The sequence below is a fragment of the Diabrotica virgifera genome, chromosome 7, assembly GCF_917563875.1.
Source record: "Diabrotica virgifera virgifera chromosome 7, PGI_DIABVI_V3a".
NCBI classification, from domain to species: Eukaryota; Metazoa; Arthropoda; class Insecta; order Coleoptera; family Chrysomelidae; genus Diabrotica; species Diabrotica virgifera.
Window position 1 is genome coordinate 102,793,376 of NC_065449.1, and position 144,179 is coordinate 102,937,554.

Below are 144,179 nucleotides of genomic sequence, written 5' to 3' on the forward strand. Positions count from 1 at the left end.
GGTAAAATGAACTTAATTCCAAATTTTCAAAAAGATCGATGAAGGTTCTTAGAATTGCGAGGTTTGGATCCATTTTAAGCTTGAATGATTGTACTTAGAAATAAAAGTGTAAAAGTACTGCTTAACAACCCAAAAATAGCTCAGAAATGAAGAATATTAAAAAAAATTATGATTTTATTGTTATAAATAATATTGTTTTCACCCAATTTTGAAAAAATGTGAAAGCTTTGAATTATCCACGTTCGTCTGCCCGTCTGTCTGTCTGTCTGTCTGTCTGTCTGTCTGTCTGTCTGTCTGTGAACACAGCTCCTCCGTCAAATTACAGGTAGAATGACAAATGAGGTGTCAAATGAAAACTTATAATTCAAGGATGGTACTAAAGGTGATAAATTTGACCTAGGCTGCCTGTCCGTCTGTCCGTCTGTCCGTCCGGCCGCGAAATTGTATTAAATGGTATTATGTAAATGTGAGGAATTTGACCTAAGACTTCCGGTTTTAGAAATGCGACCAAAAGTACTGTTTTAAAGTCACCGGAATAGTACAAGTGATATATTATTCTACGCGCCTTCGCAAGACGAGAACAAATAATATATACTTCCGGTTTCATGACTGTCTGTCCGTCTCTGTCCGTTCGCGAATACAACTTCTCCGTTAATAATAAATATAGAATGACAAATGAAGTGTCGAATGAAAGCTTATAACCCAAGGATGATAAAGATGAGAAATTTGACATCGGTTTTAGAGTTGCAATCCTAAGTACTGTTTTAAAGTCACCGAAATAGTATAAGCGATAAATCATTCGACGTGTCTTAGCAAGATGAGAACAAATGTAAAATTTTGGTTGTTATATTATTTCAGGTTAAAAATTTCTAACCACAGGTGCCATTATATGGTAATGATGACCCAAAGTTTAGTAAAAAATGACTCAAAATTAGTAAAATCGTATATCGATCGACGCAAAGTTACACGAAGCGTTCAAATATCGACTTCCAGTTCTACTTACGATTACTTTGGGTGAAAACCTAGGACTTACGAAGTCCAATTACTTGTTAATAATGACTACAGTTACTAAGCTAGAGAAAAAAACTAGCATTCAAAAATCATGGCAATTACAGTGAAGGCGTACGTTTAAACGGCGTTTACATTAGTTTACATCGTTGCTTTTTGCCACTTATTCTTCTATACTTCTAGGATTAACAGTTATTGTCGTCTTTTTTAATTCTACAGTTGAAAGGGAACTAATATTTTTTAATAACCAAAATCATTTCAAAATATTACCCAAAATATAGATAACACTGAACAATAAACGAAAACTAAAACTTACCAATGTTAAAGCACAACTTGTTTTTCATTGAAGTTAATATTTATTATGATTTCTAATATTTTTCATCACTATAAAGACGGAAAAAAATAAAGAATATTTTAATATATTATCTGTCAAAGACAGTATAGAAAATAAAATATCGATAAAAATGTTAATTTAGTAATTGAATAATTGTTCAAAATTGTTTTGTAAGCTGTATTTAACACCTGATATAATTAAGAGTTAATGGTTTTTTCCAGATTTATTTTCTCGTTCTATATTACATTCTATTATAGACGTGGGTGTAATTCATGCAATTTATTCGGTTTATTATCTTATAAAAGGCCACTTCATATTTTCCTAGTGAACATGTCTTTTTAGGGGTAAGATGCAAACATTTTTCGTCAACTAGACAGACAATCTATTTTTGTTAATCGTTCAGATCCATCGTTAATGTTGGACTCTTTTCTTCGTACTGCTATTACAACTATTACTAATTATTAGAGTCCGGATTTCTAAGCATAATGCTTATGGTAAATAATAGAAGCAGGACTATTTTCTTTTTAAATATGAACGAAATATGCAAAAATAAGTCATTTTGACACCACTTTTTATGCCGTTTTGGCTTTTTTTAAATTATTATGCCTTTTTAAATTTTTGTGCTTATTTGGTGCTTTTTTTATATACTATTATCATTTTTGGCATTTGCGAACAGCAGAAATAGAATTTTGATCTATGTAGTGCAATTGTGGACTCTGATCTCCCATTAAATAAATTGCAAAATGAAAGTTTTAAATCATTTTTGGAAAAGTACCTACTATCGAAGACATGTGCCGGATGAAAGTACTCTGCGAAAAAATATGTTAATTGCAAACCAGAAAAAAAGTAAAAACACTAGTGGGAAACAATTACATCTAGTTTGCTGTGGACGAGACTACGTATATTTGTGAAAGATCCGTCGCTAATTTAATTATAATAAAATATACGAAGAAATCTTGAGGTAGGATTATTTTAGTGTGCTCAAAAGAACTAGAAGCAACAAATAACAACACAGTTCCAAGATTTGTAAATTACGCTTTAACAAATTTTTATCTTCCCGTCCCGAGGCTGCCTGTGCCCACCAACAAAATAGTATTAATGCTTTACGACGCTGCACCATATATGATCAAAACAGCATCAAATCTTACAGTGTTTTATCCAAATCTAATTCACTGTACCTGTCTAACACACGGCCTGAATCGCGTTGCTTAGACTATACGGCTGCAATTTCCACTTGTTAATGAGTTGATAAAAAATTGAAAAAAAAATCATTAAAGCTCCTTTAAGGCTGCAACTTTTTATAGACAGATTCCCTAACACTCCCTTACCACCGGAAACAGTGTTAACTCGGTGGGTAGATGGTTAGATGCAGCTTTATACTACGCCGAATATTTCGAAAATTTTAAAAGCTTCGTATTGGAACTTAAAGAGGCTGCTAGCAAATCGATAAAATATTGTCAGGATGTTTTAGGTGAAACAGAATTACAAAACAGTCTTGCTTTTATCAAAAGCAACTTTTGTTCTGTGAGCGAAACAATAAAATATTTGGAGAAACAGCAAATGTCATTAGTTGAGTCGATCTAAAAATAAATAGTTTTGAAAAAAGATGGAAGGTATCCCTGGAAAAACTGGTCAGATAGTATTAACAAAATTCAAAGATGTATTAACAAAAAACGAAGGATTTCAAAAGATGAAAAAAATATTTTCAGTTTTAAATAGAGAACACGTTGAAGATATAAATATTGATCCGGCAGTAGTGGCAAAGTATAAGTACGCACCGATAACCAGTGTGGACTAGAAAGAAGCTTTTAGATATACAAAAATGTTTTGAGTGACAGGCGCCGAAACTTTACTATGGAACATTTAAATGAGTAATTAGTTATTTCATGCTTTAAACAAAAATGACATATTTTCCTTCATCCAAATCGTATCGATAAAAATTAGGTTAAAGCATTTTTATTTCAGTTATCTATTTTTTTTATTCTATCTTGTTATTAAATTTATAAAGGGTCTTTACTAGTTCTTAAGCTAATCCTAGAGATAATTATATATATTTTCTTAAAAAAAAATAGTTTGTCAAAATTTATATGCTTATTTTCATGCTTTTTTTTTGTATAATAAAATGCTTTTTTTCGTAAAATTGTTATGCTTTTTAACCCGCCACCTGCCACGTGGCTTTGCAAGGCGCCAACTGCCACGTGGGATGCTCACAGCACCCCTTAAAAATTTTCTGTGATCTACTTGTTTAAAAAACAAAATAATGCGTTGAGTAATACAAGAATATAAAAAAACATATTTTATTAACTTATTAGCCACTTATATGTTATAAAAAATAAAAAATAAAATGAAAAAGATGTTATCAAATTAGCAAGTACCCAGCCATAATAAATGAAGTCAAGTAAAATATCTAAAAAAATTAAGATTTAGTGAGTATAGAGTCTATATTATTAATTTAAATCAGTTATTTTAATAAAAAATGTAAATTTGACTTGTTTATCAAAAATAAAAAAAAATAAAACTCAAAGTGCCAGATTATGACACCCCAATTCGACTTTAGAGCTATAAGTTCAGAATGACACTAAATAACCACTTCAAACACTAACACATCTATGCTATATAATATTATAGAAAGCTACTATGACGCACAGCTCGGTTACCAAACTTGAAATACCAACTATTTGATAAAAATGTGTTATGGAGTGCTGGTAGCACCCCACGTGGCAGGTGCCGGGTTAAACGCTTTTTTGCCTTTCTTTATGCTTTTAAACCCGAACTCTACTGATTATACAATTGAACGGAAATTTTACAACAATCAATAAAACCTTGGATTAACATCTTAGCTAAATGCTTAATTCGACATAAGAGAAAGCTTTGGAGAATATAAATATAAACCCACTGGTTCCCTTGATAAGTTTCCTACTCCCCATATTTTTTCAACTGAATCAAACAATCCTTGCTAAAACTAAGAATAGAATTTGAAAAATCTCTCATTGCAAGTGCTAATGGTTCTAAATGGTTCATTCTCACATTTTAACAGTGGCGTGTGGTGACTTTTTCTAAAGGGGAAGCGATTCAATAAGGATATAAAAATATTTTCTTAAGGGTCGAGGGTCGAGCCACTTCCCACCTGATAACACTCTGATGCGCTATAGGGGCTCTCTATCAGCAAAGTGCTTATGTGAGACGTCCTGGGTACAAGGAGTCACACACTAAATCCTACCCCGATCAATGCGTGAGGCACTCTATTGCCGCTATTTCTAGTGACTATAGTGACCTATCATTGATCTGTATTGCTTGCTCGGGCCTTAAGTCCTCGCTCCGGGCTTCGTTTCCTAAAGAAGAGATCTATTTAAATGTTTTTTTTTAATTCCGAGGCATTTTCCACAACACACAACTTTCAACAATATGACACTTACAGTAGAACGTCAATAATCCGGATTAATTGGGACCGGACCCCATCCGGATTATCAAATTATCCGGATTATCGAAATTACCTCAAAAAAAGGCCAGTATACACATTAAATTACAACAAACGTTTTTAAATTTTATGTTTTCTCTTGTACAGTAAAGTGTCTAGAGGTGAAATTAATCAAAACATTTTTTTATGTTTAAACACTGTATTGTAATTAATTTATAATAGCACCATGTGTACAGTAAAAACATCAGACACTATTTGGGCTTTTAAAAAAATGTGTAAAATATTTTTTAACTGCGGTAGAGGTTCGTTTTTCGCAACGAAGTTCTTAATATAATTTATTTTAAATGAATCAGATATTTTTGCTGGATACAAATCCGGATTATTGACGGTCCGGATTTTTGACGTCCGGATTATCGACGCTCTACTGTATTTATACTTGAACTCTATTCTCCTATCAACTTCTGATAATTGTTGAATTCGGTCTTTTTCAATGGACTTGTAAAGTCTGTCTTCGCTTGTTGAATTTCTTGTAAAACTTTTAATGCATTTTAATACTGAAAAACTTTCAACTGATGCACTTGTGACTGGGATAGTTTGTAGTAATTCACACAACTTGGACACTTCACACAGGGGCTTAAACCAGTAGTTATAAGAAATACCACGATTTCTGGGTATATCTTTATCACTAATGTGAGTTGTTTCATAAACAACTCTTAACTTATAATGCAAAGCTGGCATATCAAAATATTTTCATTATTTAATCGTAGTGAAATAAATTCCTCTGTGGGAAATTTTGATGAATTATAATAAGAAATATTAGGTAAGAATATATTATATAATTCTACAAATTTTAATTCGTTAAAATTTTGAAAGCGAAAATTCATTTTTTGTAGAATGTTATCAAAAGGTCTCTCTGTTGTCGACATTATCAATCTTCATTCTTTTTCTTTCATGTTCAAACCCCATATTTTCAGTTTTATCCCAAATATTTTTAAACTGCTCTCGTTTTTTAATTATCGTATTAATAAAGTCATCAATTTGTCTTATACAAAATGCAATGTCAATTGACTTCATCTGTAAAATGTCAAATAAAAGATCAGTAAAAGGAAAAATCTCTGCAAAAAAATTAAATCGAAATATTCTTTAAGCGAATGTATGTACCTAAGCAGACTAAGCACCCCTTAGAAGCAGTAACAGTCAGAGCATCCCACTCTTTGAAGGCGATCGAACGATCGCTTCTGCAGGGTACCAAAATTCGCGCGACTAGTGGGTGCGGTCATTGAACCCTGACCAATTTTTATACGGGACAACTGCATGACAAGCGGCGATTTTGAGATGCGCTTCTGTCAGGGGTGGACCGAATATGTAGTTGAATTGTGTGCATAGTGCATATGCCTATTGCCTAAGTAATAATATGTAGATTACTGGGATTGGGGAAAATTTTTGATAATTAAATATTAGTTAATAATATATTTTGTTATATCGAAGTATATAATAGGGAAGCGGTGCTTCCCCCTCCATGAACCGCACGCCTCTGCATTTTAATCTTCCAAAGCAGGAGTGCTTAGACTTATACTGTCAACGATTTACCATAAAATATTTAGAAGACCAGCGATCAACTACCAACTACTACAACTAGGCTTGGAGTTTTTCAATGAATAGAAAAGACAAGATATTATGAGAGAAGAGACTTAGAGTTTACTATAGCCGAGAGAAAATATGAAAGGGAAAGGTCAATTGTAACATGGCAAGAAGAATGGAACAACACGAAGGATGTGGCACAGTGAACAAAGATCATCATCATCATCAACAGCTATTCCATCCATCGTCGGATGTAAGACTCCCTTAGGTGTGTCCATTCATATCTGTTTGCTGTTTTTTGCATCTATTCGTGGCCAGCCATTCGCTTGATGTCATCAGTCCATCTTGTTTGAGGTCTGCCTCTACTTCTTTTGCTTGCTCTTGGTCGCTACTCGAGAATTCGCTTTGTCCAGCGGTTGTCTTCCATTCTTCCTATGTGTTCTGCCCAGTTCCATTTTAACATGGCAACCTTCTGGATCACATCTGTTACTTTTGATCGCCTTCTTATCTCTTCATTGGACTTGCGATCACTGAGCTTAATGTTGAGCATTCTCCGTTCCATAGCTCGCTGAGTCACTTGAAGTTTGTGGACTATACTCTTGTTAAAAGCCCAAGTTTCGGTTCCGTATGTCAGAACTGGCAACACGTACTGATCGAACGTTTTTGCCTTTAAAGTGTTTGGTAAGTTTAATTTAAGTACTGTTTGTAATCGACCAAATGCTGTCCATGCTAAGGAACGTCTTATATTTAAATCAGCCTTTAGGTTAAGTTTTGACAGTTCTATTTTTTGTCCCAAGTATATATACAACACAACTTTTTCTATATTATTGTTGTCCAGAGTTATATTTCCATTTATATCTAGAGATTCGTTGGTTAGATATTTAGTTTTTGCTTGATTTATTTTTAATCATATTTTTTTTGATTTGGTATTTAGGTCCAATAGCATTTCCTGCAATTCTTCTCTGTCTTTTGCTATTAGCGTAACATCATCGGCAAATCTCAGATGGTTTATTTGCCCGGATGGTTATCCGTCTTTATTTGGCCATTCTAAAGTTCGAAACATATCTTCTAGAGCTAAGGTAAATAGTTTGGGCGAGATAGAATCTCCTTGTCTAGCCCCTCTTTGCAGTTTTATCTTTTCTGTTTTTCCTTCTATTTTTATTTGCGATGTTGCATTGTCATATTATGTATACTTAATGATTTTTGATGATTCCGAATGATTCCGTGATGCGGAACGAAGAAAAATATCGAGTTCTTCAACTCGTCATGCAGGGCAAAGTATTTGGCAGGAGAGGACCGGGAGGCCGTCGTATCTCGTGGTTGAAAAACCTCCGACAATGGTTTGGGATAACCTCCGCGGAGCTGTTTCGCACAGCAGTCAACAAAACAATGATAGCCTTGATGATCGCCAACATCCGGACCGGATAAGGCACTGAAGAAGAAGAATGATTTTTGAATATCGGTCATCAACTCTATTGTTGCTTAAGGCATTAAGGATTTAGTCCATGTGGTGAGACCGCTCCCGTCTGGAAAAATTTCTGATTCGGTTTCTTTGTGGATTCCTATTCAAAAATGTCCCCTTTAAACAAATCTGAAGAGTGCCGGGCGTAATTTTTGGGCAGAAATTATTTATACAACTTTTTTAAACAAATACAAAAGATCACGTTTTTTTGCTCCGGAACATAATATATTTTTGAGTTTTGTCGGTGATTCTGAACAAGAAAGGTATCTTGTAAATTTTCTCAAAAATTGACAGTTTTCGAGTTATAGGCGATTTAAAATCTGAAAAATGCGAAAATACGCATTTTCGAGACTTAAAAACTCATATTCAAATTAGTATTTTTGAGGTTGTGAGATACTTAAATTGAAGACTAAATATTCAGCTTCCAGATTCTGAAGAGTGGTCGCGTCTAACTTTAATATATACCGTTGTTTTTAATTGTTAAATATGCGTGTTTATCCAACTTTTTTGCTGGCGCGGCGCGCTCCGTTTTAAAAATCTCCTATTTTCCTCCGAAAAATATTTTTTCTACATTATTTGGGACATTCTAAATAAAATAAGTTTCTTGATATTTTTCTCAAAACTTAAATACTTTTAAAGTTATAAGCGATTTAAAATCCGAAAATGCGTTTTTTGTCATTTTTCGGATTTTCAATCGCTTATAACTTAAAAACTATTAACTTTTGAGAAAAATGTCAAGAAACTTATTTTATTTAGAATGTCCCAAAGAATCTAGAAAAAATATTTTTCGGATGACAGTAGAAGATTTTTGAAATGGAGCGCGCCGCACCGGCAAAAAAATCGGATAAACACGCATATTTAACAATTAAAAAACAACGGTACAAATTAAAGTTAGACGAGATCACTCTTCAGAATATTAAGGTGAATGTACATTCTTCAATCTAAGTATCTGGCAACCTCAAAAATACTAATTTAAATATGAGTTTTTAAGTCTTGAAAATGCGTATTTTCGCATTTTTCAGATTTTAAATCGCCTATAACTCCAAAACTATCAATTTCTGAGAAAAATTACAAGATACCTTTCTTGTTTAGATTGACCCAAAAAATCTAAAAATATATGTTCCAGAGCAAAAAAATATGATGTTTTGTATTTGTTAAAAAAAATTGTTTAAACAATTTCTGCCCAAAAATTCCGCGCGGCACCCTTCAGATTTGTTTAAAGGGGACATTTTTGAATAGGAATCCACAAAGAAACCGAATCAGAAATTTTTTTCAGACGGGAGCTGTCTCACCACATGGATTAATGGCGGAATTTATATTGAGTCAAATGCCTTCTCGTAATCTACCATAGCTATCCAGAGTGTTATGTTGTATTCGTTTGATTTTTCGATTAAGGCGCGTTTTCAAGGGTCGATCTGGGTTGAACGATTTGGATCGTTCGACCGTAATTCGATCTGTGCCGAAAGCAAAAAGGTTTACACGACAGTCGATGAATGTTGAATTAATTGTAGTACAAAATGGCGTCATGTGAAATTCTTAATGTAGGTGTGCAATTAATTTGTTATGCAATTCGAGAACAAATCGCCAAATGTTGTAGAATTGCTTGCAAAGCTGCTCGCCTCGCTTGTAGATTGCGATAAAGCTCGGTTTGTGGATACCATAATACATCATAGTTTTGATAAGCATCCAAAAATCTTGCCATGTCTGCATCTAACCATTTTTCAGTAATTTTTTCCCAAAATTACAGCTTGTCGCACTTAAAGGCGCGTTTCACGGGTCGATCTGGATTGAACGATTTAGATCGATTATTAAATCGAAAGCAAATTGAATATGTAAACCATAAATCGACTTGGCCGTTCGGCGGAGTGAGTCGATTCGACGGAAGTACATAGAAAGACTGTCTACTTTTGATAGGCGATTGTCGCCGAATCGATGTCGAACGACTGGAATCGAATGTGTAACACCTCGTCGAACAGAAACACAACATATTTTTATCGTTTTTTTGAATTGTCCCAACAGTTTTTTCTAAAAGTTCTTTAAAATGTGCATTATCCATTCTTAGATGATTTCTATAAGCCTCTGGATCTTCCACAACCATTTCTTGGAGCAGGCTTTGTGATGTACCATGGGTATTTCGTCTTAAAATCCACGGTCGGGTCCACCACCTTCGTTTATTTTTTTTTTTTGTTTGATTTGGCGATTTCTTCTCGAATTGCATAACAAATTAATTTCACACCTACATTAAGAATTTCACGTGACGCCATTTTGTACTACAATTAATTCAACATTCATCGACTGTCGTGTAAACCTTTTTGCTTTCGGCACAGATCGAATTACAGTCGAATGATCCAAATCGTTCAACCCAGATCGACCCGTCAAAACGCGCCTTAATTTACACGACAGTCGATGAATGTTGAATTAATTGTAGTACAAAATGGCAAAATTGGTGTGCATTTAATTTGTTATTCAATTCGAGAAGAAATCGCCAAATCAAACAAAAAGAAAAATAAACGAAGGTGGTGGACCCGACCGTGGATTTTAAGACGAAATACTCATGGTGCATCACAAAGCCTGCTCCAAGAAATGGTTGTGGAAGATCCAGAGGCTTATAGAAATCATCTAAGAATGAATAATGCACATTTTAAAGAACTTTTAGAAAAAACTGCTGGGTAAATTCAAAAAAACGTTACAAATATGCGTGAAGCATTACCGGCAAGGCTGAAATTGCAAATAGCTCTTCGAATTCTAGCCACTGGAGACAGCTATGCGTCACTCGAAGCCTTGTATAGGGTACCGAAATGTTCAATATCGCAATATGAATATTTTATGTTCAATATTTTATTTTTCAAGTCATTTTCAGATATTTTGGGTTTATTCATGTTGTAGAATTGCTTGCAATGCTGCTCGCCTCGCTTGTAGATTGCGATAAAGCTCGGTTTGTGGATTCCATAATACATCATAGTTTTGATAAGCATCCAAAAATCTTGTCATGTCTGCATCTGACCATTTTTCAGTCATTTTTTTTCCCAAAATTACAGCTTGTCGCACTAAAAACAACTTCATACACGCTAGAAGTACTTTACTCAGCTTTCGACACGTTGTGTTTCTGTTCGACGAGGTGTTTACACATTCGATTCCAGTCGTTCGACATCGATTCGGCGACAATCGCCTAGCAAAAGTAGACAGTCTTTCGTCTTTCTACTTCCGTCGAATCGACTCACTCCTCACTTCGCCGAACCGCCAAGTCGATTTATGGTTTACATATTCAATTTGCTTTCGATTTAATAATCGATCTAAATCGTTCCATCCAGATCTACCCCTAGAAAATGCGCCTTATAAGTGTTCTTATTACTTGTAAATGGTCTATGGCGCCATAACCTTTTCTGACTCCTGCCTGTTTCCGAGGCTGATAACTATCCAGTTTAATTGTTAGACGCGATGTAATTATCTTCACAAACAGCTTATACAAGATTGATAAGAGGCTAACGGGTCTATAGTTTTCTAATTTATATGTATTTCTCTTTTTAAATATGAGTATTAAAAGAGCGTTTAACCAAACTGTGGGTACTTCACATATTTCTTCAAATTTGTTAAATATGTTTTAGCATTTTTACGATGTGTTGTCCTCCATACTTTATCATCTCCAATACTATTCCGTCTTTACCTGGAGCTCTTTTATTCTGCATTGCACTCATTGCGTTTCTTATTTCGTCCTCTGTTATATCTGGTATATCTTCAGATCTGACATTTCTTACTATTTTTCGGTATTATTCGCTTTTACCTGGTGGTGGTTCTGCTTTTGACTCATAATATTATAGTGTTTGGTAGTAGTTTTCTGTCATAATGTTATTTTTTGAATTTCTGTAATTTCCTCGTTTTCGTCAATAATTAGTTTTGTAATTATATTTCTACCTTCGCCTGCTTTCTTCTTCTAGTTTCGTATGCCTTTCTTATCTTGTAGTGTTTCGTTCAGTTGTGTTATTTTGTACTTCCTTATATCTTCCCTGGTCTTTTTCTTAATTATTTTATTGATTTCTTTTATTTCTATTTTATTAAGTGTTCGGTCTTGCATAAGTTGCTGTCTCCTTTTTATTAAATCTTGTGTTTCCTTGCTTAGTTTTTACACTTTATCGGCTTTATTATGGATTGATTCTTTTGCTACTGATATTATAGTCTCAATCAATCAATTTTCTCGACCTTACTATTACCAGATTAAATGACCACTTCGAATTCAGTATCTACAGGAAACCAACACAGACCGACCATGTTATCCCAGCATCTTCCAACCACCCAATGTCACACAAACTTGCTGCTTTTCACAGTTACATACACCGTCTTGAAACCATCCCCTTATCACAATCGCGATTCACATATCATAAGCAAGCTGCAAGCTCATACATAAAAGACAGCTCAAGGTCTTACGACATGCCGCGTTCCCTAGGGATTTGACAACCAAACCTACTTATGCTTCCATACCTTTTCACGAAGATAGACTGTCTGGGGATATTTCAAATATTATAAAAAGATCAGTAGATAACGTTCAAATTTCTTTTAAGGTATCCAACAACATAGGACAGTCTCTATCTAACACAAAGATATTATCAATTATATGAATCGTAGTGGTGTTTACAAACTACAATGTTCTGACTGTGATGCCACCTACATAGGAAGAACTTGTAGATCACTTGCTTCTCGCTCTCTTGAACACATCAGAAGAGAGAATACCTCTACCTTCTCACAACATCTCAAAGAGAAAAATCATACTCTGAACATCCCAGATGATGTTTCTCTTCTACACAATATCCCACAAAGAGACTTCCTGAAGTTGGACTTGTACGAGGACCTAGAAATAGTCAAAGAAAAACAAAAAAGCCCAAATTGTGTCAACCGCCATGTTTCGTTCAACCGGGACTTCCATCCACATCATCGACAACTTTTTTCTTAACTTCTTATTTAATTACAATAGTACTTTTCACCTCTTTATTACTTCCATCGCTTTCATACAGTCACATTTACAGTTGATTTGACATAATTCATAATGATTTTCTTTCCTTGTTTATCTCTATCCATCAACCATTAACATCTATCCAATTATACACACACAAACCAACATCTGTTATCATCACCCACATACATACTTTTCATCTCTAAATTTTCATCAATAATTTTTCTATGACTATCTCCACCCCATATAATCATACTGTAACTAAATTTAATAGTCTCACTACTATTTTTGGGACCCGTTCATGGTACATTTTAATTATAATCTCATAAATTTATAACACCAACCCTCTCCCCTATGTTTAACTATATCATATACTGGTCTGTTTTGTCGAACCCTTAGAGTTCCAGGCGGTATGCAGGAATTTTGAGAAATGGTCGCATGTATCTTAGCTTGTATTATATATCCCTCCCAGATCAGAAAACAGTTCTACACCTCTGTCACCCACATAGTGATTTTTTATGGTACTTCCACATACTATAACAACTTCCAATTATTCTAATATAACTGATAACTTTAAATAAACATACAACTGATTTTCTAAGCCCTAGATATCACATATAAAGGGTTTGATAACGTTTATTAAGTTTTCCGTATTATGTGTAATGTGGTTTGCCTACTTCTTTCATTACAATATTTTAACGTTTACATCAAGTCTACTTCCATTTTAATAGACTATTTACCACAGTGGGAACGACTGTTTTTATTGTTATTAATTTAACAAATTTTACAATAAATACCACAAAACAACAGGGAAATTATAACTTCCTGTGGAAACGTCATTCCTGTCATGTCACCATTCAGAACTTCCGTTATCAAAATCACTTGCTTCCATAGGGCTTTTCATCGACTGTCATTTGTTTCGAGCTTCTGTCATGTGTCACATAATATTGATATATCTACGCCATACGTCTTTGGTTTGTATTGTTTGTATACCAATAACGTATGACGTAGATAAATTAATATTATGTGACACATGACAGAAGCTCGAAACAAATGACTGTGAATGAAAAGCCCTATACAGCCATGATGTGAACTTGTCAGATTGGTACCTCGGGCGTAAAACATTGGATATTTTATGCATCCATGTTATAAATCACATCTTCTTCATATGTTCCTATGACGGATCAATTGTAAAGGGTTTTTACCCAAATATTTTTACTTTGGCGGTTAGCATGTAGATTCCAAGTGAGTATAACCTATAACTTTTTATAACCTTAGTCAACATTTTAAATACTTTGCATCATTTTATCTGGTTGTACACATTTTAGGATTGCACTGATGATGATCGGTCAACCGATCGAAAACTAGTTATGTCTTTGATGTAGCCCTGTATAGGGATTTTAACAAATATACCTTTTATAAAGGATTTTATGTTTTTGTAATGGTATACAGCCAACTACAGGAAATTTTTCCTCGTGGATTTGATATTATAGTATTCGTTAAATTGTGATTTAAGATTTCAAGGTTTGAATCTATGTCTATTAGTTCAGTACGTTCTGTCAGTTTTTGTTCGTATTTGTGTTTAAGTTCGTCTATATTTATTGCTTTTTGCCTGGCGTTTATAAGTTTTCTTTTTTCTGTCTTAGTGTTAATTCTTATTCGTGTTCTTAGCATTCTATCATCGCTACCTGTGTTTATCGTGTTTAACACTACTGTATCTAATATGACGTTTCTATCGTTGCATAATATATTATAGTCTATTTCATTCGTTGTTGTCCCATTCGAACTTTGCCAGGTCCATCTCCTCTTTTCTGGTTTTTTAAAGAACGTATTGGTTATGTATAGGTTGTTTTCTTTTGCATAATTTCTCCTAGTCCATAGAGTCCTATTAAAATGTCATTTTTGTTTTCCTCTTTCCCTATTTTTAGACTACATACCTTGCTTTGTTTGTCCTTATTGCTTCATTAATTTCTTCGTAAAATTGCTCCATTTCCTCATCTTCGTGATTTGATGTCGGGACATATGTAGGTCTGAATAATTTTACATGTATAACGTTGATGACCCCAGTAACTATAGAGGGATAAATTTACTGAGCACTATACTGAAACTCCCAACAAAAATACTTATGTAGAAAATAATGGCGTGCATAAATATATCGGATGAACAACAAGGATTTAGAAGTGGACGATGAAGTTTTTGTGATAAGGCAAATAGGGGAGAAATCATTAGAATATAACAAACCAGCCTTTTTCTGTTTCATAAACCTAGAGAAAGCGTTTGATAGAATCCAATTAAAAGATGTGATACACCTACTATATGAGAAAAATTTACCACTGGATATCATAAAACTGATAGAAAACCTATATGTAAGAAATAAAATAGAAATGAAAGTCAATGGAATAATATCAGAACCCATAGAAACAAACACAGGAATCAGGCAAGGAGATTCACTAAGCCCTCTACTGTTTAACATAATATTGGATGCAATAATAAAACAAGTGATGAAAAAAAGAGGGTACAAAATGGGCAATAGAGAGATAAAAATACTCTGTTACGCTGATGACACCGTGTTAGTAGCAGAGTCCGAAGACGACCTACAAATATTATTGCACGAGTTCAACTTTACGCAAAAGAAATGAATATGAAAATATCAGCCCAAAAAACAAAAAGCTTAGTATTTGCCAAAGAACCAATAAGATGCAAATTGGAGTTAGACAATCAAATTATACAACAAGAAATGACTTTCAAATATCTGGGAATTAATCTATCAGCCGACAACAATATCGAAGAAGAGGTAAAAAACCAAATAAAAGCCAGTAGAACGGCCGGATGCCTAAACGACACAATTTGAGAAAACAAACACCTAAGATTGGAAACAAAGACCCGAATATATAAGTCAGTTATTAGGCCAGTTATGACTTACACAGCCGAAACAAGACCAGATACAAGCAAAACACGAAGACATCTGGAAACCAACGAAATGAAGATCTTAAGAAGGATTGCTGGAAAAGGACTACAGGATAGGGTAAGAAGTGAGGAAATCAGACGCATATGTGGGGTAGACAATATAAATACCTGGGTAAAGAACAGAAAAGAAGAGTGGAACGAGCACATAAGCAGGATGTCTGAATCAAGGATAGTAAGAATAGCCAGGCACAAGTCACCGTTAGGCAGGAGAAGTATAGGACGCCCAAGGAAAAGATGGAATGACAACTTAGGGGCGAATGAAAGACACCGTTGAAGAAAAACAGGCAGTACTGCCTATATAAAAGAAGAAGAAGAAGATAAAGTTGATTAATTTGGATGTCTATTGATATGACTCTGTCTGATATAGTCTTATACTGTGTTATCTTAGATGTCACTTTTTTGTTAATAAGTAAGTCTACGCCGCCTACTGCTTGGTTTTCATCGCCTTTGTAGAATAGTTGGTAGCCGCTTTTTAGTTCGATACATTGTTCTCCTTTTCGTCGTACTTCTGCCAGTCCTATCACTTTATTCTTTTAATTTCTTCTTCTAATTCTAGCAGCTTCTCTTCCGAACTTAGTGTGCGTATGTTGAATGCAGCTATGTACCCTCAGTTGTGTGACGTTTTTGTGGATGTTTTATATTGTGTCTGTTTCTGTTGTTTTTTATCGAATTTCAGTCCCCCCCCCCCCCCCACGAATTTGAGGTACAGACTGAAATTTTAGTGCGAGACTCTGAGACACTATCTCTACTCGCCTGGGGTAATTCTTTTCGAATATTCGATATTTCATAAGCATAAGGGATGTTTTAGCCTTAACTTGTCACGCTGGCCAGGCGGGTTGACAAGTAGGAACAAGGTGATTATTTATATTTTGTTCAATTTACATAAATTTCTTTTTAAGTATTAATTTCAAATAGTCGTAACTTGCCCAGATAATACATATACAGGGTAATAAAGCGAGCTATGTGTATACATTTATTTTGTCAATCTGAAATATAATTTGAAAATGTGTAATGGGAAATGGAAGGTCTATCCCGAATTTATTATTTATGATTTTAAAGACACAACTACTTACTCGTGTGTCCAGGTCTATTTGATTGATTTTTTTAATTATTCATTTACTGTTTATTTGATTTAACTGATGGTGTTATATAATTTCTTGCATAGATAAAAGCAGCATAACAGAGTCAACCATATATTTTCTTAGTCAATCAACTATTTTTTTTGTTTTCTTTAGGTAATAATATATTTAATTATTGTGGTATATTGTTGTTTTTTTATTTTGATGTATTTGTGTTTAATAGCGTAGCATTTATAGCATTCGATCATTTAGGTATATTCTTCTTCTTGTCGGTTCAGAAGTAAGATCATTGTTGCCTAGGGGTTGTACCGTCGAGGATCCGACTGGTGCCCGTACTTTATGGTTTTCATTTGGTTGTCTTAAGGTCCACGACCCATCCCGCTGCCTGACAAGGTAATAGCTGGCCGGTCACACCCAATGTTACCCCTTCTTGTACGTTAGCTGAGGAGTGGGGGTAGCAAAACCAAAAAACTAAATTTGAGTTAATAAATATATTATATTTAACAATATAATTCAAGCCCTTTCTCTTATCACATTAATGCAAATTCACGCCAATGACGTTGGTTCCAATGTAATACGTTTAACATTTCTTCAAATGTATCCATTGATCAAAGGCGTCTCCGTTCCAAAGGCTACGTTGATCCGTTGGCATTTTCATAGACCAGTGGAATTAACTTCAGTTGTTTCTACTGCTACATAATCTGAAACTATATTACAGTTAAAATAATATGCATATATATCACAAAAAACAATAAAATAACCAAATCGAAATGATTTATGTGTGAAAATCTAATTTGTTTATACCAAATTAGTAAACGAAAAAAAAAAATCCAAACCCAGAAGTTTTAGATCTTAGTGTCAGCACTTTGTTATTATTAACCCCAATTACAATTACAATAATTATAATTGACTAAATGCATCGTTATAACAGCAGATCTAATAAGGTGTATATTAGAGCTGGAGGGTCTGATAATATTGTCCTTTTCATTAGCATTTTTCAGTGCGTAACAAATGATAGGAAAAAGGGTAAGTCCGTGATAATACACATTTATGATATTTAGGGCCGGTTGTTCGAACGCTAATCAACAATGATCACTATCAAATATTTAATTACTGTCACCAAAACTGTCAATGTCAACTTTTATTGGGTTGCTGAAAACATAATTGATTAAAATTATGAGATTAGTTAATCAATTAACATAACAATTATTAACATAATTGATTAAATAATTTCATATTATGTTTTCAGCAACCCAAACAAAGTTGACATTGACAGTTGGTGACAGTAATTAAATGTTTGATAATGATCATTGTTGATTAGCTTTCGAACAACCGGCCCTTATTCTAACATGACATTTTAGTTAAATCTGACAGTTGTCACATTTTATTTTCAATTTGGAATAAAAACAAATCAAATGTGTTTCTTGCATTTATAAAATGGTATTTTCTTTGATTTGTATAGTCTTATAAATTAATTGTAATATTATTATCTAATTAAAAAAAATATTTTTTTTATTATGGCGCCATCTATCGACAACTAGAATAACTAGAATAAATGTTGTAAATGTCTGTAATCACGGACGTGCCTTTTTTTCTGTCACATACAATTTAATGCGTTTTAAAGAAATCGAAAAACTGTGACGCACTGAAAGATGATCATGAGAAAAAGAATAGAACAACTGATGGAGTTTACATATCTAGTCATTACACTATCTAGCTATGGAAAGCTCGAAACAGAAGTGGAAGATCAGGTGAATAAAGCAAACAGAGCCGCAGGTTGCCTGAATGAAACAATTTGAAGAAATAAAAACATCGGAAAAGAAGTGAAAGGCAGAATTTACAAAACTGTCATCAGACCAATAATCACATACTCGGCAGAAACACGACCCGATACAGAGAGAACAAAAAGGTTGCTCGAAACAGCAGAGATGAAAAAACTGCGAAAAATTGATGGTAAGACACTCTGGGATAGAGCTAGAAGTACAGATATACGACGAAGATGCAAGGTGGACACCATTAATAACTGGGTGAAAAACACAATAGTGGAATGGAACGACCACATAAGCCGAATGACAACAAACAGAGTAGTAAGGATGGCGAGAGACGGTTCCCCAATAGGAAGACGATCAGTAGCGAGATCACGAAAAAGATAGAATGACAACTTACTGGAGGCACATTGAAAAGCACATTACAATTTGTCCAAAAATAAAGAATAATAATTGTTTGCTACATGCGCGTAGTTCGTGTAACGATTTTTAACGTGTATGATAATAATTTTATGGCAGAGGGTAGGTACTCATCCATAATCCCAATGGAGAATATACTTACTTCAGGGATGCGACCCTGCAATACGCAAGCTTTGATTCTCTTTCAACTCTTTTACTGGAGAGAAATCATGTTCTAACCCCATTTCTACCCAATACCTACCACATCTCACCAAGTTTCCAAACCAACCCGTCTGAAAAACGTGGTGTTGAAATGCCAAAATCTCTAGAGACATTCAAGAAAAGGGTTTTCAGTCCCCGGCAGCTCGATTGCTTCCATCCAATGCACCGGCAGGATTCAAAGACAGCGGCAGTGGTCGCGACAACGACAAACTGGATATCCAACAGACTCAAACAATGTGTGGATGTACATGGATGTAGATCGTACGTTTGCTTGCTAATTTGCGATTGCAATTGTGTATGCTAATTTTAATTTTACAAAAAAAAATAGTACTAAGAAACAGTTTACCTTTGGCAGGTTTGGCAGATTTAGTGCTAATGTCGATCTCATAATTCCAAGGCTGTATTTCCGCTGAACCAAATAGTACAAATACAGTACCCGTACAAAATTTCACTGCAGTAGTTATGAAAAAAAGCGTCTTCCATTGATTGAGGTTAACCTGAAATAAAAAAAAAATATTATGAAAATAAACGGTTTCGTTTTGAGCTCAGCAATATGGCTCAGCCAGCATTCGCGAAATCAACAAACCTATACTGCAACTACTTCACAAAATAGGTACTTTGAGCATTATATAAATTCTTGCCGTTGAACGTTATGAAGTTGCTAAAAGGGTGGATGGTGTATTAATTGCTTACGCAAAAATCATCGCGTCTTGCAATGCACCGCTTCCAATTGTCGCACTTGTCATCAAAAACACAACAGTTTGTTGCATTTAGATAAACCAAAAAGAGCTTCAAATAGCAATCAAAATACAAACACGGATACACCTAAAGCTAGCGTAAATTTGCACGCTCATGTAGCCACGGAAGTACTATTAGCTGCCGCAGGAGTAGATATCGTAAACGGTCGCGGAAAAGCCAAAACTTATCGAGTGTTTTTGGACGCTGGTTCTCAAGCACATTTTATTACCGAAGCCTTGGCTCAATTGTTTAATTTAGATTAAAACCCATTAATATCACAGTTTCCGGGGTTGATGATTTATCGACTAAAATAAAAAATTCTGCGCATGCTACAATCAAATCGCGTTTTAGCAAATTTCAAAAAACTCTTGAATTTTTGATTTTGCCACAAATCAGCAAAACGATGCTGTCGATTCAAATAAATCCTACTCAACTCGAAGTACCAAAAAATATCGTGTTAGCTGATCCTCAATTTTGCAAACCCGGAGAAGTAGATGCTCTTTTGGGAGTAAAATTGTTTTACAAACTTCTCAGTGTAGGTCAGATTTCGTTGAAAAATCAGCCTAATGCTGTTCTCCAAAAAACTCAACTGGGTTAGATTGTTGCAGGTGAAATAAATCATTCATCTGGATTGCAAAATATTTCGTGTCATCTTTCATTAAATAGTCCAATGTCGGACCTTAATTTAAATCGCTTCTGGGAAATGGAAGAAATTCCAAGCATCAAAATTTTGTCGCCGGAAGAAAAAGCATGTGAAGAGCATTTCGAGTGTCACACTACTCGGGATGTTACTGGTAGATACATTGTAAGGTTGTCATTTAATCACAAGAAATCGAAATTAGGTGATTCATACAATAGCAACGTTTTTATTCGCTAGAAAATCGTTTTCGTAAAGATCCTGTTCTGCAGCTGGACTATTCTGCTTTTTTGACTGAATATGAGAAATTAACTCACATGTCGTATAAAAATGTTGAAAATGGCCAACAAATTGGATTTTATCTCCCTCATCACGCAGTATTAAAACAAGATAGTCTCACCACTAAAACTCGCGTAGTTTTTGACGGGTCTGCAAAAACGTCAACGGGAATATCACTCCTCAGGAATGATACCTTAATGGTCGGTGCCAAGCTGCAGGATGACTTATTTGTCATTCTTCTTGGTTATCGTCAACATATATTCGTATTGACAGCCGACGCAGAGAAAATGTATCGCCAAATTCTCGTACACCCGATGACGCTGTTTATCAAAAAATTTTGTTTCGTAAAAATCCACAAGAGCCAATAAAAACGTACATTCTTAATACCGTTACGTACGGTACTGCGCCGGCATCATATTTATCAACTCGAACTTTTAAGCAATTAGCTCAATATGAAGGTTCTGCTCATCCTCTCGCAGCTATCGCATTAAACAGAGACTTTTACGTCGATGATCTTCTCACTGGTGCAAAGAGTGGCGCAGAAGCGTCCGCTCTTAGAGAAGATCTTATCTCATTGTTAAAAAAAGGTGGTTTTCTTCTTCGAAAAGGGGCATCAAATGTTGATGCACCTCTTTAATAGTTGATCAAAATAAACTTGCTGAGAGTACTCACATGTTTCTAGATCCTGATGCCACCATCAAGGCATTAGTAATTCAAATGAAATTCTCGCGAACACATTCTATTTTATAGCTCGGGCATTTCAAGTATCGAAACTGTAACGAAACGCTGTATTTTGTCGCAAATCGTAAAACTGTTTGATCCGCTGGGATTGTTGGGCCCAATTATCATATACGCAAAGATAATTATGCAAATGTGCTGGAAATCGGGAGTAACCTGGGAAGAGTCACTTCCGCTCGAAATTCACAATTTATGGTTGTCATTTTAAGCTCAATTAAAACTGATCGAAAATTTATATTTTTCTCGTTATAACAATACCATATCCCGTCGATATCCAAATTCATGGATTTTGCGATGCTAGAGAAAAGGCTTACGGCGAATGTCTTTATTGTCGTTCTGTTGATGCTGAGGGAAATATTTTTGTGCGATTAATTTGTGCAAAATCTCGTGTCGCGTAGCACCGCTCAGCTCAATATCGTTACCGCGATTGGAGTTATGCGGCGGTTTACTTTTAGCTCGCCTCTATGCGACGCTTCAGCATTCTCTTTTTTACTGGAGGTCAGCGGTACTTATATTTAGTTGGACACGACAATCACTCTTCACTGGATAAATACCCAGCCGTATCTTCTTCAAACACTTGTCGCCAACCGGGTTGCGGAAATACAAAGATTGACTAGTCGGTGTCATTGGCAGCACGTTTCCTCGTTGGACAACCCGGCAGATTTTTTATCGCGCGGTTTGCTTCCCTCCGAATTTTTAGAAAATAATGTCTTGGTTATCGCGAACCCAGTCTTCATGGCCGAAAGGAATTTTGGATTCTATCGAAATTCCGGAATTAAAATTGGTAAGGTCTAAATCAATAAATTTTATGCAAGTTTTGTTGAATAATAATAATGTACAACTTAATGTATAAATTAATTCGCGTGATTGCCTATGTTCGTCGATTTATTTTTAACGCAAAGTTGAAGGGAAAGGATAAGCGCAATTTAAGCGAGCTCAATGCCCAAGAGTTGGTTTAATAATTATTAATATGACGCAATTCGCGGAATTTTCAAAAGAAATTAATTCATTAAAAAACAAGGATTTCCTTATTGGTAACGGTAAATTGGTGCCTTTGAATCCATTCCTAGATAATAACGGAATCTTAAGAGTTGGTGGTAGGCTTGATCGATCCTCGTTATCTGAGCCTCAAAAAGATCCAATTTTGCTGCCAGCTTATCACTACATTACTCGATTAATTATACGTGAAGAGTACGTAAAATTAAAACATGCTGGTCTCCAAGCCACCTTGTACTCCGTGCGCCAAATTTATTGGCCGTTAGACGGACGTAATGTAACTCGAAAAATTTTACATCGATGCAACCCTTGTTTTCGCGTAAAACCTCGTCCGGCTAATCATAAAATGGATATCCTTCCCGACCTTTTTTTTTAATTGGAGTTGACTATTGCGGTCCTTTGTTTATCAAGGAGAAAAGGTTCTGCAATCGTAGACGATTAAAGGTATACGTCGCCGTGTATGTATGCATGTCTACACTGGTCGTTCATTTAGAACTAGTAAGCGACTTGACTACCGAAGCCTTTTTAGCCAGCTTCCGCCGTTTTTGTTCTAGATGCGGAAAATGTGCAGAAGTATATTCCGATAACGCTACTATTATAATTTCGTGGGGGCAAGTCGCGAGCTCCACGAATTATTTAACTCGTCAGATTATCAAAATACCATTAAAAGATATTCGGATGTTGAAAGGTTCGCTTGACATTTTATACCGCCCAAATCTCCCCACTTTGGAGGAATTTGGGAAGCCGCAGTTAAGTCCTTTAAGAGTAATTTAATTCGCACTTTAGGGGATACTTTGTTAACATACGAACAATTAGAAACTTATCTTATTGAAATAGAGGCGATACTAAATTCTCGTCCTATTTCTCCTATGTGGTCTAACCCAAATGACCTTATTCCCCTTACCCCTGAACATTTTTAATTGGTGGTCCGATGACAAGCTATCCTGAGACTGACTTTTTGCATATGTCATCCAATAAATTATCAGTGTGGCAGCATGCCCAGCAATTAAAGCAGCACTTCTGGAAACGCATCACGTCGGTGCACCCTGGAGAGGACGGCATTGTCAGAGTGGTAACTCTGAAAACCAAATCTGGTGAGTACAAACGCTGCGTGAAGAAGTTGTGTCCATTTCTGATCAGCTAGATTATCGACGTCAAACGACAACCTCATTTGAACTGCAGTAGTTCAAGGCGACCGGCATGTTCCGTCTGCTTATATGTAGTTTAGTTAATTTTGATTTTCGATTTTATTTTACGATGTAAATTCATATCAATAATTCTTAAAGTTTGGGTAAATTAGTTTCCAGAAATCTCTTAAAAGATTAAAATACATTCATTTTCACCCATATTTCTAGGGAACATTTGTCATTTGTATCATAATTCTTCTCTTTAGAAAGTAGGTATTTGAAAATTAACAGTTATCAGGCGACTCAAGCGGTTATTGTCAGCTTCTGAGGAGGACAGTGATAACGATTTTGTAATTACGTTTTCCCCAAGGTGAAATTGCGTAGGACAGATATAGACATTTTTGTGTTCCCCTCCATCAGGGATTTCTGGTCGTTTTGTATTTCTAGTAGTATTCAGTAGGCAGCGAAAATTAGATCTGTAAACACGTATAGTAATCAATAAAGAGTTCTATCGAAAAGTGTCGTGGTATATTATTTTAATTTGATTTTAGATTTTTTTAGATTTTCAGATCTAAGACTTCTCATTATTTTAAATAAGAACTTATTGCTCTGAGAAAATAGTATTAAAAGTGGAGTCATTTGCGTGTCACCTAGATGTAATGGCATACTTACGTCACTAGTTAGAACAAAGTGAACGACTACCGGTCCTAGCGCAGAACACAGCTTTGAAAATTGGTTGCATATACCTCCAAGAATTCCTGCATGGTTAGGAGACAGATCTACGCTGTTCACATATATGCCAGAGTAAGCAACTGCAGTTTCAACACTTAATCCAACAACTAGAAAGATGATTGCTTTTATGTTGTCTTCTGGACCGCAAAATGCTAGTGCTGTCAACGAAATCGCCGGGACGATTATTCCTAAAAATAAAAATATATTTTTACTTTTAATATTTGAGGCCATTATTTGTAAAACTGGCTATTTGCTTTAGGGAAATTTTTTGCGAGATCTAAAAAAATCGATTAACGGCCGAGTAGTGTTTAGCTAACAACGTAAAGGATTTATTAATGTTGCTTAGAGTTTCCTAAGTAAAATAATTTAAAAAAAAAAACTAAGTTTTCAATCTAATAGCACATAAAACAACACCCAAAAATGGTATTCTACATCCTACCAGACTGAAAACAATGGGAACCTTCTCTGGTAACACCTCCGAGGCTTCTACAATTTGCAAGCCATAACGGATGCTGAGACTAAAGAAGATGGGGGAATTTTACAATTTATAATTCACGTACCATTTGCTCAGCGCGGTAAAGTTCCAACGAGAATGGTTTCCTTCGTACTCCAATCGGAGTAAACATGTAAATAAAAAAATTGGAAATGGTTATTCATTTTTAAAATAATTTTACTTTAAAAAGCTTCTAAACATTCTAAGCTTAAAAAACACTTAGAAAATTGTAATACAGTGATGAGCGCGCTAATAACCGGCAAAATAAAGCAAAAAATGGAAAACACATTAAGCTGTGAGATAAAAAGAAATGAAACTAGTGCAGATAGGAGATTTAAAGATAAAAAGGTATAAATTTATTCTACTTATTGTTTGACACCTTTAGACGTATCAGACGAGTTTGGGAACTGCCAATGCGACAGTGACAGTTTTAGTAGTTGACATACTCCTCTGATACATCTAGTTCTCAATCTCCCACCTCCACTAGTTTCATTTCTTTTTATCTCACAACTTAATACGTTTTCCATCTTTGGCGTTATTTTGCTCGTTATTACCGCGCTTATCACTGTATATCCGTTTAAAGTTGACTAATATCTTCTTTAAGTCGTACCTAGTGAATCTGTAAAACTACGAAGTTTTCAAAAATTACATTTTTTGAGACGTCCGTCGGTGGTATCATTTGAATTAAATTTTTGAGATTTTTTGAATGAAACATAGTTGAGTAGGATGTTTGAAAAGCAAGTTGTGCAAATTTTAAAGTTTTATAGTTAAAATTGTATTAGTTACACATTTTTAAATAATTTTGAAACAAAATTCATGTAAGTCTTACTTTCCGCCCACACCGTACTGACGCCCATAACTTTTTTTCTTTTAATTAAAACTATAAGATACCTGTAATGATCTTCTTTCATGTCCTATTTGTAAAATTTAATATGATCAATTAGTTAAAAAATTATATTAAATTAACTCAAACCTGCGCCACGCCGAACGCTGCTATACAGTGCGCCAATGTTTGGAAGAGGGGTACCATGAGCTTTATAAATAAAAAATTATAGAAACTGTAGATTTTATTTTAGAAAAATCTTTATATAGATAAGATTTTTTGTGTATGCTTGTCTTTATTTTTCAATGGTCAAGTTAGTTTTATTCTAAATATTTTCGTAGGTATTTAAAAAACAACTAATTTCGCAGTTCATTTGTTTAATAAAAAGTTAAGCACCCAGTTTTGGAGTATGCTTTTTGATATGTTGTTTATTAAACATTCTTAAGGTACTAGTACACTTTAGAAGACCAAAAATAATAATTTTTTTCAAGATTTTTTTTCTCAGAACCTTTATTACAAATGAACGTAAAGCTTTTTACATATTAATATCTAACTCTCAGAGAGTACAAAAAATATATCTTTTTTCATTTATGCGCGTTCACTAATATTGTACTGCATTTGAAAAAGGAAGGTTTCTTACGTGACAATTTACCACAATTTGACCAAAAACTAAAAAATAGAACAAAAATGAATAACCATTTTCAATGTCGTTGCAACACGAAACTACAGCCGCGCGATATTCTAGTCCAATCAGAGAGTGCCGCAAGCACCTCTACCGGTTTCGAAACTTATTAATCTCTAATCAGGAGGCACATATGGTGCTCTCCCCGATCCAACCAAAACAAACCCCGGCGTGCAGTCACGGATCGCAACGAACGAAATGGCATATATGCCCTAGCGGCAACTGCTATCAAAAGTCTAAGTTTTCACTCTAATGGCATATAAAGCAACATAAAGCTACTCTACATCCCACCAGAATGAAAACACTGGGAACCTTCTCTGGTTACACCTCCGAGGTTTCTACAATTTGCAAGCCATACGGATGCCGAGACTAAGGAAGATGAGGGAATTTTACAATATAATTCACGTCCCATCTGCTCAGCGCGGTAAAGTTCCAACGAGAATAGTTCCCTTTGTACTCCAAACAGAGTAAAGTAAATCAAAAATAAATAACCATTTTCAATGTCGTTGCAACACGAAACTACAGCCGCGCGATATTTTAGTCCAATCAGAGAGTGCCGCAAGCACCTCTACCGGTTTTGAAACTTATTAGTCTCTCATCAGGAGGCACATATGCTGCTCTCCCCGATCCAACCAAAACAAACCCCGGCGTGCAGTCACGGATCGCAACGAACGAAATGGCATAGATGCCCTAGCGGCAACTACTATCAAAAGTCTAAGTTTTCACTCTAATGGCATATAAAGCAAAATAAAGCTACTCTACATCCCACCAGAATGAAAACAATGGGAACCTTCTCTAGTTACACCTCCGAGGCTTCTACAATTTGCAAGCCATACGGATGCCGAGACTAAGGAAGATGAGGGAATTTTACAATATATAATTCACGTCCCATCTCTCTCGTTGGAACTTTACCGCGCTGAGCAGATGGGACGTGAATTATATATTGTAAAATTCCCTCATCTTCCTTAGTCTCGGCATCCGTATGGCTTGCAAATTGTAGAAGCCTCGGAGGTGTAACCAGAGAAGGTTCCCATTGTTTTCATTCTGATGGGATGTAGAGTAGCTTTATGTTGCTTTATATGCCATTAGAGTGAAAACTTAGACTTTTGATAGCAGTTGCCGCTAGGGCATCTATGCCATTTCGTTCGTTGCGATCCGTGACTGCACGCCGGGGTTTGTTTTGGTTGGATCGGGGAGAGCAGCATATGTGCCTCCTGATGAGAGACTAATAAGTTTCGAAACCGGTAGAGGTGCTTGCGGCACTCTCTGATTGGACTAGAATATCGCGCGGCTGTAGTTTCGTGTTGCAACGACATTGAAAATGGTTATTCATTTTTGATTTACTTTACTCTGTTTGGAGTACAAAGGGAACTATTCTCGTTGGAACTTTACCGCGCTGAGCAGATGGGACGTGAATTATATATTGTAAAATTCCCTCATCTTCCTTAGTCTCGGCATCCGTATGGCTTGCAAATTGTAGAAGCCTCGGAGGTGTAACCAGAGAAGGTTCCCATTGTTTTTATTCTGGTGGGATGTAGAGTAGCTTTATGTTGCTTTATATGCCATTAGAGTGAAAACTTAGACTTTTAAAAAATAGATATTTTTTAACCATGAAAAACTGAAGAAAATCGGGCGATTTTTTCACAAATTTTTTTCAAATTTCCGTAAAATCTTTTTTTTTTCGGAATTTTTCACTAACGGTGGTAAATTGTCACGTAAGGAACCTTTCTTTTTCAAATGCTGTACGATTTTTTTGTTTCAGAAATCCCAATCCTGAGATTAACTGTCCGCCATCGGAACTATTTTTGTTCGAGGGCTCGACTTTGGCGCCCTGTACAATATTAGTGTACGTACATAAATGAAAAATGATATATTTTTTGTTTTCTCTGAGAGTTAGATATTAATATGTAAAAAATATTATGTTCATTTTTAATAAAAGTTCTGAAAAAAAAATCTTGAAAAAATGCTTATTATTGGTCTTCTAAAGTGTACTAGTACCTTAATGGAATTACAAAAAGTTCTATCTTGTTTGATATTTTTCGTAAGCAAAAACTCCATTGACTCCCCTACCTATATAATAAAAAAATGCTTACCTACAGCAGCGACAGATTTTCTGGTAGCGGTAATACTTAAAGTTTGGGATGATATTAGTTTGTCAGAAATATACGAAAGAATGTATATAAGTATCCAACTTACTATGTGAGGCAATGAACTTATCAAGCCATTCTAAAAATGAATATATTTAAACAATGAAAAAAGAATGTATACTTAAGTAGGTAGGCGCAAAATCTTGGTCCAATGCTATTTAAATGCATTCATTTTTTTCGAATCTTGAGAAAACTAATAAATATTTTTGAAAAATTTAAACGCATAATGAAAGATTACATTATTAACGAGAGCCAAAAGTCCCTTAGAATAAATAAAAAGTTTCTTTTAAATCAAATATTTGAAATTAAAAATCACACTTAATTTTTGTCTTTTTTTTTTCACCCCTGTAACTTATTAAAATAAACATTATAGGAGCTTTCAGGGACTTTCTGCCCTCAGTCGAAATATTTCATTCTGCGTTTAAATTTTTCAAAAATACTTATTAGTTTTCTCAGGGTTCAAAAAAAAATGAATGCATTTAAATAACATTGGACCAAGATTTTGCGCCTACCCCTTATTATAAAAATAATATTATACTAATATAAAACATTCCAATGTGCTAATACTTATGTAATTTTATTCCTTTAATCAGATCATATTTACATATGAAACACATTTTTACTGATTTGTATATTTCTAATCCTGTAAATATCATGAATTCAAAGAGTCAAACTTGAAAATAAATATGTAGAAAAATAGGAATGAAGCGAAAATAAAATTAACTATCAAAAAACGAAAACTTAAGTACTCATGAAATGAGAGGAAGGACAAAAATCGTTTTTATTAAAACTTATGCAAGGCAAAATATGAAAGTGAAAATTCGAGGAAAGTGAAATGGAAAGCGAGGAAAGAAGTATAAGCTCTGCAAAATTTGTTTAGTTTATGTTTGATCTGAATTATTTTTTGTCATACGACTGACTTGATTGACGATGCAAATAATGTTTTCTCTCTCCCTTTTAAAAATACAATATTCAACTGATTGCTAAATCATAGAATATTATGTCACATAATGTGTTATGTGAACATATTATGTTTAGTTTTTTTAATTCTGATGCTGTATATTGCATTAATGATACATGGTCTATTTACTCCTTTCATACCTATACTTTTGCAACTTACACTGTCTCCAAATTACCGTCAGTAAAATGACGTTTGTCATTCTGTGTTTTCTTTTTCATATCTAATGTTATAAAAACCTAATAGGGATTTTCATCGACTCTAATTTGTTTCGAGCTTCTGTCATACGTTGTTTAATCTGCATAATATATGAATATTATACACAGAGTATACAACATATGACAGAAGCTCGAAACAAACGAGAGTCGATTAAAAGCCCTATGCGACAAGTCGCGCAGTGTGTCCGGTACGGTTTCGTTATGTAAACAGTGAATGACGTTTAATAAACGTGATTTAATGTTGTTATATCTTTTTTATAACTGGATGACTGGAACCGAATTAGCTAATTTCGATTTTAAAACATTTGTCGAAGTCCAGAAAGGTTTAAAAAGTGAGAAAATGTGATGAAATTTTAATGAAATTACTAAAAACAACAATGTTATTTTCATAAACACACAGTTATATCATTCCTTTAGATATACGTCACTAAAACTGCGGCTAACTTCGCGTCTATTTACTTTTTTACGTTTCTCATGAAATCCATGCTTTTGGTACTTTGTTTGATCTAAATATGGTATTTAAAATTGTTTCATTTAATATATAATTATTAAAATGTATTGCGTTAATGCACAAACTTGAATATTAAACTTTATCGCAAAGAAAATGTTGAAAAATAGTTTTTATTATTGTGAGTAAATAATGCTTTAAAATTATTTTTAATTATAAACATATTTTCTGAATATTAATTTTCGATATTGTCAAAAAAAAAGATAGTCTTCAGCAAGGAGCACATTTTTTACACACTTATAGAACTAATAAAATTTTATACCTGATGGGATATTGTAAAGATCTTCTTCCTTAAGCCGGCCATTCACGGTACTGCGGTGTCGTTCGACAAAATCGTCTATGATATCAATTATTGTGCAGTACTGCAGCAGACAGGCCAGTCTCTCTGTGGTAAAATTGTAACGATTTTGTTGAATGCACACACGCGACCAAAATCTTTGTCAATCAGTCGAATTCGACAAAATTGAACGACGCACAGTGTTCAAAATTTAAGGAAACGTGATCGTAAGTACAAAAAAAATAAATCTGAGAATGCCGAAATTAAGGGGTTTGTTTGTACTACTCATGATGCAACTTCTCAGCAAAAATTGATTTTTTATGTTTGTTAGGGCCAGATGTATTAATGATCAAAAGTACAAAATTCAATATAATTTTATACATCAAATTTAAATCCTCAGAGGCTGCCTTTTACTTTGATTATTACTTCATTTATGTGTATAGCTAATATAAAAGTAATTATTTGAGATAAAAGTACATACTTGAAAGATTAAAATAGCATAGTTAGCTTCACGGAAAGGTGATTTTGATTTTGATATAATCGACTGTCTAAAAACCTATACAATTTTTGATAAAATTAATGTTTGACAGCGTATTACGTTTATTGTGCCATCTTGTGCCACATTAAATCCTTCACTAAATGAAAGACTACAATGTAAGGAATAAAAAATATATAAGACAAACTGCGCAAATGTGCGCAACTGAGTACATTGCGCATAAGTTTGCATCGAGCGCCGCGCGCATTTGGTCTGAACTAATAATTGCACTTGTACGGTGGTATTGTTTACATGTATGTCAAACACATGTTATTTGTTAGGGTTACGAAAAGAGATTTTAGTTTTGATGAAGTAGTGCTATTCCTCAGTAGAGAATATACTCTCTATGTAAATAACATACTCCTCACTCCTAACGATAAAATCATTAGTTTTCGAGATATTTGAACTTAAACAAGTAGGTAACGACACAGATATTTTGATTAATGTATTGTGCTGCTGAATTTTTAATTTCAAATATTTCGAAAACTTCTGATTTTATTATTATGAATGAATAACATACTCATCAGTCTTAACGATAAAATCATTGATTTTAGAGATATTTGAAGTTTAAAATTAAGCGGCACAATATATTAATCAAAAATCTGTGCCGTTACATGTTTAACTTCAAATATCTCGAAAACTAATGACTTTATCGTTGCGAATGAAGTACATGTTATTTACATAGAGAGTATTGGAGAATCTAAAAATTGCGCTAAAATGGCATTTCCGCCAGTGGCGTAGAATTTGGGAAGGGTCAACCATTCACTGTCCCCTGTCGTACGCCTCTGGTAATAGCCAGAAAAGTTTGTTTAACATAATTTTATACGGTGTACAGTACCTACACTTTGTGCGAAGTATGAAAAGGATACGTCGAAAAGTTATAAACCACTGAGCAAAAATAGTTTTTAAATAAAACACCCTGTAACTCTGTAAGGAGCCACATTTTATTTAAGTGATTTGGGTTAAATCCTAATATTTTAAGGTCTAGAATCTACAACTCAAAGATTGGATATTCTTAATGAAACAACCTGTATAACGATATTTTTTAAGTAATTCACCCCCTAATGAAGGGATGAAAACTAAAAAAACGGCCCCTATTATATATATACTCGTTATACGAATTAATAAAAAAAATAAAAATGGCGTCAAAAAAGTAACAGAAAATATAACAAAAGACGGCGACAGTATAACGGAGTTGGCAACGAATACGGACATGAAAATATTTTGTAAGAAAATACGCAAAAACAAAAAAAAAACAAAATAAAAAACAAAAACAGAAAAATAAGAATAGTAACGTGGAATATCAAAACACTTCTAAGACCAGGCAAAACGGAAGAGTTGGCAAAAGAAATGACAAAATATAAGATGGGAATACTAGCGCTACAAGAAATAAGGTGGGCAGGAGAAGGGATGATCGCTAGAAGAAACTACACAATGTACTACGCAGGAGAAAGCAAACAGGGTCGCAATGGAACCGCCTTTCTAGTTAGTAATAGCGTAAGAGACAAGATTATTAACTTTAAAGCGGTTGATGGAACAATGTCATATATAAGAATGGAAAATAAACAAGCAAATTTAACATTTGTTAATATATATGCCCCTACAGAGAATGCTCCCGAAGAAGAAAAGAATGAATTCTATGAGAAACTTGAAGAATTGTACGAAGAAATACCAAAGAACGATATACTAATCCTGTTAGGAGACTTCAACGCAAAGATAGGGAAAGAAGACACGAACAGAGAAATCGCAGGAAAAGAAACGATCCATCAAAATACAAATAACAATGGCAGGAGAGTATGTAATCTCGCAGCATCAACCAATACTTTTATTACTAGCACCCAATTCAAGCACAAAAAAGAGCACAAAGTAACGTGGCTAATACCTGGAACAACAGACGGAAACCAAATAGACCACATCCTAATCTCAAAAAAATTGAGAACAATTGTACAGAATGTGAGGTCCTACAGGGGAGGCAATGCTGATTCGGATCACATTTTGGTGATAGGTGACATGAAATTGAAGATTCTTAAAGACAAGAACGACAGAAAGAAAAGAAAGAGGTGGAATCAGTCAAAACTAAATACAGATAATGCAAACAGAAAATTCTGCTCTAAGTTGGAAGAAAAACTACTAGTCCTAAAACCACCGGACATAAATGAAACATGGGAAGACATAAAAGATAGTATTTTAACAACAGCAGAGGAGACGATAGGACTAATGGAAGACAATAAAAGAAAATATTGGTACGATGAAGAATGCGAGCAAGCTAGTAAAGACAAGGACAAAGCAAGACACAGGTGGTTGGCCACAGGGAAACAAGAAGAGCTCCTACACTATAAAGAGAAGAAGAAAGAATCAGACAAATGTTGCAGAACTAAAAAGAAGAAATGGATTGAAGACTTACTGCTGGAACTCGAAGCTAATAGTAACGATAATGCAAGACTATATAAACACATAAAAGCACAGAATAAGAAACAGATACCGGCAAATATTGGAAAAAAGGAATGGGAAACACACTATAGAGAATTGTTCAAAAAGAAAGACGATGCTGGAAATGCAGAAAATGAAGAACAAACAGAAAATAGGAATGAAGAACAATCAGAGCCTCCCTCATACAACGAAGTATTGGCGACCATAAACAGATTAAAGACAAGGAAAGCAGCAGGACCAGATGACATTATAAATGAGTTCTTCAAGAAAGGGGGAAAGGAACTAGCCCACAGAATCCACAAGCTGATAGAACGAATATGGGAAGAAGAACGCATGCCGAACGACTGGAATTGCGGTCTGATAACACAAATCCCTAAAAAAGGCGACAAGACGAAATGCACTAACTACAGGGGAATCACGCTATTAAATACTATGTACAAAATATTAACTAATTTGATCAGACAAAGAATAGAAAAAGAAACGAGAACAAAAATAGGTGAATACCAACATGGATTCAGAGAAGGTAAGTCAACAATAGACGCAATACACATTGTAACGCAAATCGTCGAAAACAGTTACGAGCACGGAATAGATCTCCATATACTGTTTATTGATTACAAGCAAGCCTTTGACAGTGTAATAAGGGAGGAACTAATTAATGATATGAACCAACTAGGCATTCAAGGAAAACTAATAAGTCTCACGAAAATGACGATGAAGGAATCCAAGGCACGAATCTTAACAAGGGAAGGCCCGTCAAATGAAGTATAAATGGAGGTAGGTGTCAGACAAGGAGACTCCCTGTCAACAACATTATTTAACATTGCCATAGAGGGTGCAGTAAGAGCAGCCAAAATTAAGGGAACTATTATCGAATCTTCAGTCCAACTGGTAGCGTATGCAGACGATATTGCACTGGTTACTAGAGATTTAAAAACCATGCAAAATATAATGTTAATACTAGATAAAGAAGCAAAGAAGAGAGGGCAAGTAATAAACCAAAGCAAAACGAAATACCTCAAGTGCTCAAGAGAGAATACGAACATCGAGAAAGAAATTAAGCTTGGTGCATATACATTTGAAAGAGTACACCATTTCAAATACTTGGGAGTGTTGGTGAATGGCAGAAATGATAGAGCGGATGAAATAAATTAACGCATCCTACTGGGTAACAAAACCTACTGGAACTACCAAAAATTCTTGAAAGAAAAACACATTAGTAAGAAAACCAAATTAAAAATTTACAAGACTGCAATCAGGCCAGTGATCACCTATGGTGCAGAGACGATGTGCCTAACACAAAAAGATGAAATGAGGTTAGAAATCTTAGAGAGAAAGATAATTCGACGAATAATGGGACCGGTGAGGATAAGTGTAGGCGAATTTAGAAGATTAACAAATGAAGAAATTAAAGAAGTCATCTAGGGTGAAGACATAATCAAGTTCGTGAAGGCGCAAAGGCTCGGGTGGCTGGGACAAATACAAAGAGCTAACCCAGACTCTACGCTAAAGCGAATAACTAGCTGGAGACCAACAACAGGGAGACCAATGGGAAGACCCAAAACAAGATGGAGAGATCAAGCCCTAGGAGATATAAAGAAGCTGAGAATCTACAATTGGAAGGAGCGTTGTAAGGACCGGAAAGAATGGAGGAAAATTGTAGACAGGGCCAAGTCACACAAGCTGCTATAATAATAAAAGACAACAGCGGACTGATTCTTCGCAAGAAATGAATCAGAGAGCCCAAAAGGGCGGCGAACACTCCGCCAGAAGTGAATAAGCCATGATGATGATGATATGAATACCTCAAATATTCCAAGTTTTCAGCGAGATAACTTTTACAGTTTAAACAAATTTAGTTTCGATCACGTTTTGACCAATTTTGAACAATGTGCGACGCCGCAATACCGTAAGTGGCCGGTTTAATCAAAAGTAGCCAAATTAATCCAGTCCTTCTCGAGTTATAAAATAAAAATAAGGGTCAGAAAAAAATGAAGCGTATCAGATCAAATTGGAGGGTGCCAGAAAGAAATGAGGGAATCAGAAAAAAATGGAAGGTGTCAGAAAAAATTGGAAGGAGATACGATAAAATAGGAGGATGTCAGAAAAAGTTGAGTGCAGTGACTGTAGAGGGAAATTAATTGTACAGTGGAACCTCGATAAGTCGGCCCCCGATAACCTGGAAGTCCGGCTAACCCGGTCCGATTTTTATCAGACAAACATTTCAACAATAAAAATGTATGTATTATGTTAAAACATTTTATCTGTAGCCGCTTCTGGAATGTCTTAAAAATATCGAGTTTCATCGATAAAACTTCGCTTCGACCATAATATAATATTTGAGAGATAATGAGTATTTGTGTAATTTGAGCTATACGATAGTAAAAATGACTCATGGCACACGGCGGCGGCGGCAGAGCGATGTTCATTATCTCGGGCTATCGCAAACAACAGGCACCTGTTATACCTTTATTTATTTCCAACTGTCTTTTAAAAAATTATTTTTTAAACAATGGTCTTTTAAACAATGAAAGAGCCACTGTTCTAAAATAACATAACATTGTTCCGATGGCAGACGAAATTGACACAACCGAAACTGACTGAATTTTTTTACCTAGAAATGAACAATACTCTATACTGTCTATCTATACTATACTCTATACAACTATAGGTAAGTTAGATGTGTACTGTGCATATATATTTCATTTTAATTATAACGGACTTTATCTATAAGTATACCGTATTTTATTAATTTTTACGATGCTCTTCGGCTAACCCGGATTTTCGATAACCCGGATCGGCCGCGGTCCCGACTAATCCGAGTTATCGAGGTTCCACTGTATTCCTCGCCGCATGGCGAACAGTTCAAATCACTAATATAATATAATAGTTATATAATAGTTAAATAAAAATTCATACTTACATTGGATATTCCTAACTTTACAATATGTTTTAAATAATTTGGAATTTGTGAAACTAGTAAATAGTATGCAAAATGGTCTCCACATTCAGCAATTATTAAAGACAAAAAGCATGTAGACGTGAATATCTTCTTCCATGGTGTAGCCAGTTTCTAAAATGAAAATAAATCGTTTTTAATAACTAAATTAATAAAATAATAATAATTTTTGCTAGATTTTAAAATACTATATAATAGGGTAGAGTGGGCCACAATGAGACATGGGCCACTATGAGACAGGTAAAGTATTTAAATATAGCGGGGCTTGACAAGTGCTGCACTTTATGAGCAGTTCTATGAATTTCATCTTTATCCATAACCCTACATTATCAGTGGCTGCTATCACTCTATTACAGATTGTTTGACTTTCGTACTTTTTCGATACAAGAAGTTTTTTCTTCACTCTATTTCATCACAAAATATTATCCAGTTAAGCAGATATTCTGTTACTTTTTATAACTAACGTATAACACATGTTTATAAAGTTGAATTTTATGATATTTACATTTTGAGTTTCTATGTTTAAATCGGTTATAATAACAAAAGAGTAAAACATGTGCATTGGGCCACAATGAGACAGATACAATGGGCCAATTTGTAGGCAATGAGACAAAGAACTCTACGTTTGAAGTGAGAGCAGCGAGGAATTTGAAATTAGCTCTAGTAACAGTGAAGAGAAGTTTTCAGACACTGATAATGACCAGCAATAAAGAGTTGATCCTTCAAAATTTAAGCCCCTTGATGAAGACCCAAATGTTTAAGATTTTGTCCTTGTTAAGTTTGATTTTAAAGACATGAGAGATGTTTATTACATAGGTAAAATAATCTCAACAAAGAACATAAATGGTGATGTAGAAGTAAGTTTTTTTAAGGAAAAGTTGAAAAAATCCAGGTATCTCATTGTGGCCCATGCTTGGGCCACAATGAGACACTTGTAATGATTTTTTAAAAACTTTATGAAGCTGATTGAAATCAATCACAGATCATCAATTTCAATGTAAAACGTAGAGAAAACGTCAACGTTTCTAGAATACTAAATTTGAAAATAATCTAGTCACTGAAAAAAAAAATAAAAAAAATAATAAAGTGAATTTTGTCTCATTGTGGCCCACCCTCCCCTTTAATGATCGGTAACTAATATTTATTAAACCATACAGAAGAACTATGGTATACAGCCAGCTACGGGGACTTTCCCATTGATTTTTTTTTTTTAATATTTATTAAATTTTGGTTTGCATCAAGGCTCTTCACTGAGTTCTTACCTGTTTATTCTTGTTGTGGATGTACTAATAGAGAAGGTACGGTAGCGGACTCCTTGGTCAATGCTCTTTTCTGAGGAGGACATGTTAGTAGAGGACAGCAAAGAAATGTTGAAGGAGAAGTTCCGCAGGTCGAAAACGGAATATATGTTATTGAGAGGAACAGGAATAATTAGGAACATAGAACTGCTTGAAAAAAACTTAGGACGAGTAGGAGAATTTAAATAACTTAGCTCCCACATAACGGAAAATATTACATTAAATCGAGAAATTGACCAAAACATACAGGCTGGCTGGTTTAACGGGAAGCGGATGAGAGGGTTACTCCAGTGATTCTCAACCTGTGGGGCGCACCCCTCTAGGGGGGCGCGCTTTTAGTAATGAGGGGCGTGAGTATATAAAAAAAACACCAACATTGACTAATTTACTAAAAACAAAGCAAAACAAAATTCTGACAAAATAAAATACCCAGGAACTCTGACAAGGAGCTATAATTAAAGAGCATTGAATACTAAATTGATACTAATTAATACTATATTAATACTTAATAGTAATTATCAACAAATTAAATGTTAATTAGTGACTTCCTTGGGCTTGTTTTGCAGAGAAAAGTTGACCGAAACAGGGTGTAACTGGAACATAATATGTACACATCCACAATAAATTTAACAGTTACAGGACTGACTGAACTGACTCGACTAAGACAAAGACTGGTTGGTCAGAGTCAGAATTGAAAAGATGCAGATGCAGGCAGACGATCGAGAATCTTCAAAATAACTCAGAACTTCCCGAGAAAAGAGACGATCTGTTCCGAATCGGTGTTGAATTTTTTGTCAAAATGCTGCTTAAACACATTGTTATTGGATATGATAATATCATATGCAATAACAATGTACCTTAAGCATGTATTGTTATTATTATACCTCGTACATATATATTGTTATTGTACGAGGGGGGGCGTGGTGAAAATAATTATGGAAAATTGGGTCGCAAATGGTAAAAGGATGAGAAACGCTGGGTTACTCTGTGATAAAATAATCAGACAAGGGCTGAAAGGAAAGATATACAAGAGTGTGGTGAGGTCTGCATTGGGGTACTGCAGTGAAGTATGGTCTGTAATGCTGGGGCCACAGTAATGTCTAATGCCGTTAATTAACACATTATTTGCTATCTCTGTAATACATATAATGCGTTAATTAACGGCATTAGACGTAACTGAGGCCCCAGCATAAAGAAGATTCAGGAAAAGAAGATGGAGGTAGCAGAAATGAAAATGTTACGGTGTATGTTGGGTAAGTCTAGAAGAGACAGACAGGATCAAGAACTACTTTATTAGAGAAAAAGCCGGGGTGGCTGATCTCAAAAAAGATTCAAGAACAAAGAATGGTTTGGTCACGTTAGACGTAGAAATGAAAACTATGTGGGCGAAGGATATGGCTGTTAGAAGTTGATGCTAGGACAGGAGGAAAACCGAGGAGAAGAGTGTGTGTGGAGAGTGTGTGGCAGAGGACTTAAGAGAGAAAAGATTAGGAGAAGACGATACGAATGAGTGGCGGAGAAGAGAGAGCGACTCCTGAAAAGGGAAAAACTGAGGAAGATGAAGACTAAATTTATTAAATTAATATATGGTTAAATGTGAGGTTTATATCAGAGTTAATTACAATAACGAACCGTTCCGTAATAGGCAGTATGCTTCTTTTACTGCAGTAGTTCAGCTAAATTTCTTAGTAATTGGGAGAGAGAAGTACTACATTATAATTTGTAAAAATTCTTCAATACAAGTAGCTCTACTTCTCACAAAAAAAAATATACGATACTGGAAGGCTAAGAATAACTCGAATGGTCATCATCATTTCCTGAAATTTAGTGTCTACAATTTGGAAACTGTACTGTACTTCCTTAGTAAGACTACATAGCATTCGATCAACATTGCTAGAAAAACACATACCAGGGCCTAGATATTAGGACCAAAAACACCCCTTGAAGAGGTAGAAGAGGGATGCCGGAACGGGAGATCCTTAAATCAAAACACACAGTCCAAAAAGTACACCGCAGAAAAACCGGACAATCCAAGAAAATATAAGCAGCAGTATTGTAGAGCATTTATTATAGCGTAGTACGCCAGTCAATAAAAGCAAGAATAGGATATTACCTACGAATTCTATCCTACTGCATGGATTTTAATGAAATTTTGGGAATAACCTCTACTTACCTCCTAATTCAAAGTCTACCCTATATACGCTTATTATTTTTTAGGGGTGAAAACTACCCCTTATTGCAAAATTGAATTGAATTGAATAAAACTAGTTGTAACGTACATCAAAGTACTTTTTAGGCTTTAATACCATTTGATGATGAAGTTAATTAAAGGTCTTTTTATATGTTAAGACATTGTTGTTGGTTGCCTAAATAATTTAAGCCTTATAAACTACTCCACCACCACCAAAATTGATAATAAAATGTGTAAAATGTGATTTATTAATATTTTTAATTCATTTAATGTTCGACTGGTATATTATTTGACAAATAATGACATGATTTCGAAGTCAGTTAAATATGATATAATGCCCTATTATTTTAAAAAATAACGCCCTTGGGCGTTAAATTTAAATAATTTGTTAAATACTGTCAAGTTGACAAATGAAAACCTAAGTAAAACTATGGTTACCACAATTACGTTACGACTATTGCTGCTAAATGTACTTATTTGAAAACTAATTCATTCAAAATTAATTCAAATTTTTTGCATATAAAGAAGAATTTAGTATGACATCAAAACGTTGAAGGCACCACGGGTATTTTAGATAATAACGCTTTCGGTCAACGTATTTACATCGGGCCATAGGCCCTCGGTATATACGCCATTGACCTCAAGCGTTATTATCCTTATAATACCCTTGGTACCTTAATAACAATACCATACGAGTATGTATAATTTAAAACAATTTCATATATCCCTTAAAACTTCTCCGCGAAATGAAAAATATATAAGTAGAGAAAAAATTATCTTTGCAGCAAAAATATAGGTACATTCAATGTCAAATCACTCAGGCAAAAACTTTTAGATCTCCGATTTTTCTGAAACTTTGTGTATAACTTCTGCGGGACTTAAAAATAAGATATTTAGGGTCAAAAATTCATCTCCGTTTTTTCTCTCGAAATGTTAATTTATGGGATTTTACAGTGACTTGGTGTTTATATAAACAAATTTGCATTTTCTGTCGTAAAGTATCAATGTAATAAATAATATTTTGATAGAGGGGACTCAAATATGTCATTATATGGCATTAAAACAAGTTATTGTGATTCAAAACAAGTTTTTGATCAAATTTTATAGTGTAGAACACGTTAAAATACCGTTTTTTACATTTTCCTTCATTTCCCAAAATACATTATAATCGATTTGGCTGAAAATTTGCCCACAGATAGCCAAAATATAGGACTTAAGTGGTTAGAAGGGTTTGAATTATATTACAATTCAAAAATGTTACATGCAATAATATCGGACTCAAAAGTATATTAGTCCAGTCGGGATAGCATTTGACATTGCATGCCGAGCTGCCCAAAATTTTATTTTTCTAATCTTTAGGGGGTCAATCTTGATTTTAAACGAGAACCGCTTTTGCTCAATATCTCCGCCATTTTTAACTTTTGGACAAAAATGGTAAAAATTAAAAATGTTCCAAATAAATCGTATTTACAATTATTACAATTTCTTTTTAACAATTTTTGTCGTGAGGTCGATATTTTCCGAGTTAATTGTACTTGCAGTAGACATCTATATTTTTTACTATGTAATTGCATGTAACTTTTTTAGTATTGTAATCAAATCCTTCTAACCACTAAAAGTCCTATGTTTTGGCTATCTGTGGGCAAATTTTCAGCCAAATCGATTATGACGTATTTTGAGAATGGGGGAAAATTAAAAAACGGTATTTTAACGTTTTCTACACTATAAAACTTGTTATAATGCCAAATAATGACATTTTTGAGTCTCTTCTATTAAAATATTTTATTTTCCATTGATACTTTACGATAGAAAATGCAAATTTGTTTAAATAAAAACCAAATCACCGTAAAACCACTTAAAATAACATTTTGAGAAAAATAGGAAGAAGAAGAAGAAAAATACAATTCGACCTTAAATATTTTATTTGTACATCCCGCAGATGCTATGTACCAATTTTCAGACAAATAGGAGATCCAAAAGTTTTTTTGATCCAAAATTGAGTGATTTGAAATGGAATCACCCATAATAAAATTTATATAAAATATTTACCTATAGAAAAATATGTAAAAAAATTATAGATTTAAAGAAAAACAGTCATCTTACTAACGTATTCTAATCTACATGATTGTCGTGACTGTCATTCGTTCCATCCTCATCTTTGTCATAGATAGGAGCACTGTTTTGGCAGTTAACTCGTGCACATCCTCCACATATAGTGTTAGAAAATAGTCCGATCTTTCTGCAGGTTCACGACGCCCTGTATTGTTTTTTGCAATTACAAAAAATTATTTCTAGTAATTCCTGTGGCGCAGGTGATGTATACATTTTTTAGGGTTGCAAATATCCATTAGCATTATCCCACGGATTGAGAGCTTTATCGACTAGCCACATTTGAATTTGTTAATAAACTCTTTTAATGTGCTTGTCGAAAGCATCTAATGTAGGTACGAGCATGCCAATTTTACAGCAGTGCTTTTCAATAACAGCTATGGAAAGTGAGTAGTCGGTATACCGAAACCCATTCTCAACTGCTTCAAAATTAGTATATACTCCAAAATTGAAAAAAAAAATTGTTTGGTTTTTTGACATAAACTCCGTTCATTTTAAAGAAACCGTATCCATTCAAAAACCATTTTACAGAACATTTCAAGGACTATAAAATCACATTGATCACATCTATTCAAAATCTTTAATTTCTACAAGGTAAAGGATAAAGTGCGCAATAAAGGTGATACTCGGACTACGAATCTAACTTAATGTTGTGATATCAATTTTTATCGCCAACCGTCACTAAAGTCTCTCATTATTGTACTCATTTGCCCTCATTTGCGGCAGTAAAGTAACACTTTATTGTACTGAAAGAAGAATTTTACTTTACCTGCCGCGATTAATCAAATTAACCGAGATTGAATGTAAGTGGTCGATGTCAGTAATCGAATGGCGAGTATTTGAGTGAACTTAAAAGTTATTTATTTTAATTATTAAAAATATTGTACACAATTTGCGATATTATCAGTAGTAATTGCACAAGAGCTCTGAAATTATTGAATTTTTCCCGAGTGACACTTTGACAGTTTTAATTTCACGAGCCGAAGACGAGTGAAATTATGTCAAAGTGTCACGAGAGCAAAAATTCTATATTAATTTCAGAGGTCGAGTGCAATTTGTTGCGATTATTTCATGAATAAAACTGTTCAAAACCAAAATTTTATTGTAATTTATTTATGTAAGTACCATTAAACACACAGTTTTTATAAATATTTGACGATTGAAAGTCATCACTTTTATAATTTTTAAAACATTAATTGTCATTAATGTCACTGAATGTATTTTTTCGTAGCAACGAAGGGCATCTGACGTAATATACTTAACGACGGGAGATTATCAAAAATTATCGATTTAATTCAGATTTCTGTAGCTTTCTATTGGTCAGAATCTCCTATGAATGAAATAATCAATTAAATTTATGTCAAAAAGTAAAATTCTGTAGTATTTTGTAATTATATTCATATAAAATAAATTAAAACGTTACCGATTTAGTAATTATTTAATATTAATAACTATCGATTAAAAATCGAAAGCGGCCATCTTGGAAAAATTATCTGTCATCACTGTTATAAAATTATTATTACGTCTGAAATTTAAAAAGTTTTTAAATTGTAAATTGTAAGTAAGTGTTAAAACCAATATCAAATTATGTTGGCGATAAAATTTTGTATGCACCACGTCAGTAAATATTTTTTATCGAACTCGTCTGTTCTTCGCCTCACTCGCTACACTCACTCTGCTCATAATATCCGACTCGTTCGATAAAGAGTAACTTTACTGACTTGGTACATAAATAACTATTATGCTACAGTAATGAGAAAAAAATTAATTTATCTACTCTATCTCATATTATGTACCTAGGTACCTATAAGTTTTTACTTTGTGAAAACTGTAATTATAGATAGCAGATAGCAGTACGTGAAGGCTTTAAAGTGTGCGTGAAGTAACAATGTATTTTAAATGGGATTTACTTTTTCGCACTGTTTTTTGGCACACTTTCATATAATCAAATATCCTTAACTTTCGTGTTGTCATGGTGATGGCATGTGAGCAATAAATTGCAACTAAAGTTTTGACAGTTTTGTGGTTTGAAAGAAGTTTGAATTTCTAAATGTCAAAGTTCTTAAAACTGTAGAATAGAAATGTATTCCAGTGACGAAGAGTTGCAGCTTTTTTATTTGTTTATCATAGATAAAATATTGTATGAAACTGTGCGTGAAGTACTTTTTGCGCACTTACGCGATGTATAGCACTAACACCGCTTGTGCTCTAAACATCGCGTGCTTCCGCAAAAAGCATACTTCACGAACTGTTTCATAAATAACTATTTTGTTAAAGAAAACCCTACATTTTTGTACTGTCTCATTTTTTCATATCTCATATCATTTTCGAGTTACATACCAAAAAACAGATTATCAAGAACATTTAAAAATACGCTCTATAATTTGACCTTATATTTTTTTCAAAACCCATGCATTTTAAACCAGTCCAACTTTTTGAACATAGAAATAAAAGGTATTGTAGACGGAAAACGATGCATCTAAATTGTGGTGGATGAGGGGTTAAATATACTTCTTTTTTTCGTAAAATACATCAGTCATCAATTTTTTCGCACCGTATCTCGCTTAGTTTGAATGTAATCGACATTTAACAGTGATCATTTTAAAGGTCTTTTCAAGCACTACAAAAGTTATTTGTATGATTATACCCCTACAATCGACAAATTCTCTGTTATTTAAGTTGAATACACCGATTTGAGCATGCACAAAAAAATCTATTTTTTCTACGGCTGTGCTAAACAGCCACTTTCCCGCACGCATTTCGTTTCCGAAAGTAAATTTTCCCGCACGCCGTGCGGGTAAGTAGAATACCTTGTAATATGGCATTATAATACCGGGTGTCCACTTATATTTTCCCCCATTTTAACTGCCTATAACTTCTAAACGGCTCAAGATAGAAATATGCGGTTTTCGCTGAAATGTTTTATTTTAATAAAATTTTTGTCTGAATGGATTGAGTTTTTTTATATCGCATTCAATTACGAAAAAAAAAATGGCGGATTAAAAAAAACTTTGTTGACTTTTTTTTAATGGAACAACCAGTATATTTTTTTGTAAATTGAAAGATAGACCAGTAAGGATCTGCGAAAAAACGTCTATTTTTGGATGTGAGAGGTGGCATTCGGATTTTTGCAGATAAAGTTAGGTGACACCTTCAGTAATAATTGACTTATGCTCCTTCTCAAATATGCCCGGAACATTAATAAAAAAATTAAAATATTTAAAAATTTCGAAAAACATCGATTTTTTTCTGATTTCTTTGCTTATAACTTTAAAACGATTCGTTTTGGAACAAAGTCGTAGAGAAATAAAATAAATATAATTGAATTTTGTATGATATACGACTGGTAAAAAATGTCTTAAGGTATTACCTTTTCTGCAATATAGCAATAAATACAAAATAAGGGCGCAAAATAAGTCTGTTGTTATTCAATAGTTTTTAACCACTTTGGTGGCACTTAGAGCCTTAGTATTTCACTTAGGAAATTCTTTGTAACATACTTAAATCGTGTACCAAATTTCATTAAAATCGACCTAATAAATTTTGCATAATAAATTTGCAATCTAAATGTTTTTAAAAAAGTTCAATTTTTTTAAAATCTTTCTGAACAAAAAGTAGACCATTTAGAAGTTGGCTAATTTTTTTACATATAAAGAGGTGCTCTACCTATCTAATACACTTTACAGAATTAAAATCGGATTATTTAAGGGGCCCCAGCAATGTTTTAAATTTATAAACAATTTTTTGGCTTATAAAAAAATAGCTTTGTTTAATAATAAAAAAATTAATTTTTAGCAATGCAAATAATTAAAACCGGTATAATTTGACTTAGGGCCGGTTGTTCGAACGCTAATCAACATTGATCACTATCAAATACTTAATTACGGTCACAATTGTCAATGTCAACTTTGGTTGGGTTGCCTAAAACATAATTATTGATGACAATTATGAAATTAGTTAATCAATTATGTTAATAATTGTTATGTTAATTGACTAACTATTCTCATAATTATAATTAACTATGTTTTCAGCAACCCAACCAAAGTTGACATTGACAGTTGTGACAGTAATTAAATATTTGATAGTGATTAATGTTGATTAGCGTTCGAACAACCGGCCCTCAAACTTTTAAATGCTGTCAGCATAATTCCTATTTTATTTTTTTTTCAAACGTTATTCGCGTTTAAAAATTGCAATTTCTCGATTTTTTTAAAGTTCCCCCGCGTTTTCTCAAAAACTATGCATCCTACGAAAAAACTTGTAAGAACATTTTTTGCTTAGAATTACCCAAGAAATACAAAAAAATGTTTTATTTTGCGAAAAATCGATGTTATGTAATTCCTCAAGTTCTTTGCTTATAACAATCTTATCGACATCCGGATCAACTGTTACCCAAAAAATTCGAGTTCTACGGGTCAAAATACATAAAAAAACTTGGGTAAGTCCATCTAAATAAAGGAGCCCGTAGCACCCCCTCCTGGCCACAGCACTAATTTGTTTATAAGCCAAAAAATTGTTTATAATTTTAAAACATTGCTGAGGCTGCTTAAATAATCCGATTTCAATTCTGTAAAGTGCATTAGATAGGTGGAGTACTTCTTTATATGTAAAAAATTGACAAATCTTTGTATGTTCTAGTTTTTGTTGTGCAAGATTTTAAAAAATTTTAATTTTTTAAAAAAAGTTTAGATTGCAAAATTATTATGCAAAATCTAGTAAGTCAATTTTAATGAAACTTGGTGTACGGTTTTAGCACATTACAAAAATTTTCTAAGCGAATTAGGAAGATTCCAAGTGTAACCTAAGTGATGGAAAATCATTGAATAAGGACAGGCTTGTTTTGCCCCCTTATTTTATATTTATTGCTATTTTTAAGCAAGGGTGATACATTAAGACATTTTTAACCAATCGTATCTGATAGAAAATTTAATTATCTTTGTTTTATTCCTATAGGACTTTGTTCTCAAATGAATAGTTTTTAAGTTATAAGCAAAAAAAGTAGAAAAAAAAACGAAATTTTTTGAAATTTTTAAATATTTAATTTTTTTTATTAATGTTCCGGGTATATTTAAGAAGGAGCATAAATCAATTATTATTAACGAAGTTATCACCTAACTTTATCCGCAAAAATCTGAATGCCACCTCTCACATCCACCTAAAAACAGATCCTTACTGGTCTGAGAATGGTCATTCACCTATCCAGCGATATAAAGTTTTTCAAAATCGGTTGTCAAATCACTGAGTAATTAATTTTTAAAATGAGCGGTGCAACGTGGATATCCCATACCTAAATAACATAACTAAGCAAAATGATATTATGTTATGTGATTTCCACATTGCATCTCTCATTTTAAAAATTATTTGCTCCGTCATTTGACAACCGATTTTAAAATTTTTTATATCGCTGGATAGGTAAATGACCGTTTTTTCAAGCTACAAAAAAATATACTGGATGTTTGAATAAAAAAATTCAACAACGTTTTTTTTTCAAAAATCCGCCATTTTTATTTAAAAGCGATATAAAAAATGGTCATTTACCTAAAAACTTGAAAAAACGGTCAATTGCCTATCCAACGACATAAAATTTTTTAAAATCGGTTGTCAAATGACTGAGAAATTAATTTTTAAAATGAGAGATACAATGAGGAAATCACATAACATAATATCAATTTGCTTAGTTATGTTATTTAGGTATGTGATATCCACGTTGCACCTCTCATTTTAAAAATTAATTACTCAGTGATTTGACAACCGATTTTGAAAAACTTTAAATCGCTGGATAGTTGAAGGACCTTTCTTTCAATTTATAAAAAAATATACTGGGTGTTCCATTAAAAAAAAGTCAACAACGTTTTTATCAAAAATCCACCATTTTTCTTTTCGTATTTGAAAGCGATATAAAAAATTCAATCCATTCAGACAAAACTTTTACTAAAATAAAACATTTCAGCCAAAACCGCATATTTCTATCTTGAGTCGTTTAGAAGTTATAGGCAGTTAAAATGGGGGAAAATATAAGTGGACACCCGGTACCAATACATGCAATAAACTAGGTAATATTTGGATATGATTTACTAATTTATTTCAAATTTATCTTATTGTGTTCATGTTTTAATGAAATTAACGCGATTATTTCATTCATAGGAGATTCTGACCAATAGAAAGCTACATAAATCTAAATTAAATCGATAATTTTTGATAATTTCCGGTCGTCAAGTATATTACGTCAAATGCCCTTCGTTGCTACGAAAAAATACATTCAGTGACATTAATAACAATTAATGTTTTAAAAATTATAAAAGTGATGACTTTCAACCGTAAAATATTTATAACAACTGTGTGTTTAATTGTACTAATTTGTACTTACATAAATAAAGTACAATAAAATTTTGGTTTTAAACAGTTTTATTCATGAAATAATCGCAACAAATTGCACTCGATCTCTAAAATTAATATAGAATTTTTGCCTCGTGACACTTTTGACCTAATTTCACTCGCCTTCGGCTCGTGAAATTAGAACTGTCAAAGTGTCACTCGGGAAAAATTCAATAATTTTAGAGCTCTTGTGCAATTACTACTGATTAGTGAACAATGTACAAACAGTGAACAGTGAACAGAGTACAAATCAGTGAACAATGACAATGGTTTTGAATCGTCGTGAACCTTGTCAAAAAACGTATTAATTTGTGTATTTTCACTCCTAAATAAAAATTGATATAACTCTATTGTGGCTTTTTTTCAAACGTACGGCCCTAGAAAATAGTTATTTTTCTAACTAGTGCAGAAAGTGATACTTTCACGCACGAGACTGCCGTTGACCCGAACGACGCGATAGCGGAGTTCGGGCAAGCAGTCGAGTGCGGGGAAGACACTTTCCGCATGAGTTAGGAACAATATTTTTTCTAGGGCCGTACGTTTGGAAAAAAGCCACAAAAATAGAGTTAAGTATATCAATATTTATTTAGAAGTGAAAATACACAAATTAATTCTTTGACAAAGTTACCAAAACCAAACTTTCAATATAATGTGTTACCACGACGACGATATTGGTTTCCATGACGACGATCCAAAACCATTTTAATTGTCTACTGATCTGACTTTTAAATATTATGTCAAAATAATTTTATTTCATCGAATTATCCGTAGTAATTGCACAAGAGCTCTAAAATTCTATATTAATTTTAGAGATCGAGTGCAATTTGTTGCGATTATTTCATGAATAAAACTGTTCAAAACCAAAATTTTATTGTAATTTATTTATGTAAATACAAATTAGTACAATTAAACACACAGTTGTTATAAATATTTTACGGTTGAGAGTCATCACTTTTATAATTTTTAAAACATTAATTGTCATTAATGTCACTGAATGTATATTTTCATAGCAACGAAAGGCATCTGACGTAATATACTTGACGACGGGAAATTATCAAAAATTATCACTAGTAATACCACTAGAGGTCAAATTATTTCCGGAAATTTTCTAAAAATATTCATGATCAAAAAAAATTTCCGGATTGTTGGAGAAATAAATTCCCAACATTAATATTTAGTAAAACTATATTTTGTTTCAATATTTTATTTAGTGGTTTGCGCCTTGTGTACACTTCACAAAGATGTTTCTATGTTTTTATGTTCTATAATTCAAAGTGTACACAAAGGCGCAATATTCAAAAAAAAAAAGTTCGTTGCCAAGGTGTTGTTATATAGAATAATAAGATAATAAAAAACGGGAAAGTAGGGCGTGTGTCCGATCCCACACAAAAATTACTTTAATACCAAAAGTTTGTGTTATTGTAATAAAATATTAGTTGTGAAAAGTGTCTTTAGTTATTCCTAGCTTCAGAAGTGTAAAACCAGTGTAAAATTATTTCCTTGGTGTTGCAAAAATCCAACATCAAGTTTGATCCAGTCGAGCCGGAAATAAAAAGAAGCTAGGAATTACTCAATTTCCAGAAGGTAAGAAACACACCTAATAAAAAAAAAAGAAGAAATTATTGAACAAAAAAGAAATTATTAGAAAAGAAATTACAAAAAAGAAAAATCATTAAAAAATTAATTTTGTAAAACGTCAAGCTCATTAAATAGCGCCATCTATGTAAAAGAGGGCGAACGACCGACGTCGAATGGTTATCAAGCGATCGAGAGAAATAATCGATGTTTTATGAAATCGATCATATATGAAGTGACAGAAAACTGACATTGACAGTGAATACAAAATTAAATAAATTGACTGTTTGTGTTTTGGTTTGTAAATAATCGTCAACATTTTTGTTATTTTGATATTTAAAATAGTTTTTTTTACCTTTTAAGTTTTAGGTAGATTCATATAAAAAAAAAAAAAATGCCCGCTAAAAAGGATATTGAAATGCTAAAAACTAAAAAATCTCAAGAAATTCAGTCTATTAAAACTATTACAAGGTTTGTTGAAAAACATTTGGACAAAGAAATTTCTGAATTAATAATTAATCAATTACAAACTAGGAAAGACTTACTAATAGAAAATTTTAATAAACTTCAAGATCTTCATTGTGAAATTTTATGTTGTGAACAGGGGTATGCAGATTCCATTGATAATATTAGAGAGGAATACTTTGACACATTAGCTAAAATTAATAGTCAACTCTCAAAAACAGTAATACAGAGCGTAAGTACTAATCCACAAGATGTAAATAATTCTTTTTATTCTTCAAATATTCCACGAATAGAAATTCCTTGTTATGACGGCAAAGATTTAACAAGTTATAGACCTTTTATAGATTTAGTTCTAGCTGTTTTTGATAGAAATAAGTCACTGCAAAATGTTGAAAAACTTTTTCATTTAAAGAATCATTTGGAAGGAGAGGCAAGAAGCCTAATAAATGATCTACCTCTAACAAATGACTCTTATAATGATGCATTGAGAATGTTAGATAACCGTTATAACAATGAAACAATATTAATAAATTCTCACATTTATTCACTACTTGACATTCCCTCCATTCAAAAAGGAACTTCCACCGCCTTACGTGAGTTCATTAGTAAAGTGAGACAGCAGTTAGGTGCACTAAAAAACTTAAAGCAACCCGTAGAAAGTTGGGATATGATCCTTATTTGCATTTTAACTAAAAAACTAGATCACTATACTAATAGATCATTTCAAATTGATAGGGACAACTCAAAATTGCCAAATTTAAAAGATTTCTTATCTTATATTGAAAATAGGGCTACAGCTTTAGAAACTGTAACCACTCCAGATAAAAAATGTAGCACTAACAAAGAAAGGTATCAAAAAACTCACTTGGCTACAAGTAAAGTCAAATTAGAAACCAGGTGTAGCTTTTGTTCATCCTCAGGCCATAATTTATAATTGTTCCAGTTTCAAATCTGTTTCAGTAAATGATAGAGTGTCTTTTATAGACAGTCATAAGGCTTGTCGAATTTGTTTGAATAATCATCCTGGTAGGTGTAAAATGAGTTTCAGGTGTTCAGTTTGTCGAAAAGAACATAATTCTCTTCTGCATGTGGACAGACAAACTCCATTAGACAGCACTGGACAGGGTAACAGTGGTAATGCAGACGATAGGGTGACTACATTTGGTTCAATAAATGAAAACATTAATAATGTTCTGTTACCAACAGTGAAGGTAAAAATTAGAACAAAAAGGGGTGATTATATCACTGCCAGAGGTCTCCTGGATACAGGATCTCAAATATCATTAGTAACAAGTAGATTGGTAAGTAAATTAAACTTAAAAACATTTAATAATAATGTCAATATCTTAGGTATTTCTGAGAATATTACCAATGTGCAAAAGGCTGTAAATTTAAAAATTGAGTCATGTGTGTTTGATTATAGCACAAATATAAAATGTTCTGTGGTTGATAAAATTACTAGTGATATACCACAAACAAATTTCAATGTTTCAAATTTAAATATTCCTAAAAATATTAAATTGTCTGATGATGACTTCAATAAATCTGGCACAATTGATATATTGTTTGGGGCAAATATTTCATTTCATATTTTGCTCTCCGATAAAATACAAGTAGACCAGATTATATTACAAAATACTCTATTTGGGTTCATAGTTAGTGGTTCTGCTCCATCACTACAAATTTGTAATTTTTCTGCTTTTCATTTAAGCATGAAAAATAATTTAGAAAATATTGTTTCTCAATTTTGGGAAACCGAGAAGGTTCCAGAAATTTTTCCGGAATATTCGACAGAGCAGGAAGCTTGTGAGATTAATTTTGAAAATTCTTTGCAAGTAATAAATAATAAATACCAAGTTAAATTACCATTAAAACAAAATCTACCTGATTTGGATTTAGGAGATTCATTTTCTGTAGCATTAAAACGCTTTGAAAATCTAGAAAAAAGATTTAAAGTCAATCCTGAGCTGTACTCTCAATACAAAAGTTTTATTGATGAATATTTAGCTCTAAAGCATGCAAAAATAGTAAGTCTTAGTACATATGACTTAAATAGTGGTTCTTTATACTTCATGGCTCACCATCCAGTGATACGTGAAGACAAAAAAACAACAAAATTAAGAGTAGTCTTTGATGGCAGCATGAAATCAAAAAAGAAAAAATGCATCAATGATTATCTCTATAATGGTGCTGTAGTTCAAAATGAGCTCTTCGATATTCTTGTTCTTTTTAGAAAATATAATTACGTCCTTTTGACAGATATTAAACAAATGTATAGAATGGTTTTGGTACATCCAGACCATTGCCAGTTACAAAATATTTTGTGGCGAGAGAAAAATGGCAGTTTACAATGTATTCAACTTCAAACTGTAACATATGGTTTAAGAAGTTCTTCCTTTTTAGCTACCAGATGTTTGGTAGAATTAGCCCGAACTGAAGGTAAACGCTATCCTTTGGCTTCTAAAGCTCTTCTTAATAACACCTACGTTGATGATATTTTGTGTGGGTGTGACACAATCGAAGAAACGATAAAACTAAAAAATGAACTTATCTCGCTGCTCAAATTAAGGTCCTTCGAGTTGCACAAATGGTGCTCAAATAATTTACAAATTTTAAATGATATTCCTAAAAATAAACAAAATTTTGATGAAATTAACATCAGCAAAAACGATTTAACGGTAAAGACTCTGGGATTGACTTATGATACAAAAACAGATAATTTTAAATTTAGTTGTCCAAAAGTTGATATAAATGAATGTGTAACTAAAAGACAGATTCTCAGTTTTGTTTCCAAATTTTATGATCCTTTGGGATTAGTGGGCCCAGTTTTAGTAGCTGCTAAGGTAATTATGCAAAAACTTTGGTTAAGTAAGGTCAAATGGGATGCTATAATTTCCAGTGAGTTACTTGACACTTGGAAAAATTTTGTTGAAAGCTTAATGAGCATGCCCACAGTGACTGTCCAAAGAAATTTAAACTTTACTGGTGCTCTTCATATTGAAATAGTTGGCTTTTGTGACTCCTCCTTGATTGCATATGGAGCTGTTATTTATGCGAGGACTATTTTTGAAAATAAAGTACATGTAAATTTGATTTGTTCCAAATCTAGGATTGTTCCTATAAACAAAAAACTAACTATGCCAAGACTTGAACTGAACAGTGCTTTGTTGCTTTCAAAACTATCTCACAAGGTTTTTGAACTGTTAAAAGATAAAGTCAGTAAGGTATTTTTATATTCAGATTCAAACATTGTCTTAGCTTGGATAAAATCCGAAACTTTGAAATTGAATCCCTATGTTGCCAATAGAATTATTAAAATTCAAGAAATGACATCCGAATTTAAATGGTTGTATATAAACACTAAGGAAAATCCAGCAGATTGTCTTTCTCGTGGACTTAAACCTCATGAAATTAATTCAAACAATCTTTGGTTTAATGGTCCTGAAATTCTTTCAAATATTGAATTCTTGCACTTTGAAATTCCATTTTCTACTCCAGACCATTTGCCTGAATATAAAGTTGTCACTTTAGCTAAGGTCAAACCAGAATCTTTCTTCATAAAATTCTCTAGCTTAACAAAACTTCAAAAAATAGTGGCTTATTGCCTACGATTTGTAAATAATATAAAAAATAAAAATAAAAAGATTACTGGAAGTTTAACAGTTGTAGAACTAGAAAATAGCCTTAAAACCATTATTAAGTATGAACAAAGTTTTCATTTTTCTGAGGAAATAAAATGTCTAACCAACAACACAGCAATTAAGTCTAATTTAAATTCTTTATATCCTTTCTTGGACTCTCAGGGACTGTTAAGAGTTGGTGGTAGACTGGAGAACTCAGATATTTCTTTTAATAAAAAACATCCTTTGATCGTTCCCAAAAACAATCATATCACTGATCTTTTGATTCACAGAGAGCACTTAAGACTTTTACATGCAGGTCCGAAACAAGTTTTAAGTTCATTAAATCAAAATTTTTGGATTATTAGTGCCACTAAAGAAATTAAAAGGATTTTGCACAAATGCGTAACCTGTTTTAAATGTAAGGCCAAGTGCAGTGAACAGTTAATGGGATCTCTTCCTGAACAAAGGGTACGTTCATCGAGGGTCTTTCAGAATGTTGGTATAGACTTCTGTGGTCCCTTCCAAATTAAACAGTCACGGATTAGAAAGTCTATAACGACAAAGGCATATATAGCATTGTTTGTTTGCTTTTCTGTGAAGGCAATTCATATGGAGTTACTCTCTGATCTAACAACAGATACTTTTTTAGCTTCATTAAAAAGATTCATTTCTAGAAGGGGTAAACCATCCAAGATCTTTTGTGACAATGGTGCCACATTCAAGGGAGCAAATAATCAACTTCAAAAACTTCTAAACGACAACATTAAGTTAAACAACTTTTGCCTTGATGATAAAATTGAATTTTGCTTCATCCCAAGTTATTCTCCAGTATTTGGGGGTCTATGGGAGGCCGGGGTGAAGAGTGCTAAATATCATATAAAAAAGGGTGATGGGAAATAATATTTTAACATATGAGGAGTTTAATACTTTGATTACTCAAGTTGAAGGAATATTAAATTCAAGGCCTCTTATGGCAATTAATAATGATTCCTCTGACTTAGAATATTTGACCCCAGGTCATTTTCTAATAGGTGCTCCTTTGACAACTTTCCCTGAAACTAATTTAACTGAGATTCCTGAAAATAGATTAAAATTTTGGAGGTTGTGTGTTCAAATGCAGCAGCATTTTTGGCAAAGGTGGTACCAAGATTATCTAACACAACTTCAAAACAGACCTAAATGGAGAAAATCGTTGCCAAATTTACAAGAAGGCATGCTTGTGCTTGTAAAGGAGGACAATGTTTCTTCTTTTGGGTGGCCTATAGCAAGGATTAATAAAGTTATTCCTGGTAAAGACGGAAAGGTAAGAGTGGTGGAAGTAAAAACTAAAAAGGGAACATACTTACGTTCTGTCACAAAAATTGCTGTTCTTCCAATTGACGATGAACAAATTTAAATTATTATTTTTTTTTTTTTTTTTTCAATTTATACAAATAAATAAAATTTAACTTTATAACTATTTCTATTTAAATTTAAAACTTTGTAAAAGTTTTATACTTATATAAGCAATAAATTCTTTAAAAAATGTGTAAAAAAAAGGGGTGGAATATATTGTTTTGGTATCAAAACCAAGGCCCCCCAGCATGTTGGAGAAATAAATTCCCAACATTAATATTTAGTAAAACTATATTTTGTTTCAATATTTTATTTAGTGGTTTGCGCCTTGTGTACACTTCACAAAGATGTTTCTATGTTTTTATGTTCTATAATTGAAAGTGTACACAAAGGCGCAATATTCAAAAAAAAAAGTTCGTTGCCAAGGTGTTGTTATATAGAATAATAAGATAATAAAAAACGGGAAAGTAGGGCGTGTGTCCGATCCCACACAAAAATTACTTTAATACCAAAAGTTTGTGTTATTGTAATAAAATATTAGTTGTGAAAAGTGTCTTTAGTTATTCCTAGCTTCAGAAGTGTAAAACCAGTGTAAAATTATTTCCTTGGTGTTGCAAAAATCCAACACGGATATTAATTTGACTTCGCGTGGTATTCGGTAAGAAAATTCCACACCAAATTTGCATTTGAAAATCCATAGCTGCATGAACAGATTAATAGCGCGCCATAGCTTTGTCAGCAATTATTTAGGCTTTCAAATTCGTAATTTCTACTCATTGTAGTTGCATGGGAATACCATTTCAAGATAGAAAATAGTATATTCTTCAATTTTACATAAGTTTTGAGTAACTACAAGTGATAGAAAATGAATCAAAACTAAATTATGTAAACAAATATATTATGTCAAAAAATTTCCACTATAATTCGCTGTTGGGTACCCCACGAGCAAAAAAATTCCGATAAAATACCTCCGTTGCCATGGTGATCTGTCAAAATAACGTATTTTGATTGGTTCAAAATTACAGGTGTGGAATTTTCAGTCTAATTTAGATTTCTGTAGCTTTCTATTGGTCAGAATCTCCTATGAATGAAATAATCGCGCTAATTTCATTAAAGCATGAACACAATAAGATAAATTTGAAATAAATTAGTAAATAATATCTAAATATTAGTTTATTGCATGCATTATAATATATTATAATGCCATATTACAAGGTATTTTACAAAATTTACTTTCGGAAAAAGTGCAACTTTCGAAAACGAAATGCGTGCGTGAAAGTGGCTCTTTTAGCACGGCCGTAGAAAAAATATTGTTCCTAACTCATGCGGAAAGTATCTTTCCACACTAGTTAGGAAAATAACTATTCTCCTACCATATCTGTTTTTGTATTATAACCAGAAGATTTATTAAGTTACGAACCTCTTTGTTTTTTCATAAGTTACAAAAATATTTTTACCCCAGTTAATAGGGAAAAAAACATGAAAAAATGTTAAGCAGGGTTTTGAAGGTGCTAAACGGTAGATAAGAGATAAATGATGATAATTCCGTGAAGACGTACAGCTAATTTTTCTTCTTCTTTTTTTTAAATAGGTACAACGAATGACAAACTCAGTTTTTTGACTATAAAACGTTTCTTGTCAATTTTAGAGAAAAATGTTTTAAATAAGTGTTGTAGATCTTAAAAAGTTCTTGAATTTGATAGTACTCATATTAATATACATAAACAATTGACCTAGATAATTGCAAACAACTCTCATTTTTGCACTAATTTTTACATATTAATAACTTTACTTTTTACATAATGATATATAATTTAACTACTTTAAATTATGCCATTTAATGGTTTCTTTAAGTGCACTAAATTTCAACCAGATTGACCAAATAGTTTATAAGTTATTCAATTTGTTTATCCCAGAGAGCAATTGTTTATACAACTGTTCTTGCCCTAACAGTGAATCTAGAGATATTTAGCAAATCGCAATCAATTATCCGAGAGTCTACTTTTAAGATGCATTAAGAAAAAATTAACATTTTATTAAAATTGTTATTAAAAAACTCGTTTGAAAAAGACCCTACATTCTAGGTTATAAACAATTTGAATAACTTTGACAGAGAGTTGCGTCAATATTATGAGTATATCAGTATCATTACCGATTATTACAATGGTCTTGTTAGTTTCATATGTATGTTCGTGAAGAGCTGTCTGCACTATTAATACGTCTGCATCTTCATCTGCTACTTTAGTTCGGTACCCAGATTTGTTGAGCTCTGCACATAAAAGTTGAATCAATTGCTTTTTATTTTTACTAACTGCTAAAAATATTTTTTGTTTTATGGATAAGATCGTGTTTTCAACCAATTTATTTTCTGGGCCTGAGCTAATTATTATTGTATATTTATATAAATAATATTCTTTAATTAGTAAAATATAAGTAATTCTTACGAGAAATTATTGTAAAATTAAAGCAAGTAATAGCAATTAAACTGCAAATTTTTTCAACATGTTTCAAATTGGGATTCCATTCTAAAAAATAAAACGAAGCTATTCTCACCTTCACATTTGTTGGCGGTGTTTCACGAGTACCATCAGTTTAATGAGTCATGACTTTTTATTTTTTTACTGCATATGCAATCTATAAACTGGATAGTAAAATATAGACTTTCTTAAACAACTTATTCAATTTTCAGCTCTTAATTTTTATAAAAAATGGAAATATGATTTATTGAAAAAAAAATTCTAACTCGATTTCTATTAGTCATATAAAATCCACTTTATTATTTTAATGTGTATATTTTCACCAGCTTTTCAGTGAGCCTACATACGAGCGTGTAACGTAAAAACTGTCAAAGTTATTCTAATTGTTTATAACCTAAAAAGTAGGGTCTTTTTCAGGCGGTTTTTTTAACAACAATTTTGATAAAATCTTAAAACATTTTCAATACATCTTAAAACTAAAGTCTCAAATAATCGATTGCGATTTGTAAAATATCTCTAGAGTCACTGTTAGGCCAAGAACAGTTGTTTAAACAATTGCTGTCTGGGATAAACAAATTGAATAACTTATAAACTATTTGGTCGATCTGGTTGAAATTTAGCTCACTAAAATAACCCATTAATTGGCATAATTTAAAGTAGTTAAATTAAATATCGTTGTGCAAAAAATACAGTTATTAATATTTAAAAATTAGTGCAAAAATGAGAGTTTTTTACAATTATCTCGGTCAATTGTTTATTTATTGCAATATGTGTCACACCAAATTGAAGAACTTTTTAAGGTCTACAATATTTATTTGAAAAATTTTTCTCTAAAATGGATAAGAAACGTTTTATAGTAAAAAAACTTAGTTTTTCATTCTTTATAACTGTTTTAAAAAAAGAAGAAGAAAAATTAGCTGTTCGTCTTCACGGAATTATCATCATTTATACCTCATCTATCGCTTAAAACCTTTAAAACCCTGCTTAACATTTTTACGTGAAATCGATGATTTTTTCCCTATTAACTGGTGTATTTATACATATAGTTTTTTTCGTTAGATGCACAGTTTTTAAGGTATTCTGAAAAAATCGTCCGAAAAGGAAACTCAACAGGTATTGAATTTTCAAAAAAAATTATAGAACAGTTTTTACTTAGAATTAGGTTCTTTAGCCACTTCTGTGGTTACTCTAACCAAAAAAATTTCCATCCCCGAGAAGGGGTGAGAACCACCCCCAAAATGAAAGCGACATAGAATTATAGGATATAAGGTAGATTTTGTTTCTTGAACTATTCCCTACTTACTGTGAAAATAAGTAAATTAATGCAGTAGGATGGAATTCGGAGCCAAATACCCTCATTGACTGCACTATAGTTAAATATTACTTTTTCTAATATTATGTATATATTTGTAGGTATGATTATATGTATATGATAAAGTAGGACAGGTTATAAGTTAGGTACCCAATAAAGGTTATTTTTTAACTTTACCTTTTTCTCCTGTGTAGATAAACTTAGTTGAATATACTTCTTTTCTTCCTGCGATATCGTCTTATGGCTAGCAGGACTATTTTCTCCAAATATCCAAAACAGTAGGCACCACATAATTCCGAAAATACTATACATGTAAAATATTGCTGGCCAGCCAAACTCAGTATTTGCAACGTAACCAGATAAAAGATTTGAAGTTATTACGCCTATGATACCACCTGCATATCAAAATATCTTTGTTTAGTATAACACTGTAACCGTAATGACAGTTATTCCTACAATTTTAAAAATACATAATGCAAATATAATGCTTGTTTTTCATAGATATGTAGTGTTTCTTCAGTACCTATACACTTGTTCAATTGAAACTCATCTTTGTCAAACCCATAATTGTAGGCCATAGGTCCACACCGGTTTCAATATCTGTTGGTAAATCAGTACTTTGTTCTGGATGGAAAGTTGAGAGTACCTACATATTAGCCAATACATATTTTTGTACTTTATATTCAACTGTCCAGTTTGCTTTTTAACATGCTCCTTCCATTTGAGTTTGACGTCCAGATTTAAACCCAGGTATTCCGATCTTTTTTGTTATTAGGAACGATGTTGTTGTTTGATAATTGGAAGATTATTAATTTTCTTGTTAGTGAAGTTAATATGAACTTAATTCTGTTCATTAAACTTTATACGCCATTGTTGGACCATGCATTGTTCTATATTCTATGCCATTAATTGCATTTTGTAGGTTAATCGTAGAGTAAGGCTTTTGAGATGTGGCTTTATCGTCGAATCCTGAAGATATCTTATACCGACCACATTACTAATGAGGGTGTTTTGCTGAGAATGCAAAAAGAAAAAGAGCTGTTAATCAAAATAAAAACAGCCAAAATCGAATACCTCGGTCACATCATGAGGCACAGTGAAAGGTATGGACTGCTGCAACTGGTCTTACAGGGAAAAGTAGAGGGAAAGCGAGGACCAGTAAGGCGAAGGATTTCGTGGCTGAAAAATCGATGTACGTGGTTCAACACAACCACTACAAATCTTTTCAGAGCAGCAGTGTGCAAAGTACAGATTGCCATGATGGTCGCCAAAATCCGAAACGGATAGGCACTACAAGAAGAAGAATCGTAGAGTCCTCTACAGTTGCTCCTATAGTGAGGACTGCTGTATCATCAACAAATGTCAGATTTGTACAAAAGGTATAGCACTGGTCCAAGAACGCTACCTTGTGGAACCCCTGCGTTTATTGGCTTTAACTCAGAGTACTCGGTTTCCATTTTAAGTCTAAATGTTCGCTGGTGTACCTTCATTGCAGCGGTAATCACCTGTATATGTATTTACCAATAAATTTTTTTCTGGTCCAAAGATGAGTTTCAATTGAACAAGCCTCGTACATTATTGAATGTATATTAAGAACAAATATGTAAATATTAGAACATTTTTTTGCCTAAACACATCTTTTCGCTGACGATCGTAGCGTAACCACTTATGACAGAAACTTAGATATAACTGCATCACCAACAAAAGATTTAAATATACAATTTAAATATACAATTTCTTTAAAAAATCATAATCCGGTTGGACCAGTGCAGACATTTCACTATTTTGAATCTTAAAATGCTACTACATATGTGCGGAAGGGAGACCTGGCCACCTATGTAAAGTAAGATCTTTAGGTCGTGTGGATGCTTTATTAGAAATGTAGTGTTCATAGACGCTGTGTAACACATGGCACAAAAAAAGAATTATTTTAATTTTACTATTACCCTTTAGGTTTAATGCACCTAATAATTCTCTAGCATATTGCATATTCTACATTCTATTGCATATTCCAAGTCCAAGTACCTAGGAATACATTAAAAACAGTAACGTATCGGTAAATATTTTTCTTTCGGTTATTAACATCAAAAAATAAAGAGAAAAGATACCAAAATCAGAATGTATATATCAAAACGAAAGGTGAGATACTAATAAATGAAACATAGGAAATACTGAAAAGGTGAAAGACCTACTGACACGGTTTACTGAATAACACTGGAGAAAAATAATTGGACATGAAAAAACATATAGCATATGGCACAGGAGATAGAAGAAAATGAACTGAAAATAGATGGACCGACGAAACAAGAAGTACGAAACATAATTAAAATGTAGGAGCCATATTAACAAATAATAAGTGCGGTCGCGTATACCCTGGACAACTTGTCGTTGACAACTCCTAACCTCACCTAATATAAATAATACCGTTAATAGATAAATATACAAGGTAAACTTTTTCTCATAGGCATCTTTCAGTGCGTCACAATTTTTCGATTTTTTTCTAACGCATTAAATTAAATGTGACAGAAAAAAAAGCACGTCCGTGATTACAGACATTTATAACATTTATTCTAGTTGTCGATAGATGGCGCTATAATCGTAAAAAAATTATTTACGAATAATTATATAATATATCTACGAATATAATCTGTACAATTTATAAGCCTATACAAATCAAAGAAAATACCATTTTATAAATGCAATAAACACAATTGATTTGTTTTTATGCCAAATTGCAAATAAAATGTGACAACTGTCAGATTTAACTAAAATGTCATGTCAGAATAAATGTTATAAATGTGTATTATCACGGACTTACTTTTTTTTCTATAATTTGTGACGCACTGAAAAATGCCCATGAAAAGTACTTTATATTTACTTTTAATTAATATTAATAACTAATTATTAAATTTTTAATTAAAGTAAAAATTAAATTAATTTTTACTAGATTACTAGATTTTCTGGCAATTTATGGGATTTTCTGACAATTTATCACTGACTAGTCGCCGACAGGTATCTGCGCACGCACTTATTAAGTTTGCTTCTTAAGAAAATCTGGGAAGATGGTAAAATACAAGAAGACTGAATGATAACAAAAATATGTCCTATACATATCCTATCCTATCCTAAATATATATGAGTATGCTATGAACCGGAAAATAACTTAAAAGACGGAAAACATAATACGTTGTGAAATAAAAAGAGATGAAACTTGTCGAGGTGGGAAATTATCAATATAAACCTATAAATTTACATTATATTAATAGTTTCCCATATTTAGACCTATCGGAGGAGTTTGGCAATTTTATAAAATTCTCCTGTGACAGTTTGACTCCGATACGTCTAAAGGTGGGAAGCTATCAATATAATGTAAATGTGTAGGTTTCTATTGTTCTGCTAGTTCTGCTAGTATTCAATTATTTGTTCGATGTGCGATCCATGGTATGCGCAATATTCTACGGTAGACCCACATTTCAAACGCCATTATACGCTTCGAATATGCTTTTTTGATGGTCCAATTCTCTAAAGCGTAGGTGGCGATAGGAAATATTATTGCTCGAACAAAGCACAAAGCTTCTTTTGTGTTTTTTGTAATAACAGTATTCTTCCATATTTTTGTAAGTTTGGCTGTTGCCGATCTGGCCATTGTGATGCGTATACGGATCTCGTCTTCATATCCTCTACTATTAGTAATAACGGAGCCTAAATCTTAGACCATAAAAACTTATAGACACGCCTTGTACCGAATCGTTGAAGCAAAGACCTTCTGCGAAAGTGACGTCACAATACGGCAAGAACTCGTTTGGATTCTTAGCAAAGCACTAATAAAATTACCCAATTTTAGATTAATTTTAGTATAACTTCAATATTTTGTAAAAAATATTGAAGAAAAATCATTCAGCAAAGTAATTAATAAATATTTTTGACTTAAAGTAATTTATTTTGTAAAAATAAATGTTTTATTTGAAAGTATATCATTGGTACCTATATCTCTTCTTGTTTAAGAGGAAACAGTAGCGATCAACAGGTAGCGAAAACGCGTTCCAAGATTGCGGCTGTAATTTTGAATATTTTTTCGAGATATTTGGCACACGTATTCGTAATATAATAAAGAATGGCGGTACAGAGCCCAATTTGAAAAATATATTAATATGTGGAAATTACTCTGTAATTAAATACAATATTAAAAAAACGAGCCTGTACCGCCATTAAGAAGAACAAAAAAATACACTTTCTTCAAATAAACTTTTTTATCCGACGCCTAGATTTTGTGTCATTTTGGAACTACTAAAATTTTTTATTTCATTAATAGTTCCAAAATGACACAAAATCTAGGCATCGGATAAAAAAGTTTATTTGAAGAAAGTGTATTTTTTTGTTCTTCTTAAAGGCGGTACAGGCTCGTTTTTTTAATATTGTATTTAATTACAGAGTAATTTCCACATATTAATATATTTTTCAAATTGGGCTCTGTACCGCCATTCTTTATTATATTACAAATACGTGTGCAAAATATCTCGAAAAAATATTCAAAATTACAGCCGCAATCTTGGAACGCGTTTTGGCTACCTGTTGATCGCTACTGTATCACCTTAATAATCAAAAATAACTTTAAAGGAGAGTAATTTTCTTTTGGGTGTAAGTTTCAGGTTAGGTGAAAAAATATATAGGGAATCTATTAATTAATGACCACAAAACAAAATAGCTTTTGTTAACTTGCTTCTAACTTTTATTACATTATTTGGTTTGTTTCAAAATCATGATCAAACATATTATGTTCTTTGTATTCGTTAAACACAGAACCATGCACGTTTAATATCAATTTTGTCATTAATTTAGAATCGTTCAATTTTTTTGAATTGTACCTACATAATTCTAATTTCGCTTTCAGCAATTTTGCAATGCAAATATGAATGACGTCTTTAGAAGGTTGAATTAAAATTTTTTTTGATAATATGCTATAATTTTTGTGTCTTATGAATGAAAATTGTAAATTATCACATTCAATTGCACACAAACATAATATTATGTCACAATCTAATGTTTTCTTAACTTTCTTAACTACAATCCCAGCGATATAGCCAACATCACAAACATAAGATGACTGTTTTTGAAAAACTTTAATTATTTACAGTATAATTATGGTTGCTAGTTATTATTTCCCTATTATTTTCATCAGTATGATCAACAGTTTCATTTTCACAGTATTTGTTGTGCAAATTAGTGTATTGAAAATTTTTAAATTGGAACACTTTAAAAACTTTACAACGCCTATTATAAGCACTTCTAATCTCTAATACGGCAAACATTTTCTGCCGTAAACTGACGTCACGCACAGCTGTGTGAATCGTTTTATGTTGGCTTCACTCTTCGAGACGAGAGAATAGCATTACGGCGTGTCTATCAGTTTTTATGGTCTAAGGCCTAAATAATTAAATTGTCTGGCCACTTCGTAACCTGCTAAGTTTCTTTTCTCCGGTTGGTTGTTTCTGATTCTATCGATGATCATTAGTTTGGTTTTCTGTATATTTATTTTCAAACCATATTCCGTACTCACCGTGCCTATTCATAATTTCTTCCAGTTTTTCTAGTACAAACGCCAATATAAACAGTGTCATCTGGATAACGTAGGTTTTTGATTTTTTTTTCCTCCTATTGTTGCTCCACCTTGCCATTCCACAAAAACTTACGTGTTCGCATAATGTGTTCTCTATATTTGTATTGAATAGAATGGGGGAAATTATACATCCCTGTCGATCTCCAGACTTTAATTTGAAGGTTTTAGAAACCACATTATTATTTCTTACAGTACGAGTAGCGGTGTTATTTACATAAAGTTCTTGTAATAAATAGATTAGATGTTCTGGCGTATTATACCCATTTCTCTAAGTATATGCCACATATACGTTATCGAAGGCCTTGGAATAGTCAACAAAGCACAAATATATTTCTATGTTAAACTCGCGAGATTTTTCGATAATTTGACGAATATTAAGAATGTGTTCGTTCTCTTGTTCCTTGTTACAGTTACAAAGCCTCTACAAAAATATATCAGTTCCCACCTCTACACATCGTTTAGTTTTTGTAAAAAGTGGCAAGTTCGTTATTTCGAAAGACCACTAATATCTAATATCTGTCTTCATTTTTCTGTTGTGGCGAGCAGGCGTTTGTTAGAAGACCCATTGTACAAGGTAATTATGATTTCTTTTTCATACCGGTAAAAATTGTCACTTTAGTTTTTCTAAATCCTAAAAAATATTTTATTGTTTCAGGGTTTTGGTTTTATGGTTTTTGGTTTTGGGTTTTGTTGAATTTTCTGCTTCTTTTCAGTACATGGAAACTTTCCGCTTCTTCAGAAGTAAACAGGTTTACTGTCTGTTTGGAGGCTGCAATTTTCTGCATTCTCCTCACCATAAATGGTCTATGAATGGACTTTTCCGGAAATCGAATGGTTTCCTCATATCGCACGTGAATATATGGGTCACGTTCCATTGAACTTCGATTCTACCACGGTGTGGCCATAGCTGATGTGATTATCAGCCAACTAAAGTCTTCCTTCAGTGGAGAATTTATACAGGACTTTTTATCGCTGCTGGTCAAAGAGCGGTAAAATATATATTTCAAGTATTTATGTATTTATTTTTGGGTTATTTAACTTTGGATGAACAGTACAAACACAAAAATTGATAGATTATTCTATTTTTAAACCATCAAATTTTACTAGGATTTTTATTATCAATTATTTAGTAACTATATGTATCACATTATAACATTGTATATTTTCTTTTGTAAATTGTATCGTATTTGTAAAAATTGTAAAAAATAATTTAGTAAAATTCGTTTTGCTTATTACAGATCAATTTCCAGTTTCACTTCACAGGGTAGTTGTTTTAGGAGAAACCAATATAAATTTTCTATTATCAAATTTAGTATGGCGCTTCATAAGACAAAAAAGAAGCGAAATGAAAGAACTAGTTGAAATAGAATACATAAATGAGGATACATGGGTGTATCGCGTGTCGTAAAGCGTTTGATAGAGTGAGAATTCGGGACGCGATACATTTACTCTATGAAAAGGGAATATCACTGGATTTAATAAAAACCATTGAGAAATATATAAAGATAACATAGCTATGGTAAGATGTAAGGGAAAACTATCGCAACCTATCAAGTATGAAACTGGCATTAGACAAGGAGATTCGCTGAGCCCATTAATAATTAATCTGATAATGGATGAAATCATAAAGAAAGTTAAAAAAGGAGAGGATATAGAATGGGAGAAAAGAAAATAAAGATAATTTGCTACGCTGACGACGCAATAATAACAGCCGAAAATGAAGATGACCTACAAAGATTAATTAAAGAATTCGAAGACACGACTCTCATATACAACATGGTGATCTCAACAGAGAAAACCTAATCGATAGTGGTATCAGCGGAACCTAGACGATATAAATTGGTCGTAAACAACAAAATAATAGAACAAGTGATGGAAACAGAATACTTGGGAATAAAACTGTCAAGCTACGGAAAAGTGGAAGAAGAGGTACAAAAACAAGTGAACATGGCGAACAGAGCAGCAAGATGTCTCAACAACACAATCTGGAGAAACAAATACCTCACAATGGAAACGAAAACTAGGATATATAAATCAACAATAAGACTGATAATGACGTATACAAGAGCAGATACGGCGAAAACACAAAGACTGCTGGAAACAGCAGAAATGAAAGTCTTACGAAAAATAACAAACCAAACTCTAAGAGACAGAGTAAGAAGTGAGGAAATACGAGCGAGATGTGGTATAGAAGAAATAAAGATGTGGACGAAAAGAAGAAAAATAGAATGGAATCAACACATAGAAAGAATGACAGAAAATAGAATAGTACGAATAGCAAGAGACAAATCGCCAAATGGAAGAAGATCATTGGGACGACCGACGAAAAGATGGTCAGACAATGTCAATTGAGGCTAAAAACTGAAGTAAAACAGGCATTGAGCCTATTTATAAAGTTAAAAGAAGAAGAAGAAGAAATTTAGTAGTTAATCCACAAATTTGTTACTTTGCTGAAGAGTAAGACTGGCGCCCTCATTGTGGTTTGTTCAGGATCTCTGTCTGGTTTTATTTATCTAACTTTCTGTTTTATCCTTTCAGCTCTCATTCTTTCACGCCCAAATTATTTCAGAAATAAATCTGATTTAGTCTCTGATTGGACTAGAATATGGCGCGGGTGTAGTTTCGTGTTGCAACGACATTGAAAATGGTTATTCATTTTTAAATCTGATTTAATTTATTCCTTTTTCTCGCTCTCGAATCCCACCTTCTTCTTTTGTCTCTTGTTTCTCGAGCTTACTTAGCCGGTGCTCTATTATATTCTTCTTCCTTCCCCCTTTCTATTCTATGCTTTCTTTACTTTATTTCAAATTTCATACTAACTTCGACTATCTTTCCTTTCCAAAGCCGAGTTTAGTGTAGCATCCTCTACCTGGAACGAATCCGCGTTGATCTTGGACAATTTGTGGTTAGAGAATTGATTTTAGTCTTTCATTGATGATGGTTAGAAGTAGGTTGTTGCGTGATATATCAATGCTACTGTACGATAATTACTGCAATCTAAAATCTATACTATGCAATAAGCAATACTAGACCAGGGCATTTAGCACTAAAAACACCCGAATAAATAAATTTTTAAATACAGCACCTAGAGACTTGCAGTTTTTTGCATTATATTCAGGATGACGTCAGGAAAAAAATCTACTATTCAAAAATGGGTGGAAATGCATAATTGCACTGTAAAGTGCATACATAAAATGCATCCAAAATTGCATAAATATAAAAATAAAGTCAAAATCAGTATACTAAGGAACAAAATTTATTATTTGGGGGATTTTTGGGGTCACTGAATACGATTACGCTATCAGAACTGATCCCCGGATCACCTGGTGCCCAAGGTCACGGCAAGAGACGTCATCTTCTGGAGTTTCGATGGTTTTCGGCATTAAATCGATGCAAAAGGATTACGAGTTTTAGGGGTCGCTAAATATGAATATGATATCAGAATTGACCTCCGGAGTACCTGGTGCCCAGGGTCGCTACTAAGGCACGTCATCTTCTGGAGTTTTGAGGGATTTCGGCACTAAATTGATGTAACTGGACTACTCGGTTGGTTTTTGAGGTGGTTAAACACGAAGATGCCATCAGGACAGACCTTAAGATCACCTGGTGCCCAAGGCCACTGTAAGGGACGTCATCTTCTGGAGTTTCGAGGGCTTTCACTATCAAATTGATGCAACCGGATTACTTACGGGTTTTTGAGGTCGCAAAACACGAATATGCCATCAACACCGACTCCCTGTGCACCTGGAGCCCAAGGCCACTGCAAGCGGCGTCCTCTTCTGGAGTTTGAGAGATTTCGGCATTTAATTGATTCAAATGGATTACTGGAGGGTTTTTGAGGCCGCTTAACACGAATATGCCATCAGAACCGAACCCATGTGCACCTGGAGCCCAAGGTCACTGCAAGGGACGTCATCTTCTGGAGTTTCGAGAAATTTCGGCATTAAATTGATGCAAATGGATTACTGAGGGGTTCTTGAGGTCACTAAATACGAATATGCTGTCAGAACCGAATGCCAGAGAATATGGTGCCCAAGGTTATTGCTAGGTGCGTCATCTTCTGGAGCTTCGAGAGTCTTTGGTACTAAATTGATGCAAACGGATTACTCATAGGTTTTTGAGGTTGCTGAACGCGAATACACCATCAGAACAGACACCGAAGCACCTAGTGCATAAAGCACGTTATCTTTTGGAGTTTCGAGAGTTTTCGGTACTAGATTGATGAAAAATGGATTACTTTTTGGTTTTTGGGTTGTTGAACACGAATATGGCTTACATGAGGAATTCTGGAGTATCTTGTGATTACGGTAATCACTAATAACGTCAACGCATAATAACACTCATATAAAAAAAATAAATAGATCAACATAGTAGAGTTCGTATTCCGCAAACCCAAAAACCCATGAGCAATTCGTTTACATCAATTTAGTACCAAAATTTTTCTAAACTCCATAAGATGCTATACCTTAGGCACCAGATGCTCCGGTGTTTTTCTGGCGGCGTATTTGTCTTCAGCAACCCCAAAAACCCATGAGTAATCTGTTTGAATCTATTTAATGTCAAAAACCCTCAAAACTCCAGAGGATAACGTGCCTTAAGCCCAGGTGGTCCGGTATCTCTTCTGATGGCGTATTTGTGTTTAGCAACCCCAAAAACCCGTGAGTAGTTTGTTTGCATCAATTGAGTACCTAAAACTTTCGAAACTCCAGAAGATGACGTGCCTTAGGCACCAGGTCCTCCGGTGTTTGTTCTGATCAGGTATTCGTGTTCAGCATCCCCAGAAACTTTTAAGTTATCTATTTGCATCAATATAGTACCGAAAACCTCGCCTAGCGGATGACGCCCCTTGCAGTGACCCTGAGCACCAGGTTCTACGATGGTCTGTTTTGATGGCATGTTAGTAATTACCGACCTCAAGAACCCCCGAGTGATTTATTTTCTTCAATTTAATGCCAAAATTCCGTAAAACTTCAGAAGATGACGTCCCTTGTAGTGACCTTGGGCACCAGGTGCACAGGAGGTCGGTTGTGATGGCATATTCGTGTTTAGCGACCTCAAAAACCCCCCAGTGTCCATTTGCATCAATTAAATGCCGAAAGCCCTCGAAACCCTAGAAGATGACGAGCCCTAGTAGCGACCCTGGGCACCAGGCATTCCGAAGTTCAATTATGATGGGATATTCGTGTTTAGCTACCCCAAAAACCCGTAAGTAATCCGTTTGCATCAATTTAATACCGAAATCCCTCGAAACTCCAGAAGATGACGTCCCTTGCAGTGACCTTGGGCTCCAGGTGTACAGGGGGTCGGTTCTGATGGCATATTCGTGTTAAGCGACCTCAAAAACCCTCCAGTAATCCATTTGCATCAATTAAATGCCGAAACCTCTCGAAAGCCCAGAAGATGACGTGCCTTAGTAGCGACCCTGGGCACCAGGTACACGGGTGGTCAATTCTGATGGCATATTCGTGTCTAGCGACCCCAAAATCCCTCCAGTAATCCATTTGTATCAGTTAAATGGCGAAAACCCCCGAAACCCGAGAAGATGACGTGCCCTAGTAGCGACCCTGGGCACCAGGTACATCTGAGTTCATTTCTGATATCATATTCGTGTTTATTGACCCCAAAAAACACGTGGGTAATCCGTTTACATCAATTTAATGCCGAAAACACTCGAAACTCCAGAAGATTACGTGCCTTAGTAGAGATCCTGGGCACTAGGTACTCCTAAATGAATTTAATATTCTGATGGCATATTCGTGTTTAGCGACCCCAGAAACCCGTAAGTAATCCGTTTGCATCAATTTAATACAGAAAGCACTCGAAGAGGATGACGTCCCTTGCAGTGACCTTGGGCACCAGGTAATCCGGTAGTCTATTCTGATGGCATATTCGTTTTTGGCGACCTCAAAAATCCCCGAGTAAATTAATACCTAAAGCCCTCGAAAGTCTAGAAGATGACGTGCCTTGCAGTGACCTTGGGCACCAGGTGATCCAGAGGTCTGTTCTGATGGCATATTCGTATTTAACCACCTCAAAAATCCCCCGAATAGTCCAGTTGCATCAATTTAGTGCCGAAATCCCTTGAAATTCCAGAAGATGACGTGCCTTAATAGCGACCCTGGGCACCAGGTACTCCGGAGGCAAATTCTGATATCATATTCGTATTTAGCGACCCCTAAAACCGGTTAGTAACCCGTTTGCATCGATTTAATGCCGAAAACCATCGAAACTCCTGAAGATGACGTGTCTTGCACTGGCCTTGGGCACCAGGTGATCCGGGGGTCTGTTCTGATTGCGTAATCGTATTCAGTGACCCCAAAAATCCCCCAAATAATAAATTTGGTTCCTTAGTATACTGATTTTTACTTTATTTTTATATTTATGCAATTTTGGATGCATTTTATGCACTTTATAGTGCAATTATGCATTTCCACCCATTTTTGAATAGTAGACTTTTTTCCTGACGTCATCCTGAACATAATGCAAAAAACTGCAAGTCTGTAGGTGCTGTATTTAAAAATTTATTTATTTTGTGCTAAATGCCCTCGTCTATACGTTCATAAATAAAAAAGAAATAGCACGAAAAACAAAAATTAACTGTTCAAGTCAATATATAGGGTGAGGCAGATAACTGGCCTATTAGAAATATCTCGAGAACTAAAGGCAACAGAATAATGAAAATTGGATTAAAGGGGTTTTGAAGGATGATCTATTAAATGAAAATATTTTCATCTCTTTGCAACTTCCGGTTATACCGGAAGTTGCTTATAACTTCGTTTTTTAAATAGGACACCCTGTATATTTTTACATTTTTGGATTCTCTTCGATGTCTTCTTTCTTAAAATAAGAGGTTTTGTAATATTATGCAGGGTATTTTAAAAGATAATTACGTTTTTTTTATTAATTTCGTAGCAATATTCACACCCTGTAGAATTGTAGTAGTTTGAGATCTAAAACTCTACTTACGTTTAAATGATTTTTAGTATACTCTACTATTAAGAATCATTAGTATAGCTAAATTTTTAATTTTAGTATACAGGGTTCGTCGAAACTCGGAATGAGTATTTTCTGAGTTTTCTTAAATGGAACACCCTGTATTTTTGTATTGTAATGGAATGATATTTTATAGTACTTTTTTACTTCTTAAGCATTCCCTATACCTAACTGCTTTAATTTGTGAGTTATTGGTGATTCAAGCTAAACATTAATTGCAACAAAAAATACGTAAAATTTTATTACGTTGGCCGTGAAAATATTCAATCCCAAATAACTTTTCAGAAATAAATACATAATAATCCAGACTGGTCCTTAAAATTACCAATAATGGTTTAGCTATCAAAATACCTACGTGGTTAAGATTGTTGGTGCGATTAACAATTAAGCACAAATTAAAGCAGTTAGGTATAGGGAATGCTTAAGAAATAAAAAAGTACCATAAAATATCATTTCATTACAATACTAAAATACAGGGTGTTCTATTTAAGAAAACTCAGAAAATACTTATTCCGAGTTTCGACCAACCCTGTATACTAAAATTAAAAATTTAGCTATACTAATGATTCTTAACAATAGTAGAGTATATTAAAAATCATTTGAACGTAAGTAGAGTTTCAGATGTGTCAAACTACTACAATTCTACAGGGTGTTAATTTTGCTACGAAATTAATAAAAAAACGTAATTATCTTTTAAAATACCCTGTATAATATTACAAAACCTCATATTTTAAGAAAGAAGACATCGAAGAGAATCCAAAAAGGTAAAAATATACAGGGTGTCCCATTAAAAAAAACGAAGTTATAAGCAACTTCCGGTATAACCGGAAGTTGAAAAGAGATGAAAATATTTTCATTTAATAGATCATCCTTCAAAACCCCTTTATTCCAAATTTCATGATTCTGTTGCCTTTAGTTCTCGAGATATTTCTAATAGGCCCTTTATTTGCCTCACCCTGTATAGACCTGTATTTTGGTTGCGAGTGATGGGTACTAACAGAACGACAAAAGAGTAAAATACAGGCAGTAGAAATGAAATACCTTAGGCCTTAGACGAGTTCGAGGAGTTAGCAACAGAGATAGACTACGGAACACTCAAATAAGAGAAGATTTGGAAACACAGTCAACTTTAGAATTTATAGAGAGAAGGCAACTCAGTTGGTGGGGTCATCTTCAGAGAATGGATCAGACAAACCGGTGAAAAAAATTTGGCAGGCAAAAACGCAAAGAAGAAAGAAGAAAGGTAGACCACAACAAACATGGGATAATTACTAGGCAAAATATTCGAGAAAAGGGGAACAACGTGGATAGAAGCAAGGAGGCTGGCTTGAAATAAGAAGTAATGGGTCAAATTTGTACATAATATAAAAGTATAACAGTTATTAGTTAAATTTAAGATTAAGTTGTTTTTGTATTGTAATATAATGTAATGTTAACATAATATAATGTATTATCGCCGTACACCACTACGTGGTAAAAAGGTTTTTTGAAAAATATAATATAAAATCTATGAGCCTATCTATGACACAACTTTTGCCTTAACAATTTTGTTCATATTTATTTCAGACTTACATACCAGAATAAATAAATCCCATACATCTACTTCGTTCATAAGCTGGAATCCATTTCCCAAATAAAGCATACAAAGACGGAAGGACGAATCCATTACAAAATCCTTGTATGCCTCTACAAATAATTACCCATATAGATCCAAATGCTGCTAATGTTGGAATAAGACAACCAACCACAGAGTTGATCATCATCGCACAGAGTAAAAAACGTTTTGCTCCATACCTAGTTGCTAACCATCCAGCAGCTACAGCAGGAATAATCATCCCCCAAAAAAATGCAGACAGAACTAATCCTTTGTTTGTCCAATGGTACGTCTAAAAAAGGAATTCAATAACTTTAATTTAATCATTATATTACTTTTGTTTTAATGAAATACATGAACAATTCCAAAGTTGGCTGCTAAAATACACATAGTTTCAAAGTTATGCTATATGGTCATTTTCAGAGTTGATTTTTTCGTGAAAATATTAACCCACTCCGCTAATTTTATTTTTTTTTTTATTTTTCTTTGATATTTACACAGTTGAGAAAAGGTTTACTCAAACTTCTTTTTTGAACTTATACAGGGTGAAAGACAAAAAATGTTTTTGTTATGTTAAATTTGAGACATCCTGTAGCGTGGACGAGGTATAAGTATGGGTATAAATCGAAATGATATTGTAGTCTTTTGTAAACATTTTGTGTTTTGAATGTCCCTGATATCTTTAGAAACAAAGAATATATACGCTTTTATTTTTTAACATGGCGTGTTTTAACTGAAACAAAACTAAATTAAAATAAAAAAACACTTAACAAATCTTTAAAAACGGAAAGGCATATAATGTTAACAATTCTGGTCGGCTCCTTAAAGGCGGGTTGACATTACTAGTGAATAACGAACGTGGCTCACGCTTACGTATTTTGCCCGTGCTATTGTTAGATATTTTATCATCTATTCAAACTCCAGCAGTACATTTGTATTTATGCAATGCATAGATACAAATGTACTGCTCGAGTTTGAAAATAGATAATAAAATATCTAACAATAGCACGGGCAAAATACGTAAGCGTGAGCCACGTTCGTTATTCACTAGTAATGTCAAACCGCCTTAAGAGTTATTTGTCGACCAAGTGAAGGGTATGCACAGCGCAACATAAAAAGAGACGAGATTGTTTAACGGAGGCTCTGTGATGGTTGAAGGTAGAATTTGCTTAAGAGTAAGTACGGATTTGGTCAAAAAAACTTCTTTTTTGAACTTATACCGGGTGAAAGAAAAAAATGTTTTTTTATGTTAAATTTGAGACATCCTGTAGCGTGGACGAGGTATAAGTATGGGTATAAATCGAAATGGTATTGTAGTCTTATGTTTTGTGAACATTTTGTGTTCTGAATGTCCCTGATATCTTTAGAAACAAAGAATATATACGGTTTTATTGTTTAACATGTGTTTTAACTGAAACAAAAGTTTGAGACACCCTGTAGGGAGGAAATGGTACGAAGGTACCATTGATACATTGAAGTAATGTTGTAGTCTCATATTTTATTTTTTTTTTAATTTCTCTGATGTCTTTAATAACAAAGAAACTAGACGATATTACTCTATAATGTGTGTTTTAACTGACGACATGCTTATACGACTATAATATGATTTCGATGTATACTCACACTTGTACCATTGTATAACTAGACCAGATTAACTATAACAGACCAGATTAACCAGATAACTATAACAGACTTGTATAAACAATGCTTGTACCTTGTCCTCCCTACAGAGTGTCTTAAACTTACATAACTTACATAAGTAAAATATTCTGTTCTTCCACCCGGCTTAAGTACAAAAAAGAAGTTTGAGTAAACATTTGCCAAAGGATTTAATGACCAAAGGAAAATCTAAAACAATAAAAAAATTAGCAGAATCCGTTCATCTGTTCATAAAAAAATCAACTATGAAAATGGGCATAATTTTACGTGATGCATAACTTTTGAAACATATTTATAATGTGTTATTATAGGTACTCATATATTGCAGTTAAAGTGTAAAATATAAAAAGTGTTCTGTTCTCACTTGAGACTAAAAGCAAGAAACCGGCTTTTAAAAACTAAAAGCCCGGCCCGGCACAGGACAGTCCAAATTCATTTGTATAGTTTTAAATGCAACGTAACCCATTATGAGCGGCCGGCTCGGCCCGCTCGGCCCGGCACAGGCCAGCACGCAAACGGAACAGCCAAAATTCTCCGAGGAGAATAAAATCCGTTGAAAGCAAGAAACCCATTATGAACGCCCAGCACGGCACAGCCCGGCACGGCACAGCACAGGCCGGCACGTTCAAAAACCCATTTGTAACGGCTGGCACGGCACGGCACCGGAAAAATGATCATATATTTTAAAAACTATCGTAAAATAAAAGTTTTTAAAAGACATAAACTACACAATTTTAAAGAATATGCATCATGTTAAAAAAACGAATTCATGGTTAAAAGATAATGTACGTACCTGTCCATTGATAAAAATTTTCGGATATTTGTACCCATGTATTGTCCTTTTTCTTACTATCATGATAACTTAAGTCCGATGCATCATACAAAAATGGGTATTCTCTGACACTCTCAATGAAAAGTTCGTCCATATTATTTTATTTCAAAAGAAATAACGCGCTTTCAATTAAAAAATCAACAATATATCTGCTTATTACCAATTATGACGCACTGGCGCCGACTGGCCGTCCAGGCCGTTCGACTTCAACGGATTTTATTCTCCTCGGAGAATTTTGGCCGTTCCGTTTGCGTGCTGGCCTGTGCCGGGCCGAGCCAGCCGCTCATAATGGGTTACGTTGCATTTAAAACTATACAAATGAATTTGGACTGTCCTGTGCCGGGCCGGGCTGTGCCGTGCCGGCCGTTCATAATGGGTTTCTTGCTGAAGTCGAACGGCCTGAACGGCCAGTCGGCGCCAGTGCGTCATAATTGTTGATAATAAGCAGATATATTGTTGATTTTTTAATCGAAAGCGCGTTGTTTCTTTTGAAATAAAATAATATGGAAGAACTTTTCATTGAGAGTGTCAGAGAATACCCATTTTTGTATGATGCATCGGACTCAAGTTATCATGATAGTAAGAAAAAGGACAATACATGGGTACAAATATCCGAAAATTTTGATCAATGGACAGGTACGTACATTATCTTTTAATCATGAATTCGTTTTTTTAACATGATGCATCTTCATTAAAATTGTGTAGTGTATGTATTTTAAAAACTTTTATTTTACGATAGTTTTTAAAATATATGATCATTTTTCCGGTGCCGTGCCGTGCCGGCCGTTACAAATGGGTTTTTGGACGTGCCGGCCTGTGCTGTGCCGTGCCGGGCTGTGCCGTGCCGGGCTGTGCCGTGCCGGGCGTTCATAATGGGTTTCTTGCTGAAGTCGAACGGCATGAACGGCCAGTCGGCGCCAGTGCGTCATAATTGTTGGTAATAAGCAGATATATTGTTGATTTTTTAATTGAAAGCGCGTTTTTTCTTTTGAAATAAAATAAAATGGAAGAACTTTTCATAGAGAGTGTCAGAGAATACCCATTTTTGTATGATGCATCGGACTCAAGTTATCATGATAGTAAGAAAAAGGACAATACATGGGTACAAATATCCGAAAATTTTGATCAATGGACAGGTACGTACATTATCTTTTAACCATGAATTCGTTTTTTTAATATGATGCATATTCATTAAAATTGTGTAGTGTATGTATTTTAAAAACTTTTATTTTACGATAGTTTTTAAAATATATGATCATTTTTCCGGTGCCGTGCCGTGCCAGCCGTTACAAATGGGTTTTTGGACGTGCCGGCCTGTGCTGTGCCGTGCCGGGCTGTGCCGTGCCGGTCGTTCATAATGGGTTTCTTGCTTCACTAGTTTACTAATTTTATAATGTTATACATTTGCGTATTCACAAGCAACGATATTTAATATTTAACTAGAAAATGTATACAGTGTGTCAATTTGAAAAGGGGCCACCTTCTATAATTTGATTCCTATAAAAAATTTAAAAAATTGAAAAAGCACATCACATTTATTTGAGGGAAGCACATTTTGTAGACCAGTTTTCAACTACATCAATCCTCTAGAGGGGGCAAACACAACCCCCAAAATCTTGATTGGAAAGGGGGGTTGAGTGATACCTAATTTTAAAGATCGTTCAACCACCTTTTCAAAAATACCACATTCATATTTCTTTTCATTACTTTTGGAAAAATCAAGTGAGATTGTATAGATTTAAATATCGAGTTCAGAACCCCAAAATTTTTTTTATTGAACTTCAAATTGAAATTTTTTTAAGTATTGCAGTACCTATTTTGTGTATTTTTTGGAGTATTTTTGGAAACATCTAGTAAAACCGTAAATATATTAAGTATCGAGTTTAACCACATTTTCAAAAATACCACATACATTACATTTCGTTTTCGTGCTTTTGTAAAAATCAAGTGACACCGTACCTAAAGATATTATGTTTCGAGTTCAGAACTCCAAAATTTTTTTTGGAGTATTGAACTCAAAATTGAATTTTTTTTTAATATTGGAGTATTTTGAGTATTTTTTGGAATATTTTTGAAAAAATCAATCAAAACCGTAAGCATATTAAGTAACGAGTTCCAAATTACAAAAATTTTTTTGGAGTATTCAGCCCAAGATTTTTCCAAAAGTACTGAAAAAAATATAATGTATGTGATATTTTTGAAAAGTTGCTTGAACGACCTTTAAAATGAGGTATCACTCGACCCCCCTTTCCATTAAAAATTTTGGAGGTTGTGTCCGCCCCCGCTAGAGGGTTGATGTAATTTAGTTGCAAACTGGTCTACAAAATATCCCCTCACAAATAAATTTGACGTGTGTTTGCATATTTTTAAATTTTTTGTAGGGACCAAATTCTAGTGGGTGGTACCTTTTCAAATTGACACACTGTATATAACGCTTACCTCGAGGTCAATAAACCCTTCAGTGGCTTGAGGAAAAACGTTGAGAAATAACTCAAACGTACATAAATCTACATAATATGTTAAATTTTTTATGAATATTTATAATTTTATTAATTTTTTTTATTGTTTTACATTACTTAAATATTAACAGTTTTTGTGAAGGTGTGTTCCTAGAGATAAGAAACAAGAGAAACGCAATGTAATAATTTTTTATTTTATAGTTGATAAACAAATAATTGCTGATGCTGTCTTTATTTACATAAGCGCTATTTCACATTATAAGAATTTTGAACGTGCGAGGGTTTTCTCGTGCGGTAGTTTTGACGCACTTGTCCTTTTCACACAATTAGAATTAAGTCGCACGAAGATATTTTGCTGTGGTGTTTGGTATATTATTTTTATTTACACTTTGTGGCTGAGGTAGGTACATGATACGATGTCTGATATGTATCATTACGATGTATTATTACAAATGGGTATTTTTTGTCCATACTTTTGTCCTAATGTACTGTAATGCGTATTTAATTCATTTGCAATTTTTATTTTGTTAGTTATTATTTCTTATGTTTTTAATTAAAAGTCTTAATTTGTTTTTACAATCGTTGTTCAACTAAGTTATTTGTGGGATCTTGGATTAGCTCATCTAATTAGCTCATACAATTTATGTAATAAACTATTCTAAATGGAAAATAAGCCACAATTTAACTAAAAAATGATTTAATTAACGTTTCGACATCCGATTTGGGCGTCGAAACGTTAATAAAATAATTTTTTAGTTAAATTGTGGCTTATTTCCCATTTATAATAGTTTATTTCAAACATTAAAATCTATGTTTTTCATGTACAAAATTTGGAAGACCCTCCGTCATCCACTAGTTTTTAAATGTTGTTCCCCTCGTTTTAAACGTTGTTTTTAGATAGTTTCACACAAGACGTGACGGCCGCCCTACTGCAGTCTTCACCGAGTCTTTTGCCCTATAAAACTAAATATAATTTCGTAGAATAAAATGTATATGGAGCGAAATCAAATTATAGCGTTGTGGTTACTTTATCGTCGAAGAAAGAGAAATAAGAGGAACCGAATTCATTGGGTCCAACCTATAAACGCAAAAAGATACGATTTATATATTTTTATTTTGATGGAACACCCTCTATACTCAACGTTAATTGCAACTATGTAAAATAACGTTTATTAAAATATACTTAGCAGTTTTAATTACTGTTGTTATCAGTAACATATAAGTAATTTTGCTGTACTTAACAAATGTGTTTTTTTCTTTATCGCCTAATTCATTAAATTCAATGTTAAGTGCATGGCATACCTACACCATTCCAAGCATTTCTCGTCAAGTTTCTATCTTTATATATTTCTATTGTTTTGTCCCAAAGAACAGGTCTCGCTTCAATTAATGTTATTAATATTTCAGTATCAACCTGAGACATCATAATATAAAATATATGCACCTACTTCAAACAGCTACAAAATGTAAATGAAAATAATGTACCAAACAACCACAAAAACTACCTGAAAAAAAGAAATTAAAGGCAGAATTTACAGAACAGTTATCGTCCCAATAATATGACAAACGTGGCAAAACACGACCCGACACAGAAATAATAGACATATTGCTAAAAACACCAGAGTAGTGCAGTCACTGAAGCGAAAAATAGGTTTTTACCTCCGAAATTTTTTACTATGAACCGATGTACATGAGATTTTGGAATTAGACTTATCTTACCCTTAACTTCAAAAGTGACATTTACTTTAACTCCGTTTTTTATTTTTAAGGGATGAAAACAACCCCTTAATGGAAAAATTGACATTAATCCATTTTATCGCCAGAAAACGTGTTTAATAATAAAGAGTGGCATTGTGAAGTGCTTTCTAACACAATAACCTCATGTTAAACTCATTTTCATCCCCTTGAAAACCGTACAACCCTTTCAAACAACCCCTAAATCGAAAAATTTACAAAAAATTAATTTAGTATGACATAAAAATATTTAAATATAGAGTTAATGATATTTTACGTTCTCTATCTTAATTATCATATTGTTAACCCCCTTTCAACCCTTAAAAACAACCCCTAAATAGAAAAAATTTACAAAAAATTAATTTGGTTTGACAAGAAGACTTAAATATAGAGTAAATAATATTTTACGTTCTTTATCTTAATTATTTAAATGTTAACCCCTTTCAACCCTTAAAATTAATCCCTCGATTAAAAATTGTATAAAAAATTTCTTTTGATAAACTAAAAAAGATTTAAATATCGTTCCACTTTCCCGAAAAAGCTATGCTGGAAAATCATATGCTCAAGTTCTTTAACCCTTAAAACTACCCCTAAGTTAAAACATTGAATATGTATGATTTAGTTTTTGGGCCATAACTACTTCAATTTTGAAGCTATCACAACTTATAAAAAACCATTTTGAAGGTAATTAAAAGAGCTACAACTTTTTTATTATAATATGTAGTGAAACACCTTTTATTTTGAAACGGTGAAGGGTCAAAAGCCTCGAGAGAGACTGTGATTTCGCTACCGCGCGCTCTTTCATCAATCATATCTTTGTCAATTTTTGTGTGACAGGAAAAACAAACAAACCAAAATTTTTGTCAGAAAAAACCTATTTTTTATTATTACACGTTTTTACGTATCTTTCATTATTTTTGAGATATTATGAAAAGAAGGTGGTTTTTTTTTAAATTCGATTTTTTTTTTTCTTAAAATCGCGATTTTTTTCAAAAAATATGTGTTTCAAAGCAGCGAAACTGCTAGAATCCATCAAACTTTTTATATTAAAGTTAATTCTAGACGAAATACGATTAATTTTAATTTTGGTGGAAATGGCACTTATGAAATCCTTTGATTAAAAAAAACCATTAGAAGTTCCTCTTTTTTTCATTACAGCTCACTCATTTTACGTACAAAAGACTTTTAACAGTACTCATTTTAAAGCTTATTTTAAGCACTAAAAAATCCTTTCTCATTATCATGCATAAAATGTATTCGCTCTCGGCTAGATGGCATTGAATACATCGATTAAATTTCACACAAAATAAAAAACGGCTTTGATCTTCAATATCTCGCTTAATAATGCACTCAGAACACTCTTTAAATAACCAATTTGTTCACTTTTTTACTTGCTACAATTTTGTTTATCATAATATTATCGTTAAACGCATATTTTTGGAGATATTTGCAAAAAACTGTTGGAAATCGTGAGAAAATTCCGAATTTTTAATTGCCAATAACTTGAAAATTATTGGGTTTCTAAAAAAACTTTATACAACATTTTTTGCTTAAAATTAGGTCTTCTACTGATATCTGAGGTTATTTTGAAAAAATTATTTTCCACCACCGAAAAGGGGTAGCAACCGCCCCCAGGGTGAAAACGTAGTTCGGGTCAATATCACTTTTAAAGTTAAGGGTAGGATAAGCCTAATTCCAAAATTTCGTATAAATCGTTCATAGTAAAAAATTTCTGAGCTAAAAAGTTTCAATGGCTGCACTAAGAGATGAAAACACCAGAGATGAAAATTAATGGCAAAACACTATGGAACGAAGCTAGACGTACAGATATACGACGAAGATACAAAGTGGAGAACATCAAGAACTGAATAAGAATCAGAAGAGTAGAATGGAACGAGAACATAAGCAGAATAACAACAAATGGGGTAGTAGTAAAGATGGTTGCCCAATAGAAAGACGATCAGTACAAAGACTACAAAAACGGTGGAACAACAACTTACTATAATAGAGTCACATAGGAAAAACAGGCCATGTCTACATAAAAAGAGGAAGAAGAAGAACAATGTTCAAATACATACTTCTTATTCATTTTCCGATTTGTGATTTTATATACAATAACTAAATGAAATTTTTTATAAGCCATCTCTGAGTTGCCGACCTTTCTTTAAAAAAATATTATATAATATGGTTATTAATGTGTTTGAACCAGTTTTATATAAATTCCACTTGTTTACGCATAAATAGTTTATTGTGAATAACAAATAACTGTAACACACGAGGAAAGTAAAATGCCTGTAGCTGGCTGTATACCACAAATCACAAAAATAATAGATCCTTTGTAAAATGTATATTTAAAAGTCCTTAAATAAGGGGTTACATCACATAACAGAACGTTTTCGGATTAAAAAATACATCATCAGTGTTTAAAAAAGCCAATATTGTGCATGCATGAACCGCACAAAAATGTTTTGGGTAAAAACCCTTTAAATATTAAAAAGTTTTAAAAATTTCTATATATTGTTCTTAAAATTTTGTGGAGTTGAAAATATTCCTGGATATTACCCAGGGCTACACAGGACTCTTCCCACGTGGGTGCAATGTAAGGATAAGGGGGATTGAAACCTCACATACTGGAGTTGATCAGTTGAAACGCAACTGTTGCCTTTCCCTATACATAAAATATATTTATATATATATATATATATATATATATATATATATATATATATATATATATATATATATATATATATATATATATATATATATATATATATATATATGTTACACTTGAAGTTTCCGCGGGAGCTATATGTGCTGTCTGTTGTTTTCCGGGTTTGACTCCGCGTTGAATAATTTTGGTTTTGATAAAAACCATTATTTTGACGACGTTTCGGCAAGATCTCACTTGCCATTGTCAAGTCAGGTAGTTCCGCTTCTCGCTGCTGCTTGAAGTAAACTGAATTTTTACTCACGATACCGTCGCTTATGTAGTTGATCCTGATGATCCTGTTGATCCAATGGCAAGTGAGATCTTGCCGAAACGTCATCAAAATAATGGTTTTTATCAAAACCAAAATTATTCAACGCGGAGTCAAACCCGGAAAACAACAGAAAGCATATCTATATATATATATATATATATATATATATATATATATATATATATATATATATATATATATATATATATACATATATATATATATATATATATATATATATACAGAGTGGTTCATCTTATTCGCCTCGGTCTCTGTACGGAAAACCACTTGATATTTTAAAACAATTTCTTCACAGAAATATACAGGGCCTTTAATACTACAATCTAAAAATAATATGAATTATACAGGGTGCTCCAAAAAAGAGTGGTATATCAAAGTTTTATTTTTTCTTATGGAATGCCCTGTATCTGATGACATTACTGAATTGACCTTAAAAAATAAGCTATACTTTCATAAGGGTTCCCTATACCTAAATACGGGGTGTTTTGATTTATTTCGATTTTTATGAAAATTTAAGGTTTTAGAAAAAAATTAATATCTATGAATCTAAGAATCAGTAAAAAATTCGTTCTTGGATCTTAATAATAGACTAGTTAGCATACTTAAACAGATGCTTACTGCAACAAAATTTCTTACAGGTTGGTCAAAATATGAGATTGTTCTATTAGCAAATTCAAGCTGTAATAACTTACTTATTTTAAATAGAACACCCTATATCTTACTAGTCTATCTCGTAGAAAATTGACTTAGCTTTCAATTTATATTAGGGTTTCCTATACCCATCTTTTACAGGGTGGTCAAAATATTAGATTGTTCTATTAACAAATTCAAGCTGTAATAACTTACTTATTTTAAATGGATCACCCTGTATCTTACTAATCTACCGCTTAGAAAATTTACTTTGCTTTCAATTCTTATTAGGGTTTCCGATACCTATCTCCCTTCATTTTTGAAATATTTAAAGATTTCCTAATTTGTAAGCTTTAAAAATTATAATTAAGTACCTATGATGTGGTTATGTACAACACATCACCAACACCGGCAATATACTTAAATATCTTAGTCAAAATACTTTCGTTAATAAAATTGATATTTTTATCATTTAATCACACAGAGTGTTCTTATTTTAAATGACATACTCGATATACTATTCTTTATAATTGAAGATATTTAAAATCTCTTCATTCCATGTAAACATTCTCAATACACATGTTATTCTGTAAATGTAAATTCCCATGTTATTCTGTAAATACCCATTTTACATATTTCTGTACAATAGGCTCGTTTTTGTCATAGTAGCCATTGCATTTAATTGTTTGTAATTGCGATTCAAAGATTCAAACAAAAAGTGGTGTTCTTAAATTTACTTAATAACCGTTGGTTTAAGATATGAAAAATACTTATACGAAATGAAATATAATTTAAATATCTTCCAGAATACGGCATCTAATATAGGGTATGCAGTTTAATATAAACATATTTATTCAATGTCACATGTAGGCCAAAATCAACTAAAATAATACAACACTCTGTGTGATTACATGATAACAATGAAAATTTTATTAATGTCAGTATCATGTCTAAGTATTTTGCCGGTGTTGGTGATGTGTTGTACATATGTAGCCACGACATATTTACTAAATTCTAATTTTTAAAGCTTTTAAATTAGGAAATCCTTAAATATTTAACACATGAAAGGAGATAGATATAGGAAACCCTAATAAGAATTGAAAGCTAAATAAATTTTCTACGCGATAGGCTAGTAAGATACAGGGTGTTCTATTTAAAATAAGTAAGTTATTACAGCTTGAATTTGTTAATAAAACAGTCTAATATTTTGACCACCCTGTAAAAAGATAGGTATAGGAAACCCTAATACAAATTGAAAGCTAAGTATATTTTCTACGCGATAGACTAGTAAGATACAGGGTGTGACATTTAAATTAAATAAGTTATTACAGCTTGAATTTGTTAATAGAAGAATCTCATGTTTTGACCACCCTGTAAGAAAATTTGTTGCAATAAGCATCTGCTTAGGTATGCTAAACAGTATATTATTAAGATCCAAGAAAGAATTTGTTACTGATTCTTAGATTCGTAGATATTCATTTTTTTTCTAAAATCTTACATTTTTATAAAAATCGAAATAAATCAAAACACCCAGTATTTAAGTATAGGGAACCCTTATGAAAGTATAGCTTATTTTTTAAGGTCAATTTAATAATGTCATCATATATGGGGCATTCCATAAGAAAAAATATGACTTTGATATACCACTCTTTTTTGGAGCACCCTGTATAATTCACATTATTTTTAGATTGTAGTATTAATGGCCCTGTATATTACTGTGAAGAAATTTTAAAAAAATATCAAGTAGTTTTCCGTACAGACACCGAGGCGAATAAGATGAACCACCCTGTATATATATTATTGTGTTTTCAATTTATCAATCAAAGGCAAAATGAAAATTAAATTAATTTTTTTTTAAATAACGCGGGCACATAAATTTGATACACCCTGTATATTGATCTGTAAATATTTATTAGAATTTAGTTTGGATGTAAGTGGATTTCTTTTTTAATGAGCTTTCCGATGAACCATTAAAGACATTTGTGAATAATTAAAGTGAAAAGAACGATGTATTTAGGTTTAAAATGGAAAAAGATTGTTTATTACGGGAACTATAGAATCCACAGGTAGAGGTAATTATCATTTTCTAGAAAAATGGTTTAAAAGAAAGTTTGGAATTTTAATATCTTTGTTTCACCCCAAGAAAAATGTTCTAGAATTCACCGAAAGTAATTAGGATGATCGGAATAATTTAGAAAGAATGACTGTTTGTTTGTCGAATGGAAAAGAGAAATGATTCTGATTCTTGGCAATTTGTAAGGGGAAAAGTGGTTTGAATGATTGAGGGAGTTTGAAAAAGAAGGCATTATGTTATTAGCATCGCTGAGGAGCAGTTCGACGTTTTCGTGGATAGATAGTTAGCAAGTACCAGTGGCTTTTTGATAGTGGAGGATAGTGCTGAAAAGTGGAACGAGAGACAGATCAAATTGAGACGAAATACCTCTTTGATTCTGTATTATTGTGAGAAGGAGAACAGACAATTTTTGGAGTTTGTGTGAATCGAGTACTGGTCAAAAGAGGCTTTGGCTCGTTGGAGAATTGGTGCTGGTATGCTGATAGTTTTGAAGCTGGTGAACGGAGAGGGCTTTGATGAGTAGCCTTTAACATAGTCAACGAGGGAGAGCTGTTTTGTGTCACGAGAAGATATCAGAGTGAGTGAAGCAAAAGGTTAGTCAACTTATGTGAAAGATATTTTTATGTTCGGAAACTAAAATTTTGAGTAAAAAGCGTAGGAATTAAAATTCCAATATTTCAGAAAGTAGATAGGAAGTATAGCTAATCTTGCGAATACATAATTTGGTTTTGTTTATTTTGTTGTACCAAAGTCATCGGGAACAAACCGATAAAATGTTTTTTTTTAACTAGAATAAATTTAAATGGTAGAAATTTCATTCGGACATCTGTGTCCACAGGTTTTAGATTTGATAGGTTTTTATAGTATCGATTTTGATAAATAAAAGACAATTCTGTATGTTTATTTTATATTTTGCTTTATTTCTTTTCCCTATTTTATCCCGGTTAGGATCAACTAAGAGATACTGAAACCACGAGAGAAGATAAGTATAACGTAAGATAATTTAGACATTTTTAATATTATAAAAAGCCACCCTGAGATTTTTTATTCATTTTTTATGTATGATTTGCGACAATTAAATAATTAATCAAATAAATAATAATTAATATAAAATTAATAAGAAGCAGATCATAACAATATATATATATATATATATATATATATATATATATATATATATATATATATATATATATATATATATATATATATATATAAACAAATGACATAGAGAATGTGGAAAAATCCCCTTACGAATAACTCACACATCCACTATTTCGGGCTGGGAAAAATTTTCTGAATAGAATCAAAGATCCAAACACCAGTAATTAGGGAATTAAAACTTGAGACTGTCATTGTCAGATGATGCGTAGATATACGCTCCTGTTGTGTCTATGTCTCGGATGTTGTTTTTTGATGGAATGTGTCTAAAGATATTCAACCTCTCATCTTTACCGATGAGCCCAGGGAGGTTGAAGAGGGCGAAACACATTTCTGAGAACTGGTGTTTGGATCTTTGATTCTATTCAGAAAATTTTTCCCAGCCCGAAAGAGTGGATGTGTGAGTTATTCGTAAGGGGATTTTTCCACATTCTCTATGTCATTTGTTTGATTTTGTTACGATTGGTCGGTGAACCAACTTTGTATCTTGTGATCACTGAGTGTGTTCAAAGATTGACTTCTTTTATATATATATATATATATATATATATTTACTCCCAGCGTATGAAGTGAGCCACATATCAAAAGAAACTGCGGTTGAAGTGAGTCCTGTACAAAGTGAGGTCCAATATACGGACCTCACTTAGTCAATCAATGTAAGACTTTTTCGTAGACATGTACTGATAGCAAACATTGTTTTTTTACAAAAAAAAAGTGGGACCTCACTTTGTATGGTCCACATCAATTTTTAGTTCAGAGATTTTCCGCATAGAGGCGCTGACTTTGGCGTATATTTTCTAACCATGTATATTCTATGCCCTGTTGAATAACTTAGGATACACATAGTGAGGACCATACAACTGGCAACATCTGTTCAACCAATCTTTAAAACAGTGGATCGTCAATCGTCGCATAAATTCAAACAGTACAAAAATGTTTAATACTTTAATCCTTTTTGAGAGCCTAGGCGCAAAATTTCGGTCGAGTTCTTTTTAAACGCATTTATTTTTTTCGAATCCTGAGATAATAGGTATTTTAAAAAAATTTAAACGCAAAATAGAAGACTACATTATTCCCGAGGGCAGAAAGTCCCTTATAATGAACAAAAAGTTTCTTTTGAATGATATATTTAAAATTAAAAATCAGACTATTTTTTTTCACCCCTGTGACTTATTAAAATAAATATTTATAGAAGTTCTCAAGGACTTTCGACCATGGATAATACAGTAATATTTCTTTCTGCGTTTAAATTTTTTAAAAATACTTAAGGTTTTCTCAGTATTCGAAAAAAATGAACGCATTTAAAAATAATTCGAGCGAAATTTTTGCGCATATGCTCTCAGAAAGGCTTAAAATACTATAAATTTTTGTAATCAGTATTTCAATAGTTATTTATGATATAAGTGTTAAAAGTACACGTTTAAGGCATGCATGTGAAAGTTTGCAGAATGAGCGACAGCGAGTTCTGCAATTCACATGAGTGCCTTAAAAATGCACTTTTTAACAGGCATATCATGCAATATTTTTTCTACAAACGTAATTACAGGACAATATCTACAAAAACTTTTACTTGAACTTGACTGACATTCCATTTTTATATTTTTTTGACATTACCTACATCAAAATTGCCTATACGATCAATACGAATTGCAGTGCCATAAAAATTTTAAAGCACTAGTGCCTTAAAGCAGCGCCGGATAAAGGGGCGGGCGAGCCGGGCGACCGCCCGGGGCGCCAGAATTTGGGGGCGCCAAATTTTGAGAGACGCTGATATATAAATATAATATTTACCCCCCTCCGTGGCTCAGTGGTAAGAGCGCCTGCCTTTGGATCGAAAAAATCCGAAAGGTTGTGGGTTCGAATCTCACCAGGGTCGGAAATTTTTCATTTATTATAAATTAATAAATGAATATAGTTTCTGTCCTCGTGGGATCGGTTCTCACCGGAGGGACCGCAGACGTTCGGATACAATTAGCGTCTCTTTGCAAAGACAATGACGTCGACATTGCAAAGTAACAAGGCACTTACTCAACACACACTACTTACACATGACACTAGGTACCTAACTGTTCAAAATTACCGTACCTACCATGCCAATGGCCATTAGTTGTCGAGGCATTAGCTAAACAAAAAAAAATATAATATTTTTTACATTCATTATTTTTTTGGACTTTATAGATTATCTTTGGGCTAAGATTACTCCTAAGACAATTAATATTAAATAATTGTAACAATAAGAAAACTATTTCTAGGTCACAAAAATTCTCTAATAAAAATAATGCAACCTAAAAATTGTTATGGCTTTTAAAGGTCATTTGTCAGGTAATACCTATCACTTTTATGGTATTACAATGTTATACATACATACTTAAAATACACGAAGATCAGATTTACGAAGTATCAACAAATTTATGAATAGTCAGTGATATTATTATACTGCTGCTTGTCATTATAGCCTCAATGGTTAAATAGTTTTGTCTTCCTGTTCTGTAAACTTTGCTTTATCAACATTGTCGTGTGTCCGTGGGTGTGTAATTTGAAATAAAAAAAAAACAAACCAGGTATATCTATATGAATTAGAATTGACAAGTTCTTTTTCATAATATGAATATATAGAAATTTATTTCGAATACTTTGTACGCGTTAAGATGTTTCACTTTTTGCATAAAAACGGCACGAACGACGTATGAAAAAAAGGAATAATAGATTTTTGTATGTATCATAAATTGAACGAGTAATTCCAAAATGATTTGTTATTTGAAATATCTCAGTGGCGTACTATGTTTTTCTTTAAAAAAATTCACACCATTTCAACAGTAGATATAAAATTATTAATTTTATGTCAAAAAATGCGCAATAATTACCTCTTAAAACACATCAAATTTCATTTGCATATCTGAACCGGTTTTAGAACAATAAAGAAATCGTCAGTTTGTAAGAAAAATGTCAACACCCCATATCTCGGAAACGAAGTATTTGCTGACATACGCTTATAGAGCAAACTGTCATTATTTTTTCATATAGAATTACCCTTTAAAGTTTGTCGGATTTATTTAGAAACATCCCGTTTTTTCTTGACCACCCTGGATTTCCATAGTTTTTCCTGTATTATTTCACTTGACCGTTATTTTCAGTTCTTTCTGTTTTTCCAGTCCTGCAGGTTTCTTTTCTAATATTGCTTCGTCCATTTTATCTCTAAAAGATTTTCGGGGTGTGTCTCTCTTCCTTCTTATATACTCGATAGGTTATAATGTTAATATAATGTTATATGTTACATACATTTATATTGCAATTCAGTTTGCTCAATTTTCCTCCCGAAAAATTCCCCAACCAATTCAACCTATAAAAATTTTCCCATGTACTTTCAAATTACCCTAAAAATGGGCGAAAGTACCCCAATCTGGCATCTCTGATTCGTCGCTCGTTGTAGACGGCGTCGGTGTATATTGCGTTGTCAATTGGGATATTCCCAAAACTCCCAAAAGTGATGATCCTACCGATCTACCGACATGTCCCTAGGATCTATCGAGTTTAAAAAAATATCCAAATGACATATTTTACTTAAGAGGAAACAGTAGCAATCAACAGGTAGCGAAAACGCGTTCCAAGATTGCGGCTGTAATTTTGAATATTTTTTCGAGATATGTGGCACACGCATTCGTAATATAATAAAGAATGGCGGTACAGAGCAAAATTAAAAAAATATATTAATATGTGGAAATTACTCTGTAATTAAATACAATAGATATTAAAAAAACGAGACTGTACCGCCACTAAGAAGAACAAAAAAATACACTTTCTTCAAATAAACTTTTTTATCCGATGCCTAGATTTTGTGTCATTTTGGAACTACTAAAATTTTTTATTTCATTAGTAGTTCCAAAATGACACAAAATCTAGGCATCTGATAAAAAAGTTTATTTGAAGAAAGTGTATTTTTTTGTTCTTCTTAATGGCGGTACAGACTCGTTTTTTTAATATTGTATTTATTTACAGAGTAATTTCCACATATTAATATATTTTTCAAATTGGGCTCTGTACCGCCATTCTTTATTATATTATAAATACGTGTGCCAAATATCTCGAAAAAATATTCAAAATTACAGCCTCAATCTTGGAACGCGTTTTGGCTACCTGTTGATCGCTACTGTATCACCTTAAAAATAAATTCGATAAACCAATAATTCATCATTTATTGCCATCAAAAAATTTCAGTAGGTAGTATTTTTTAACACGTTTGTATAATACCTTTCATTTCCTAAGAATTATGTATTATTTAAAAATTACGTAATGGAGATTCCTAATCGTATTTCGGTATTCACATTTCATACAAGAGTCTCAAAGTACTCAAGTATAAACAATTTTTAGATGATTTTGGGAATATCGATTTCAAGCAGATCACTTACCTTTTTATGTAAATATTCATGTGTTTCATAAAAGCTGATGTGACACTTTCGTCCAGTTCTTTATTAGTAAATAAAAGTTGAATTATGGTTGTTTGGGTTAATAATTACTTCGCATATTATTTATAATACATATAGTAGGGGAGCAAAGTATGCTAAATGTGCAGTCACTCGAGCGCTTTGGGGACCTATTGGGTTGTGATTATTAGGTTCTAAAACCAAAAAAGTTAAGTAAAATTTTCCATTTTAGTGGGGACTTTCCATATTTTAATTTAATTTTCCATTTCCAACACCCGTTTTCTCCGATTATAGCGCCACCTATCCGTAATTAGAAAAAACGTTTCGAATAAAAGTTGCTTATTTTTACGCAAAGAATCCAAATCTGAAATAAAAAAAAGGAGTTCCTATTTAAGATTTTAAAGTAACCCCCCCCCCCCACCTCCGTGGGGGTCGTGTTTGGTACCATTCGATAGATTTCAGAAAAAATATTCAGAAATTGTAGTGTATTACCTATAAGAAGTTACCGTTAAGCCGGGTCCAGACTATGTAACAAAACATGTTAAATAACAAAGTTTTGTAACTTGTTACAAAATTTTAAATAAACAAGTTTTAAAACACAGTGTTGTATAACATTTTTCTGGTTATATAGCATGTTTTATGTTATCCAATAGATGTCGGTAAACGTCAAAGAAAGTTATAAAACCGCACCGCACTGATCTACACCTAAAAACATGTTATTGAAACATTTCTCTGGCATAGTACCTACGCGAGCAGCAACCGTTGGAGTCATATCGCCTTGTTCATTCTGGAGTGATTGTGCTAGATTTTTCTTTGCTCTGTTCACGTAGGGTTATTTACGCGATGAAATTGTCGAAAGAACTGACTACTCATTTAATTGAGCTATTTCGTAAGTAACGAGTATTATGGGATTGCTATGGGATGAGCTACATTTATTGATTTAAAAAACAAATAAAAAACACGATGAATAGACTGAAATAGAAGTGAAAATAGATACAGAAACTGTAGTTAAAACTAATGCACGTACGCCTATAACTCAAGCCAACAAAAGAAAAGCAGTACGCGGAACCTTAACAGCAAATCGGTGCAAATCAACTCTAAATTTGACATAAATACTATTCTCTACAGAGCAGAGTGTTCAGACATAAAACCTGTAACATTCACTTCATTCGCTACACAGATGCAGACTGCTTCATCAGCTACTCAAACAGGCACTCAATCATACAATATATCTGAGCCTTTCTATTCCGTCCACTACACCTACATCCGCTACTTCTCCAGCTACACCAATTCAAACAGACAGTGACACTCAATCATGAACAGGTGAAGACGATAATACTGAGGAATTAAATTTTACACAAATGTTATACTTCCTCTCTGAAACAATGAGTAAAAAGTTTAAAAAATATACTTTGCTAATAATATAGCTGTTAATCTTTCTCTTATTGGAATTGCATCTCGAAATGTCTTTCCTGCCTATTTTATGGCCGATTTCATTTATAAGAAATTCAAAATCAGAACTTTCTATTCTTAAGAAGTTTTTAAAACTGCCATCACATTTAATGTCTCCTGTCGATGGGTCTATGTTATCTCTTTCCAGATCAGCTAAAAGAGCTGTACCACTACCTATATTTTGCTCGAGCTGCTAATGAAGGACACATCCAAAATATTAATTTAACACGCCGGTGTCGCCTCCACAATATTACACAAGCTGCTGTTGCTATGAAGAGATCCTCCATACTTATATGACGCAATTTTATATACTACCTAACCAGTGTTCCCAAACGAAAAAAAATAAAATCGGTAAAATGCTGTCAAAAATTCGTTAGATTGTGGAGCCAAATCGGTAGTAGCTTTGTTCGCACAATCCATGACAGGTTTTCGACTTGTGCGCATGCGCAGTCCGTTTTCAAGCGTTCGAAAACGGAAATGCGCATGCGCTTCAGTCAGAAACCAATCATGGATTCTCTTCACGAACAAAGCTATAATTAGTAATGCTGAAAATGAGAAGTTGGCATTGCTGGCTTGTTGACAAATTGACAAGTAACAGTAATGAAGTGAGAAAATACAAGATTACTCTATTGCCAGATTTTCTTTTAGTGCATATTATGGTCAGGATTCGTTTTGTCATGTTCATTTTACACTAGTAAAAATTGTTTGTGTCTTATTTCTTCTCAGATTTAGGAATAAGTAAAGATTTCTATCTGAATATAAAATTAGGTAGAATTTTAGTATATTTCGTTAGATCGGTAGCAATGCGTCGAAATCGTTAGATCTACCGAATTTTCGGTAGGTTTGGGAACACTGTACCTAACCTACCAGCTATCCATCTAAAATGCTGCAAAATTTATGCGCATGTTGTTGTTTTGTTTTTTGTTATATAGCCTGGATACTCATGCTATATTATAACAAGTTACATAACAAAGTTGTACAACAAATTTGTTGTACAACTTTGTTATTAGCATGTTTTGTTACATAGTCTAGACCCGGCTTTAGAAGTTCCCCGTTTCAGGAAAAAATATTGTCTTAAGAGCGATAGCCTAGTGACCTAGTGGGTACACCTCGGATCTCGGATTCGTAAAGCAGAGGTTTCGATTTTAAATCCGGGGTGTGGATCTCCGATTTTTTTATTTATTGTTACTGCATTCATGTCTGTAGACAATGTTGCAATCTATTATGAGCACAATAAAAAAAATATAGTAATAAAATAATAAATAAATATTTCAAAAAAAAACAAGAAAAAAAATACAATCACTGGAAGCGAAACTAAACAATACGGAAGAAATATAACCACTGGATTCGGAACTGGATATGGAACTGGATAATATTAGAAAACTGATATTATAATATGTAAGCAGTACGAGCCTAGTAGGCCCATGGCTTGATGTACTATTCTTTTCCACTCCCTTTTGTCAGTCGCTTTTGTTTCCCAGTTCCTTAAGTTAATTCTTCTCATATCTTCTCTAACTCCATTACTCCATCGTGACTTCGGTCTTCCTCTTCGTCTTTTCCCTGCCAATGCACTAGATAGTACCATTCTGGGAATTCTAGATGGAATCATCCTCTGCACATGGTCCAACCATCTAAGTCTTTGCGCCTTAATTACTGCTAGTATGTTAGGATCTTGATAGAGCTCAGTTAGTTCCTTATTTGTTCTTCTTACCCATTGTCCATTTAAGTTTTTCCCACCGAAGATTTTGCGCAGTATTTTCCTCTCCCAAACTAATAACAACTCTTGATGTTTTTTTGTTGTGACCCATGTTTCAGAAGCATACGTTACTATCGGCCTTATTACGGTCTTGTAAGTTCTTAGTTTTGCTCTTCGTGATATATGTTTACTTCTTAACAACCCATTAAAAGCAAATATAGCGCGGTTGCCCGACATAATTCTCTTTTGTATTTCTTCTTCACAGTTAGGATCTCTTGTGAAGACAGTTCCTAAGTACTCAAATCTCTCAACTTCTTCGAATTTATACTGTGTTCCCTTCGCTGTCGTCATTGTTATGTATTGCCCCCGAACGAATTGCTTATTTGTCCATTCCATATACTTTGTTTTTGCTTCATTTATATACAATCCTTTGGTTGCTGCCCTCTCCTCGAGTTTCATGACTGTTTCTATAAGTTCTATTTTGCTCCTAGCCAAGATTACCAAATCGTCTGCGAATGCCAAGCACTGATGTTTTTTGTGGTAGATCAGACCTGTTCTATTAATGTTTGGTTCCTGTATAACCTTTTCTAGTAATATGCTAAACATTATAGACGATAATGGATCACCCTGCCGCAGTCATTGTTTGACCTCAAAGCTTTCTGTTATAGTATTGTTTATCTTGACTTTATCATACTGATATATCATACTGATATATCATACTGATATATCATACTGATATTGTTTAAAAACACTAATAATATTGATATAAAATATTAATCAATTTTATTTATTGTTATAAGAATCAAAGGTAAATATGATTAGGCGAATGAAGCCTTAGGTTTCGCAGTCAATATCCCAACCACACACACATGTTGCAATCTATTTCAATACGGTTTATAGTACAAACTATACATTTAGTATCAAAATAGTGGGACATATTTTTTTAGTTGAGGACACTTGGTCACATTGCATTGTTTCAGGATAAGGTGAAATATCTTCAATAAATGAAAAAAAGCATGTATGTCATATATTATAATACTTTCTATACTCTTAATATGTAGTCTCGTATAAATTTGTAGTGACATGATTTTAAGTGTAAGAACAAGAAGCTTGCAACAATTTTCAGAGAAAATAGAAAACTAAAACTATTTTAAAATGATTATTCGAAATAAAACATATGCACATATTCACTGTATTTGCCATCTAGTGGAATAACTGTAAAATTAAGTCAGTAAAAAAGGTACATTAAGTTTAATTAAATGAAGTAAATCATCTTGTATACTAAAATTAAGGTTGGAAAATTGTCGTTTCATAATGAAAATCGACAGGGGCAACAGTACCTATACTAAAATACACTCTGTATAGATAATTATGTCAATGTTAATAATACTGGATAGATAATTGAATATCCTTTTAAATGAGCTAGCACACGCCCTATTCCCTATTTAAAAATAAGGGGTGGGGGAAATGGAAGGGAGGGGTTGACAAATGACAGATATGTATATACCGTAAAAACTGTGTTCCCCTTAGATCAAAAGTCGGGCTTTTATATGTTAAGTTCAATATAAATTTCACATAACTGAACTATCACTGTATCCTCCATTTTGATTATTATTGTTCTCAACTAACGCTATTTTCAAAATTCTTGCTTTCCTATCCATCTTTAACGTAAATTATTAAAAAATATAAAATTATTTCTTTATTAACGCTAGTCTCCGATAAGGCTACCGTGATTTAATGCTGAGGTACTAAAATGTTATAAAATTAACAAACAGTACGAGCAAGAACAAAGAGTCCACATCCTTCTTATAACTACAAGTGACTGAAACATCGAAACAATAATAATTCTTACTGTGTTATACAGAAAAAGGCAGTAGAAACGATTAATCTCATATTTATCGACAACACTGTATGGTCCTCACTTGATGAGCTGTAAGGAAATATACACGTAAAGTTGTCCTCACTTTGTGCGCATAACGAAAAAGTATATACAGTCTCACTTTAATAGCTGCGTATAATGGCCTCACTTGGGTGGCAATATACTTGAACAATACGGGGCACATATACGTAATTTTTTTTGTGTATACTCGTCATTTTTTAATTGCTATTTACTTGTCAAGGTCACTATGAAGAGTTGAAACGATTATGTCTACGTTTTCTACCGGTCCTCACTAAGTGCGCGTAATGTCAGGACCTCACTTTGATATCTGTGCATAAATATATATATATATATATATATATATATATATATATATATATATATATATACAGGGTGTCCAGAAACTCTCCAGACAAACGAAGACCGGAGAGATTCCTCAGATAATTTTAAGATAATCTAACCCAATTCATCTACATAGTATGAAAATGCTTCCTATGAGAGCTACAGTTCTTTAAAGATGGCGTCTTGAAATTAGTTTTTTAAAATAGCTTCAGAACGCTTCAATTTAGAAAAACAGAAACTGGTACGTCTATTTATCTTTCAGAGGTAAATCGACTCTATCAATTGCGAATTTCTAGTATTGGTCATAGACGTCCGTTTTGGGTAAGGCAACGGTTATTTAATCGCATAACATTTTTGTCTTTAACTTTAAAGTATTGTAGCGTGATTAGTGTAATTACTTCTAATTACAATAAAACTAGCGGTTCGTAATTTATATACGACTTTATTTATATAAGTTACAGACGAATTTATCTTATACACTAAACTTATTCACAAAATATGCCCGTATTTATACCCAGTTGTTATTCTGGAACAATCGACTCCCATCTCGAGCTATCGGCTTGTTCCGCCTACGTGACGTACCTTCCAGAATTCTCCGGCGAGGCCTAGCACATCCGATTACGTCATTCTCGAGGTGTTTACTGTTATACGGGGATCGGCCAAGATTTCTCTTCCGCTACACTGCTCCCCTCTTAAGATCTGAGCGTCTCGATCAGCAACTCTAAATGAAGGCCCAGGATGGCGGAATCTACACGACTCTCCAGCTCTGCATACACCCTTCAAGAAGAAATAACAGTCTACTGTCTTTGAAGGGTACGACATCTTCGGGTTCATGCAACACACAGTGATTTGTACACCAGTTCCTCTGAAGACCACTTCAAGCATGCTTCTCACAATCTTCCAATCCAGATTTTCTACTGCATGGCCTATTTTTGGTAAAGCCAAATTTTTGATGTCATAATTACACACGATTTTCTTCAAATTAGTTAGAGCACGCCATATGTTCTCGTAGCTTGGCGTGTCCGTATAAGACTTTCTGGTCACCATATACAGCAAAGATCGAGGACCATCTTCCAATCGCAGTACTCTTCCAATTTTAGGCTGCTGATTTCTTAACTCGTCCAGGCGGCCGAACTTTCTATTGAATACGGACGATATTCCTTTAGTCATCTCGAGGTCTTGGGCAACACAGTGGGCCAGAGAGACGTTTTCTGGAACACCAAACAGATCTTGCTGAACTTCTGTGGTCACGCCGAATCTAGCACTCTTTCTCGCTGCGTAATTTGACATAAATTGATTAAAACTTGGCTGTGCGACATCTTTCATCTCCTGTTGGAGGACTCGTGCTTCTTCTGTTTCATTTGAGCCAGCATATGGTGCAAGACGATTTATGTGAATAACTTTTGGTTTACCGTTTGGCAACTTCTTAATTCTATATATTACGTCATTTATTTTCTTCTTAACTTCATACGGACCTTCCCATTGTCTTTGCAGTTTAGGACACAAGCCTCGACGACGTTGCGGATTATAAAGCCAGACAAGATCACCTACTTCGAAGCTTTCATTCTTGCATCGAGAATCATATTGATCTTTCATTCTGTCAGTGGCTATCTGGATGTGTTGTCGGGCAAGTTCATGAATGTTGTTCATTCGTAATTTCAGGCGGTCAACGTAGTCTTCGCCTGCAACATGTTCCTCGGAAGGTCCGCAGCCAAACTCTAGGTCGCAGGGCAACCGAACTTCACGACCCAACATCAGGCAGGTTGGTGTTTGACCTGTACTTTCATTTACGGCCGAGCGGTAGGCCATCAGGAATAAATGAATGTGTTGGTCCCAATCTCGCTGATGTTCAGATACAACTTTGGACAAGTGTTTACCCATCGTTCGGTTCATCCTCTCGACCATCCCATCTGATTGAGGATGCAGGGGTGTTGTTCTGGTCTTATTGGCACCAATCAATTTACAAACGTTTTGGAAAAGAGCTGACTCAAAGTTTCGCCCTTGGTCGGAGTGGATCTCCAAGGAAACACCAAATCGGCTAAAGAATTCTTTAACAAGTACCTCTGCAACGGTAGCAGCTTCTTGATTTGGTAATGCATAGGCCTCAGTCCATTTTGTAAAATAATCCATGGCTACCAGGATGTATTTATTTCCAGCATCGGTTTCTGGAAATGGACCTGCAATGTCGATAGCTACTCTTTCCATAGGACTTCCAACATTGTACTGTCTCATGGGTGCTCTCTTTTTACCAACCGGACCATTACCGGATGCACACGGTTCACATTTTCGGCACCATCTTCTTACATCATCTTTACAGTTCACCCAATAGAACCGTTCTCGAACCTTTTGCAGAGTCTTCGTAATACCAAAGTGTCCACCTGATGTACCGTCATGCAACTGACGCAATACTTCTGACACTTTACTTTTAGGTACAATTAACTGAAGCTTAGATTCTGTACCATCATCGTTCTCAAAGGTTCTGTACAGAAGATCATCTTTTAGTACCAGGCAATTCCATTGGCTCCAGTAGGCCTTGACTTCTGGACTACATGCACTAATGTTCTGCCAACTAGGTCTCTCACCTTGCCGCATCCAATCCAATACTCTTTTTATACATGGATCATCTTCTTGGGCGTCTTGTAACTGTTGGGGCTGTCATTGCTCATTAATTACGGTGGTTCGTCTCACGGGGCAAAATCGTTCCTCTAATTTGGCACAGTGATTACAATTCGCACTGCATGGTCGTCTCGAAAGGGCATCAGCATTTGAGTGAACTCTTCCGGCCCTGTGTTCTATCTCGTAATCATATTCTTGTAATCGTTCTAACCATCTTGCCATCTGGCCCTCTGGATTACGGAATTGTATGAGCCATTTTAGAGCAGCGTGATCGGTGCGAAGAAGGAACTTTCTGCCATACAAGTATTTATGGAAATGTTCGCAAGCCTTCACTACACCCAGCAGTTCTCTTCTGGTAACGCAATAGTTTCTTTCCGGTTTCGACAGGACTTTGCTGAAATAAGCGATGACTTTTTCCTGTCCGTCCTGGATTTGGGAGAGAACAGCTCCTATAGCACTGTTGCTAGCATCGGTATCCAAAACAAATTTTCCTGCCTGTCCCGGGTAGCTTAATATCGGTGCACTGATCAGAGCCATTTGTAGTTGTTCGAAAGCTTTTTGGCACTCTTCACTCCATGTATATTCTTTGCCCTCCTCCGTCAACTTTGTTAGGGGCTTGGAGATATTGGCAAATCCTTTGACAAATCGTCGGTAATATGTACATAGGCCAAGGAAACTTCTAATTTCATGTTTATCTTTTGGTACTGGCCAATCTTTAATTGCTTCAATCTTTTCAGGATCAGCTGTTACACCATTACTCGATACAATATGTCCCAAATACTTAACTTCTCGTCGAAACATGTGACATTTCTTCGAACTTAACTTCAAGTTCGCTGCCCTCAATCGTTGAAAGACTTCTATTAGATTCTTGGCATGTTCATCAAAGGACCTTCCAACCACAATTACATCATCCAAGTAAACCAGGCATGTTTTCCATGTTAGACCTCTTAAAACTGCCTCCATTAATCTTTCAAATGTGGCAGGGGCATTACATAAACCAAACGGCATAGCCGTAAACTGCCAAAGCCCTGATCCTATCGAAAATGCGGTTTTCTCCCGATCGGCTGGCTCCATGTCTACTTGCCAATATCCACTTTTTAAATCGAGTGTGGAAAACCAACGAGAACCGGAGAGAGTATCCAATGTATCGTCTATTCTGGGCAAAGGATAACTATCTTTTTTTGTTACCGCATTGAGCTAGCGGTAGTCGATACAAAAACGCGTTGAACCATCTTTCTTCTTTACCAGAACTACTGGTGATGTCCATGGACTGTTCGATGGTTCAATTACCCCTTGTTTGTCCATATCCTTGATAATCTCTTCGGCTTCATCTCTTTTCGCAAATGGAAGTCGTCTAGGCCGTTGTCTGATTGGCTGAGCGTCTCCGGTATTTATTTTATGCGTTACTATGCTTGTTTTGCCCTTATCCTTATCAATAGCAAAAACATCTTGATACTCTATCAGCATAGACCTTACTTTTTCCGTTCGTTCATAGTCAAGGTCTTGGCATCTTTCAATGATCATCTCGACAAGGTCTTTTGGATATTTTGACTTTGATGATTTCTCATTGGTATTCATAGAGCAAATTGAAGCCACGGAAACACACTGTCCGATCAAAGCTCCTCTACTTAACTTAATAGCAGTTTCCCTTAAATTCATAACTCTTACAGGGATGACATCTCGAACTTTTACCAAAGTTTTCGCCGTTAGGAACTCGACATTTTCTACATCTTCGACCATCCTTAAACTTCCCTCTCGGCAGTGTCCATCAAGCATGGTCATCAGAATTTTCTCACTATTACCGGGTATGGTTACGTCGCATGTAGTTAGTAAGCGGATGACATCTTCTTTGTCGTCGTGAAAGGGCAACTCTTCACCGTTGATCCTGAGAACTCCATTTTGAACATCCAATATTGCCCCCACTTTTCGTAGTACGTCCATCCCCAATATGAACTCGTCGGAGATCTCGGCAATTAATACTTGATGTTCAACTGTGGTCTGGCCAATGGATACTGACATATTAGCCTCGCCATATGTATTAATTAGCTCACCAGTCGCTGTTCTAAGCTTTACTGTTGCAGGTGATAATTTATTATGGTCTCGTACTACATCTGGACGTGCGATAGTTCTCGTTGCACCTGTATCCACCAAAAATGATCTACATCTATTACTGATACGACCTTCGATGTATAAGTTGTGGATTCCACCGGAGGACGTAAGGTTGACAGTTACTATGGGGGCTCTAGTTCTCGAGGTCGGCAGTTGCCCCTTGGTGTCGACCCGCTCTAGTTTTCCGACGGCTGTACGATCTTCTTACAATTACGACGAATGTGGCCTACGTCTCCACAATTCCAACATCTTGGCTCGCGTCTCTTTGGTATCTGATTACTTAATACTCTCCGTATCATTTCCTCCAGACGTTCATCGTTGTGTTCGTCACTTTCTTCAATGGTTCTTACTCTATGGCCTCGTGAAGTTTGACTAGCCGTTTCGTGTTCCAATGCAATAGCAAGTGCTTCATCTAAAACTTTCGGTCTTGCTAGTCGTAAAGCTTTCTGTAGTTCATTATCTTTCAGCCCATTGACGAAGGTATCTACTGCAATTTCTTCTAAAACGCTGTCTGGCACCTCTGGATAAGCCAACCGCACCACACGAGCCACATCTGCTTCAAATTCTTGCAGATTCTCACTTGCTCGTTGACTTCTACTTCGCAGTTGTGCTTTGTATACTTGTTGTAGATGGGCATCTCCATAGCGTTTTTCTAGACGAGTGAACAAGGTCTGGTAACAATTTTCTTGACCCTTGGGAATTGACCTTAATATATCTGCAGCATCACCTCGTAAAGCAGCAGTCAAGGAAACAGCCTTTTCTTGTTCGGTCCAATGATTGGCGGTCGCAATAGCTTCAAACTGTCTAAGATATATGGACCAAGAGGACTTTCCATCAAATGGTGGTAATTTGAATCTCATATTATGCGACGTTTCGTCTCTCGGTAGTTCATCTTTCACTAAAGGATCTAACGCTGCTGCATTAACTGATCGTTGTACTTTTGTATCGGTTATCCTGCTCTCTAGCTGTTTGATCTTTTCTTCTACGGTCTCTACACTTTTCTGCATCTTATCGAATGTTCTAGAAACTTCTTCAAATTTCTCATTGTTCTGTTTACAAACTTCTTCTAGTTTTTCGTTGTTTTGCCTACAGACCTCTTTAATTATTTGAGAAGTCTCATCGAATCTTTTAGCAACATTTTCGAATTTCTCGTCGCTTTTTCTACTAACTTCTTCAAGTTTCTCGTTGTTCTGTCTAGAAGTTTCATCGATCTTTTGAGAAACACTTTCAAATTTCTCGTTGCTTATCTTAGAAGTATCATCAATCGTTTCAGAAACAGTTTTTAATTTCGATAAGATTGCTTGTTCTGCTGACTGGAAGTGGAACGTCTCTGGATCATCTCCGTTCTTCGTTAGGACTTCCTCGAGTCGTTCTTGTAGGACTATCTTGAGCCCACTGCTGTCCAGATCCCGTTCCTCTAGCTGTTCACGGAGCTGTTTTACTGTAAGTTCTCGTAGCAACATCTTTGGTCGGCACACACGTACTTTCCAAAATGTCTTTTAAAAGTCTTTCCGAATACCGAACAATCAACGCACTTTAACTATTCCCGACGAATAAAGTCCAAAAGTCTTTTAAAGTCTCTCTGTAATTCACTTATTTATATCGCACTAAGTTTACCCCACACCTGACACCAACTGTAGCGTGATTAGTGTAATTACTTCTAATTACAATAAAACTAACGGTTCGTAATTTATATACGACTTTATTTATATAAGTTACAGACGAATTTATCTTATACACTAAACTTATTCACTAAGGGGTGGGGGAAATGGAAGGGAGGGGGTTGACAAATGACAGATATGTATATACCGTAAAAACTGTGTTCCCCTTAGATCAAAAGTCGGGCTTTTATATGTTAAGTTCAATATAAATTTCACATAACTGAACTATCACTGTATCCTCCATTTTGATTATTATTGTTCTCAACTAACGCTATTTTCAAAATTCTTGCTTTATTATCCATCTTTAACGTAAATTATTAAAAAATATAAAATTATTTCTTTATTAACGCTAGTCTCCGATAAGGCTACCGTGATTTAATGCTGAGGTACTAAAATGTTATAAAATTAACAAACAGTACGAGCAAGAACAAAGAGTCCACATCCTTCTTATAACTACAAGTGACTGAAACATCGAAACAATAATAATTCTTACTGTGTTATACAGAAAAAGGCAGTAGAAACGATTAATCTCATATTTATCGACAACACTGTATGGTCCTCACTTGATGAGCTGTAAGGAAATATACACGTAAAGTTGTCCTCACTTTGTGCGCATAACGAAAAAGTATATACAGTCTCACTTTAATAGCTGCGTATAATGGCCTCACTTGGGTGGCAATATACTTGAACAATACGGGGCACATATACGTAATTTTTTTTGTGTATACTCGTCATTTTTTAATTGCTATTTACTTGTCAAGGTCACTATGAAGAGTTGAAACGATTATGTCTACGTTTTCTACCGGTCCTCACTAAGTGCGCGTAATGTCAGGACCTCACTTTGATATCTGTGCATAAATATATATATATATATATATATATATATATATATATATATATATATATATATATATATATATATATATATATATACAGGGTGTCCAGAAACTCTCCAGACAAACGAAGACCGGAGAGATTCCTCAGATAATTTTAAGATAATCTAACCCAATTCATCTACATAGTATGAAAATGCTTCCTATGAGAGCTACAGTTCTTTAAAGATGGCGTCTTGAAATTAGTTTTTTAAAATAGCTTCAGAACGCTTCAATTTAGAAAAACAGAAACTGGTACGTCTATTTATCTTTCAGAGGTAAATCGACTCTATCAATTGCGAATTTCTAGTATTGGTCATAGACGTCCGTTTTGGGTAAGGCAACGGTTATTTAATCGCATAACATTTTTGTCTTTAACTTTAAAGTATTGTAGCGTGATTAGTGTAATTACTTCTAATTACAATAAAACTAGCGGTTCGTAATTTATATACGACTTTATTTATATAAGTTACAGACGAATTTATCTTATACACTAAACTTATTCACAAAATATGCCCGTATTTATACCCAGTTGTTATTCTGGAACAATCGACTCCCATCTCGAGCTATCGGCTTGTTCCGCCTACGTGACGTACCTTCCAGAATTCTCCGGCGAGGCCTAGCACATCCGATTACGTCATTCTCGAGGTGTTTACTGTTATACGGGGATCGGCCAAGATTTCTCTTCCGCTACAGTATTTTTGACACTGGATTATCAAATTCTGAGGTATTCTAGTACTAAAAGGTACTCTTGCTTTAAGTCGTTAGGATGCACTGTTTTCTAGAAAAATCAATTTAAAAAATTTTCGTTTTTTGAATTTGAAAATAATTTAAAAAAAATTCAAAATAAAACGATATATTTTATCGACTTAAAGCAAGAGTAACTTTTAGTACTAGAGTACCTCATAATTTAATAATCTAGTGTCAAAAATCCTTAAATATTAAAGACGAAGCCGATAAAGCTATAAAATAACCGGTGACCTACCCAAAACGGACGCCTATAACCGTTACTAGAAATTCGCAATTGATAAAATCATAAAAAAGATCAAGGCAGGTTTTGTTTATCTTTGATTCAGAGTTGGACCACCATCTCCATATAGCTATTTCAGCATCCTTATGCCTCATCGGTGAAGCTAAAATCAATTTATCTCTGGAATATGAATAAACGTACCAGTTTTCGTTCTTTTAAATAGTTTTTTTGAAAAAAAATTTCAAATTCAAAAAACGAAAAATTTTCAAATCGATTTTTCTAGAAAACGGTAAATCATACCGACTTAAAGCAAGATTACCCTTTAGTATTAGAATAGATAGAAAGGTAAAAATAGTTGCGTTATTGCACTACCAACTGGCAAAAACTAGTTAGTTTAAATGGTGGTCAAATCACAATACTTACAGGTATATTCTTGTTAACACTAGCTGTAGAATCGGTCATAGCAACAACGCATACTGACATTGACACTTTTAAAGAATGCGATAAGAATAAGATCATTCCCAACAACACAATTTGAATATGTCGTTTTCCCAATCCATTACCTATAAAATTAAAACAGATATCAATAAAAAAAAAGTACCCTAACTTACTAAACACGTTAAGAGGAAACAGTAGCGATCAACAGGTAGCGAAAACGCGTTCCAAGATTGCGGCTGTAATTTTGAATATTTTTTCGAGATATTTGGCACACTTATTCGTAGTATAATAAAGAATGGCGGTACAGAGCCCAATTTGAGAAATATATTTATATGTGGAAATTACTCTGTAATTAAATATAATATTAAAAAAACGAGCCTGTACCGCCATTAAGAAGAACAAAAAAATACACTTTCTTCAAATAAACTTTTTTATCCGATGCCTAGATTTTGTGTCATTTTGGAACTACATACTAATGAAATAAAAAATTTTAGTACTTCCAAAATGACACAAAATCTAGACATCGGATAAAAAAGTTTATTTGAAGGAAGTGTATTTTTTTGTTCTTCTTAATGATGGCGGTACAGACTCGTTTTTACTTTATCGTACTATATACGTAGTATAGTATAATAGATAAAGTTATAGGATCGTGCAAAAATTTTTTTTTCAGATTTCACTTTTTTTTACGTTTTGAGTCCCCCTGAGTCTAAAAAGCAAATAAAAAAAACATGTCGGAAGTATGTACGTACGTATGTACGTACGTATGTACGTACGTATGTCGCCACCGCCCAGCAAAAACTACCGGACCGATTTCAATGAAATTCGGTATGAGTAAGTTTAAGAGAATTTTGTCGAGAAACTAAGCTTTTAAAAAAAATCTCTCAAAGGGGGGCCGAAATAGGGGGGTTATTTAGGGTCCATTTTTGCAAATTTTGACCGAAACGAATGAAATTTAACTCAAAGTTAGCTCATTGATAGGTTAATCTAAATACGAAATTTGACATTTCCAAATTCAAAATGGCGGCCAAAATGGCCGACTGCCCACCCGACACATTTCTCTACCTATCTAAAAACTTGTTTAAGATAAGTTTAATTTGAAAAAGTCGTTATATAGCCTAAAGATGGGGCTCTAAGAGGAAGATTATTATTTTTCAGAAAAAGTTATGGGTTGCCTATATTTAAGGGGTCAAAATTTGACATAATTTTGAACTAGATTTTCTCAAAAATGGCTCCAAGGAATTTGTTTATTTTTTGATGTAGTTTTGATATCCTCTAGGTAAATGGAATGACATCAGCCAGATTTCTTAATTCCCCATAAGAGGGGAGTTATGAATTTTTTATAAAAAAATATTCGGCTGCCCGTAACTTCCTTTGTAATAGAAACTAAAATCTGAAATTTTGCAGATATACATGATACTTTATTATCTATTATAGCAATAAATTTTACCCAAAATATGGCTTCCGGTTGAAACGGAAATGAAAAAAAAATCTTAATTTTTTTAGATACGCCCTGCATATTTTTACATATTTTGAAAGAATCCAAAATTACCTTTCCAATGACATAAAACTCGTTGCTGTAGCTCAAAAACTCGAAAAGTTACAGTAAATAGAAATTTTGCTATAATCTTGTGTGTTTTCTCTCTCACGCGATGATAGCAGAGCATTATTATAGGGCAGTGAATGAGGGTACTTGGCTCCGAATTCCATCCTACTACATCGATGTACTTGATATTTTCACAGAAGGTAGGGAATTGCTCAAGAAACAAAATCTACCCTATATACTATGGCGCTTTTTATCTTGGGGCGGTTCCCACCCCTTCAAGGGGGTGAAAAATTTGTTGGTCAAAATAACGAAAGTGGCTAGAAAACCTATTTCTAAGCAAAAACTGGTCTATACTTTTTTTTTGAGAACTCGATACTTTTTGAGTTATGCGTAGTTGAAAATTGGCCATTTTCATTGAAAAATTACACCTTTTCGGACGGTTTTTTGTGAATACCTTAAAAACTATACATCGAACTAAAAACACTGTATAAAACATTTTTTTAGATTATAAATAATAAAGAGATTCGTTCCTTCGTAAATGTTCTGTTAATAATACAAAAAGATATATGGTAGGTGAAAAAGAGTTTGCTTTTTTGGTGCATGCTCAAATTGGTGTATTCAAGTTGAAATAACAGAGGAACGGTAGGTTTTAGGTGTGTAATGCTATCAACGCCTTTTGTAGTGTTTGAAAAGGCCTTTAAAACGAGCACCGTTAGATCGACGCTGTCAAGCCAAAACGGCATAAACGACAATAAATTGATTTTTCAAGAAAGCCAAAAAACTGATTATTTTTATTTTTACCAATTCTGCTTATCTGCACAGTGACTCAAAAAAATTGGTGATTTTTTTTTCAAATTTTAATATTTTATGAACATTAATGTGGCTGAAAATACTGTCTGAAATAAATTAAAAACTAGAAAATGGCGCTTATGTCAAATCGAGATATAACATTGGTGAATATGCCAAACGTACCTCTGGCGTTTGTGTAGATCGCATCGTTGTAAGGTTAGCCAATATGGCGCTTAAAAGGGATAGTTTAAACATATTGTACAAATCTCATTGTTGTCTAATTACTTCAAAGATAATACAGTAACATTTTCGAAAGCAATCAAAGATAAATCTAGTTAAAATTGAAAAACCATCTTAATTGATTCTTTGCATTTTTGCATAAAATTTGATTTTTGAGCATGTTCCACAATTTTAAATAGAAATAAACATCATATTTAGATTCAGCGACCTCGAAAACATAAAGAATCATCAAAATTTGTCATTCACCTTAAAGTTGATTTTCGTGGTCGGTATAACATCATTTTAGGGGTTGCTGCCGCTTGCCTAACACTAGGTGTGCGATTTTTAAAGTCATATAACTTTTTTCCTATTACATATTTTGACTGGAAATTTTTCAGAAAACTTCTTCATCACTTATATTTTAATACTGTATTGGTTAAAATTATAAGCTAAAAACTTCGTCGCTCAACTTTTTTAATTAAACATGAAACTAACGAAATCTGACGACAAAATGTTTAAAAATTAATAACTCCATTTTGAATTCGTTTAAACACTTTAGACAAAGCTCGTTGGTATCTAAATACTTAAAAAATGACACAGTAAAATTTTCAAAAGGAAATATTTACAGCGACCAAAGATACAGTGAGGTAAAGTTGAAAAATCATCAAAATTGATTTTTTGAATTTTTACATGAAATTTGATTTTTGAACATGTTCCACCAATTCTAGATAAAAATAAACTTCATATTCGGATTCAGCTACCTCGAAAATATAAAGAATTATAAAAATTTGCCATTCACCTCCCATGGTCGCTTTTTCGATTTCTAAGCCTCAAATTAGGAGGAACGTTCGCCGCCGTGTAAGAGTGACGTCAGAATTACGCCTCTTTTCGCTTTGACAAGTTGTTGCTAAATCAGTTTTAAGCGTACCCTAATTATTAATTGTAATTCTATATTTTTGATAGATTAATAATATAATTTGTGTGTTAATTTTAATTGATTTCATATTTTTAGTTTTGATTTGATTTTGTTCTAGTGTTACTTTTAGGTGATATTATTCTAGGTATATAAGGTAAGAAATACTTAAATTTTTAAAATATGTTTTGAAGCTATTTTCTTGTGGCATTTTTGTAACTAACTATTTTTAATGGGAAATAAGCCACAATTTTACTAAAAAAATGATTTTATTAACGTCCAAATAGGATCCGATTTAACCGTCGAAACGTTAATAAAAACATTTTTTTAGTAAATTTGTGGCTTATTAGACAAGCCGAAAACGGCGGGTTCGTCGGAGAAAATATTCCCATGACATTTTTTGCATAATCACGTTCGTGAGACATCCCAGAATAAGGTTCAAGAAGTCGCCCAAGGGAAAAGTGGTCCAAATTAAAAAAAAAAAATTTTTTAATCAAATTGCAAAAATCAATATTTTTGGCCCGGACAAATTTTGTTTAGATTTTTTGGACCATTCTGGATAAAAAAGATCTCTTATAATTTTTCTCTAAAGTTGATCGTTTTCGAGATATAAACAATTTAAAATTGAAAAAAACGAAAAATGGCGATTTTCAAGGCTTAATAACTCTATTAAAAGTTATTACTATGAAAATCAGAAAGTGACTAAATCAAAGTTTAAAGCACCCCCTACAAGATCCTGGAGAAATTTTTGTCATTATTTTATTACTAAGCTGTTATTTTTAAGTAATAATAATGAGCGTCTGCACGTATCAGGTGCCCGTCTATAGTGAGTGCAAGAGAGATGCCATTCCGGTAGTGTATCTTACTCGCACTCACATTTACAGTTGCGTCAATGCGATCTTACGGCTTATTGTTAATGATTAAAAATAACAGCTTACTAATTAAATAATGACAAAAATTTCTCCAGCATCTTGTAGGGGGTGCTTTAAACTTTGATTTAGTCACTTTCTGATTTTCATAGTAAATAATAACTTTTAACAGAGTTATTAAGCCTTGAAAATCGCCATTTTTAGTTTTTTTTCAAAATTGTTTATGGTACATTCCATGTCAAATCACTCAGGCAAAAAATTTTGGATCTCCGATTTGTCTGAAAATTGGTATATAGCTTCTGAGGGACGTAAAAATACGATATTTAAGGTCAAAAAATCTTCTTCTTTCTTTTCTCAAAATTGTTATTTTATGCGATTTTACAGTGATTTGGTGTTTATTTAAACAAATTTGCATTTTCTGTCGTAAAGTATCAATGAAAAACATAATATTTTAATAGAAAGTACTCAAAAATGTCATTATATGGCATTATAACAAGTTATTTTGATTCAAAACAAGTTTTTGACCAAATTTTATAGTGTAAAAAACGTTAAAATACGGTTTTTTACATTTTCCTCCATTCCCAAAATACATCAGTCGTGCTAAAGAAACCTATTTCTAAGCAAATACTGGTCTATACTTTTTTTTGAGAACTCAATACTTTTTGAGTTATGCGTAGTTGAAAATTGGACATTTTCATTGAGAAATGACACCTTTTCGGACGGATTTTTTGTGAATACCTTAAAAACTATGCATCGAACTAAAAACACTATATAAAACATTTTTTAGATTATAAATAATAAAGAGATTCGTTCCTTCGTAAATGTTCGATTTATAATACAAAAAGAGATATGGTAGGTGAAAATAGTTTGTTTTTTGGTGCATGCTCAAATTGGTGTATTCAACTTGAAATAACAGAGGAACGGTAGGTTTTAGGTGTATAATGCTACCAACACCTTTTGTAGTGTTTGAAAAGGCCTTTAAAACGAGCACCGTTAAATGTCGGTTACTTACAAACTAAGCGAGATATGGTGCAAAAAAATATATGACTAATGTACTTTAAGGAAAAATGAAAAGTATATACATTTAACTCCCCATCCACCGTAATTTAAATGTATTGTTTTCCTTCTACAATACCTTTTAATATATATAGTGTTATTTCTACTTTCAAAAAGTTGAACGGGTTTAAAATGAATGGTTTTTGTAAAAAATGTGATCAAATTATAGACTGAATTTTTAAATTTTCTTAAAAATCTTCCTTTTTCTCCATGTAATTCGAAAATAAAAATATTTCACCCCTGAGAAGTGGTGGGAACTTCCCCCATGATAAAAGCGCCATAGTATATAGGATATACTTTGAATTAGGAGATTCAAAGAAAATCCATGCAGTAGGATAGAATTTGGAGATAATATCTTGTTCTTAATCTCGCGCATTGACTGGCGTAATCGAAATAGAATGAAATGCAAATATTGTAAACTAATAATTTCTCAGAAAAATGAACCAATTTGAAATGAAAGTATGACTATAATATTCTATTGATTTATGCAATAAGCTACACATCTATAGTGTGTCCCCGAAATATGGCATCGAACATTCTCTCAAATGCAGGAATTAATGATGCGTAGAACCATAAAATACTTTTAAGTACAGTAGGTGTTTCTAAAATATCAAAATAATGAATAACTTTGTTATTTTTATAGAATTCCAGTATCTAGTACCATAACGATAATAGATCGGTACGATAAAGTTCTCGGGCGGCCCTTCCGTCCAGCGTTTTTTAATATTGTATTTAATTACAGAGTAATCTACACATATTAATATATTTTTCAAATTGGGCTCTGTACCGCCATTCTTTATTATATTACGAATACGTGTGCCAAATATCTCGAATAAATATTCAAAATTACAGCCGCAATCTTGGAACGCGTTTTTGCTACCTGTTGATCGCTACTGTTTCCTCTTAAGTAATTATTGTTAATCGGAAAAGAATTCATGATGAATAAACAAAATAACCTAATAGGCGAATAACATAGATTTTTTATGAAATGAGTCGACAAAAACCCTACATCAGAAAATATCGGAAGAGGAAATAGGAAAAAATTCGTCAACGCCAAATAGAAAGACTATACAATACATATGACTACTGGGCTAATTTATAAAAAAAAACTATTCATATTGCAGCTGCAAAAGCATTGGATAAACGAGCAGCAAAAAAGCAAAATAAATCCAATAAAACATCATGGTTCAAACAGGAAGTGAAACAAAAATTTGGAGAAAAACTGGAGAAAGATTTAGAAGTAATAGTAGTCGAGGCATTGAAGCACAAAACAAGGCCTTACTGTCGATTTTTGCCGCAGTAAGACGGATTTTAATGCAGTTTGGTGCGTTGGATTCGTGAGAATGTCAGGAAACTTTGTGAACTAATTTAATGAATAAGAAATCTCAAATTGCATTTGTACATGAGAAAAATGCATTTCAAAAGTGCGTTTTGAAATAGGCAATTATTATAAATTTGTAACTCGGTAAATAGTAGGAAAAATTGACTCAATTTTCTTACTCGGGGGTTTTTGGGGTCGCTGAAAACGAATATAAGGTCGGCGAGAGTGTACAAACTACCTGGTGCCTGCAGCCGGTGTAATAAACGTCTTCCTCTGGAGTATTATGGCAATTTATCATATAATTAGTTTAAACTCGTTACTCGGGGGGTTTTTGGGGTCGCTGAAAATGAATATGAGGTCGTCGAGAGTGTGCAAACTACCTGGTGCCTGCAGCGGGTGTAATAAACGTCTTCCTCTGGAGTATTGTGGTAATTTATCATATAATTGGCTTAAACTCATTACTCGGGGGTTTTTGGGGTCGCTGAAAATAAATATGAGGTCGGCGAGAGTGTGCAAAGTACCTGGTGCCTGCAGCGGGTGTAATAAACGTCTTTCTCTGGAGTATTGTGGTAATTTATCATATAATTGGCTTAAACTCGTTACTCGGGGGTTTTTGGGGTCGCTGAAAATGAATATGAGGTCGGCGAGAGTTTGCAAACTACCTGGTGCCTGCAGCGGGTGTAATAAACGTCTTCCTCTGGAGTATTGTGGTAATTTATCATATAATTGGCTTAATCTCGTTACTCGGGGGGTTTTTGGGGTCGCTGAAAATGAATATGAGGTCGGTGAGAGTGTGCAAACTACCTGGTGCCTGCAGCGGGTGTAATAAACGCCTTCCTCTGGAGTATTTTGTTAATGTTTTGGTAATTTGTTAAATAATTGGCCCACACTTGTTACTTGGGGGTCTTTGGGGTCACTGAAAATAAATATCGCGACGACTAAGTTCTAATGTCATAGGATATTATAAAAAACATGATTATTTTGTTCAGGATCTCCATTTTCTTTAATTTGGCGCTTAAAATTATGTTGTCAGTATTGATACATTCTTGACTAATTTCATTTAGGATTTATTGCCTTTCTCTCTCACACGTTTGTATACACTAATATAACGGCTACACGTAAAACAAGTTTAAAAACTATTTATAAACACGGTAATTTTCGAGAACAGCAAAAACGGTGTTACTCGCTTAGGTACTCGTGTCGAATTTTTTTGTAAAAAATATTGATTAATATATTTTTGAACAAATCATTTTAGTTATATATTTCTATGATAGTGTTTATAAATTCAAGTGTGTCTTTCATCAATAATTCAGGTAAATAATGGTGCTTATATATATAGATGATCTAACTCGTATTTCATCTGAAATTCAAACTTACGATTTTTTTTTCAGTTATCTCATTACTGCTCGTATCAAGTAAAAATGATTGATATATAGGGTGAGGCAGATAAAGGGCCTATTAGAAATATCTCGAGAACTAAAGGTAAGAGAATCATGAAAATTGAAATACAGGGGTTTTGAGGTATGAACTATTTAATGAAAATATTTTGGTCTCTTTGCTACTTCCGGTTATACCGGAAGTTGATTGTAACTTCGTTTTTTTAAATGGGACACCCTGTATATTTTTACATTTTTGGATTCTGCTCGATGTCTTCTTTCTTTTGTTGTAAGTCAGACTGCGGCAACTCATGCGGGTGCAGGAAGCATGGTTTAGTTTGTAATTTAGCCTGCAAAAATTGTGCAGGCTCTGATTGCACAAATATTGCATTGGACTCGAGAGTGGAAGGCAATAATGAAGAAGAAGATGATAATGATGAAGAAAATGAATTTTAAAGATAAATTACGATAAATTTTGTATAATGAACTTTTTAGCCATAAATATATTATAATAATAAAAATTTATGTTTATTTATAATAAAAATACCACCCTTTTCGATCACTATAGTTACATCGAAGAAAATGGAATAAACCAAAAACCCCGAGTAATGGGTTAAAACTAATTATATGATAAATTGCCATACTACTCCAGAGGAAGACGTTTGTTACACCCGCTGCAGGCACCAGGTAGTTTGCACACTCTCACCGACCTCATATTCATTTTCAGCGACCCCAAGAACCCCCGAGTAACGATTTTAAGCCAATTATATGATAAATTACCACAATACTCCAGAGGAAGACGTTTATTACACCTGCTGCAGGCACCAGGTAGTTTGCACACTCTCGCCGACCTCATATTCATTTTCAGCGACCCCAAAAACCCCCCGAGTAACGAGTTTAAACTAATTATATGATAAATTGCCATAATACTCCAGAGGAAGACGTTTATTACACCCGCTGCAGACACCAGGTACTTTGCACACTCTCGCCGACCTCATATTCATTTTCAGCGACCCCAAAAACGCCCGAGTAATGAGTTTAAGCCAATTATATGATAAATTACCACAATACTCCAGAGGAAGACGTTTATTACACCGGTTGCAGGCACCAGGTAGTTTGCACACTCTCGCCGACCTCATATTCGTTTTCAGCGACCCCACAAATTTATAATAATTGCCTATTTCAAAATGCATTTTTCTCATGTACAAATGCAATTTGAGATTTCTTATTCATTAAATTAGTTCACAAAGTTTCCTGACATTCTCACGAATCCAACGCACCAATCCGCATTAAAATCCGTCTTACTGCAAAAAAATCGACACCTCAATCTTTCAATGCCTCGACTATAGAGCAAGCATGTGGTATAATGATTACAAAAGAGTAAGGAACGGAACAAATATATTAGTAAATAAGAACTGTGCGGGAAGTATATGCAAAATATACTGAAAGACGTTAGAGAATTACTTTACGCGGTGCAGAAGCAAATATGTAGAACAATAAGAAGTCAATGCAAAGAAGTCAATGAGATATGTATTAGTTACAAGTACACAGATAAGTAGAACTTAGAACTTCATGGATATAACTTCATGGATACCTTCAAAATTTGACGTAAACTTGTGTACTAAATTGGCATGATTGTCAAATCATAGCTCTTGTCAAAATCCAATCATAACAAGGAGGCTGCTTGTTCTATGTATACCAAAACGAAAAGATCGCGTGTGCCCTTAGTGGTAGTTTAAAAAATGCGCTTCAAATGTAACATTTTTATTAAATTATCTCAAAATAACTAAACTGTGCCAAATTGTAAAGTATTTTTATGTAATCATGGTCATTGTTAGTGGTTGATGCGGGTATTTTTGTTTAAATAAAAAAACTATTGACATTTGCGAATTTAAATTTTATGAAAATAAACATTATCTTCTGGGTTGAATTATTATACTTAAAATATAATAAGTACTCACCTGAGACATTCTTGACTTCACTGGAACTATTTAAAACTTTTAAAAGTGTGTTATCATAATAGCTTGTTGTGTTGCTCATTTTTGTGACATCCATTGGTGTAGTTCCAATTATGCTACAAACTTCGTTTACTATTTACTGTTAACTAGAACTAAATAGACTTTTCTTGGTTGGGGATACGCTTTGCTAATTAGTTATTTTGTTGAATTGACATTTTTTTATAAACAATCGCTAATAATATCACGTATCGATGTTGCAATCGATAGCGTTTGATAATACTGAGGATAACTAAAATAATGTAAACTTTTTTTTATAAACATAAGTATAAAAGTATAAAAATATGTTCTATGCTAAATAGAACTGGAAACATTATAATATCAGAATTGAAGGAAAACTAGTTTGATAAACAAATGAGAAGGTCAAGTTCTGTATGTAACTAAGACATTTCTTCTTGTTAAGTTATGATGTTTTTGACCCGTATTTAAATTTTACGATACATAATAAGTTGTATCATAGGTAGGATAATTAGAAATAATGTTCCAGTAAGTGAGTTTCGTTTCTTGATGTAGAGGATATCGGGGAAGTTCATATTTAAGATTTTAAAGTAACCCACCCTTCACCCCAGTTCATTTCGCGAAATATTCGCTTTTTTTGTGAAACTTTGTGACTAGCCCATTTCCTTAGGCCTAGAGATGCATCAAGTCAAACTAGTTTGATTTTACTCAACAAACTTGACTTGACTTGACTTGATTTCGATATCTTTAGGTTTGACTTGAATTCAAACATCTTCAAACAGTTTGAAAAGTTTGAATATTACGCAACATGTTTATTTTCAATTTTAAATGAGACCGCCTACGCCTTTATTTGTTCAGTGGCGGATCAAGGGGGGAGGGGTAGTGGAAATTCCCCTCCTCTCCCAACAAGGTCAAAAAAAATTTTTTTGACAAATTTCAATAAACATAGAAATGTATTGGCTGATACGATATTTAAACCGCAGACAGACAAATAAAACCCAATAAACGCGCCAGTTGAGATAATTATTAAGAAAGCTTAATGCATATTTTTATACATTAATTTTTTTAAAATTCAAACCCAACATTTGTAGCCTGTATCCGAAAAAAAATTAAATTGTAGATATAAAACCATATAGACCTGGATCCCGCGTACCAAAAAAAAGTTTATTAATAGCAAGCTGAAAATTTGTTAATAGCTTAACGGTGTCTAGTCAGACAAACTTTGATGTATGGGAACACTGGAACAGAAGAAGTTTTAATGGTAGAAAAGGTTAAAAATTTGGAACGTTAAACTACGTAAACGTTCCATGTATTTTGTCGGACAGAACTTCCAATTAATTTGTTACCCTATGGTTAGTTTTGAATTTTAACACTAGAAAGTCGGAGGGGCCAATTTGGCCTCTGTTGTGAAGTTATTGTAGTTTTTTTATTTGAGAAAATAATAATTTCATATTTTATGACTTTTAATATTTTGATACAAAGCCTTATTTAACACAAAAATGATTGTTTACTAAATTTATTAAATGGTTTTTCTAACAAGTCTAACTGGGCCAAATTGGCTCTGTGTACGTTATTATCGTTTTCTGGGAAATTCGATGAGCCTTATACTTTCAAATTCCTGTCGGATAGGTAAAATTATATTGATGTACCTATGTTTATTGTAAATGGTTAACCCTTATACTGGTACTGATCATCTACGTCAGCGTTTCCCAACCGGTGGGTCGCGACCCAGTAGTGGGTCGCGAGAGTATTTCAGGTGGGTCGCGGCGTGGCTCTTACAGTAGCTGAATAACGTACATATATATCATCATGGGTGGGGGATGGGTCGCGAATATGAAAAAACATCAGAAAGTGGGTCGCCAGATATAAAAGGTTGGGAACCACTGATCTACGTAATAAAGATAAAATTGTTGGTGAACACAAGTGAACACAAAGATACAATTGTTGGTGTAGAGGACCAATTGACGCGTCTTTATACTACAAAAGTAACTTCAAGACGATGGCCTATGTACATGTTTTATAATACTCTTGACTTGGAAGCAATAAATGCATGGATTATTTATAAAGAAATAACTGGAAGTAGACTCAGTCTTCGTAAGTTTATTCTTCGGCTGTGTGAATAATTATGGGCCCCATACCTTGCCCCCCGAAATCTGGAACTACACCTAGCAATACCAGGTCTACCAACAACTAATTACTGTTTTACTATCCAAAAACGAAAAAAATATCAGTTGAAAATATTTTGTAAAGGAAATCATACCTCCAATCATTGTCACGGCTGTAACAAGGCAATGTGTGGAAAATATCAAAAACTGCAAACTGTATGGTGTTCCGAATGTTTTTGATAGGCAGAGAATGTGTTAAACAGTGAAAGTAAAAAACAAAATCAGATTCTATCGCCTAGAGCAGATTTAATTTCTTTAAACTGAGTTTTAATTGATTAAAGAACGTGGGGCCAAAATGATCCCTTCGGGCTTTCTAGGTAGGTATGCTAAGCCAGACTTTCTAGTGTTAAAGAAATATCAACGAATATACAGCAATACTAACTTTTGTATTGTAGTACATATTTTCGAGTGAACTAGCAGCTTGGTACCACATGTTTTTTCGAACTGGCCCTAAGATAAATAAATGCCTTTTTTAATAAAAAAAAGTCATAAAAATTCCAAATCATTTTATTTTGAGTTGTCCATTGAAAAACCAAATAGTCTTATTTTATTGTAACCTTTAAGGGCATAGGCGTAACATATCGCTTATCAAAATGTTCAATGTGTTTTAAATGTATTAATTTTTTTCAAATCCTGAGAAAACTAATAAGAATTTTAAAAAAAATTTAAACGCAGAATGAAAGATTGCGTTATTACTGAGGGCCGAAAGTCTCTTAGAATAAATAAAAAGTTTCTTTTGAATGAAATATTTGCAATTAATAATAACACTAAATTTTCCTTTTTATGTTCACCCCTGTAACTTATTTCTGAGGGACGAACATCCCTGAAAACTTCTATAATGTTTATTTTAATAAGTTACAGGGGTGAACATAAAAAGGAAAATTTAGTATTATTATTAATTGCAAATATTTCATTCAAAAGAAAGTTTTTATTTATTCTAAGAGACTTTCGGTAATAACGCAATTTTTCATTCTGCGTTTAAATTTTTTAAAAATACTTATTAGTTTTCTCAGGATTCGAAAAAAATAAATATCTACATTTAAAAGTTTTACATTAAAACACATTGAAAATTTTGCCTTTTATGTGGCACTCATTGTATTCATAGGCGTAACCAGGGGGGGTTTTGGGGGTTGTAACCCCCCCCCATTTGGATGTATTTTCAGCTCTATACGCTTAACATCATATCCCTCAGATATTTCCAGTAGTTGTAACCCCCCCCTTTCAGGTAGATGTAACCCCCCCCTTAGGATCATCCTGGTTACGCCTATGATTGTATTATTAATTTTCTTGTCTTAATTGGCAACTAACATGTCTATCTCGACAAAAAAGTTTATCTACTAAATAAATTATTTTTCAAACTCTTTCAAACTAGTTTGACAAACAGTTTGAATTTTCAAACTTGTACGATTGACCAGTTTGACTTGACTTGAAATATTTGTCAGAAGGATTGACTTGAGTTTGACTTGAAATTAAGTCAAACTCAAGTCAAGTTCAAACATTCAAGACAAACTTGTGCAACTCTACTTAGGCCTCGCTCAAATCATCATAATTTTTAAAATATAGGGACACTGTTTTTCATGTACTTAACTTACCTTGTCTTAATCTGACGCGCTCGAGTTTTTTTAAGGATATATTTGTTTTTGCGGACTGCCCCCATCGCACGCCCCTATATTAAGAGTCTATATATGGTAAGGGTACAAGATTTCTCCCCATGTGAATTTCTGACGCGGTCGAGTAGGAACACGCAAAATCACCGCTTGGGCTCACCTAGCATAAATTACAGTGAATGGGTTTTTTAGTAGTAAGTCCGGGAGAGTTGGACCACATTTCTTTGGACGCTCACTAATAGTCACTAAAATTATATTTGTCAACTTAGTAAGATTATTATTTAAGCGTTTGGTAAAGAATTTAGTTTTATACCCTTAAACAGTTTATCTTTTAATTAAACATTATTAATAAAGGCTACATCGCATTTTTTCCAAAACTTTGCATGGTCCATCTCACCCGGACGTGCCTGGGTGGCCACGAAGATTTTACACATGGCGCAGCCCAGATGGACGAACAAGAAATCAAATACACTACATCCTCATGCTACATCCTAATAAAATCAAGATGGAAGCCGTCGGCCATCAACTATAAAACATATCCTGGCGCAGACTGTGGAAGCAATCATCAACTCCTGGTATTGAACGTTTGACTTCGTTTTAAAGGCCCCAAAAGAAGAAGAAGAAAAGTCAGGTCTCTAAATCCATCAAAAATCAATGACTTCCAACAAAGCCTAGAAGAAGCTTTTCTTTAGACCAAGTAGATAGTGACCCTGAGAGCTACTGTCTTACTCGCTGAAGTCAAAGATGCAATAAATCGTAAAAAAAATAAATCCCCAGGCCTTAATTCAATACCAGGTGAAATAATACAGTTACTAGGTAACAACTGATTACATATCATCCATTCTATGTGTGTCGCTGTTTGGAATTCAGGAAAATGGCCATCTGATTGGTGTACCTCAATTTATATCCCGCTACACAAAAAAGGAACTACTACCAGATGTGAAAACTACCTCACACTGTCACTAATAACACATGCTAGTAAAATCTTGTTGCATATCATCAAAAACAGATTAAAAACCTATCTACATTACCAAATACCTCAGGAACAAGCGGGGTTTGTAAAGGGTAAAGGTACACGAGAACAAATCCTGAACCTGAGACAACTCATTGAAAAGTCTAGAGAATTTCAAGTACTTATGAAAGGCAAAAATACAGTTCTACAAAACAACTATCCAACCAATAGTAACATACTGCAGTGAGACATGGACAATGACAAAAAATGAACAAAGTTTACTGGAGATCTGGGAACGGAAAATCCTGAGGAAGATATATGGAGGAATAATAAGAGACGGTTTATGGTTAAGAAGATCAAATAATGAGTTAAAGGAATTATACAATCAACCTAACGTAATAGGAGTGATAAAGGCACAGAGACTTAGATGGCGAGGTCACATAGAAAGGATGCCGAACGCGAGGACTCCAAAAAGGGTATTAAACTACAACATAGACTCATAAAAGAGAAAAGGAAGACCGAAAAATAGATGGAAGCAAGAGGTCGAAAAAGATATGGAAAAAATGAGGTTAGAAGGTCAGAGAAGAAAAATGAATAACAGGAAGGAATGGAAAAAAATCACATACCAAGCCAGAGAAGATCTAGGTACCTAAAGAAAAGTAAAAATGAAGAACGAACAAACTTTTCAAGCCATGGGCCTCTAAGGCCTTCAGTGCTATTATATATATATATATATATATATATATATATATATATATATATATATATATATATATGTTAAACTTGAAGTTTCCGCGGGAGCTATATGTGCTTTCTGTTGTTTTCCGGGTTTGACTCCGCGTTGAATAATTTTGGTTTTGAGAAAAACCATTATTTTGACGACGTTTCGGCAAGATCTCACTTGCCGTTGTCAAGTCAGGTAGTTCCGCTTCTCGCTGTTGCTTGAAGTAGACTGAATTTTTATTCACGATACCGTAACTTATATAGTTGATCCTGATGTATTTGCTTGACCTGCGCATCTCTTGGATCTTGTGATTGGTCCAGTATATGTTGGGGGGTCTGGAAGGGTGACACGCGTAGATGTCGCTGCTTGATTTATTTTGGTCTTTTTCTTCAATACCATTTTCCATGTTGTAGGAAGCCGTTGCGCATCATCTCTTTGGTTTAGACCGTTGGGATTTCTTTCGATTTCTATCGGTTCTCTGATTTCACGTTTTCTTTTTATTTCTATGTTAGCTAACATCGTTGTTTGGTTCAGGTTTATTTTATGTCCTGTATTTGCGACATGTTGTGCAAGGGATGACGTGGTTGCTCCCCTTTCGATGGCATTTCGGTGTTCTTCTCGTCTTAAATGGATTCTTCGGTTGGTCTGTCCAATGTACAACTTTCCACAATCCCCACACGGAATCTCGTATACTCCTTGACTTTCTAACGATATTTTGGTTTTTGGTAGAATAGTTGAGATCTTTCTGTCGGTGTTAAATATCGTTTCTCTGTTATGTTTTCTCAGCACTCTCCCTATTTTCTCTGTTGTACCCTTAACATATAGCAGAATGGTTTTGCCGATCGGTTTTTCGTCTTCTGTTGGGTCCTTCATTCTTCTTCGAGCATTTTGAGCTTTTTCGATGGTGTATGTTGAGAAGCCGTTTTCTCTTAACGCTGTTTTCACATTATGCATTTCTTCATTTTGATGTTCTTGGTCTGTCAGTCTTTCAGATCTTGTAATCAAGGTTTTGATGACTGAATGTAATTGTGCAGGATGGTGGTGTGAAGCAGCATTTAGATATCTATCGGTATGTGTCGGTTTCCGATACACTGTATGGCCTATGTGTCCGTCTTGTTTCTTTATTATTAACACATCTAGGAATGGTATTTGATCGTTTTCTTCCAGTTCCATAGTAAACTGAATTTTATGGTGGATATTGTTGATGTGTTCTAAAAATGCCTTTAGTTTTTCTTCTCCGTGGGTCCAGATGATAAAAGTGTCATCCACGTATCTAAGCCAAAGTTTAGGTTTGTATTCAGCTGTTTCTATTGCCCGCTGTTCTATTTCCTTCATAAACAAGTTCGCTATTACTGGTGACAGTGGGGAACCCATCGGTGCTTCCTCAACTTGTTTATATCTTTGCTCCTTATAGATGAAATATGTGTTATTTAAACAGTGTTTGGTTAGGTTTAGAGTATCCGGTGATATTGGGTACTTTTTGCTTATGATGTCCAGTGATTCATCTATAGGAACATTCGTGAAAAGTGAGACTACATCGAAGCTGACTAGTAAATGTCCCGGCTCAAGAGTCACACCTTTTATACGCTCGATGAAGTGGCTCGCGTTCTTGACGTAAGAATCTGCTTCCTCCGCGTATGGTTGCAGCTGTTGAGCCAGAAATTTTGCCAGCGGTTGTAAGGGAGATCCGATGGAGCTCACAATTGGTCGCAGTGGTAATCCTGCCTTGTGTACCTTGGGTAGGCCGTAAAATTTTGGGCATCTTGATGACTTCTCTCTAGGTATGAGATGGACCTGTTGTTCTTTCTTGATATTTGAGGCTTTGATCTTGGCTTTTGTTATTTTCTCTAGATATGTTGTCGGGTCTGACGAGATGCTTTGATATGTTGTATCATTTAAGATGTCGTTTATTTTTGTTTCGTAGTCTTGAATATTCATCACTACCGTAGCGTTGCCTTTGTCAGCTGGAAGCACGATGATTTCTTTGTTGTTCTTCAAATTATGTAAGGCTTCTTTCTCTTCCCGTGTTAAATTTCTTTTTGGTGGTTTAGCTGTTCTTAATATTTTTGATACGTCTTGGCGTATGATCTCGGCTGTTTCTGTTGGGAGACTAGTAATTGTAGTCTCTACCTCAGTAATGCTATTTTCTACGGGAATGTGTGTAGGTGCAACAGCAAAACGAACGAAATGGCATAGATGCCCTAGCGGCAACTGCTACCAAAAAGACTAAGTTTTCACTCTAATGGCATATAAAACAACATAATGCTATTCTACATCCCACCAGAATGAAAACAATGGGAACCTTCTCTGGTTACACCTCCGAGGCTTCTACAATTTGCAAGCCATACGTGAATTGTAAATTGTAGAATTCCCTCATCTTCCTTAGTCTCAGCATCCGTATGGCTTGCAAATTGTAGAAGCCTCGGAGGTGTAACCAGAGAAGGTTCCCATTGTTTTCATTCTGGTGGGATGTAGAATAGCATTATGTTGTTTTATATGCCATTAGAGTGAAAACTTAGTCGTTTTGGTAGCAGTTGCCGCTAGGGCATCTATGCCATTTCGTTCGTTGCAATCCGGGACTGCACGCTGGGGTTTGTTTTGGTTGGATCGGGGAGAGCAGCATATGTGCCTCCTGATGAGAGACTAATAAGTTTCGAAACCGGTAGAGGTGCTTGCAGCACTCTCTGATTGGACTAGAATATGGTTCGGCTGTATTTTCGTTTTGCAGCGAAATTGAAAATGGTTATTCATTTTTGATTTACATTTACTCTGTGTGGAGTATGAAGGGAACCATTCTCGTTGGAACTTTACCGCGCTGAGCAGATGGGACGTGAATTGTAAATTGTAGAATTCCCTCATCTTCCTTAGTCTCAGCATCCGTATGGCTTGCAAATTGTAGAAGCCTCGGAGGTGTAACCAGAGAAGGTTCCCATTGTTTTCATTCTGGTGGGATGTAGAATAGCATTATGTTGTTTTATATGCCATTAGAGTGAAAACTTAGTCTTTTTGGTAGCAGTTGCCGCTAGGGCATCTATGCCATTTCGTTCGTTGCAATCCGGGACTGCACGCTGGGGTTTGTTTTGGTTGGATCGGGGAGAGCAGCATATGTGCCTCCTGATGAGAGACTAATAAGTTTCGAAACCGGTAGAGGTGCTTGCAGCACTCTCTGATTGGACTAGAATATGGTTCGGCTGTATTTTCGTTTTGCAACGAAATTGAAAATGGTTATTCCTTTTTGATTTACATTTACTCTGTGTGGAGTATGAAGGGAACCATTCTCGTTGGAACTTTACCGCGCTAAGCAGATGGGACGTGAATTGTAAATTGTAGAATTCCCTCATCTTCCTTAGTCTCAGCATCCGTATGGCTTGCAAATGGTAGAAGCCTCGGAGGTGTAACCAGAGAAGGTTCCCATTGTTTTCATTCTGGTGGGATGTAGAATAGCATTATGTTGTTTTATATGCCATTAGAGTGAAAACTTAGTCTTCTTATTTTTGTATTAGGTACGCGATATTTCTTTAGACTTAATTATTTTGTTTATAGCCCCAGCGCATTTATTACTCTTGGTCAGTCTTGACTAGATTTTTGCTTCTTCCTTACATTTCTGATCGATAAGTGTACCCAAATACATATATTCGTCCGTCCTCTCAAATTCTACCTCTGATTCATCCTCCACCTCTAACTTAAAGTGTCCCCTGCTGTGTCTTTCTTTTTTCCTCGCAGTTTCCATGTACTTACTTGGATTTATTTATATTCATTATCATGTATCAAATCGGGAAAAGAAATCGACGACTGCTCCTATTCATTTTCTTCTATAGACTCTGCCAGAACTTTTGATACCCAGGTAGGACACATTTTTTATAGCAAAGGTGCTCAATCACTAATTTATGTAACAGAAACAAAGAAATTTGTGGAAAGAATTCATGCAATTTGGTTAAAGTGAATCGCCTGTTTTTCTGAATTTTGTCATCAACTTTTCCTTCATTTTCCGCCACAAAAGATGACCTCCCACTCTTTTCCATAAGTGCAGCTGGCTACCATTAACGTAGTTGCCGTTCTCTTGGTTATTCGTTCTATCTGCTGATTACAAATAATTTATTACCCCGTTACTTTACTAACGAAATTTAGATTTGTACAATTTAGGCTTAGATGACTCAATCACTTTAAATTCTTGCTTTTGGTTTTCATGACTTTGGACTTCTCGGGGCTTAATGAGTTAAGCCCTAGTTCATTTTAAGTCCATTCTGTAACTATAGTCAGAGCCAATGCGTTCTATCTCTAACAGTATCATTAAATTTGCCAAGGACCAATTTGACTAGGTCATTTGCATAGCCCAGGATATAATGCCTGGCATTGCTGAGTCTTGCTTTTAGCCTATCCACGAACAGATTTCCCCCAAATAAAAAAGGATAAATCTCCCATGCGGACACTCTCTAGCTACTAGAGCTCACATTGCATCCCCAGCAACACTGCGTATATCATAAGGCTGCTCAGCATGCAATCTCTGTAATTGCTTCGTAGAAAGTGTCGAACGCCTCCTCTCTGTCGGGAAATAGTGGTAACAGCTTATGGTGAACAACTGGAGAAAACTAACAGTATTACTTTGGCTGTAATCTAAATGAGAACTGGGACATGAGTGAATAAATGAGAATACGTATAGAGAAGGCCACAGCTGCATTCTTTAAGATGAAAAACTGTTATATGAAAACAATATTGCCAAGTCTGAAAATTAGATTAGTGAGATGTTATGTGTTTTTTACTTTTTGTATGGTGTCAAAAATTGGACTTTAACGGATACACTTCTCAAGAAACTCGAAGCCCTTGAAATCTGGGTACATCGGAGAATTCTACGAATAAGTTGGATGTATGGAGTTCGTAACAAAGTTGTGGAAGTCGTTAGAACAGATATAAATCGCAAACTTGAATATATTGGCCATGTTATGTGACACCCAGAGAGATATAATATACTCCATTTGAAACAGGCTGGAAGAATCACAATCTAAATATCGCAAAAGTCCGTCTCTGTCGTTATAGATAGAAGTAAGACGAAATGTACTTCCCAACGCGTTTCTCTTGGGCCACCCACAAGAAAGCGGAAGGATTAATATTTTAAGAAATTCTAGACGCCTAAGCTGGTCATTTAGCTATTGCAGGCAGTAAAATAACAAAGAGACTTTAGGGCTCGAAGACAACTTTCCTAAAAGTATTTACTTTGCACAGGATATGCCTCATAAAAAGAAGAATAGGAAAGATTGCTAGTTGTTTGAGTGATAGAAATCTCAGAATTCCACAAGGTTACAACGCAGTAACTTTCGTGGGAATCCTTAAACGGTTACAAAAAGGACACTCGTGGTGATTGGCCGAAAAAGAAACGTATGATCATAATAAGGCTGGTCTAAACATTATTTTCCAGCTATGTGATTGGTACGAAAATTTCGGAATGATGATTATTGGTCAAATTAAGTGATAGCTGTGAAAAAGGGAGGTGAATATAGAGAGCAGAGAGGAATCTTGTCCGAGATTAGGACAAGAAGAGAGGAATTAAGTTCTAGCGGTCATGCAGTGAAGACCTGCATTTTTTTCTTTCTGTGCCTAAATAGGCAAAATGGAATCTTAAAGATTCTGTCGTGAAAATCGCAAGTGCGATATGTTGTCTTAAATACCATACCGGTATATTCTCTGTGTTGTGTCTGGTACGATAAAATAATAGTTTTCTTAGTACGGCGTGTAATATGTTTCGTTCAAACATAACTTAGTTCAACATTTGCGGATAAGACTTCCGTTTAATATGTCTCATATAAACCGCACTTAATTCAATCTTCGTGGAACGCAGTTCCATTTTTTTAAAGACTATGGTCTAAATAAAATATGTTTAATTATCAAGTCAGTGAGAAGTATCACTAATAATCATGAATGCAGTTATTTTCTTTTCATAAAACAAAAAGAACTATGGAATTTTTATTTTTCGTATAATATAATAACAACTACATGTATGTAACAGTACTTTAACTCTAAAAATGAAAGTGAAAAGTGAAAGTGATTTCGTCGAATCCACAACTCTGGCGAGCTAACCCGATTCCAGCAATTCAACAACAATGGATCATCACCAGGTATTTTGCAATAAACTGTTTCGTTCCTTTTTCTTTTTTTTTGGACTTTTAAGATGAAACGCGAAAGACTTATTTTTTTTATTTTTCTAATCAACTCAGTTTAATGACAATTTTCTATCTAAATAAATGGTAACTATGTTAAAACTTATTTCGTCTTTTTTTGTTCGCACAATCCATCTATGTATCCTTATTGTATTAGGAAACGCAGCCTACTACAGACAACAAGGGTAAGTACCATTAGTAGTCAAAGGGATACCATTTTTTTCGTAACATTTTTGTAATTTTTATATAGATAAATAGCAATAGATTCTGATCTATTAATGGCGCCCAAAAAATTAATAATTTCTTTTCTTTAGCTTAAATATTGTTGTATGAACTCACACCCTAAAATCTCTTGATGATTAGAGCCGCCGGTGCGATTTTAAATTATGTAGCACGTATTTTTTAAGTTTATGTACATCACATGTTTATCTAATTTGTCGTGCTTCATAAAATGACGCCGCAACTTGAGGGGCTATCTCTTGTCTAATTCTTATTAGTTTGTTTTCTTATTTTGTCCACGTTGTTCTGCTCATTATTGATTCATAAAATAACGCTAAGTTTTTCATGTAACTCTTAATTAGTAATATCACAAAAAGGTTTTTTTATTTTTAACGCAACCTAAGTTTTATTCATAAAACGGCGACCGCACCTAGAGGTTTCTGTAATTTTTTTGTTTCTTTTTGCTCCGTGTTAACGAGTACTTAAAAACAACGTCATTGCATTCCTTTTTTTTTAGTCTTACACGTAAATGGTATTTTTCCCAGCACTAATTTAAAATGTGGCTCCTTGTTGTCTAAAGGTGTCTGAATAGAGATTTTATACTGTTTATAAAATTTCGATGGATGCGCAGATAAGAAATAAGATAGTAATGTAAATATGAAAAGAGAAAATTCCAAAGGTAAATAAAATAATAACTGCTAGTTTTCAATTCCAAGTTTACAGTAAATTTTGAGTTTAAATAGTTTTGTTGAATTTTTTTTGCATAATTTTTGAAAGAATATAATTCAAAATGGAATCCTCCGTGGTTCAATATTTAAAAAATGACGAAATTGATTATGAATTGTTTATACGAGGGGTTAAGACTAAGAAAAATCTTAGTGACAAAAAAACAATGCTTCGTAAATTACTTAGTAAAAAGGCCGTTATTGATTTAGAGGAAAATAGGTTAATATTCAACGATGAGAAGAAGCAGATAGACGAAACTGCTGTTGACATCCGTAGTTTAATTGGAGATTTCGAGGGAGACGTTAGAGATTCGGTCTATCGTAGGGCAAAGGCTCATCTTACGCATTTATTTTTAGAATAGCTAGGTTACCCGTAGAATTTGAGGAAGAAGAAGAGTATAAGGCAGAGGCTTCTGCAGATTGTTTACTTTTAGAAGGCCAATTAGATGACAAAGTCGTTCCTGTTGGGCCATCAGTTTCTTCGAATATAATTCCTTCACAGCCGGTCGTTAATATTCCAGCTCCCGTCGTTCAGGTGTCGCATCCAACTAATTTAGCTGATTGGAACATTAAGTTTAGTGGAGATTCTAAAGGAGTTTTCCCTTTCATATAAAAAGTTAGAGACCTGGCTGAATCCCCTAATGTAGGACAAGAGGTTCTTTTCAGATCAGCTGTCGAGTTATTTACAGGTAGCGCTGCTGTGTGGTTCAGGAGTGTTCGTAGTACCGTTTCTTCATGGAACGAATTGATTGGTCTTTTGAAGGCTACGTTTCTTCCCCAAGACTACGACGAGGATTTATGGAACCAGATCAAATCCAGGAAGCAGAAGAAAAATGAGTCGTTCGCTTTATTTCAGGCACAGGTTATGTCTTTGGCAAAACGGCTGACGGTGCAGCCTTTAGAGAAAACTATCGTGAAACACTTGAGGCAAAATATTATCCCTGAATATATTCCGTTGATTGCATTAGTCGATACCAATACTGTTGAGGAGTTGTCTGCTGTTATTCGTAAACTAGAGAATAATGTGGTCGTGCCTAGTGTCAAGAAGGAAACGTCCGTCGCTTATGTTAATCATGAGTTCCCCGGTCCCTCCAGAAAAGCCAATGTTCCTAACGGAAAAGCAAATTTTAAAAATAATGACGATCGCTCGGCTCCGCGAAATTTTGAGGCGAAAAACCCTAGTAAAATTACTTCGAATAAATCGAAGATGATCGTTTGTTTTAATTGCCGAAGACGCGGGCACAATTTCAACGACTGTAAACAGCGTTTTGATAGATATTTTTGTTTCCGATGTGGCGCAGATAATGTTACGGTAAGGACATGCCCAAACTGTGTCAAACCTTCAAAAAACGAATAACCAACACCCTTAAGTTCGGTAAGAGTGTTCACAACAAAATTTCAAACCCCGAACATTCATGTTTTGCGGCCGATAATAAGTTTCCAGAAAATTTTAATGTCTCTGATTGGTACAAATGGCTAGGTACAGTAAAAAATTTTTATAAACATTCGTCAAAATTATCTCCGGTCATTGCTTCAAAGCCATTCGATAACAGACCTTACTTGAAGGTTCAAATTCTTTCGCAACCCTTTACGCTTTTATTAGATACCGGGTGTTCCACTACTGTAGTCGGATCCAAGGGATTGGATTTTCTTGAGAGAAACAACATTGAGATCGATTTACCGTGTAGTCAGAATGTGTCTTTAGCCGACGGATCGAGTAAAAAGGTTTCTGGTATTGTAGATTTGCCGTTTGTGGCGAATGGAATTTGTTATGTGATTAGTTGTCTTGTAGTGCCATCGCTACCAATAAATTTTATTTTAGGAAGTAACTTTATTTCAAAATTTTCTTTAGCGATAAATTTCGAACAAAATAAATGGAGTGTCAGAAATCCTTGTTGCGAGATAGTAACTTCAAAACCTGAAGGCGATGTTTCGTTCCCACAATCTTTGTGTTCGATTGATTCTCTTGCCGCCGAGTTAAGACCTCTAGCGGATGCTGTCATCCATAGTTTTCAGGAGGTAGACAAAAAGAATGGTATAGGAAGAACAGATAAGATCAAAATGACTATCGATACGGGTGACGCAAAGCCTTTTCGACAACGTCCTTTTCCTATGTCGCCATACATGTCAGATATTTTAAATCGCGAATTAGATGAGATGCTCAAACTTAAAGTTATAGAACCGAGTAACAGTACTTGGTGTAGTCCAGTCTTGCTTGTAAAGAAAAAGACAGGCGAGTTTAGGTTTTGTTTTGATGGCAGGAATCTTAATGAAGTTACTCGTCATGACACATATCCTCTCCCCAATATTGACCGAATTTTGTCATTATTGCGTAACGCTAAATATATAAGTTCGATAGATTTGAAAAAAGCTTTTTGGCAGATCCCTCTTGATCCATCTTCGCGAGAAAAAACTGCGTTTGCTGTTGTTGGCCGTGGATCATTTCAATTTACTGTGATGCCTTTTGGTCTTTGTAATAGTGCTCAAACCCAGCAAAGATTAGTAGATCAAATTTTTGGACCAGAATTCGAACCTTTTATTTTTACTTACTTGGATGATATTATTGTTTGTTCTTCCACTGCTGAGGAAAACGTTGCCTTGTTAGGACAAGTGCGAGATAAACTAAAGGATGCTAACCTTACGATAAATGTAGACAAATGTGAATTTTTCAAAACAACTTTGAAGTATTTAGGCTATATCGTTGGTGATAACTCTCTTCGGTCGGACCCCGACAAAATTTCCACTATGGTTAATTATCCCCGACCAACTAACACAACGGAGATTAAACGTTTTATTGGTCTTTGTTCTTGGTATAGACGCTTCGTCAAAGATTTTTCTACCCTTGTTTCCCCTATCAATGATCTTTTGAAAGGAAAGAAAAAGAAAGAACCTATAGTTTGGACATCAGAAGCTGAGAATGCTTTTATCGCCATAAAGGAAGCTTTAGTATCTTCCCCAGTTCTAGTACAACCCGATTATTCTCGTCCCTTCACTATTCAGTGTGACGCAAGTAACACCGGTCTAGGAGCTGTATTGACTCAAGAAATAGACGGTGGAGAAAAGGTGATTTCCTATGCTAGTCGGTCTTTGACAAGAGCAGAACGTTCGTATGGAACCACCGAGAAAGAGGCCCTTGCAGCTTTGTTTGCTGTTGAAAAATTTCGTCCTTACGTAGATGGTGTTGAATTTACCCTCATCACTGACCATTATTCGTTGTTATGGCTTAGAAATTTAAAAAATCCCACAGGCCGTTCAGCTCGTTGGGCTATGCGTCTCAAACAGTTTGATTTCCGAATCGTCCATCGTAAAGGAGCATGTCATAAGGTGCCTGATGCACTTAGTAGGATTCATGAGAATGATCAAATTGCTTATCTTGAAGTTGATACTGATCGCATCGATCCCTGGTACGATGATTTGCGTACAAAGGTTTTGTCTAACCCAGAAAGTTTTCCACAGTGGAAAGTAGAGAACGACCTCATATACAAATTTATTCCGGCTTGTCTTCCTTTTAATTCAAATTTAATCGAGTGGAAAGTCCTTGTTCCCAAACCTCAACGTGAGGATGTTATTAAGTCGTGTCATGATCCTGCAACTTGTGCCCATCCTGGTGTTTATAAAACTCTTGCTCGAATCCAAGAAAATTATTACTGGCCAAAAATGCGAAGAGATGTTGTTAGATATGTCCGTGCCTGCAAAACGTGTGGAGCACAAAAAGCACCAAATATGGCGCAAATGGGTAAAATGGGTAAAGAGAAAAAAGCCGAATACCCATGGCAAATTATCGCCGTTGATTTAATAGGCCCTTTAACCAGAAGTAGAAACGGTTTTACGTGGTTGCTGGTGGTCTCAGATTGGTTTTCTAAGTACACTTTGTTACATCCTCTTCGCAAGGCTACTGCTTCAAATATCTGTAAATTTTTAGAGGAACAGGTGTTTCTCATATTTGGAGTTCCACAACATCTCATGTGTGATAATGCCTCTAATTTAAATTGTAAAATAATGAAAGATCTTTGTGAGAGATATGCAGTCCAAAAAATCTGGTTCTCTGCGGTTTATTCTCCCCAAGTAAATTTTGTTGAAAGGAGCAATCGTACTATTGGTACGGCAATCAGAAGTTATATTGACGAACATCGCGATTGGGATAAACACATACATGAAATTCGGCAAGCCATGAACACAGCGAAACATGAAGTAACCAAATTTTCACCGGCATTTTTAAATTTTGCTAGACACGTACCGTTGTCTGGAAATTATTACGGTCAAATACCCCATGATTTTGTTGATATAGAAATCCTACCGGGTGATCGCGATAATTACGCGTCCGAAGTAACGGGAATAAAAGAAGTTTTCACGGCCGTGCGTAAAAATTTGTCTCGTGCATATTAGAGAAATGCAAAAACATATAATTTGCGTAAACGCGACGTACAGTTTAACGTTGGCGATCAAGTTTGGAGAAAAAATATGGTTTTATCTAGCGCCCCGAAACATTTCATGGCAAAATTGGCTCCCAAATATATTTTATGTACCATAATTAAAAAACTATCCTCGTTAGTTTACGTTCTTAGGAATCCAGATGGTTCCAATGCTGGAAATTGGCATATTAAAGATTTAAAAGCTTATTCATCCGTCAATGTTTCGTCAGATGCTTCAGATTTGTCCGATAGCGAATAGAAATGTATATTCCGTTATTTACAGGGCGATATGAACCAACTTTAAATATAATTTTTAAGATATTTTTGATTTTTTTCTATTTTATAGTACAGGTGCTTAAAGTTTTTTTGAGAGAAATAATTTTTTGTGTTTTGTGCACCAAATTTTTTTATTAGTCGAAATTCTTCAATTTTGGAAAGTGTGATTTCAAATAAATGATTTTGGACATATGAATTTTTGATCTGAAAGCCTATTATAATCTAAATACTTCGGTAATTTTTTTAGCGACACCCCATTTCCTCCGTGGTCCGTGTTAAAGGAAAAGTCGCGCAAATTGCGAACTTTTTCCTGGAAGGGATTCGTTTCTCTTCCAACAAATTTTGGCGTGGGATCAGTAATGCACTGATACCCTAGTACGTAGTACGTTGAATACAACTTTGCTTCGGCAAAACCGTCCCCAAGTGCCTCGTTCCCTTCAGGACGAGAGACGCGCATAAATTTTTTTAGAGCTGTCTCGACAACCTTTTTTTTGATGTGTGGTGTAGACCAATAGTAGGGAATTGTCCCGCTGCGGTCAATGTTTATCTATTTGATATATTTTTTTTTGATGTTGTCGCGAAGGAGACGAGCCTCTGGAAGTAGTGTAGGGGATTCCGCACGTTGATCTCCAGAGCAACTCAGTTTGGCTCACACCCCAGTTCTTTGAACTGTTTTACCTAGTTATAAGAATAAAATTTTTTTGTTTTGTTGAAAGGAAATATTAAAAATCCTTCTTCAAATGTTTTTATGTCGTGCGTTAGTCCGCTATAGAAGTAAAACTTTTTTTTTTACATAATAAAAGTTTGATTTTTTTTATTTTTTTATTTTTTTGGTATCCTTCTAGGATATACTACCTTCGCTTATATGCAATCCAGCTTAAGCTTAGGGAAAATGTTTTTTATATTTTTTTTGAAAATCGTTTCTTATTTTTTTTTTGGTATCTAGATTGATATCAGAAGTCCTTAGTACAGTTACTAGTGATAGTTCGTAATAGAACCTATTTGTTTTGCCTAAGTTTATTCTTACTTCAAGGACCTATGAATTTCAGCCCCCTCTATTAAAATATGTTGTCTAACCCCCTTTACGGTATGGATGGCCAGACACTGAGAAAGGCTAGGGATGAAGTGAGCGGATTCCCGCCAGTTGACTCGTCGGAATGAGAAGCCATTCATAATCGCAATTTAGCCACAGACCTTAGGTGATGACTTCCTATGTCATTTCCTAAAACTTACGTTTGGTTGTGTAACTTTGAATAATAGACTCTACCGACTATGACCCTACCTTAAGTTGACCCCACCGAAAGTGTTCCTATGATAGGCGTATGATACGCGTCAGTTATCGCTTGTTCTGGTTACCACAACGAAGTTAAAATATCAATATTTTCCTAATCCCCCCTGTTCTTGAAAGAGTAGTAAGTTTCTGAAAAGCAATGTGTCCATTTTTCCACAATAAACTAATTACAGGCTTATCTTTATAGAATTACAAGGTCCAACTTAGAACTATCAGTAATTCCTTTTTTTGTTTTTTTTGTCCGTAAGTAATAACTGTCTATGGCGTTATTATATTGTGTTATCTCTGGAAGAAGTCATGAATGAGAGACTTTATGCATCCAAGTCAAGGATAACATGTTAATTTTTTATGGCGTTAATGATGCTAAGACATCATTATTCTTATGTTATTCGTGGTGTTAGTCTAGGTTGAAAGAAACCTATGCATCCGAAAAAACGTTAACATATCTTGCCCTATTTTTGTGTTTTTATTTTTTTTGTGTCTACGATGACGAATTGCGTCGTTGTATTCTTGTGAATTTTTTGTGTTATGATTAACGCGTCCATGTCTAGATTGTAAGACATGTATTGATCGTTAGAGAAAGCCTAAGGCCTCTGAACGATATTACGATATGGTGACTAACAAATGTGGTTTTCATTTTTTTTGCTGTTTCATTTTTTTTATTTCCGTTTCCGATTTCAAACTGGTTAGCACGAAGTTGAAATCGTGGGGGAGGCAGTGAAACAGGCTGGAAGAATCACAATCTAAATATCGCAAAAGTCCGTCTCTGTCGTTATAGATAGAAGTAAGACGAAATGTACTTCCCAACGCGTTTCTCTTGGGCCACCCACAAGAAAGCGGAAGGATTAATATTTTAAGAAATTCTAGACGCCTAAGCTGGTCATTTAGCTATTGCAGGCAGTAAAATAACAAAGAGACTTTAGGGCTCGAAGACAACTTTCCTAAAAGTATTTACTTTGCACAGGATATGCCTCATAAAAAGAAGAATAGGAAAGATTGCTAGTTGTTTGAGTGATAGAAATCTCAGAATTCCACAAGGTTACAACGCAGTAACTTTCGTGGGAATCCTTAAACGGTTACAAAAAGGACACTCGTGGTGATTGGCCGAAAAAGAAACGTATGATCATAATAAGGCTGGTCTAAACATTATTTTCCAGCTATGTGATTGGTACGAAAATTTCGGAATGATGATTATTGGTCAAATTAAGTGATAGCTGTGAAAAAGGGAGGTGAATATAGAGAGCAGAGAGGAATCTTGTCCGAGATTAGGACAAGAAGAGAGAAATTAAGTTCTAGCGGTCATGCAGTGAAGACCTGCATTTTTTTCTTTCTGTGCCTAAATAGGCAAAATGGAATCTTAAAGATTCTGTCGTGAAAATCGCAAGTGCGATATGTTGTCTTAAATACCATACCGGTATATTCTCTGTGTTGTGTCCGGTACGATAAAATAATAGTTTTCTTAGTACGGCGTGTAATATGTTTCGTTCAAACAGACCTTAGTTCAACATTTGCGGATAAGACTTCCGTTTAATATGTCTCATATAAACCGCACTTAATTCAATCTTCGTGGAACGCAGTTCCATTTTTTTAAAGACTATGGTCTAAATAAAATATGTTTAATTATCAAGTCAGTGAGAAGTATCACTAATAATCATGAATGCAGTTATTTTCTTTTCATAAAACAAAAAGAACTATGGAATTTTTATTTTTCGTATAATATAATAACAACTACATGTATGTAACAGTACTTTAACTCTAAAAATGAAAGTGAAAAGTGAAAGTGATTTCGTCGAATCCACAACTCTGGCGAGCTAACTCGATTCCAGCAATTCAACAACAATGGATCATCACCAGGTATTTTGCAATAAACTGTTTCGTTCCTTTTTCTTTTTTTTTGGACTTTTAAGATGAAACGCGAAAGACTTATTTTTTTTTATTTTTCTAATCAACTCAGTTTAATGACAATTTTCTATCTAAATAAATGGTAACTATGTTAAAACTTATTTCGTCTTTTTCTGTTCGCACAATCCATCTATGTATCCTTATTGTATTAGGAAACGCAGCCTACTACAGACAACAAGGGTAAGTACCATTAGTAGTCAAAGGGATACCATTTTTTTCGTAACATTTTTGTAATTTTTATATAGATAAATAGCAATAGATTCTGATCTATTAATGGCGCCCAAAAAATTAATAATTTCTTTTCTTTAGCTTAAATATTGTTGTATGAACTCACACCCTAAAATCTCTTGATGATTAGAGCCGCCGGTGCGATTTTAAATTATGTAGCACGTATTTTTTAAGTTTATGTACATCACATGTTTATCTAATTTGTCGTGCTTCACATTTAATAATACAAGACAAGGTAGAGGGAACAAGTGGGCCAGGTCGAAGAAGAACGTCATGACCTGAGAGAATGGTATAATAGTTCCTCTGCATCCCTTTACCTAGCTGTTGTTAACAAAATTACTATAGCCAATTTGATAGCCAACGCTCGATAATCGAGCATGGTACATGAAGAAGATATCGGAAAATGCACCCAACATCACCTCTTGGTTTTCTAGAATATACTCCACCCTCTGTAAGAGATGGAGAAGTGCAGGGCCCCCGTAAGAACTACTGGCGCCTGTGTGCAAAAAAGGATTTTGGCGCCCCTTGTCATTTTATAGGCATAGGTATTTTGATATTGTTTTTTTATTTATTTTTTTAGGGTCCGGACAAATAATCCCCGGACCAATAACCCCGGACAAAAAATCCCTGGATAAAAAATCCCCGGACAAATAATCCCTGGACAAAAAATTCCCACAAAAATTCCCGGACAAATATTCCCCACAATTTTTTTTGGACAAAATATCCCCACAAAAATCCCGGACAAAAAATCCCCACGAATTATTTGTTGCCGGATAATTCTCTAAAAGTTTTCCCGAAATTTTACCAAATTTCGAATTCCAATTCCATGCCGAAATCTTCAAATTTTACATTAATCGTCCAACACCACATGGAATACAATTTTTACGTACACCCAGCTCAACCAAAATGGCTGAGTTGGGCGTACAGAAGAAACTAACTGCGGTAACGCAAATGCATCTATTAAGTAACTCCTTTGTACAAGTTAGAATAGTGGGAAACATATCAAACGGTTTCTGCGTAAATTCTGGACTGAGACAGGGAGATCCGTTGTCAGCATTGTTGTTTAATCTGGCCTTAGAATTAGGCATGCCAAAAATTTATCCAAAAATCAAACCAGACATAGCTACCCGGGGAGAGACCAGATGGGAGAAGGTCTGTAGGACGGCCTAGGACAATATCTGGGACACGTAATGAGGGGACCGCGATATGAAATGCTAAGACTGATAATACAGGGAAAGATAAGAGGCGGAAGGAGTATAGGAAGAAGGAGAGTGTCATAGGTAAAGAATTTAAGGGACTGGTTTAGATGCAGTTCTATAGAACTCTTTAGAGCAGCGGTGGATAGAGTAAAGATAGTGATGATGATATCCAACCTCCGATTAGGAGACGGCACTTGAAGAAGAAGAAGAAGGGAGTGAGACAATGGGAAATAGTGGCACAGGACCGACAAACATGGAAGGCAATAATAAACGCGGCAAAGACTCTCGAAGAGTTATAACGACATTGATGATGATAATGACTAAATATTTTTGACGCTAAATGTACAAAAAGGAACAGGTTTTTTGGATTTCAATCAAGATTATCGTTGTCAACACCAGCAGTTATCATCATGAATACGCAATGTACTGGACATACTTATTCAAAACAGAGTGAGCAAAAGATTTAAGCCAATAATTACAACATGATTCCCACAGCCTTAGCTCATTCCCCATATCATTCTCTCCCACGATTTTTGAAAAAACTCACACTCGTTTGTCATGTAAAATTTGAAGTTTTCGACATGGAATTGGAATTCGAAATTTGGTACTTAATCGAAATTACAATTCATGCTTAATATTAATTGCTATTCATTATTTTCGTACCGAAAAGCGGTTTCATGGCGATTGCTATCTACCTATACCGATTGCATTCACGGGAAAACTTTTAGAGAACTATTCGGCAGCAAACATTTCTGGGATATTTTGTCCGGGATTTTTTGTGGGGATATTTTGTCCAAAAATATTTGTAGGGATTATTTATCCGGGATTTTTGTAGGGATTTTTTGTCCGGGGATTATTTGTCCGGGGATTTTTTTGTCTGGGAATTTTTTGTCCAGGGATAATTTGTGGGGATTTTCTTTCCGGGATTATTTGTCCGAGGATTATTTGTCCTTGCTTCAATCCACAGGGTGCCAGGCGGTGTCGTGGTTGAAATATTATTTAAACATTTTTTTTAAACAAATTCACAAAAAAAATTTATTTCAAACAATTTTATTTTAGATAACTTGGATCATTCTGAGTAAAAAATGTCCTTTGTCATTTTTCTCTAAAATGGATTGTTGTCGAGTTATACGCGATTTAAGATTTGAAAAATGCGAAAATGGCCATATAACTCTACAACAATAAATTCTAGAGAAAAATCACAAGATACCTTTTTTGCTCAAAATGACCCAAATTACCTAAAAAAAATTGTTCGAAGTAAAAAAATTATTTTTGTGAATTTGTTTAAAAAAAAATTGTGCAAACAATTTTTCGACCAAGGTACCGCCTGGAACCCTGTGGATATGTTATAGGACCTTTTTTGAGTAAGTTTTTGCAAAGAAATCTAATCGAAATAATTTTGCTAACGTGGGCAACGATAGAGCCTGGACTATAGCCCTAATTGTTAATAATTAAAAACAACAGCGTTGTAATAAAATAATGACAAAAATTTCTTCAGAATGTTGAAGGAGTGGTTTTAAACTTTGATTTGGTCGCTTTTTGACTTTCATAATATGTAATAATTTTTAATCGAGTTATTAAGCCTTGAAAATGGTCATTTTCGCATTTTTTAAATTTTAAATTGCATATAACTCGACAACAATCAATTTGAGTGAAAAATGACAAGAGACCTTTTTTACTCAGAATGACCCAACTAAAAAAATTTGTTCGAAATGAAAAAATTATTTTGTGAATTTGTTTTAAAAAAATGTTTTACCAATTTTTCGTCCACGGCACCGCTTGGCATCCTGTGAATTTGTTATAAGGACCTCTTTTTGAGTTAGTTTGTGCAAAAAAAAACGAATCGGAATAATTTCGCAAAGGGGGCGACGATACAGTCCGACCTAATTAGTTATTTGATAGGTATGCGATTTTCAAATATTGTCGATTCATCATTTGAGCGCCGCAGAATTTTTCGCTTATCGATGAGATAGAATTACCGCCCACTCACTATTGCTCAACCAATGTGTTTGGAATTTTTCCACGAAATCAGCGCATAGTTAGGTATTTCTTATCTACAGTTGGGTGTTTGTTATTTTTATAGCGGGATTTTTTATTTTATGTTTATAGAAAGACTAAAAATGTCATCCAAGATCCAAACAAAATAAAACTGAACTATTTAATTTCTCAACTTTTATTTTAAAATTAATTTTTGCTTTTTTATTTTTTTTTTGTAAATATTTTTGCACTTTTTGACCCTCGGCTTTGGCGCCTCTAAATTGCACACTTTGCACATATGGTAGCGGGGGCCCTGGAGAAGTGCCTTTTTTGCAGAGACTTCTGCTCAATACGTGTACTGTCCCTGATTTAACGGACTTTCTACCAAAACACCAACCTCATGCCAACCTCATGCCTAAACCCTATGCCTATCGAGCAATTTTTCTAGAATCTTCAGTACGTATGACATCAAAATTCTTTTTCCTGTCCGGTTTTCTCAGTTTTGAGTATAAAAGTCATCCTGATTAGGCTCCATCTTCTAATATGTACCTCAGTCCTAAGGTAGCCTACAAAAGCCTGTCATGTCTCTTTTGTAGAAGTATTGGGCAAATCGCGTCCATATACGGTGATCAACGTCCATATACATAGTCCAATCAACGGACATTTTCTCGTGGAATTTTAAGAACTAAGGTCGATTTCTTTGAAAATTTGGATTTAGGTAGTAATTATAACCTTTGTCAAAATCGAACTGCTGAATTGCGCTTTTGCCCTGGGGTGAAAACAACCCCATCTAGGGGATGAAATTTTTTTAATCAAAATAACTATGGAAATTGATTGACCAATTTTGAGTAAATTTTGTTCTATAAATTTTTTTTGCAAAATTGACACTTTCCAAGTTATTTGCGATTGAAACTATGCATTTTTCATTGAAAAAACTCACGTTTCACAACCGTTTTTCATGAATAACTTAAAACAATTAAATTTTATAGAAAAAATCATAATTCGCGTCTGAAAGACCTATGTAAACCCAATAACCACTGAGTTATTGTTCTTTAAATGATGGTGTAACGAATCGGCCCATTCTACGCTGTCTATGTAAGAAATGCGTCGGTCGGTAAGAAACCAGTGGGACATATGCTTTCCGGGAACCGATACTTGTGTGGGGCTAATGTCTTAATATGTGTCCTTGGAGTGGTGTGTTTTATCTTTAATGTTTTTGCAGATGTTGAGAAAGACCCAAAGACCCTATTTTCAGTATCTGTTTTAGTTTAGTTAGCATCGAGATTTTGTAACGTATAGACGAAAATACACCATTTTTTGTTTCGATTATCGTGATTTTCTTATAATCAACCCTAAAACCTGAGATAATTACCTTAATTGGCCTTTACGCTGTCGCCCATTTTGTGGCTTATATGAAAATTACGCCATAAATCGTATATTTCGGTAGTTTGAATGAAAAAGCGCGCTTCAGCATAGTACTTACTTAAAAAGTGTTAGTGTTGGACCCTCTTTCGCCGATGTTCGCGTGAAAAGTGAGTTTCGAATAGTCTCGATAGCTTAATCGGACTATTTTCACTATAGGCTCGCTAACTTAAAAGTTAAAAACAATTAAGTGCTTCGCTAGTTACTTTTTTCATATTCGGACCATAATTCGTTTCGGTAAAAAAAACCAGTGGACCTATTGTGTGGTAACATGTAACAAAGTCGGTAATTATAGTATTGGACATCCGCTTCGGTATATAATAAATGAGTCGACATATTGTTCAAAGTGTTTTAGTTATTCGGACGCTTTTGTCTATTTTTATTATTTATTAGACAATTAACTGCTTCGGTTACGTGTAAAAACCTTCTGTTTTTGTCAAACTCGAAAGTGATTAGTGCTAGTTGTTCCAAGGTGGTGTGCAGAAAGGTGCTGCTGACAAGTACTTTCCAATTTTTGCATGACCAATCATTTGTACAATTTGCGTTCCACGCAAAACCTTGAACATTTGAGTAAAATTACTTCTGAGTCGGACTATGCTTCAAATAGATCTGTGGCAATAAACATTAAAAAAATGACTCAAAACGTGGTGTTGACAAACGAAGAATTTCAAGAGCTGTTATCGAGATTGGCAGTACAAAGCGCTCCCGTTCCGCCGTCGCCGTCGGTCCAAAGTGGCAACCTGTCGAAATGCCATTCGCGTTTTGATGGACACAAAGACACCGACGTAAATGCTTTCATTAGCGCTGTAGAAATTTATAAAGATTGCGCATTAGTGTCGGATGAAAATGCATTTCGGGGAATCGCTATGCTTTTTGATAATTTCGCTGCAAAATGGTATCAAGGCGTCAAGGATACTATTGAGACATGGGAGGAACTTGCTAGTTTACTAAGAGTTACGTTCGCTTCGGTCCGAAAAAACCTGCATATCGCGTGTACCGCGAGTTATTCGCCGAGGAGCAAGACGAAAAAACGACAGTGGACGTCTTGGTTTGCCGTTGTAGGTCTGTTCTTGCGCAACTACAACATTTTTACTACAACAGCGCAACTACAGGCGATTATTAAACAAGGGGATTCGAGAAAAGATTTTAAGAGATTCCGTTTCCACTTTTACTGCGCTACTTACAGCGGCACGAAAAGTCGAAGATGTATTCGAGAGACCTTGTTCTAACGATAACCAAACGCCCCACAATCGACAATCCACCGATCGACCTACGATTTCGAAAGAAATGCGAGTACTTCGCGTACGGACAGTGCTACCGTCAGAGCAATTACTTCGAATTCGCCGCGCAATAGCCTAAACACTCCGTTAAAGTGTTACGGTTGTGGTAATTCGGGATTTATTAGGTCTAACTGCCCAGAGTGTAGGCATACGGAAGCATCCGCGATAGATTTCTCTTCCGTAGACATAGATTATGAACGAGCTCGATCCAACGAAAGAAGATGGAAGAATACCTTCAGAATGGGGGGGGAGAGCCTGCCAGCTATGCTACTACAGGAAATAGCGCACCAAATTCACTACCACTTTACCGGGTGTCACCTGCCAAGAGAGAAGTGCTTGGGACCGAGTTGGATAGACCCTTGGGGGAAGACATCGTCGAAAAATACGGAAGTGTTTTGGCCGCACCGGTTGTATTAGTGCCGAAAAAGGATGGCGGTACAAGATTTTGCGTGGACTATCACTGTTTAAACACCGTAACTAGTGGCTCGGATCCTTTATATGACTTGCGATCGGAGTATCAACAAGTGAACGTCGTGGAAGTTGATCCGGGAAAAACCGCAGTGATATCGGAACGGTTACCTCCGATAATCGTGAAAGAAGCTCCGACGCCTGTAGTGCCAAGGCGAAGACGAGGACGCCCCAGGAAGAAAACTACATCTTCTGCTGGCCCCTCCTCTAACGAGATCGATGCCAGGGGGAGACTGTAACAAATCGGCCCCTTCTACGCTGTCTATGTAAGGAATGCGTCGGTCGGTAAGAAACCAGTGTGACATATGCCTTTCCGGGAACCGATACTTGTGTGGGGCTAATGCCTTAATATGTGTCCATGGGGTGGTGTGTTTTATCTTTAATGTTTTTGCAGATGTTGAGAAAGACCCAAAGACCCTATTTTCAGTTTCTGTTTTAGTTTAGTTAGCATCGAGATTTTGTAACGTATAGACGAAAATACACCATTTGTTTCGATTATCGTGATTTTCTTATAATCAACCCTAAAACCTGAGATAATTACCTTAATTGACCCTTAGAATGGTTATTTTCGAAGAACATCGAAATGGAGAACCTTTAATCTCAAATAACTCGAACGTGATGCAATTTTTTGGGAAATCTTAATAGACATATTTTAAAGTTCATTAAAATACCTTTCAAACAAGATCCGACGAAAGTTTTTTTCGTAAGAACTAACTGGCTTATGACGAAAATAAAGTCGTGCTCTGATTTTTTCTATTTGAAATGTAAAAATTAAACGTGAAAATGACATTTTTAAAATTAAAAAAAAAAGTGCATTTTTCGTAAATAAATCTAAAAGTATTCATAATATAAAAAAATGTTTCACATATGAATTGTAGAATTTCTTTTACTCAAAATTTTAATTTTTGTTTTTGTTTTTGTATCATGAATACTTTTAGGTTTAAAAAATGAATAACCATTTTCAATTTCGTTGCAAAACGAAAACACAGCCGAACCATATTCTAGTCCAATCAGAGAGTGCCGCAAGCACCCCTACCGGTTTCGAAACTTATTAGTCTCTCATCAGGAGGCACATATGCTGCTCTCCCCGATCCAACCAAAACAAACCCCAGCGTGCAGTATCGGATTGCAACGAACGAAATGGCATCGATGCCCTAGCGGCAACTGCTACCAAAAAGACTAAGTTTTCACTCTAATGGCATATAAAACAACATAATGCTATTCTACATCCCACCAGAATGAAAACAATGGGAACCTTCTCTGGTTACACCTCCGAGGCTTCTACAATTTGCAAGCCATACAGATGCTGAGACTAAGGAAGATGAGGGAATTCTACAATTTACAATTCACGTCCCATCTGTTCAGCGCGGTAAAGTTCCAACGAGAATGGTTCCCTTCATACTCCACACAGAGTGAATGTAAATCAAAAATTAATAACCATTTTCAATTTCGTTGCAAAACGAAAACACAGCCGAACCATATTCTAGTCCAATCAGAGAGTACCGCAAGCACCCCTACCGGTTTCGAAACTTATTAGTCTCTCATCAGGAGGCACATATGCTGCTCTCCCTGATCCAACCAAAACAAACCCCAGCGTGCAGTGTTTTCATTCTGGTGGGGTGTAGAATAGCATTATGTTGTTTTATATGCCATTAGAGTGAAAACTTAGTCTTTTTACTTTTAGGTTTA

General features: G+C 34.2%; 1 protein-coding gene across 2 annotated transcripts; it reads right to left on the reverse strand.

Moving 5' to 3' along the window:
• Positions 1-17,270: 17,270 nt before the first annotated feature.
• LOC126887899 (putative inorganic phosphate cotransporter) lies at positions 17,271-115,812 on the reverse strand. Of its 2 annotated transcripts, none has more exons than XM_050655794.1 (9): positions 115,480-115,812; positions 105,418-105,557; positions 73,405-73,714; positions 59,396-59,613; positions 36,423-36,572; positions 28,520-28,652; positions 24,369-24,616; positions 19,528-19,678; positions 17,271-17,495 (listed from the first exon to the last, which is right to left on the reverse strand). In XM_050655794.1, exons 1-9 carry the CDS (start codon positions 115,571-115,573, stop codon positions 17,449-17,451), a joined length of 1,491 nt encoding a protein of 496 aa, XP_050511751.1. In that variant the 5' UTR covers positions 115,574-115,812; the 3' UTR covers positions 17,271-17,448. The 2 variants fall into 2 exon arrangements, with proteins under 2 accessions (XP_050511751.1, XP_050511750.1); XM_050655793.1 differs by having other exon boundaries at positions 17,271-17,501; positions 115,480-115,810.
• Positions 115,813-144,179: the final 28,367 nt, after the last annotated feature.

Excerpts from the sequence above, each read along its gene's own strand:
- LOC126887899 (XM_050655793.1), bottom strand. The coding sequence starts at position 115,573 with ATGGATGTCACAAAAATGAGCAACACAACAAGCTATTATGATAACACA. Across the intron at positions 28,653-36,422 it reads TAAAGTTAGGAATATCCAAT|AATGGCTTGATAAGTTCATT; the intron begins GTAAGTATGAAT and ends ATTCATTTTTAG. Across the intron at positions 19,679-24,368 it reads ACTTTGTTCTAACTAGTGAC|GTTAACCTCAATCAATGGAA; the intron begins GTAAGTATGCCA and ends TTTTTATTTCAG.